General features: G+C 42.0%; 2 protein-coding genes and 1 non-coding gene across 5 annotated transcripts; 2 read left to right on the top strand and 1 right to left on the bottom strand.

Annotated features, from left to right (window-relative positions):
* On the bottom strand, positions 36364 to 131634 carry C2H2orf76 (chromosome 2 C2orf76 homolog). Of its 3 annotated transcripts, none has more exons than XM_005676255.3 (7): positions 127992 to 128077; positions 90874 to 90943; positions 89407 to 89551; positions 59991 to 60041; positions 52119 to 52156; positions 45257 to 45338; positions 36364 to 36540 (listed from the first exon to the last, which is right to left on the bottom strand). In XM_005676255.3, exons 3-7 carry the CDS (start codon positions 89537 to 89539, stop codon positions 36464 to 36466), a joined length of 381 nt encoding a protein of 126 aa, XP_005676312.1. In that variant the 5' UTR covers positions 89540 to 89551; positions 90874 to 90943; positions 127992 to 128077; the 3' UTR covers positions 36364 to 36463. The 3 variants fall into 3 exon arrangements, with proteins under 3 accessions (XP_005676312.1, XP_005676311.1, XP_005676310.1); XM_005676254.3 differs by having other exon boundaries at positions 90761 to 90943; positions 127992 to 128046; XM_005676253.3 differs by lacking the exons at positions 89407 to 89551; positions 127992 to 128077 and adding an exon at positions 130634 to 131634.
* TRNAC-GCA lies at positions 99362 to 99433 on the top strand. Its single transcript has one exon. It is a non-coding gene; the product is annotated as a tRNA-Cys (tRNA).
* DBI (diazepam binding inhibitor, acyl-CoA binding protein) lies at positions 128069 to 133315 on the top strand. Its single transcript, XM_005676252.3, has 4 exons — positions 128069 to 128279; positions 129322 to 129439; positions 131645 to 131707; positions 133025 to 133315. The coding sequence occupies exons 1-4, from the start codon at positions 128271 to 128273 to the stop codon at positions 133096 to 133098; spliced, it is 264 nt and encodes an 87-aa protein (XP_005676309.1). The 5' UTR covers positions 128069 to 128270; the 3' UTR covers positions 133099 to 133315.

The following is a 141724-nucleotide window of genomic DNA, read 5'->3' as shown; positions in this document are numbered from 1 at the left end:
TACTAAGTGAAGTAAGTCAGAGAAAGACGAATATCACATTCTACTTATCTGTGGAATCTAAAAGAAAAAAAATGTTTCAAATGAACTTGTTTACAAAACAGAAACAGACTCACAGACAAAGAAAACAAATTTATGGTGACCAAATGGGAAAAGGGTGGGGAGGGATGAAATGGGAGTTTGGGATTAACATATACGCACCACTGTATATAGGACAACAAAGTCCTACAATATCGCACAGGGAACTGTATTCAACATCTTACAATAACCTATAACGACAAAGAATCTCAAAAAGAACACACACACACACACATAAAGCGGAATCACTTTGCTCTATGCTGGAAACTAATATTTTTGTTTGTTTCGTTTCGCCTTTGTAACACAACATTGTAAACAACTACGCTTCCATTAAGAAAGAAAAGAAGGATGGTGCTGCCCAAGCTGTGCGGCTCTGTTCCTGGTCGACAGCAGTGAAGATGGCAGTGTGCACACACATGTACGTGTGCATGTACCTGTGCATTCATGTACATATTATTACAGTACATCGTCCACGGCAGCAGGAGGTCTCTACAGCACAATCAACCTGCAAGAAGTTTTATCTGCAGCTCCAGGGATCCTCCAGGTGCAGTGCATTGTGTCTGAGGCGGAGTGCTTAGCCGGCCAGTCACTTCCTCATCCTGCAGGCCAGGGGAGCTACCAGCGACGCTCATTTTAGTTCACCGTCACCATTTTTGCCATTTACAAATAGTACGTGAACCTCATTTTCTTTGTATCATGTGTTTTGAATCAGCTCATTTTTTTCCCCTTGAATATATCAATTTTTAAAGCGTTCCTTCTGGGGAGGCAGCAGTGCACAGAGGTTAACAACAGTCTGGAGTCAAGCTGCCCTGGTTTCAACACTGCTTCTGCCACTTCCAAACCTGATTTAACCCCCTTGTGCCTCAGTTTCCCCATCTATGTGATGAGGGTGGGCTTCCCAGGTGGTGCTAGTGGTAGAGAACCTGCTCATCAACACAGGAGACATAAGAGACCGGGGTTTGATCCCTGGGCCGGGAAGATCCCCTGGAGGAGGGTATGGCAACCCACTCCAGTACTCTTTCCAGGAGAATCCCACAGGCAGAGGAGCCTGGCAGGCTGCAGTACACAGGGTCGCAAAGAGTCAGACATGACTGAAATGACTTAGCATGGACACAAGCATGATGAGGGTGATTATAATTCTTATCACAGAAGTTTACAGTCAGGTTGTGAGAAACAAAGGGCTGTCTCTTTATAAAGTGTTTGAAACAGGCCTTCCATAGAATAAAATCTATATGAGTGTTTGCTAAATAAATGCCTCTAATGTAAATGGAAAACCAGTACTACCTTCCATAAAATCTTAAAACAAATAAAATCTTAGAAACAAAAGAGGGTTTACTAAGTCTAGCTAGATATTTACCTGCTAAAATGCTTAGTGGACTGGCCCTGGTATCTTTAAAAATAGAAAACAAACAAGAAGGAATCAGGCGAGGGAAGTCGTCGGCACCAGAGTGAAGCCTCTTCTCCACTCAACCAGAAGATCAGCAGGGCAGGTAAAACAAGAGTCACTTTCTCAGTGCACCACCACCAGAAATCATCCCCAGACACACTAGGAGTCGGCTGGATGTGCTCTGGAAAGTTCTGGAAAGGCCATTAAGATGGGAAAGTGAGAGGTGTTCCAAGGAGCACATGTAAATGAAAAGTGACACCGGGCATTCCTGTGTTGATCTGTTTATCACAAATATCCCTTTATTAAGAGTAAAATATTTTATACTGATAGGTTAGCTCCAAGGCAGAGAACTGGTTTTCACTTTGAGCTGAAGCTTCCTTGTCCAAGGTGCTGCCAGTGTCTGCCACTCAAGCCTCCTCTCCATCCTTCATCTAGAGGTGACTCAGCACTTCCCAGTAGGTGATTCCAGACAGCCTATGGCCAGCTGGCCTTCTGTTTTCTTTTGCAGGCAGAGTGGGCTTAATTTTCATGTATTTATTCTTTCAACCACCAGCGTCACCTGAGATGGATGGCTAGAGGGGTAGCAATAGATTTGGGATCTTGGCACCTCTGAACCTCCTGTTCTGTGTGGCCCAGGTTACAAGGGCCTGTAACCTGTCAGTCTCAATGAGTCCTGATGGATGGGGTGAGCACCTTATACAGCCTCCTTCCATAAGAGGATTAAAGGTGATGTTTAGAAAGCACAGCTCCATCCCTGGAGGGAAGATGCCAAGAGATATCAACACACAGTTCTGCATAATCAGTTCAACACCAACACAACAAAAATGAGAAAGGAAGATTAAAAACTAATCCACATTTCATAGCACTGAGGGGTGTGATGAAATGGGGAATAGAGTAAAAGCATGAAGCCCAGAATCACAAAATGCTCTCATTTCACTCTTTTAAAACCTTAAGACTGAGGTAGGAGATGATTCCAGCCCTTAGGAGAATTCTTCCAAGGTCCTAGGAAAGAGTATCCAATTCAGAGTTTCTCTCCTTGTGGATGAGCACAGGAAGGGCTGGAGAGTTGGCCACGTTAGGTGAGTGTCTTGAATAATTAAGGGGCCATTCATAGTTGAGTGATGCCCTGATAGGCCCATGTCCCAACTTGGGAAATCTCTCTTAGGGGCCCTTGATGGAGAGGAGGGGGCTCCAGAGAGATGCTGGTGACCACCTCCCTTGAGGTGTCAGGCAGGATGCCCCTGGAGGCACCAAAGGGCAGCAGGGGCAAGTGGAGGGTACAAGGGTCAGCCCTTAGCCGCCTCTGTGGGCATCATCCTGAACTCCCAGTCTTTGGTTTACATAATGTGCTCACTCAAACCAGTGCAGCAACCCCCTCTCGCAACATTCCTGGGTATCCAGCTCTGGGTTAGCCCCAGTCCTGCCTTTCTCCTCCCTCTGTCCTTTCTGCACCCCTCCCACCTGCTCCCCTTTCTCTTTGCCATGTCCCATATCTAATTTACAATGCTTGAAGATTACACTGGAGGGTTTTCCCACTTCTAGGTTCCATATTATCAAATTCACAAAATCAGAAATTGGGCTTTGCTGATAGGACTGAATCTTGGAAACTGAGACTTCTCAGGAAGTAGAGAATACAAGCTCTATTTGCACAATGAAATGACTACAGACATTTGGGAGCACAACTAAGACATCCAGGGGTGGTTTCTTGATAGAATCTGGGCTTTCCACTCACCCATGATATGAAAATGGCTTTAAACATCAAGCTCATTTCTCTTCTAAGTAACACCTTTTCTCCCTCCTGGAGTTCCTAGAAGCCTTCCACAATCACCCAGCAGCCAACCTCAGTTTCTCCATGACCTGTCAATCTGCATAATCAGAAGAGAGCACCTCATTAACCAGTGAGAAGGAGAGTGTACTTCTAGCCAGTGACAAGAGCTATGTACTCTTTGAAAGAGGAGAATAAAAAAGGTGGCTTAAAACTCAACATTCAAAAAACTAAGCTCATGGCATCCAGTCCAATCACTTCGTGGCAAGTAGATGGGAAAACAATGGAAACAGTGGCAGATTTAATTTTCTTGGGCTCCAAAATCACTGCAGACAGTGACTTGCAGCCACAAAATCCAAAGAAAAGCTATTACAAACCTAGATAGCATGTTAAAAAGCATAGACATCTCTTTACCAACAAAGGTCCATATCGTCAAAGCTATGATTTTTCTAGCAGTCATGTACAGACGTGAGAGAGCCCTGAAGAACTGATGCTTTCAAACTGTGATGCTGAAGAAGACTCTTGAGAGAACCTTGGACAGCAAGGAGATCAAACCAGTCGATCCTAAAGGAAATCAACCCTGAGTATTCGTTGGAAGGACTAATGCTGAAGCTGAAGCTCCAATACTTTGGCCACCTGATATGAAGAGTGGATTCTGTAAAAGATCCTGATGCTGGTGTTGACTAAAAAAAGATGTACAATTGAGAGCTGCAAGTTAAGTTTTATTTGAGGCACAATGAGGACTGCAGCCCGGGAGGCAGCATCTCAGATAGCTCTGAGAGACTGCTCCAAAGCGGCAGTGGGGGAAAGTCAATATATAAGGTTTCAATGAAGGGGGAGTTCAATACCATGAAGCACTTGATTTACAAAAGGTTTTTGTAAGTCATGAGAATCTGATGTCACCATGAAGGGATTTATTGCTTCTCTAGATATGAGGAGATGCAAGGATAGATATCATAAAATCTATTCCTAAAACACATCCAACTATCTAAAGACCTGTCCCACCAGATTCCCTGGAGCACAGAGAGCCTCATTCCACCCTGAACTCCCTCAGGGGCTGTTGAAAGTCAACAGCTGTAGCAGCATGGGGTTCAGTCTCTGTAGAGGCCTACGGCAAAGGCCTTTGTTGTTCAGTCATTGGCGATGCTCTTGGTAAGTGCCAGTGTAGTTGATGCTGGGAAAGATTGAGGGCAGGAGAAGAAGGGGACAACAGAGGATAAGATGGGTGGATGGCATCACTGAATCAATGGACATGAGTTTGAGCAAGCTCCGGGAGACGGTAAAGGAAAGGAAAGCCTGGCATGCTACAGCCCATGGGGTCACAAAGAATGGTACATGACTGAGCAACTCAACAACAGCAACCCCTTGCTATGTCACACCACGAACAAGCACTAGACAGACATCTGATATTTAATCCTAATGACATCTCATTTGGTAGGCACCATTAGCTTAATGCTACAAATGAGGAAAATGGGGCTCAAAGTAAGTTTCCCAGAGTCATGTGGACCCCAGGGCCTCTGCTCTTATCTATTATGTTACTGTATCTTACAGAATCCCCAAAGAGGCCTCAGTGGGTCTCTGGATTTGTATACTGTTGATTTAGGTATATTCTGTCAAATTATCTCCACCGCAAAATACTGCTCCAGGTTTCCTCAGGCTTTTACCTGAGAAAATATATTTATATGGAAATGCTGATATACAGCAGCCCACATTCATTTTGTATACTATGCATTTACTTTTGCAGCCTAGTGGCTAAAATAGTTTTCATATTTGAAACTTAAAAATATATACATGGAAAAATGTACTGTACAACACAGGGAATATAGCCAAAGCTTTGTAATAACTGTAAATGGAAAGTAATCTATAAAATTATTTAAAATTTTTAATTAAATTTTTAAAAACATATACATGGATAAAAATATAAATAAATAAATACACATGAGTATAGCCAACAGAATCTTATAGTTGTCAATTTTCTAAAAGATTTAACCCAGAATTTCACATGACTGAATTTAGAATTAACTATTTATAGATGGTACATGATAGTGGCTGTAGAGATCTCCAGCCAGTTAATTAGCTTTGGTTTTTCCATGTGTGAATAGGCGATTTAAAATCATTGTGCCAGGATTGTAGAAAAGATCAGACAAGGGCATTCATATCCAAAACACCCAACACAGCTTTCACTCAACATTAGTACTGTTGCAATTTCCTTATTAGGATTCTTTAAATAAGATATACACATTTGTTTGCATATTCTTACTAAATTCTTAAAAATCAACAGTCAAATCCAATTCACCTATAATAAAACCATCTACTGTGCATAAAATCATTTGAAAAGAATGACACAATAACTATCAACTGACATTTTATTTAACATGATAGAGTGCCATAGTCTCGGTACAAAGTGACCTTAACTGCTTAGAAATTCCTTTCTTATTTTTACTGCAACAAATCATATGATGAAGGAAGACCTTCATCAGGGTCATGCAATCAGAATGGCTTCTTTGGGGATACATGCAGGCACCTTTGGGGACTTGGGAGGAAAGTCTCAGTAATTTTTTTTCAGAAGAATGTTTTTATTTATTTGTTTATTATTCGAAGGACTGTCCTATATAAGGGATTTAAAACACTGTTTTTGGCTGTGCTGGGTCTTCCCTACTGGATGTGGGCTTCCTCTAGTTGTGGGAGGTAAGGACTACTCCCCATTTTTGTTTGGCTGTGCTGGGTCTTCCCTCCTGGACGTGGCCTTCCCCTAGTTGTGGGAGGCAGGGACTGCTCCCCATCTTTGTTTGGCTGTGCTGGGTCTTCCCTCCTGGACTTGGCCTTCCCCTAGTTGTGGAAGGCAGGGACTGCTCTCCTGTTGCGGTGCCTGTGCTTCTCGCGGCGGTGGCTTCTCATTGCAGAGCATAGGCTCTAGGGCTCAGTAGTTTCAGCGCACAAGCCTAACTGCCCCGAAGCAGGTGGAACCTTCCAAGACCAGGAACTGAACCCATGTCCCCTGCAATGGCAGGTGGATTCTAAACCACGGGAGCACCAGGGACGTCATTAGCAATTGGCTTTTCCCCCACAGGATGTGTCCTGTCTCCCCTTTTATGTGTCAGGTCCTCAATAGCAGGAGCCCTATTTTTTCTGTCTTTTGTCTCCCAATTCCCCAACTTAAATCAACAGATAATTTAAACAAGTAATCCATGTCCAACACTGTGTCAGATCATGGGGAGAACACAGAAAAGCAGCAGAAATTGAAGTTCTAGCTGAGAGGCACAGATAATCTCAACAGGCAATTTTGGCACTGGCTGAGCTAACCAGATATTATTGCTGGTATCTAAATTTCTTAATGTAAGTTCCAGAAAGCCAAGTAACTTTTAGAAAATTATATGATGCAATAGGAAAAGCAAATCCATCCATTCATGTATAAATAAATAGAACTATACCTTTATTAAGTCCTGATATGTGCCAGGCAAGGGAACCCCAACAGTGAATTAGACTCAATCCTCAAACTTGGGAAGAGCCCTGTCTTGTGAGGAAGATGAACATACAAAAAAGCAAGACCATGGTGTGTTGTTATAAGCTCTATAAAAACTGGCCAGGACCTGGTGAGGACCCAAAGGAGAGCACAATCTAGGCTACCGGCCATGAGGTGGTGGGAGGGGTGGGTCAGACAAGATCTCAGAGATGAGGTGATCCTTGGCCTTGGCAGTGTCTCCCAAGGTGAATGCCTGCCTGGTGGAGGAGGGGTGGAGCATTCCAGAGAAGCCACAGCAGCATGGCACGTGCAGAGAAACAGACGCTGGGGACAAAGGAGGGCTGTAGGCGAGGGGAAGGCCATGCCCACTCACATAACAAGAGAAAGGTTGGAGATATGCCTTGAGATTAAACCAAAAAGTCCCCAGCACCACACTAGAGCGTGTACCTCATGCTGAATGAAACAGGAGCCCATCATCAGCTGGTTTTAAGCAGACAGGAACATAGTCAGACTTGATTTTTTTTAAATTACTTTTAATTGGAAGACAACTGCTTTACAATGTTGTGTTAGTTTCTACTGACAAATTAGCCATATGTATACATATATCCCCTCCCGCAGGGGCTTCCCTGGTGGCTCAGCAGTAAAGAATCTGCCTGCAGTGCAGGAGATGTAGGAGACAAGAGTTCAATCCCTGAGTCAGGAAGATCCCCTGGAGGAGGGCATGGCAACCCATTCCAGTATTCTTGTCTGGGAAATCCCATAGACAGAGGGGCCTGGAGGGCTATAGTCCATGCGGTTGCAAAGAGTCGGACAGGACTTAGCTACTAAACAACAAATCCCCTCCCCCTTGAGCATCCCTCCCACACCCACCTCCACTCCACCTCTCTAGGTCATCACAGAGCATGGGGCTGGGCTCCCTGTGCTTTCCACTAGCTATTTACACATGGTAGTGTATATATGACAATGCTACTCTCTCAGTTCCTCCTTCCCTCTCCTACCCCCACCATATCTACAAGTCTGTTCGTTTTATCTGCACTCTATTTCTGCCCTGAAAATAGGTTCATCTGTATCATTTTTCTACATTCCATATAGAGGCATTAATATATGATATTTGTTTTTCTCTTTCTGACTTACATTTTTAAGAGATTATTCTGGTAATATGCATGACAGATGGACACACTGGATGAGAGTCTGCAGGAGAGTCTCCTGCAGACAGAATGGTGTCTCAATGATCAAGATGAAAAATAATGAAGGCCCAAAGCAAGGCAGTGGAAGTGGAAAGAGAAAGGGAAGGCAGTCTTATAAGATGTCAATTCCAAAAATTTTGAGCTGTCTCATCTTGAGGAGGTATCAGAAAGCAGTGAAAGGCAAAGAAGGATATCATTTGCTCCAGTTACAATTAGCAAATATTCTGCAGTGTATCTGGTGATTCTAAGGATCCTCCCTCTTAACCTTAGAGTCCCTCGTGCCTTCCATACAAAGACAGTGTGATAGCTGGTCCTGAGCATACTCTAAACCCTAGCTCCATCACTTTTTTAGCAGGGTAACCAAGTGCATAAATCTATTAATATTAGTAGCTACACTCAGTAAATGCTAGCTGCTCTTGGACCTGGCTGGGTCTCTCTTCTGAGGGCTTAGCTTGTCCTGCAGAGGTTGCTAACTCTTTTTGTGGAAAAAACACTCAGACTTAGCATTTTAAAAATATGACTTTTGTCATTTGTGGAAGGTCTATATGAAGGGAGCAACCACCAGGCAGAAGCCAGGCAATTAGCACACCCTGGTCCTTATCATGTCAGTATCACAGATCCCCCTATATACACAGTGCCAATCAAGATCCACCCTCCCCGCCACCCCTGCCGTGACAGCCTTGTGCCCACAAGTGCACAGACATCAGAAGGTATTTGAAAGGACGGCTAATCACATATCCACCTAAAAACAAGGGGGATCTCGGTTTTTGTTCAGAAGCACCTGGGGAGTGTGACCTTGAAGACATGGAAAGAGGACATGATGTCTGTTCAAAGATATTAAGGATCATTTTGGACTCCTTGAGTTTTTAGCTAAATATGTGATATGACATTCTGGTGGTTATGGAGGAAACTGATTTCCTTAAAAGCTTTTCGAGGTAACAATAAACCTCTCTTCACTCCTGAAGAAGGACATTAGATTGGACAAAATTTGGTGTGGTTTTTTTTTCTTAATAAAACAGAATTGCTGTCACTTAAATTTCAATTTCTTATAATAATAGAGCTGTTCTTCAGTTGGGTAAGCTGGGAGGATGATTTGTACCATATAAATACTTCCCTCAAATATTCAAAAATTAGAATCCCAAATTCATTGACAGAAATCACAACAGTGGCTTTTAATGGTGGAAAAGAGGGGAGGGACCTGAAAAGGGGCATGAAGGAAATATCTGGGGGGATGGGCACATTCTGTAAAGATACTGATAGGGATGTAAGTTACACATTTGTCATAACTCATGGAACTGTCCACTTAAGGTCTTTGCATTTTACTGTATGTAAATTATATTTCAATTTTTAAAAAGGAAACAGGGGAAGAAGCATGCATGCAGATTTCCAGTTAAACATGATAGACTGAACATATTCATTGTATCATCTCCTCTGGCTGCTGCTAACTCACTTCAGCCGTGTCCGACTCTGTGAGACCCCATAGACGGTAGCCCACCAGGCTCTGCTGTCCCTGGGATTCTCCAGGCAAGAGCACTGGAGTGGATTGCCATTGCCTTCTCCAATGCATGAAAGGGAAAAGTGAAAGTGAAGTCGCTCAGTCGTGTCCAACTCTTAGCGACCCCATGGACTGCAGCCTACCAGGCTCCTACTTCCATGGGATTTTCCAGGCAAGGGTACAGGAGTGGGTTGCCATGCCTTCTCCAGAAACTCCACTAAAATGAGGCTAAATGGACAGGATAGGTATAAGCCCATAAAAACAAAGAGATTACGATAGTTCATCCCATTTTTGAAGATGAAAAGTTTATAGAGGAGTAGGAACTGCCAGAGTTAAGATGCTCCTAGTAAAGTGCCCACAAAAAGTGATAAGAAGCTGACTTATTCACCTTTCTGCATCCTCAGAACCTCAGGCCATTCCCAGACAGGAGACTGGAGATTTATCCTCCGGACACTGGGCCCTGGAGCACCACTCAGCAGGTCCCACCCAACCACAGAGCACTTTGAAGAAGTTGTTTGTAATGTAACTTCAAGCTTATAAGCTTCAAACTTCAAGCTTAGTGTAAATGGACAGACATTGTGATAAATACCTCTATCACACAAGAAACTGAGAAAAGGAACCCAGAGGAAACAGAAACAATGTAAGCAACAGAATAAGACATTTCAATGAAACTACAAGCAACATCTTTAGATCACAAGCGGGAATTAAGATTGCTGGGAGAAAGATCAATAATCTCAGATATTCAGATGACACCATCCTTATGGCAGAAAGGGAAGAGAAACTAAAGAGCCTCTTGATGAAGGTGAAAGAAGAGAGTGAAAAAGCTGGCTTAAAACTCAACATTCATATTCAAATATCATATTCTAATGCATATATACAGAATGTAGAAAAATGGTACTGAAGAATCTATTTACAGGGCAGCAATGGAGAAGCAGACATAGAGAACAGACTTATGGACGTGGGGAGAGGGTGAGATGTATGGAAAGAGTAACACATAAATTTGCATTACAGCCAACGAGAATTTGCTGTATGACTCAGGAAACTCAAACAAGGGCTCTGTATCAACCTAGGGGGGTAGGATGGAGAGGGAGATGGGAGGGAAGTTCAAAAGGGAGGGGTGTTGGAGAAGACTCTTGGGAGTCCCTTGGACTGCAAGGAGATCCAACCAGTCCATTCTGAAGGAGATCAACTCTGGGATTTCTTTGGAAGGAATGATGCTATAGCTGAAACTCTAGTACTTTGGCCACCTCATGCGAAGAGTTGACTCATTGGAAAAGACTCTGATGCTGGGAGAGATTGAGGGCAGGAGGAGAAGGGGACGACCCAGGATGAGATGGCTGGATGGCATCATGGACTCGATGGACGTGAGTCTGAGTGAACTCTGGGAGATGGTGATGGACAGGGAGGCCTGGGGTGCTGCGATTCATGGGGTCGCAAAGAGTTGAACACGACTGAGCGACTGAACTGAACTGAACTGAGTGTATGATGAAAAAATAAAACAGCCATTTTCAAACATTTCAAAACACAGACCTTCTATGTGGCCATTTTTTAAAGAAACTGAAAGTTGCTCAGCCATGTCCGACTCTCTGTGACCTCATGGGCTATACAGTCCATGGAATTCTCCAGGTCAGAATACTGGAGTGGGTAGCCATTCCCTTCTCCAGGGGATCTTCCCAACTCAGGGGTCCAGCCCAGGTCTCCTGCATTGTAGGCAGATTCTTTGCCAGCTGAGCCACCAGGGAAGCCCAAGAATACTGGAATGGGTAGCCAACCCCTTCTCCGGTGGATCTTCCTGACCCAGGAATCGAACCGGGGTCTCCTGCATTGCAGGTGGATTCTTTACCAGTTGAGCTACCAGGCAACCCATTTTGGGGAAGCTACTATTAGGTTGCAAAAGTAACTGAGGTTTCGGATCCTGGATTTTAATTTATTATAACTAGGCTTAAACACATGCTTATTAATCAAAATAGGAATCTTTACAATCAACACATTTTGCCAAAAGAAATAAGTTTGTTTATTCCTGTAGCCTAAGAGTCCATGCTTCAAAATTCAACAAACTCTTGGAAAGCATTTTCCAGTTCTACTGGTTTTGGAAGCATTTTCCCTGCAAAAATTGTTGAGACACTTGAAGAAGTGGTACTCAGTTGATGAGAAGTTAGGTGAATATGGCAGATGAGACAAAACTTTGCAGCCCAATTTGTTCAACTTTTGAAGTGTTGGTTGTGTGCTGTGTGGGCAGGTGTTGTTGTGGAGAATTGGGCCCTTTCTGTTGACTAATGTTGTCTGCAGGCATTGCAGTTTTCAGTGCATCTCATTGATTTTCTGAGCTTTCTTCTCAGATGTAATGGTTTTGCCGGGATTCAGAATGCTGTAGTGGATCAGACTAGCAGCAGACCACCAGTGACCATGACCCTTTTTTGGTACAAATTTGACCATCGCTGGTTGTCGTATAAAATTCACTTCTGTCATATGTCACAATCCAGTCAAGAAATGGTTCGTTGTTGTGTAGAACAAGAGAAGACAACACTTCAAAACAACAATTTTTTTAAATTGCAGTCACCTCATGAGGCACCCACTTATCAAGTCTTTTCACCTTTCCTATTTGCTTCAAATGCCAAATGACTGTAGAATGGTCAACACTGAGTTCTTGGGCAACTTTTCATGTAGTTGCAAGAGGATCAGCTTCGATGATCCTCTAAGTTGGTCATTGTCAACTTCCAGTGGTCAGCCACTACACTCCCCATCTTCAAGGGTCTCATCTCCTTTGCAAAACTTCTTGAACCACCACTGCACTACATGTTTGTTAGCAGTTCCTGGGCCACATGTGTTGTTGATGTTGCGAGTTGTCTCTGCTGCTTTATGACCCATTTTGAACTCAAATAAGAAAACTGCTCAAATTTTCTTTTTATCTAACATCATTTCCATAGTCTAAAATAAGCATAAATAGCAAGTAATAAGTCATTAGCAAAAAACATAAAGCAAAAAGTGAGCACTGAAGTGATGTATAACAATCACATTTATTTAAGAATGTATTCCAATATCAAAATGCAAAGTTCAACAATGCAAAGCTGCAACTACTTTTGCACCAACCTAATAGAAGCTGTGAAGTGAAGAAGAAGCGCAAGAAGTGAGACAAAAAACAATAAAGCATTCAGGAACCAAGAAGACAGGAGAACAAGGAAGGGAGCCCCAGATGATGGCAATGGGAAGCCCCCTGTAATATTTTTACAGCAGACCCAAGGAGCACACCATCCAGCCACAGCAGGACAGAGGACTCAGGATTCAGCAAGCCAAGGAGAAGAGGTTATCTGATATGCTTCAGCAGTTGGGAAGAAACTAACAAAAGCCTAGACCACTCTGATGGGGAAACGCTATACGTGTGAAGGGGGAAAGCATTTACAAATTCCCAAGAAAAGGCATAATCGTGGTATACAATCATGAAAATAAAGGATAGAAATGTGAAAGGAGCATAAAAGAGTTAAATCCTCATCGATTTGAAATAGGTGAGTCAATTCCCTTCTACAGTAGAAACTCAATAGATTGTTCCCCAAATGGGCAGATCAAGGAAAGGAACAGGAGCAGATTAGAAGAAACATGGAGAAAAATAGCAGGAGGAACTAATCAAGAGTTTAAAGTAGTTGCTTTGGGGACTTGAGATCAGAGAGAGGAGATGGAAGCCAGTATAAGGCATTAGTACTGTAGGACATTATTTTTTTTAACTTGGTAAGACTAAAGATATATTTTTTAATTCTTCCAAAAAAAAAAAAAAAGACAGGTGTTTCTTTTGAAAATTTGGCAGGAGGATTTAATTCTGTTCTCCATTTTTATTAAATGATCATTTTGGTTGGTAACCAAGAGGTTACATTGCTTCTCCTTAAACATTAGATTACACAAAACTTGTATACTGTGTTCAGTTCAGTTCAGTTCAGTTTGGTCGCTGAGTTGTGTCCAATTCTTTGCAACCCCATGGACTGCAGCATGCCAGGACTCCCTGTCCATCACCAACTCCCAGAGCATACTCAAACTCATGTCCATTGAGTCGGTGATGTCATCTAACCATCTCATCCTCTGTCATCCCCTTCTCCTCCTGCTTTCAATCTTTCCAAATGAGTCAGTTCTTCACATCATGTGGTCAAAGTATTGGAGCTTCAGCTTCAGCATTGGTCCTTCCAATAAATATTCAGGACTCATTTCCTTTAGGATGGACTGGTTGACTCTCCTTGCTGTCCAAGGGACTCACATCAGTCTTTTCCAACACCACAGTGCAAAAGCATCAATTCTTCAGTGCTCAGCTTTCCTTATAGTCCAACTCTCACATCCACACCTGACTACTGGAAAACCATAGCTTTGACTAGATGGACCTATGTTGGCAAAGTAATGTCTCTACTTTTTAATATGCTGTCTAGGTTGGTCATAACTTTTCTTCCAAGGAGCAAGCACCTTTTAATTTCATGACTGCAGTCACCATCTGCACTATTTTTGGAGCCCCCCAAAAGAGTCTGTCACTGTTTGCATTGTTTCCTCTTCTATTTGCCATGAAATGATGGGACCAGATGCCATGATCTTTTAGTTTTCTGAATGTTGAGCTTTAAGCCAACTTTTTCACTCTCCTCTTTCACTTTCATCAAGAGGCTCTTTAGTTCTTCACTTTCTGACATAAGTGTGGTGTCATCTGCATATCTGAGGTTATTGATATTTCTCCTGGCAATCTTGATTCCAGCTTGTGCTTCATCCAGTCCAGCATTTCTCATGATGTACTCTGCATAGAAGTTAAATAAGCAGGGTGACAATATACAGTCTTGACATACTCCTTTCCTGATTTGGAACCAGCCTGTTGTTCCATGTCCAGTTCTAACTGTTGCTTCTTGACCTGAATACAGATCTCTCAGGAGGCAGGTCAGGTGATCTGGTATTTCCAACTCTTCAAGAATTTTCCACAGTTTGTTGTGATCCACACAATCAAGGCTTTGGCATAGTCAATAAAGCAGAAGTAGATGTTTTCCTGGAACTCTTTGCTTTACAAGGATCCAACGGATGTTGGCAATCTGATCTCTGCTTCCTCTGCCTTTTCTAAATCTAGCTTGAACATCTGGAAGTTCACGGTTCATGTATTGTTGAAGCCTGGCTTGGAGAATTTTGAGCATTACTTTGCCAGTGTGTGAAATGAGTGCAATTGTGTGGTATTCTGGTTGGTGAACAGGGGCTGCGTGGCGCAGGGACAGCAAGCAGCATAGAGGAGATACCCCATGTCCAAGGTAAGGGAAACCCAAGTAAGACAGTAGGTAGGCCCTGAGAGAGGGCATCAGAGGGCAGACAGACTGAAATCACGATCACAGAAAATTAGCCAATCTGATCACATGGACCACAGCCTTGTTTAACTCAATGAAACCAGGCCATGCCATGTGGGGCCACCCAAGATGGACGGGTCATGGTGGAGAGGTCTGACAGAATGTGGTCCACTGGAGAAGGGAATGGCAAACCACTTCAGTATTCTTGCCTTGAGAACCCCATGAACAGTATGAAAAGGCAAAAAGATAGGACACTGAAAGATGAACTCCCCAAGTCGGTAGGTGCCCAACATGCTACTGGAGATCAGTGGAGAAATAACTTCAGAAAGAATGAAGGGATGGAGCCAAAGCAAAAAACAACACCCAGTTGTGGGTGTGACTCGTGATAGAAGCAAGGTCCGATGCTGTAAAGATCAGTATTGCATAGGAACCTGGAATGTTAGGTCCATGAGTCAAGGCAAATTGGAAGTGGTCAAACAGGAGCTGGCAAGAGTGAACATCAACATTCTAGAAATCAGCGAACTAAAATGGACTGGAATGGGTGAATTTACCTCAGATGACCATTATATCTACTACTGTGGGCAGGAATCCCTTAGAAAAAAATGGAGTAGCCATCATAGTTAACGAAAGAGTCTGAAATGAAGTACTTGGATGCAATCTCAAAAATGACAAAATGATCTCTGTACACTTCCAAGGAAAACCACTCAATATCACGGTAATCCAATCTATGCCCTGCCCAGTAACGCTGAAGAAGCTGAAGTTGAATGGTTCTATAAACACCCACAATACCTTTTAGAACTAACACCCCAAAAAGATGTTCTTTTCATTATAGGGGACTGGAATGTAAAAGTAGGAAGTCAAGAAACATCTGGAGTAACAGGCAAATTTGGCCTTGGAGTACAGAATGAAGCAGGGCAAAGGCTAATAGAGGTTTGTCAAGAGAAATCACTGGTCATAGCAAATACCCTCTTCCAACAGCATGAGAGAAGACTCTACACGTAGACGTCACCAGATGGTCAACACCGAAATCAGATTGATTATATTCTTTGCAGCCAAAGATGGAGAAGCTCTATACAGTCAGCAAAAACAAGACTGGGAGCAGACTGTGGCTCAGATCATGAACTCCTTATTACCAAATTCAGACTTAAATTGAAGAAAGTAGAGAAAACCACTAGGCCATTCAGGTATGACCTAAATCAAATCCCTTATGATTATACAGTGAAAGTGAGAAATAGATTTAAGGTTCAGTTCAGTGCAGTCACTCAGTCGTGTCCAACTCTTCGCGACCCCATGAATTGCAGCACCCCAGGCCTCCCTGTCCATCACCATCTCCCAGAGTTCACTCAGACTCATGTCCATCGAGTCCATGATGCCACCCAGCCATCTCATCCTGGGTCGTCCCCTTCTCCTCCTGCCCCCAATCCCTCCCAGCATCGAAGTCTTTTCCAGTGAGTCAACTCTTCACATGAGGTGTCCAAGGTACTGGAGCTTCAGCTTTAGCATCATTCCTTCCAAAGAAATCCCAGGGTTGATCTCCTTCAGAATGGACTGGTTGGATCTCCTTGCAGTCCAAGGGACCCTCAGTGTCTTCTCCAACACCACAGTTCAAATACATCAATTCTTAGGTGCTCAGATGCCAAGATCTTCGTTTTCTGAATGTTGAGCTTTAAGCCAACTTTTTCACTCTCCTCTTTCACTTTCATCAAGAGGCTTTTTAGCTCCTCTTCACTTTCTGCCATAAGGGTGATGTCATCTGCATATCTGAGGTTATTGATATTTCTCCCGGCAATCTTGATTCAAGCTTGTGTTTCTTCCAGTCCAGCGTTTCTCATGATGTACTGTGCATATAAGTTAAATAAGCAGGGTGACAATATAACAGCCTTGACATACTCCTTTTCCTATTTGGAACCAGTCTGTTGTTCCATGTCCAGTTCTAACTGTTGCTTCCTGACCTGCATACAGATTTCTCAAGAGGCGGGTTAGGTGGTCTGGTATTCCCATCACTTTCAGAATTTTCCACAGTTTGTTGTGATCCACACAGTCAAAGGCTTTGGCATAGTCAATAAAGCAGAAATAGACGTTTTTCTGGAACTCACTTGCTTTTTCCATTATCCAGCGGATGTTGGCAAGGTACTAGATCTGATAGACAGAGTGCCTGATGAACTATGGACAGAGGTTCATGACATTGTACAGGAGACAGGGATCAAGACCATTCCCAAGAAAAAGAAATGCAAAAAAAGCAAAATGGCTGTCAGAGGAGGCCTTACAAATCGCTGTGAAAAGAAGAGAAGCAAAAAGCAAAGGAGAAAAGGAAAGATATACCCATTTGAATGCAGAGTTCCAAAGAATAGTGAGGAGAGATAAGAAAGCCTTCCTCAGCAATCAATGCCAAGAAGTAGAGGAAAACAATAGAATGGGAAAGACTAGAGACTAGAGATCTCTTCAAGAAAATTAGACATAAGAAGGGTACATTTCATGCAAAGATGGGCTCAATAAAGGACAGAAATTGTGTGGACCTAACAGAAGCAGAGATATTAAGAAGAGGTGGCAAGAATACACAGAAGAACTATACAAAAAAGATCTTTATGACCGAGATAATCATGATGGTGTGATCACTCACCTAGAGCCAGACATCCTGGAATGTGAAGTCAACTGGACCTTAGGAAGCATCACTACGAACAAAGCTAGTGGAGGTGATGGAATTCCAGTTGAGCTATTTCAAATCCTGAAATGATGATGCTGTGAAAGTGTTGCACTCAATATGCCAACAAATTTGGAAAACTCAGCAGTGGCCACAGGACTGGAAAAGGTCAGTTTTCATTCCATTTCTTTCCAATCCCAAAGAAAGGAAATGCCAAAGAATGCTCAAACACTGCATAATTGCACTCATCTCACATGCTAGCAAAGTAATGCTCAAAATTCTCCAAGCCAGGCTTCGGCAATTCACGAACCGTGAATTTCCAGATGTTCAAGCTGGTTTTATTTAGAAAAGGCAGAGGAACCCGAGATCAAATTGCCAACATCTGCTCGATCATTGAAAAAGCAAGAGAGCTCCAGAAAAACATCTATTTCTGCTTTATTGACTATGCCAAACCTTTGACTGTGTGGATCACAAGAAACTGTGGAAAATTCTGAAAGAGATGGGAATACCAGACCACCTGACCCACCTCTTGAGAAACCTGTATGCAGGTCAGGAAGCAACAATTAGAACTGGACATGGAACAACAGACTGGTTCCAAATAGGAAAAGGAGTATGTCAAGGCTGTATATTGTCACCCTGCTTATTTAACTTCTATGCAGAGTACATCATGAGAAATGCTGGGCTGGATGAAGCACGAGCTTGAATCAAGATTGCCGGGAGAAATATCAATAACCTCAGATATGCAGATGATACCACCCTTATGGCAGAAAGTAAAGAACTAGAGAGCCTCTTGATGAAAGTGAAAGAGGAGAGTGAAAAAGTTGGCTTAACACTCAACATTCAGAAAACGAAGATCATGGCATCTGGTCCCATCATTTCATGGCAAATAGATGGGGAAACAGTAGAAGAGTGGCTGGCATTATTTTGGGGGGCTCCAAAATCACAGCAGATGGTGACTGCAGCCATGAACTTAAAAGATGCTTACTCCTTGGAAGGAAAGTTATGACCAACCTAGACAGCAGAGACATTACTTTGCCAACAAACGTCCGTCTAGTCAAGGCTATGGTTTTTCCAGTAGTCATGTATGGATGTGAGAGTTGGACTATAAGGAAAGCTGAGCACTGAAGAATTGATGCTTTTGCACTGTGGTGTTGGAGAAGACTCTTGAGAGTCCCTTGGACTGCAAGGAGATCCAAACAGTCCATCCGAAGGGAGATCATTCCTGGGTGTTCATTGGAAGGACTGATGTTGAAGCTGAAACTCCATTACTTTGGCCACCTGATGCAAAGAGCTGACTCATTTGAAAAGACCCTGATGCTGGGAAAGATTGAAGGCAGGAGGAGAAGGGGACAATGAAGGATGAGATGGTTGGATGGCATCACCAACTCAATGGACATTAGTTTGCGTAGGATCCAGGAGTTGGTGATGGACAGGGAGGCCTGGCATGCTGCATTTCACAGGGTCACAAGAGTTGGACATGACTGAGCAACTTAAGTGAACTGAACTGAACTTGAACATTCTTTGGCATTGCCTTTCTTAGGGATTGGAATGAAACTGACTTTTTCCCGTCCTTTGGCCACGGCTGAGTTTTCCAAATTTGCTCATATATTGAGTGCAGCACTTTCACTGCATCATCTTTTAGGATTTGAAGTAGCTCAAATGGAACTCCATCCACCTCCACTAGCTTTTTTTGTAGTGATGCTTCCTAAGGGCCACTTTACTCCACATTCCAGATTGTCTGGCTCTAGGTGAGTGATCACTGAGAGTAATCACCATCATAGTTATCACTATTGTGATTATCTGAGTCATGAAGATCTTTTTTGTATAGTTCTTCTGTGTATTCTTGCCACCTCTTCTTAATATCTTCTGCTTCTGTTCAGTTCAGTTCAATCGCTCAGTTGTGTCCAACTCTTTGCGACCCCATGAATCACAGCACCCCAGGCCTCCCTGTCCATCACCAACTCCCAGAGTTCACTCAGACTCACATCCATCGAATCAGTGATGCCATCCAGCCATCTCATCCTCTATCGTCCCCTTCTCCTCCTGCCCCCAATCCCTCCCAGCATCAGAGTCTTTTCCAATGAGTCAACTCTTCCCATGAGGTGGCTGAAGTACTGGAGTTTCAGCTTTAGCATCATTCCTTCCAAAGAAATCCCAGGGTTGATCTCCTTCAGAATGGACTGGTTGAATCTCCTTGTAGTCCAATGGACTCTCAAGACTCTTCTCCAACACCACAGCTCAAAAGCATCAATTCCTCGGCGCTCAGCCTTCTTCACAGTCCAACTCTCACATCCATACATGACCACAGGAAAAACCATAGCCTTGACTAGACGGACCTTAGTCAGCAAAGTAATGTCTCTGCTTTTGAATATACTATCTAGGTTGGTCATAACTTTTCTTCCAAGGAGTAAGCATCTTTTAATTTCATGGCTGTAGTCAGTCATCATCTGCAGTGATTTTGTAGCCCCCCAAAAATAAAGTCTGACACTGTTTCCACTGTTTCCCCATCTATTTCCCATGAAGTGATGGGACCAGATGCCATGATCTTTGTTTTCTGAATGTTGAGTGTTAAGCCAACTTTTTCACTCTCCACTTTCAATTTCATCAAGAGGCTTTTTAGTTCCTCTTCACTTTCTGCCATAAGGGTGGTGTCATCTGCATATCTGAGGTTATTGATATTTCTCCCAGCAATCTTGATTCCAGCTTGTGCTTCTTCCAGTCCAGCGTTTCTCATGATGTACTCTGCAGAGAAGTTAAATAAGCAGGGTGACAATATACAGCCTTGAGGTACTCCTTTTACTATTTGGAACCAGTCTGTTGTTCCATGTCCAGTTCTAGTTGTTGCTTCCTTACCTGCATATAGGTTTATCAAGAGGCAGGTTAGGTGGTCTGGTATTCCCATCTCTTTCAGAATTTTCCACAGTTTATTGTGATCCACACAGTCAAAGGCTTTCTATCCTTTATCTTGCCCATGTTTGCATGAAATGTTCCCTTGATATCTGTAATTTTCTTGAAGAGATCTCTAGTCTTTCCCATTCTATTGTTTTCCTGTATTTCTTTGCATTGATCACTGAGGAAGGCTTTCTTATCTCTCCTTGCTGTTCTTTGGAATTCTGCATTGAATGCGTTTATCTTTCCTTTTCTCCTTTGCCTTTCACTTCTCTTCTTTCCACAGCTTTTTGTAAGTCCTCCTCAGACAACCATTTTGCCTTTTTTCATTTCTTTTTCTTGAGGATGATCTTGATCACCACCTCCTGTACAATGTCACGAACCTCCGTCCATAGTTCTTCAGGCACTCTGTCTATCAGGATCTAATCCCTTGAATCTATTTGTCACTTCCACTGTATAATCCTAAGGGATTTGATTTAGGTCATACCTGAATGGTCTAGCGGTTTTCCCTACTTTCTTCAATTTAAGTCTGAATTTGGCAATAAGGAGTTCACGGTATAGTGTATATGAATTTGCAATTATGAACGTATGTGTAAAAGAAATTTCATATATTTTTATTTCCTGAAGTCTGATTTCAAGTCCCTATCTGGCTTGAAATTCAACCTCAGACATTACCGATCTTTCTTATACCCTACCTGAGGGTTACACAAAGGTCCTGGGGCAAAATATTTCTGGGGCTCTTAGTCTTCAGTTCATACTTGGTTTCCCAGAGATGCCTGTTATCTCAATCCATGTGGTTCCGAGAGGCTAACCACCTGGTTGCTCTCATGAGGAAGAGAGAAGCCTGGGGTCTTGGGTGGAGTTGGAGTGCTCCCCTGAGTAGAACTACCTCTTTGTCTCCAAGGTCAGACCCACCCGCCATGCCCCAAGAATGCAGATAGCTGCTTATGGTAGAACTCATAGGCCTCCATTCCCCTCCTGTCTTGGAGAATCACTCCAGCTTCCCAGTCTCCCCAACTCTGCCTTCCAAAATGTGCCTGACCAGCTAAGGCTTTCAAGAAAGACTTACAGAATTTATCTTCAAGTTGCTTCTGCTTTCAACCCTTCAAGCACCCCTGGGCTAGGACACCAAGGAGCGCAACTATCTTAGAATAAGAAGAGGGGAGAATACAGAGGACCACACACAAATTCCTGTCTCTATCCTACTCTGTCCCCTTGTGCTGGAGACCTTGAGGAAGGGCAGTCACCAGGCCTTTGCACAACAGGTAGGCCCCAATACATTTCCAGGAAATATAGGAGACCTAAGACCACAGAATGCTCACTAGATCAAAGAAGCCCCTTTTATCCCAGGGCTGTAAGAATTTGGAAAATGGAGAGGTAGGGGAGGATTGGACTCATTCCTACATCAAATAGGCTTCTTAGAATTCTCCTCCTCCTTTTCAGTCACTGTGTTTCATCTCACACTTTGCCAAGCCTCTCATCAATGTCTTAGTCTGGAAGCATCTACCAGCTGTGGTACGTGCATTAAAGAGCTGAATGACATAGACAGCACAGGGAGCTGAAATTAGACACCAATAGAGTCCCCAAAGCTATAAAAAGACACTGCTACTTCAATGTACTGTCAGGGGTTTCCCTGGTGGTCCAGTGGTTAAGAATCCACCTTGCAAAGCGGGGGACACCAGTTCAATCCCTGGTCCGGGAAGATTCAAATGCCGTGCAACTACTGAGCCCTCGTGCTATGCTGCAACTACTGAAGCTGTGCGCCTTGAGCCTGTACCCTGCAATGAGAGAAGACACCACAAGAAGAACCCCAGACACAGCAATGAAGAGAAGCCCCCTCTCTGCAACAAGAAAAAGCCCCCATGCGGCAACAAATACCCAGCACAGCCAAAAATAAAAAATAAAGAATTTTTTTTTTTAAGTTTTAAAATCTACTCTAGGCCCCACTCCCAGCACCAGCTCAGCCCTCTGTCTACACAAAAAGTTTTCTTCTAATGGCCAGACTGAAGCCGAACCATGAGGAGAACCCACAGAGGCAATTCTGTACCATGCCAGATTGGTTTTTAATTCTGTTCACTAACTCAAAATGATGTTTAAAAAAATTTTTTTTAATAATTCAGAAACAAACACAGGGTTTTTTATAAACTGTTAGGGGTTAAAGGCATTGCCTAATCATGTGTGAGTACATTCAGCCTTTAAAACGGAAGAGAGACATCACCTTGTGTAAAGTAATTTTTATGTCCTTGAGGTGCGAGTCACTCTGTGCTCCTGGAGCTGTGGGCACTGCTTTAAAGCTCAAAAAAAGAGAGCTCCCAAGGTCTTCCACCAAGTAGAATGTTTTCACAAACATCACTGGTTTGGAAGGCACTGGCTTAAGCATCTAACCTCAGCCGAACAAAGGAAGTTGCACATAATACAGTATACTTGGAAGCTTTTAGAAGAGGATCTATTAAAACTTTCTTGCCACCTCTCAATCCTTACCTTCAAAACATAATCCTCAACAAATAAGTAGAAGCATTTTCTGAAGCATGAACACCTTACTGGTATACATTATAGAAATAAGGACGATTACAGAGGTGCAACTGATTAAAAGTAGCCGTTGGTTTTGTAATCATTAGGTGTTGATTTCTGAAATAAATTAAAATTTTAGGCAGTAGAAATCACATGATCATTTTGAACAGGAGTACAACAAATCATTTACTGGTTGAAGGCTTTGACTTTCTGCTGAAGTACTGCAAGGCCGACTTAACAGGTGTATAAACCTACCTTCTGCTGCTGCTGCTAAGCCACTTCAGTCATATCCGATTCTTTGTGACTCTATGGACTGTAGCGTGCCAGGCTCCTCTGTCCATGGGATTCTCCAGGCAAGAATACAGGAGTGAGTTGTTATGCCCTCCTCCAGGGGATCTTTCCAATCCAGGGATCGAACCCATGCCTTTTCCACCTCCTGCACTGGCAGGTGGGTTCTTTACCTCTAGCACCTCCTGGGAAGCCCACCCATTAAGCGCAGTCTTTGACAAAGGGCTCAGCCCTCTCTGCTCTGGCAACTCTGAGGCCCAGTGGCCTCTGCTGACACCTGGTGGCAGACAGCAGGCAGACTGAGCTGAGTCCACAGAGGATTTCCTTTCACCTGACCTGCTGCCTGGACTTCTGGTCTGCAGTGGATATCGGCTAAAACGGCAAGAATGATGTTACATTAGAGGAAGAGCTGCTCTGTAAGATCGTCACATTAATGGCCAGAAATTAATCGGCACCAATAAAGAATCCCACGCAGGTATCTAGAAAATTCAAATGGCAAAACCTGCTTTTCAAAATTGTTCTTCCCATAAATGAAATTTGTTTGAACAATCTCTGTATCTACCTCTCTGGAATCCATTCATTCTACCAACTCCTGCCCTTATCCACATTTTAAGCAAGTTATGTCCAGAAAATAGAAAAAGAATATTCCTTATTCTTTTAAAGGGGGCGTTTAAATTGTTCTGCTGTTGTCAATTAACTCAATCCTAACTGGGAATAACACCAGCCAGAAGAAAAGGGACAGGTACAAGAAACATTTAACACTGTTAATGGTTAGCTGCATTCAAGGACAAGGCTCTGCAGGAAAGGGAATAAGATGGGAAGATTTCTTGGAAAAAGAAAAATGAATTCTTCACGAGGTCCCAAGAACATTACTGGGCTGTGTCATTGGAGCCAACAGGTCAAGAGAAAATTGGCAAGCAGCAGGATATACTTGTAAAGGCTTGGCTCTACTGCCCAGTGTTTGATGTGGGACAACCCCATTCTCTGTTTAGATTGTCCCTAAATAGGATGAATGGTCTTCTTTGTGGAAACAGCCAACACGATAGTTCTCCCCAAAATAGAGTATCTGTATCCCAGGCACTGAGTAGGCCATTTTGCTAAAGCTCAGAGCAATCCTGTGCAGTCAGAGTTATTATCCGCCCATGTAATGGGATGCCGGGGTCCAGCCCCGGTGGATCCAGGGTGATTCGAAGGTGGGGACGGAGTCGGTGTCCTTGGAAATAACTTATTTAATTACAGATAGAGAGGGATTAGAAAGTTAGCAGAGAAAAAGAGGCTGAATAACTTGGCTTACATGGAATACCAATCACTACCTACGTAGGCTGCAGGCGTCTTCCCGTTCTCCTGAAGGAGAGGAGGCACTGAGGCCCCCCTACCCACCCCGGTCCGATCTTAGAAGCCCAGGCAAAATTAGCAGGCTTGGTGAATATCCATGCACCAGATGGGAATTCGGCCAGAAAACAGCAGGAGAGAAAAAGAGGCTGAATAACTTGGTTTACGTGGGATACAAATAAAATTCCAAGACAAGGAATTTGCACCATCTACGTTGGGCCACCGGCGCCACTTGAATATTGGAAGGTGCCACTCCTTGGGCTCCTTCTCGCATGGGCTTGAAAGCCGGGGCAAGTAAGTAGACATGGTGAGCACCCACGCTCCAGATGGGAATTCAGCCAGAAAAACAGGGAGCAAGAAAGAAGCGACATGGGGGAATCAGTCTTTCTGGAAACTGATCCCCATTTCTTTACTTTTAAGTTTGTTTATATACCTTTTGTTACACATAGGGATGAATACAGAGTCACGTGGGGGTCAGCAGTCCTGACCTTTATCAAAATCAGGTGCTTTACATAAAAAAAGATCTTAGGGGTTTTACATCATCTTCTGGCCATGAGGCCTGCTTACTTTTTACGACCCTTTCTTTCTGATAACCAAAAAACTTATTTTTTCCAAGAGTGTTTTTCTTAAACCAGGCACCACCCTCCAAATAAGGGTTGCATTCCTATAGGGTGAGGGTGTAGTGAGTTACAATCAAGAAAGGAATATATTTAACCCAAGGTTAACATGATTAATCTTAAAGGTTAATACTTATTTCTCCTATATGTTAGTTATGTTCATTATACAGGCAGGGAATGTGGAGATTTAGCAGCAAACATCAGTCCAACAAATGAAAATCCTTTTACCAATGTTCCCCTTAAGATCTGTTAAGTCTTAAGATAGTGATAAAGTTACATTTTTACATAGCAAGGACACAGTGATTTATAACAAAATACAGCGATCTATTACAAAAGAGAAAATTCATTAACTCAAAAAGTCTAGTATTGCTAACCTTAAAAACTACTATATTTCCTTTTCTATATTCCAAATACATTGATTAATATAGTCCCAGGTGCCTAAGGATATGGAGGCCTGGCGGCAATCATTGACTGGACAATGAGAAAAGCCCTATGCTAATTAAGACTTTCAAAATACTCCAGAACTCTCTGTGCTGTTTATGGTTGAGAGGTAGTAAACAGTCATGTGCTAGTGGCAGGAGTATGGATAATCCTGTCACACAAGCTAGTTTGCCAGCAGAGAGGTTTGACCTGAGACACCCTTGTCACACCCAGGGCAGGGAATTAGCAGCAGTTATTGGCACAACAAATGAAAAACTCTTCACCAATATAATTCCTAACCAACCCACTATACTAATAATTTCTAACTTCCCAAAAGAATTTGCCTTTAGTAAGTCTAAAACATCTCGTGCCTCTCAGGTTGGGAGGCTGTAAACAATCACATGCGGCCGGATGAACCTATACAGGCAGGCTAGATAACCTTCAGAGGAGTTCGTAAGTTGAAACACTCGTCACGCCCAAGAATTTTTAATGACTTGGAGCTGCACGTTTACTCCTTCTCTGAGAAAACTGGTGGAGAACAGCCCCACATAAAGTCAGAGGTGTAGGTGAGAGTGTGAAACAGTAAAGCAGATAGACTCTGGTTTGGGGGGTAGATGCTCAGGAACAGGGGGTTTCCTGAGGCTTGATCACGGCTTCGCGTACGCCAAGCCTCCTTCCTCATGACCTTTGCCATGGGCGGAGTTTCTCATGCTGGCAATGGGAGAAAAGGGACTTCCCAGGTGGCTCAGTGGGAAAGAATCTGCCTGCCAATGCAGGAGACACAGGTTCGATCCCTGGGTTGGGAAGATCCCCTGAGAATGAAACAGCAGCCCACTTCAGTACTCTTGCCTGGGAAATCCCATGGACAGAGACTGGAGGGCTACAATCCATGGGGTCACAAGAGTTGGACACAACTTAGCGAGTAAACACCAACAGTAGAAGAGACTGCGGCCCAGAGAGGCCGAGTGGCTTGCCCAAGGTCACACCTCCGTACTAGCGACAGTGTGTCTGTCCTTCAACCCAGGGCTGACTTCAGAGCCAATGCTTTCCTCCTGCTCACACTTGCTTAAAGCAAACACTGAAAGATAAATAATTCCAACACAGGCAGAAGTGTATCCTTTGCCTTTTTCAACCTGTATAATTTTGAATGTCACCACACGTTCACTTCTAGGTCACTTTTAAAACAAGAAACTTTGCTTTAAGGCAAGAAGGGGAGCAAATACTGCTGTAATTTGTACAGTTGTAGGATCCACTTAGTTTTCTACTCAGCTTTCCAGGGACGGTTCAAACAGAAAGAGATGACAGTCTAGGACACCTGCCTTGTCTGTTGTGAGTACTCAACACTGTGTTTTTTTCCAGCTGGTAAAAAACCCTCACATGAGGTGCATGATGGCCTCCAGGCACACACAGGGACTGCACAGTGAAGAGAGCTGTCAGCTGCACACATAGGCAGGTGTGACAGCCACCAGGTTCAGACAAATAAACACCAACTGTAACAAGATTTTTAATCTCATTTCCTCAATACCATTTGAAGCACATATGCACTAAGGACTGCTGGCCAATTACTACAGGGCCCAGTCTATTAGTATACAAATCTAGATGACTGTCTACAAGTAAAAAAGTGTCTAGAACTTATCCAATCTACTTCGGGTCTACTTTGCTAAGAGATGAGCTTCAAGAGTCTGTAAAGTTTTAAGATTCAGATATAGTCCCAAAGGCATTCATTCATTCAAGAAATATTTATGCTGGCCTATTAAGTGCCAGCACAGTTCTATATAGTGGGGACAGCCTGATAGCAGACTGACCAAAAAAAGATTTTTTAAGAGTAGAGCTAGAAGGGACTTCTAACTTTTCCACTGGTGGCGCAGTGGATAAGAATCTGCCTGCCAATGTAAGGGACACAGGATCCATCCCTGATCTGGGAGGATTCCACATGCCTTGGAGCAGCAAGCCCACGTGCTGCAATTACTGAAGCCCTCACAGCTAGAGCCTGTGCTCCATAACTAGAAAAGCCACCACAATGAGAAGTCCGTCACTGCAACTAGAGAAAGCCCACACCAAGCAACAAAGACCCAGTGTACCCAAAACTGAATGAATGAATAAAAGTATTAAAAAATCAGGAGTCCACGGCATCTAGTTGTCAATTAAAACTGTGAGATGCACGAGGTCATCAAGGGAGTAGAAAGGGAAAGAAGATGAGGAAGGACCAGTAAAGGAAATTGGGATGAGTGGCCAGGGGAGCACCAGAAAGCTGCATGAAGACAGTGTTCACAAGCAGGAGGGTGCCAGGTGAATCTGTGTCAAACGCTTCTGATAGGCCCAGTAATTTGAAGCCGAAGCATCATCCTCCTTTGGCAAGAGGGAATCCACTGGTGATTCTGACCAGACCCAAGTCAGTACAGAGATGGGGGTGAAAGCCCAACTACAGTGAGTTAGAGGGAAAATGGGAAGAGAGAAAGTGGGGAAAGGAGGGTATGATTAACTCTGTTAAGGAACTTTGCTGTCAAGGGAAAATGGGACGACTGTTGTGGGCTCAAGATGAGAGACGTTACAGCAGGTCTATATGCTTATACACTGGTGGGAATGATCTGGGGGGCAGGGCAGCTGTGACAGCACAAGAGAGGGAGAGGGGCCAAGTGCTGTGGTGGTGCTTGAAAGGCAGGGATGGATGCACAAGTAGAGGGCAGACTCGAAAGGAGTCTTCTCATTCATCAGTAACTGGCGGGACAGAAGCAAGCTATCTTCTGATGACTTCTATTTTCTCAAGTGAAATAGGAAGCAGGGATAGCAGCTCAAAGTTGGAAAGGAGGTGTTAAAATTGAGGGCCAAGGAGAGTGATGGAACTAGGGAAGTGTAAGAACTGCAGGGCAGCATTAGGAACTCACCTGAGTTTAGCAGCCACAAACCAAACAAAATGGTTTGTCAGCCCACATGTTTTTATCCAGCCAGGCAAACGTGGAGAAGGCAGAGGGTAGAATTAAGCCTGGGGACTTGGGAGTGGTAAGGGAACTGAAGATCCATACAAAGGACCAGTTGTGGTTGTTCAGTCGCTAAGCTGTGTCCAACTCTCCACAACCCCATGGACTGCAGCACACCAGGCTTTCCTGTCCTTCACCATCTCCCAGGGCTTGCTCAAACTCATGTCCATTGAATCAGTGATGCCATCCAACTACCTCATCCTCTGTCACCCCCTTCTCTTCCTGCCTTCAATCTTTTCCATCAGGGTCTTTTCCAATGAGTCAGCTCTTCGCATTAGGTGGCCAAAGTATTGGAGCTTCAGCTTCAGCATCAGTCCTCCCAATGAATATTCAGGGTTGATTTCCTTTAAGGTTGACTGGCTTGATTTCCCTGCTGTCCAAGGGACTCGCAAGAGTCTTCTCCAAAGGACCAGAGAATCTCAGTGGGGTTAGGAGGGACAGTGAAAAGACAGTAGAGTCAATGCTGGTGGCATCTCGCGAGTCTGAAGAACTGCAGGAGGGGGCACCAGAGGGAAAGAACTGGAAAGACAGGACACAGTGGTTGATGAATGAGAGGCATGATATTGAGAAGTTGTGGACTAGGATGTGATTAGTGATGATAGCTATGGCTAAAGTGTGAACATGAGGGTAAGCAGTTGGCTGAGACAGTCGAGCTGCAAGGCTCCATGGTAGAAGGCTTGACTACACCAAATCATGACAGTAGTAGTACTGGCATGAGCCAAAAGCTGACCTGAATTTGCAAGGAATAAGGGGGACTGGTGTTGGGTCCCGCAACAAAGGGTTGGGCAGGCAGGTGATGTACAGTCTGATGGCAGAAAGCACAAAACTGGGGATTATGTGAGGGAGGAAGAGGCAAAGAAGCAATAATGATGAGGAAATTAAATGAGATTCTTGTTTTTCACTAGGTAGGACTGAACGAAGAAAGGAATGCGGATAATAGTCCTTGATCTTTCTCGCTTTCATTTCCCACCAAGTGAGAAACGGGGGGAAGAAGCCCCCACAATCTTGTCTTTATCACTTGCCTTAGTCCTGTTAAAGAATCAGAGCCTCTGCTCACTCATGAACGACAAAAATTTTATTGTTGGGGGTGGCATTTTTCCTGTGTATTGGACTTACGAATGAAGCTAAAACCAAAGGCCTGATCTCTAAGGCATTCCCAGCATTCCCCAAACCATTTGCCTTCACATATTTCAGGAGTCGTATGACATCACCTGGAACCTGAAGTGGATTTTCTCCATCCTAAATCTTGCTGCCTATGAATGACATTATTGACTGAATACTTGTGTGAAGAGCCAGAAGCACAGAAGAGTTGAGTCACTGCTCTCTAGAAAACCCACGTCATAAAGCAGCATGACACATATCCTGTAAGTTTCTCTTGTCATTGCACATTATATAATCCTCTCACTGACTAACAATCAAAAAAAAAAAAAAAAAAGAGTCTCCAAGGGCCATTATCCAAGGTCCAAAATGCACACCTGGGGATGGGAGAACTGGTCTCCGGTCTGATTCATTGAAAGAAATACGTCTCCCTTGATGGACAGAAATGACAAAAGCCATGCTCTTCTCCATCATGCTGGAAGTGCTGAGTGAAAGCTCGACAGTGGCCATGAGCTTCACGCAGGAGGCTCAAAGTGAAAGACGGGTATCTTCCAGGCCCTCAGACACCCAAGCCCCGCCCCCATCATGATGGTGGGGTTCAAAATTGCCACCTCAAACCAAGGAATTAACTAGAGCATTTGCTTCAGTTACCCTTGCTAACCTACCTGATTAACTATGAGAGTGTTTTAAGAGTAAAATGAAAGGAAACTGTCTATAACCAATCATCAGAACCACCCCCCCGCCCCGCCCAACACACATGCATGCCCACACAGTGAAGAAAAAATGAACAAGTTCAGATCCTTGGACTGACTTACTTGTCTTACTTGGACTTTTCTGTGTTCTTGAGATGTGGTTCAGCAGCCTGACTCCTCTGGCCCCTGCCCCTGCATGCCCAAAGAAAGAAAGCCTCATTTTTCCCTCCCCTCCCCTCCTTTGCAATGAGCAGCAGTTTCCCAAGAGGCCCAGGCCAGGCCAGCTCTCTGGGTGTCCCACATAGGCAAGAGCATCACCACCTCTCCTGCATGTATCTAAAACAGGCAGAAAGAGAAGGGAAATAAAACACCTTTGCTGTGTAAAAAAGCCTGACACATAAAACTAGGTGTGGTTATTAAGTGGGGCTAGAGCCTGTACGGAGAAGGCAATGGCACCCTACTCCAGTACTCTTGCCTGGAAAATCCCATGGGCGGAGGAGCCTGGAAGGCTGCAGTCCATGGGGTCGCTGAGGGTCGGACACGACTGAGCGACTTCACTTTCATGCATTAGAGAAGGAAATAATAACCCACTCTAGTATTTTTGCCTGGAGAATCCCAGGGATGGGGGAGCCTGGTGGGCTGCCGTCTATGGGGTCGCACAGAGTCGGACATGACTGAAGCGACTTAGCAGCAGCAGCAGAACCTGTATGTTCGTTTGGCACAAGAGGAAGAAAGCTCTCTTCAACTGAGAATGGCAAAAATGCTTGGAGAAGGGGTGACAATCGACAAAACTGGGACACCACCTCTCAGCCCATGGTTGACAACCTTCATGTTTCTTCAAGTGCCCAACACACCTTGTTTTTCAAGAGTGGCAGAACATGGTATCTGAAGCCAGAAGAAACCTGCTGTTTGACCTTCCAGATTTTAGGCCTTGGGCAAGTGGCTTAATACCTGAGTGCATCAGGGTCTGGGGCTTCAAACTGAAGCTGATGCTGCTTCACAACTCATGAGTATCATAAGACATTCGATGAGCACTTACCCCACACCAGGCCTTGCCTACTAAGTGCCCTGTGAACAGTGTCTCACTTGACACTAAGATCCTGTAAGGTGGGCATCATCACCTCCACTTCACAGATGGAGCTACTCATAGCTCTATCCAACTCGAGGACTTAATATATAAAACGCAAGCAGTGTCTGTACACAGTGATTTTTCAAAAAGAAAATGAGACTTCCAGGACTTCCCTGGTGGTCCAGTGGTTAAGAATCCAACTGCCAGTGCAAGGGACACCAGTGTGATCCCTGGTCTGGGAAGATTCCACGTACCTCAAGGCAAGTAGACTCGTGTGCCAGAACTACTGAGCCCCTGAGCCACAATTACTGAGCCCAAGTACTGCAGATACTGAAGCCTGCTCACCCTAGAGTCTGTGCTTCACAACAAGAGAAGCCACCGCAATGAGAAGCCTGAGCACAACTAGAGAGCAGTCCATGCTCGCTGCAACTAGAGAAAGCCCACACACGGCACAAAGACCCAGCACCGCCAAAAACAAATAGAGTTTGTAAAAAGAAAGAAAATGAGACTTCTATATATGTGAGAATAGTTTAAAATATTTAAATGATAATGCTTTAAAATGCACACTTAAAAACTGATACATGTGCAGAAAAAAAAAAACAACTAAAGTATGAACACCAAGTCGTGCAAAAAAGAGACCGCTGAAGGGCATTTTATTTCACCTTAGAGCTGTTTTTAGTTATTTACTTAGGCTGCGCGGAGTCTTCGTTGCATCTTTGGGGATCTTTCATTGCTGTTCACAGACTCCCTAGTTGTGGCGCTTGAACATCATAGCGCACGGGCTCAGTATCTGCAACTCACAGGCTTGGTTGCTCCATGGCATGTGAAATTTAAGTTCCTTCACCAGGGATTGAACCCATGTTCCCTGCATTGCAAGGTGGATTCATAACCCCTGGACCACCAGGAAAGTCCTCTAGAGTTGTTTTTAACAAGCACATATTACTTGTATAACTCAAAACACAACAAAAAGATCAGAAACATTAAAAAAAATACATAGAAAAAATAACCTAGGTGGAATATGCCAAAATATTAATAGCAATTGTCTGATGGGTTCTTTTCCTGCCTCTTTTAATCTCTATAGTGTACTAGTTTTTACTAATTCTTAACACAGATACATTCTCCTTAAATATTATAGATAAAGCCTTTTACCACTTTCACCTCCCAATCCTAGGCCCCTACCAAGGGGTAATCAATGTTATCAGTTTGGTGTATAGTCTTTCGTGTATATGTACATATGTGTATACAATGTGTGTATTCACACATACACACGTATATATAACATTATATAATCATTTTGTGCCTTTTTAAAACAAATGACATCAGTTTGAGACCCTTTGCAATTTCACCCATCAAGATGTCTCAAAGATTATCCCATGTCACTAAGTAATATGAATGGCTCTCATTGTTTCAGATTAAGTAGCAACACAAAATATAGATACACCAAATGTCACTTAGTTACTCTCTACTAACAGCATTTAGTGTTTTTCTACTAATAATAATTCTGCAGTCAATTCTACTATAAATGCCTTCTTCTGCAGGCATTAGAGGGTTTCCTTGAGATTCATTTTAAGAAGTGAACTGCTAGGTCAAGAGAAGACACACATTTGTTATTTTAACAGGTAGTACATCAAATTGCTTGACTGAGTGACTGCACACGAATTTATACTCCCAGTGTAGGCACACATCACTGTCAATACTTGCTAACAAAACCTTTAACTTTTTGCCAACTTGATGAATAAAAATGACTCTCCGCTGTTTTAATTTCCTTGAATCACAGGATGTGTGTCTTTTCAAATTTTTATAAGCCATATGTTTCCTTTTTTACAAATTTCTTCTTTACAAAATGTGTCCATTTTTCTGTTGCAGGTTTGTCCTTTTCTCATTGATTTTTATAAGAGTTCTTCATATATTCTGGAAACTAATCCTCTGTCCACCTTATATGTGCAGGTAGCTTTTCCCAGTCTTTGTCTTTCAATCTGTTTATATTGGCGGGGGCGTGGGAGGAGAATCTAGTTTTTCATACCAATACATCAAATTCAGCAAATAATGGCATTTGCACGTTTTGTGTTTTAAAGCCAGCCTTACCCTGAGGTCATAAAAATAATCTTTTTTTTTCAAATAAATTCATTTATTTTTTCATGTTTATTTAGTCCATCTGAAATTTCAGTGAATGGTAGGAAGTAAGGTCTTTAATCATTTTTTTAAGACCTAGGCAGGTGCTAAATATCCATCTTTTTTCCACTGATTATAAACACTTTTATTATATACTAAGTTTCCATAGACATTAGTCAGTTTCTATTCACTGATGTTTTGGTTTGCTGTATCACAACCAAGCTGTTTTAATTACTTCAGTTTTACAATGTATTTTGACACGGAGTAGGCAATCCTCCCTACTCCTTGTTTTTCCAAATTGATCTTGGCTCTTTTTATACATTTGCTTTTCCAAATGAACCTTAAAATCAATTTGTCAAATCCCAATATAAATACTGAGGTTGCACTAAATTACAGATTAGGTATAAATCAACATCTTTACTACACACCAAAGTTTCCATCTATGAACGTGTAGTATCTCTCTACTTAGGTCTCTTATATCTTCTAGTTAACAGTTTTATAGCTTTTGTGCACATTTTAAGTTCATTATTGAGCACTCAAAGTCTCCTGTTAGTTCTCATAACTTGTCAGTTGATTCCCCTGCAATCATATTACCTGCAAATAAATGTTCTGTCTCCTCCTTTCCAACGCCTGTGGTTCTCATTACTTTTTCTTATTGCACTGGCTGCAATATGAGGCAGAACCATTCTGAATCGTACTGGTAATACTGGTCCTCCCCGTCCCATTCATCTCATAGGTTTGCTTAAGCACTTCTCCATTAGTATGTTTCCTGTGGGTAACCTTCATCAGGTTAGGGAGATTCTGTTCTATTATTCACACATGGGGTTGTACATCATCATATGCTTCTTTCTGGCATCTCTTGAGATAGCACAATTTCCTTCTTAATGGATTTTGCAAATTATGTACAGTGATAAATTTTCTATGTTTTCAACCAATCTTTCACTCCCGGTAAAACTCCTTCTTAGTCATAATATATTTTAATTTCTGACTTTTACATCTGTGTTTACAAGTGAGAAAAGGCTATATGTAACTTTCTAATAAGGAAAATAAATACAGGCCAAAACAAAGGATTAGACATACATACATATTTTTGCATTATTTGTTAAAAAGAAAGCATAAAGGTAAAGAATGCTTAATTTTTCTTAAAAAAGAAAAAAGTGTGGGTAAACTGAATGTTTGAAAAATAATCAAACTGAATATACTTTAACTTATTCTTCTACTTACTTAACTTTCTGTTTGGGTTCAGGCTGTCACCATCAATCCAGTCACTTGCTCCAGCAAGAATCTGGAAGAATTAAAGTCTCCTTTCCTCCTTCTTCTACACCTTCCACAACAGCCATCCAGCAAGTCCCAAAGATTTTACCTCAAAGCTCTCCTAGGAGGCCACAGGATAAAATGGGCAAGGTCAAGAATTTAAGACAGACCCGGCTCCGCTCGCAGTGCACATTACTGCGTTGCCTTGAGTAAGTTACTTTACCTCTCTGGGCCCTAATTTATTCATCTACAAATAGAGATGATACTATCAAGACCAAAGAGCTGTGCATGCTTAATCACTTCAGTCATGTCTGACTCTTTTCAACCCTATGGACCATAGCCCACACCAGGCTCCTCTGTCCAGGGGATTCTCCAGGCAAGAATACTAGAATGGGTTGCCATGCCCTCCTCCAGGGGATCTTCCCAATCCAGGGATCAAACCTGTGCCTCTTATGTCTCCTGCACTGACAGGCAGGTTCTTTACCACTAGTGCCACCTGGGAAGCCCCTTAAAGAGTTGTGGTAAAAATTAAATAACACATGTAGATACCTAACACAATGCCTGCCATCTGATGCGTGACCAAAGGTTAGCACTACTTCAGCAAGGTCTCCTCCCTTCCCCTCTGCTGGGTCCTAGGTTGAGGCCTTCCAACCTTCACCTGGTCTATGACAACTGTCTTCTAGCCTTTCTGCCATATGGACACTGCTGCCAAAGCTTACTTTCTAATATACAAGTCTAATCATGTAATCTACCTGTTTAAATCTTCCCACTGGCTCCCAACTACCTGCTAGGTAAAGTTCCACCTCTTCAGCATGCCTTATAAGGCCCAGTTCAATGGACTTTCTGCCCTTATCTTCCTCTACTCCAAGTGCTTTGCCTTTAGACAAAGCAACGCATCTTCTGGCTATGTTAACCAGGCTTTCAAGTTTGATTTTTGTTTGTTTGCTTGTCTGTTTTAGCAGAATAGATTTTCTTATATTAGCCTCCCCACAATGAAGCCTTACTGGCAATTTAAGGCTTCATGGAACAATTCTAGAGCCAACTAACCTCTCTCAGAGTTCTGATTAGATATATGCTTGCTGAGAGGCCTCCTTGAATCCACTATTCTTCAGATGCTGGTAGTCAGACATCAAAGTATTATATTATTTTGAAAGAATGTATCATCCATAACTTAGACTTGTTCTCAATGGACGATTTTCTTCCAGAAGTGCAAACTTCCTGCTACCTCCTCTCTCCAAATAAATGAGTTTGATTCTATTATAGTTTGCTCCTGTAGTCAGGAAACATAGCTCAGAAAAACACATTTCAGCAATGTTATTTGTGTGGGCTGTAACATGAAAAGAAAGAAGAAACTCTCTTATATCAGAAAACCTCCCTAAAATATACCCAGTTTAATTTCATGTGTGGTGGTGTTTATCACAGTGACTGAAAAGACGGCATTCATGGTCATAAGAGACTCTTATGGTCATTCATGGTCATAAGAATCCCTGCTAGACAAAGATAGTAACAGGGGCTCCAATTAGAAAACTTTGGAGACAACACAAAATAAAAGAGAATGACCTTAGTCTTATAATCTTTTTTAAAGAATCCAACATGCAAGTCACCAAAATGACCTCTAATTTAGAGAAACAAATGATAACGAAAGAGCCAACACTCCATGGTGATTTTTGAATAATTATTTCTTTCACTTAAAACCAGATGTTTTTCCCATAAATAAACACATTATTTTACAACATGAAAGAAAAAAATGAGACCTGCACAAGAGAGAACACACCACAGATTTTACCTCAAACAGCAGAGGCTGGGATTAATTTTTTTAAGTTTATTTGTCAACTTCAGAAACTCACTAGTGGAATAAAGAGCTTAATACAAGTATGCAAAAAAGAAAGCTCTGTGAGGTTTTCACCAGGATGAAATGGGATTAGCTTTGTAGTTCTTATAGTCTTCTTCACAAAAGAATGCAATTTCAGTTTCACTGGCTGAAAAAAAGAATAGAAAATGGAAAAAAAATTGTAATGTAAAACTAGATTTTAAATAAGTATGGAAATACATATTTCATTGATTCAGTGCTTCCAAGGCCCAAAGTTAGAAAAACAAGTATGGTTTCACATTTCATAAAATCAACAAGAAGTTTAAGTACGAGAATCTAGAATTCAACCAATTTAAAAGTAAAAAGAAAAATTACCAAAAAAATTAAAAACAAGAGTTAACACATGAATCTGGTTTCCAAGAAATCATAAAATTGTTCATTTATAGTCCTCTTGACAATCCTAGAAATAATAAACCATTTTTTTTTTTTTCCAAATGTGTTACTCTGGTCCTGAAGGAGGAGGAAAACTCTTTTCTCCCCGCTCTGAAATTAGCCTGTAGGTATAATAATTTAATACTTAGAGGATCAGTAGAATATTTTACAGATCACTTTACATTCTCCCTCATGACCCATCAAAATATGTGTCTGAAGAAGTTAATTTTTTGCCCGCTTATGACTAATTCATGAGGCTTCAACAATATGCAAAGTGAAAGACACAAATTGGCTTCTACCGCAATACCTTCAAATACCTCTAATTATTCACAAGGGATATGGCACAGCTAAAGGACCCACAAAGGTTCAGAGCAGTCACAATTCTTTCAACCTAGCAGGTCAAGGACTCTGTCTTCTAGAACAATAAGTCAGCAACATTATTAATTCAGACTGGAGACAAATCTGATGGAAAGCCTTCCAATTATTAAACATGCAATTCTTTAAGGTGTTGCACCAACAAGTTCCACATTTTTAAAATTAAATCAGAAGTTAATACAGCCTGCTTAGCTTTTACAGAAAGAGCAAAAGGGCCTTCAGAATCTTGACAAGAAAACAGACAAGATTATTTGTAATGAATACTGATCACTCAATTAACATATTCTCTAAAAACAGACAAGTGAAACTCTTCAAGCCAAATAAATAGGATAATCAGGAAGGATGCCAAGGATTACCACTGGTCTCCCAGTTTAAAGCTCTCATCTCTTCATTAGAATTTATCACAGAAGAATGAAATTAAAGAGCTTAGCATAACATTTCATTAAAAATGTTTTTGCTGGTTTTAAGTATACCAAATTTAATGTTTCTCAAACCTAAATTTCTGTGGTCTTTACAGAAAATATGGAAATGTTGAAAGAAGAAAATAAAATCACCCAGAGTCTCAGATCTTCATTCCAGCCCTTTTATATATTCAAGATTAAATGAAGATTAATCTTTATAAAAATCATATTACGAACTCTTGTTACAATAAGCCTGAGTGTGTATGTGTGTAGGCAAGCAGGGAAGACACAGCAGAAAGAAACTGGGAATCGATGAGAGGGGCTGTATAAAAATGCACCCTGGGCAAACGATAAGTTAATGTACAGTTAAATTTTACAAGAAAATGGCATTTAAAATAATAGCTAAGAGCTCTATACTAGGAATTAATAAAAAGTTGAAAAGGGGGCTTCAAAAAATTCAGTATTCAAAGAGAAGATATTCTGAGATCTATCCTTTAAATAAAAAGCTCCTTTTTGGAAGAGAAGCAAGCCCAAAGGTAGACCTAAAAAATTTGCAAGTGATTCTAAAATCCTCCTCCTGATGTTAGGAGAATAAGCAAAAGTCCCCTGTTCTTAATAATCACAATGCAAGATTTCATACACAATGTGCTATTTACATATAGAACTTTACACAGTGCTTTGCCCACACAGCACTTTGCTCAATACACACTAACTGTAATTACAATTTTCACTTAACCGCAGCTGACATTTATCTGTACCCCTTTTGAGAAACTAGTACATCTTACGGCTCTTCAGGATACCAATAATAGGTTTAGAATTAAATGAATGTATAGAAAAAACTGACAAAGCATTCCTGTTTTGACATAAGTTCTCTTGGGTCTAATTAAGTTATAGATCAATCCATCATTTATACACTACAGGCTTAAAAATGAGGTCATCTAAGGTAAATATTTTATTTTCAGATAAACGAATTTTTTTTCAGGAAAACTAGATTGACAAATGGGTTAAACTCAAATGGTCCAGGTTGATAAAAATGTTCACCCTTAACAAATTGGAGAATAACACACAAATTAGGAGTTAGCTGGTTTGAACATTCAAAAGAAAGACATAAGGTGGATTTTAAATTTTAGTAATGTTTCTTAAGCAGAAACAGAATATAATGTTTTTTTCTTAAATCTACAGAACCCTATTGGAAATCTCTGAGACAATGATTTCACGTATTTAGACTGCAAATTTACTTGCCAATTACAGTGAAAACAAATTACAAAAGATTTTCAAGACCTCTACATAATCACCCTTTCCTCCATTATCCCAAATTCTATTTAAAATGGCTCCAGAAGAACCCTCAGGAAGTCTACCACATGCTGGTCCCCTAGGGCTCCTGATTTTAAATTAAATGTGCTGCGGGCGGCAGTGCACTCAGGTGCATAGTGCCTTGGCATGTGAATGTGAAATGAATGTGCATTCTCAAATCCAATAAATATACCACCAGCTCATCCCTTTGTCTTACTAGCAAATGAAACCAAGTAAGAACACTCCAAATACATTTGTGGACCATTTTAATACTGACTTTCAAGTTTAATGAAATGAACACAAGCCAGGACATTCAAATGTTGGATATGAAATTAATAATTAAGAATTTTATAATGTTTCCATTACAAAATGCACATATATACACCTTCAATGGGAAAATAATAACTTCAAATTTTTTTAAAAAAGAAGAAAAACCAATTTTAAATGCAAAAATCTCAGGAAAGTTGAGTATAATGAACTTAAACTCCTCAACTAACTTATTTCAATAAACCCATCTATCAACAAGGATTTACTGTATGGCTTCTAAATCCCGAGCTTCATATCAAAGCTGTGTGCAGCACAGCAATTGTCATCCAAGAAAAGAGGCTGAGAAATGTGTCCTGACTGTAGTACAGACAATTAATGATCAGAGCAGGCTGTAATGTGAATAATAACTCCAGATTATTGGCAAAAAAAAAAAAAAAAAAAAAAAGCCAGGAAGGGCAAGGTGTGATTTCTGCAGCAATTTGACACCAAAAGGACAAAGTTTCACTGTCTCACCTGGTCCAGGAGTCATCCTTGCAAGTTTCACCAAAGTATAATCTACGAATCATTCAAAACCATGCCCACAGCTGTGTTATATTTCTAACTTTTTACCAAAGGAGGTCAACAATCCAACAAGTAGTTCCAAACAACCATGTGTCTTTTATTTCTTATTTGCTTGAGAATCCGTTTTCAAGCTGGTTGAGAAAGATTTCAAACTATAGTTTGGAGAAAACAATAAGTCTGACCTTTGATAGACTGGACACTGATTTCCACATCAGCATGCAAAGTGAAAGTGTTAGTTGCTCAGTCGTGTCCGACTCTTTGTGACCCCATGGACTGTAGCCCTCCAGGTTTCTCGGTCATGGAATTCTCCAGACAAAAATACTAGAATAGGTTGCCATTCCCTTCTCCACGGGATCTTCCTGACCAAGGGATCAAACCCGTGTCTCCTGCATCGGCGGGCATATTCTTTACATCTGAGCTACCAGGGAAGCCCGAGGGGAGTGCAAAAAGGGAAGAATCATGTCTAGAAGGTTCCTTCTGATCTTCTTCCTCTGGGATCCCAAATTCCCTGGGCCTACCACCTATTTTAGCAAGTACCAGATCATCGCTGCTATGATATTAACATGAACAGCCAGTTAAACACACTGTCAAAGCAGGAAAGCATGTATGCCCCCAAGATATTACTACCTAAAAAGAGAATGGGAAAGGGACTCAAACCTTCAGGAAACACTAATCATATATGAGCCTGATAAAGAAGCGGAGCCAAGGAAGCCTACAATCTGAGCTGCTTAGCCAAGGTCACCGAGAGGTGCCGGGCACCAAGACTGGGTTTCAGCTGTGGGCAGACGACAGAGGAGCGACACACAAAGTGGAAACAAGCCACAAGGGAGCTGGAGAGTTAGTACAAGATGTGGCCTGACGCAGACTCTTCCCAGAGGTGAGCACTTAGAGTCTGCCAGACTGTGTCTTGCTCTAAAATATTTCCGGTAAAACATAACTGACTTTAGAAGAGTTACCCTATCTCAGTTTCTTTCCTAAACCGGAGACAATTCAAAAGACAGCAATAGTAGAATCCAGCAAAATGAAAGAGATAAAATATAACCCCAAAAATATTTAACACGAAAATTTATTACCTAGGGGAATTAGCCCATAAAAATACAACTGTTAAAAACAAGATCTTTAAATTATAAACAACAATTCTAGGTAAGGCCTTCTTCCTTCTTCCACAAAACAAATCTTTTTATTGATGTATTTTAGGACTAAATCCACAAGCAAAAACCTCCCCTGATGTCAAGCGTAGAATATACAATTGGGATCTGCAATGCAGATAAAAGGCTAGAGAATTTCTTGGTGAGAAAAGAAATCTTCAAACCAGTTTGTTCCCCTAATTTCCCCCCTTACAGTCTCTTTTCCTGTCATGATTTTTACAGAAAAGTCATAATGATACATTTGTTACACTGGCCTTATTCCCATGGCAACTGGCTGTGATGGCAGAGTGACAGCTCTACAGCAAGATCAAGTGGTAAGAAGGGAGAAAGCGATGACTTGGAATTTTTCTCCTAAAACCTCTTAAAAACCTAACCAGGCACAGCACCAAGGGAGGGAAAATTCCCTAGAAAAATCACACATTTCAAGTACTGCTTTTACAACTCTACTCCCACTTAGAATTTTTTGTTGCTCTCCAGGGGCCATCACCTCCTTCCCCATGAGTAGTAACTGTGGCTTGTTCTCAAGGGTACAGAAACACTGCTCTCAGCAACAAAGGGAAACATGCAGAAGAGGGGGTTGCTCCCAACAGGGATGGCAGACACCCTCAACCAGAGCTACAGACTTGCCAGGGCATGAGAACAGTTTGAAGTAACCTGAAACCAGTGGAGAACCCATGAAAACGATCCAATTCTGATCGAAGATCTATATCGCCTTAAAACAAGAATGACCAAAAAAAAAAAAAAAAAAAGTGATTTGATTTATACCTTTATAGGTGGTTTGTTATATAAGTCTGAAATTGATGACAATTAAACCAACAACTTGAGATTTTAACAAATTCAAAACATTTGCCAATTGCTTTCTCCAAAATGGTTTCCAAATAAAATGAAGTGTTTTTGAGGGCGTTTACATGCATTGCTCCAGATGCTTTCATATACATTCTTTTACTTAGCCCTATGACAACCCTCTGAAATAGGTTTATTATTTCTGTTTCATTTTACAGAAATCAAAGTAGAAGTTCAGAGAGTCTAAATGGCTTCCAGAAGGTCACAGATACAGAGCCATCATTCAAACCAATTTTCCCTAAATTTAGGAGTTGATTCCTTAAAATTGGGCCCTTACTTTATAAGTAATACATGCAAATTATACAAGAAAGTTTAAATTACAAGAACAGCTAGATAGAATGGAGAATAAAGGGGAAAAAAAAAACAATTGCTAGCAATGCCACCACCCAGGGAAACCATTTTTATAATTTTAGTATATGATCTCTTCTTCATATACATATGAAAGAAAGTGAAAGTGAAGTCGCTGAATCGTGTCCGAATCTTTGCGACCCCATGGACTGCAGCCTACTAGGCTCTTCTGTCCATGGGATTTTCCGGGCAATAGTACTGGAGGGGATTGCCATTTCCTTCTCCAGGGGATCTTCCCAACCCAGGGATAGAACCCAGGTCTCCCGCATTGTAGACAGACGCTTTACCATCTGAGCCACCAGGGAAGTCCTCATATACATATACAGACATGTAAATACATACACTTAAAAATAATAATGGTATCACACAATACATTTTCTATTTCCATTCAATAAAGTTCTACATCAATGAATCTCAAACCAGGAAGGTGAGAGAGAACACTTCTGAATGTGTATCACAACCTTGGAGGAGTCACAGAGTTGAGGAAGCACTTTTCTGTTGGCTTGGTAATAGAGATGACAGAAAATTACTTGGTAAGGTTGAGAAAGTCTTACTGGTCAAATTGATCAACAAAGTTAGAGGTAATACACCTTCCCAACAGTAGTACAAGGGAACATCCATTTTCTAACATTTCTTCAGATACAACCACTGTTCTTTGTGTCTGCTAGTCTTAAATTATTGCTTGTCTAAAGTCACCCAGACAGTACGTGGCAGTCAAGCTGCTAACTCAAGCACTCTGACTTCAGCCTCTAATTCTTAATCACTAGAGTAGTAAAGTACATAAAATTTAGTCTCTATTTTCATGTATATTGCTCTCATTACTAATAGGGCTGAACTATTTTTTATGTTAGCTATTTCTTCTGCTGCTGCTGCTGCTAAGTCACTTCAGTCGTGTCCGACTCTGTGTGACCCCATAGACGGCAGCCCACCAGGCTCCCCCGTCCCTGGGATTCTCAGGCAAGAACACTGGAGTGGGTTGCCATTTCCTTCTCCAATGCATGAAAGTGAAAAGTGAAAGGGAAGTTGCTCAGTCGTGTCCGACTCTTCGCAACCCCATGGACCACAGCCTACCAGGCTCCTCTGTCCATGGGATTTTCCAGGTAAGAGTACTGGAGTGGGCTGCCGTCGCCTTCTCCGAGCTATTTCTTCTATCAGTAGTTTATTTCTCTTTTTTGTGCTAATTATAAGACCTCTTTATAAAGTCAGGCTTTCTTTGTCATATATGCTGCAAATATTTTTTCACAATTTATTGCTTCTCCTTTTAACTCTGTTTATGTGGTCAAATCTATCATTTCTCCCTGCTTTATGGCTTCTGGCTTCAAGGGCATGCCTAGAAAGCTCTTCTCCCCAAGATTATGAAACTACTGACCTACATTTTACCTAAAACCTTTTTTACATTGCAAACATTTAATCTATATAGAATTTATTTTAGAATAAAGACTAAGAACTTAAGTTTTATTTTCTCAAATGTTTTGGCAATGGGCCCAACAGTTTCTGGCTAATTCATTCTTTTCTCCACTTATTTGAGATGTCAAAATTTTTTCATACCATGAAACTGCTTTTTAGTTGGTTTTTGAATTTTCCAGTCTTTTCCATGGAGCTGTCAATTTCTGTATCAATGCTTCTGCTGCTGCTAAGTTGCTTCAGTCGTGTCTGACTCTGTGTGACCCCACAGACGGCAGCCCACCAGGCTCCGCTATCCCTGGGATTCTCCAGGCAAGAATACTGGAGTGGGTTGCCATTTCCTTCCCAATGCATGAAAGTGAAAAGTGAAAGTGAAGACGCTCAGTCGTGTCTGACTCTTAGCGACCCCATGGACTGCAGCCTACCAGGCTCCTCCATCCATGGGATTGTCCAGGCAAGAGTACTGGAGTGGGGTGCCATTGCCTTCTCCGGCCTGTATCAATACCAGTCTGTTATACTAAGTACAGTTTTACGCTTAATAAGCAGTTAAGTGCCACCTGCTGTAATAAAATAAGCACCAAATTAAGAAGAAATAAATGCCAAATTAAACATTGTTTTTTTAGATAACAGCAATCAATCTTAGTCACAATATGGAAAGACACTAAATCTAGCCAAGAGTATAGACTTAGACACAGAAAACAAGTCTGAGATTATATAACATGGCATTCAAAATGATATTTAAGTTAGAGATGTCAGGAATCCACTTCAACCACATGCGTCATTTAAAAATGACTTCCTGACAGATGTGACAATAAAACACCTGTCAAAAAAATGTAAGGACTCCTAACATGGACTTCGTGGACCTTGCTACTGCCGAGTCGCTTCAGTCGTGTCCGACGCTGTGCGACCCCATAGACAGCAGCCCACTAGGCTCCTCCGTCCCTGGGATTCTCCAGGCAAGAACACTGGAGTGGGTTGCCATTTCCTTCTCCAATGCATGAAAGTGAAAAGCGAAAGGGAAGTCACTCAGTCGTGCCCGACTCTTAGCGACCTCATAGCAACCCCATGGACCTTAGAGTGTCCCTTAATCAGTGCATATACAAAATTAGAAAGTAAGTGTGATTTGTGCTGCTTCATTATGTCAGAGGCATAATGCCTTCAACTGCTCACATTTCTCTCAAAACCTTCACTGTACTACCACATCATCTCTAAGTATACATGTAAGTAGAATTACAGTGACATCTAATGGTCACAACATCATTTCTTTAAAACAAAACTGCATGCATATTCCAAATGGAAAGGTTAAATCAGGCAATTTTTCAACTGCATACCATAGGCTCCTATTTGAAATTCCATGACTTGGTCGGCTCACAGTGATTTGGATAACTGTCAGAAACCACGCTGCTTGTTATACAAACAACATCTCACTTCATTATTCCACGATACTTCTACAGGGCCCTTTTCTCTTAAACTATCAGCTCAAATGAAGCTGATATGAGTAAGTAGGTTATTAAGTGAGTAATAACCTGTCAATCACTTAAAATAACCCTCAGCAGAATTCTGAGCATACTTTCTGGAAAGAACTATTTGCATGTTGAACGCTGGGAAAGCAGATATCTACTGCCCTCAGTCAAACGATCTGAATGTACATCATTCTTGTCCTTCCCCTCTGAATAACTATCAGGTAGTGTAAAGAGCACCAAGGGTAGCATTTACTTTGCATTAAGTTATCTGAATATAATCAGCCAGACATCACCATCCAGGCCGGGAAAGACAGTGCCCCCTCCAGCTCCACACACACACACTTTCTCACCAATTCCAGCTGCTTTCAGGGTGCTATCTTCTTCTAACAGGAGTCTGTCATCGTCTTCCAAACTCAACACAAGTTCATTTGTCTAGAAAGAAAAAAAAAACCCACTTTTTACCAGTACTTTTATTAGTTTCACATTTGGTGAGATTCCTCAAAGACAAATGAATTGTTACTTTGGCTCACAGCTATAATCCAAGTCACATTTTGCTCCCATCGCTGTAGGGAAAGCAGTGAACATGTACATAGTGAGTGCTTCCTAAATACACACTACATAAAGCACTAGGGAGACAGGGATAGAACACAGAGCTTTTGTGCTGGAGCTGGGTTAAAATTCAGGTTCCACAAATATCCAGCTGTGTGGTCTCAATAAATTACATAGCCTTAGGGGAAAAAAAAAAAGTAGGGGTAGCAACGCATCTTCTTACTGCCATGTGGTGAGGATGAAGAGAGATGCAGTATATAAAACCCCCAGTGCAGTGTCAGTCACACAGGGAGCAGTGTCAGCTGTCAGTGTTCTGTTTCATCATCATCTCATCCTCACAATACCCCAGGAGGATTCCGAGAGGTTAGCATACAGGCTGAGGATGTGATCAGGGGACTAAGGTTCTGTTAGTGGAAACACTGACGGAAACCGCCCACCCTGGTCAGGCACTACAGTAACCATTTGCGTGATTTTACAACAGCAGATCTTAGTAAGGAAAACAGAACTAACAAGCCACTACCAACTGGAAGGATTTGGGAAAGGTCAAAAGGAGATGCCACATGTCCTACCAATCTCCCAGAATCCTTCTCAGTGGAATCCATCTTGGCTGAACAATGCTTGCTCCGCCAGGAAGGACCCTGAGTGAGAATGACTGGCCAGAGACAGCCCAGAAGCTAATCTCATCACCACAGAACCTGGGACTGCAGGCCACATGGCAGAGCAGTGCCCCTGGGCTCCCTTACCCTCCTGCTCTTCACCCGGGAGCCCTTCCCAGTAAAGCCTCTTGCTGTGTCAGCAGGTGTGTCTCCTCGGACAATTCATCTCCCAGTCTTAGACCAGAGCTCAGTCTTGGGTCCTGGTAGGTGTCCCTCTTCCTGCAACAGATCCAGTTTTGACCAGTCTGACTTCTGAGAGAAGCAAGTTTGCCTTTGCTGAAAGCTCACGTATTTAAAAACCCTGCTCCAGCTAACAAACACTTGGTCCCAAGTCCTGTTAACTAACATATCTGTTTGTGATTTAGGGAAAGTTTGCTCTCCAATGCTACTCACAAATCCACTTAAACACCATAAATGTTGATCCTGCCTCTAAACAGCACCTAGTAGTGAGCACTCGCTGGGCACACAGTACCACCTGTCAACCAGAACGCAGTTGTTTAGTACCAGATTCTCTTTCCAGAATATGGCTGAGAGGGAGGCTCAGAAGAAAGGCCTTCTCAGCAGTCAAAAGAGCCACCCTGGGAGGCATGCTCCACAGCTTTACGCACTAGAAAGAGCACAGGGGCTTAAACGTGCACAGATTAAAAGGGGGGAAAAACTTTACCGAAAAAATCATTTTAGAATAGGCAATACATATTCACAAGACAAAATTCTCCAAGTACCTATGGACAGAATGAGATGTAGGCTCCTCCCTCCTTCACCCAGCTACCCACCTCTCCTCCAGAGAATTTGTACTAATTCTTATGCATCCTTCCAGAGACTGTCCTTGTACCTTCCAGAGACTGTTGTTGTACATGTACATGCAGGCAGAGATGTGCCTATAAACCTTTTCACACAAACGGTGGCATGGTATATGCTGTATTATAACTTCTCTTTAAATATCTTAAAGTCATTCAGATACAACTGAACTTACCAAACAAGACTTACAAAAAGAGACTCAGAGAACAAACTTATGGTTTCTGGGGGAAAGGATAGTTAGGGAGTTTGGGATGGACATGTACACACTGCTATATTTAAAGTGGATTACCAACAAGGACCTACTGTATAGCACACGCAGCTCTGCTCAAAGTCATGTGGCAGCCTAGATGGGAGCAGGGTTTGGGAGAGTATGGATACATGTATATATATGGCTGAGTCCCTTAGCTGTTCACCTGAAACTATCACAATATTGTTTATCAGCTATACCACAATACAAAATTAAATATCTTAAAATCATTCAAAATTAGTTTAAGAGCTGCATCATAATTTATCAAGGCTGCAGTATATTCCAATGGAAGGACTAACACTCTCTCTGTCCCTACTGATGGACATTCAGGTTGTTTCCTATCTCCTATCCTACTCAGTCCTGCATCAAATGTCCTTGTCCATGTATCATTTGGTATACGTACAAGTTTCGTCTGTAAGATAAATTCCTAGAACTGTTTGGTCAGAGAGGAAGTACAATTTTTATTTTGACAGATATTTCCAAATTACTCTCCAAAGAAGCAGTACCCATTTATACCACCACTATCCATCACTGGGATTCCCTGGTGGCTCAGATGGTAAAGCATCTGCCTGCAATGCGGGAGACCCGGGTTCGATCCCTGGGTTGGGAAGATCCCCTGGAGAAGGAAATGGCAATTCACTCCAGTATTCTGCCTAGAAAATTCCATGGATGGAGGAGCCTGGGTCTGCTGTACTGCAGGCAGATTCTCTACCTACTGAGCTACCAAGAAAGCCCCCAAGAAGAGTAATTTATATTTATTTGGGTGTGAATAAAGGCTGAGAGGTTAAAGTGTCTGCCTGCAATGCGGGAGACCCGGGTTTGATCCCTGGATTGGGAAGATCCCCTGGAGAAGGAAATAGCAACCCACTCCAGTATTCTTGCCTGGAGAATCCCATAGACGGAAGAGCCTGGTAGGCTACAGTCCACGGGGTCGCAAAGAGTCGGACATGACTGAGCGACTTCATTCAAAGGTGTGAATAGTTTCTATTTTTTAACAAACTTGTTGGATAATTTTTTAAATGGAATTGTGGAATATTGCCACATTCTAAGAAAACCAGGCTTCCTTGAAGGCTCAGATGGTAAAGAATCTACCTGAAATGCAGGAGACCTGGGTTCAATCCCCAGGTCAGGAAGATCCTCTGGAGAAGGGAATGGCTACCCACGCCAGTCACAAAGAGTCAGATACAACTGAGTGACTAACACTCACTTTTCACTAAGAAAATTTTTTCTGTAATACAAGTTAGAAAATCTCCCAGTTTTCCTTTGTTCCTTCATTTTCCTTCTAGTGCCTTTTTTTTTAAAAGAAGGTGGGGAATGTCTGCTGAATGAATAAAGGAAAATGTATCAATCTTTTATTTTTCTATCATATTTAAAAAGACCTTCAGTGTAAGGTTACTTTAAAATCCCATTTAAGGATGTTTCCTTAAAATATTTTAATTAACTTCACCTTTTAAACTTCTAATCACAGAGTATTTCAAACATAAAACGTATGCAGGATAGTACAATGAACCCCTCATGTACCTAACACCCAACTTGAACAGATTATCCACTCATGTTAATCTAGTTAATCTCTATCCTTACCTATGGGTTTCATCTTAGACTTATTTGAGTATTTATTTTGGCATAAGGAAAAGGATATGGATTCAATTTAACTGTTTTTTAGTTGTTCCAGTAACATTTACTGAATCCTCCATAATTTCTCCATAAATTTGAAATGCAATGTTCACTATATACTAAATTTCCATATATAATTGGGTCTATTTCTCGACTTCTGATTCTGTGTCTTTGAACTAAAAGTTCATGTGACAGTACCACACTGTTTTAGTTACTATAGTTTTACCATATGTCTTAGTGTGCCAGGGTTAGTCACTTTCATTTCTCTTTCTTCTGACTATTCTTCATTATTTATCTTTTGCATGTTAGTTTTATAATCAGTTTCTTTAGCTTTTATAAACACAACACATACACACACACATATACAAATATATATACACACACCACTGTTACTAGAATTTTATTTGGGTGGCATTAAATTGGTAAATTAACTATGAGAGAACTGACATCTTCATACTGTTGCCTCCTCCCATCCAAATACCCTTTACATTTCCACTTAAACCTCATCTTATATCCCTCTTTGCATGTTTTTCTTTTTTGTTAAATTAAGGTGGAATTTCATATAAAGATAGCACATAGTTCTAAAGAGAAGTTCAGCTCAATGAGTCTGGACAACCAAATAACCTCTCTGCAATTTTAAAGTTTTCTTCTTAAAGATCTTGCATATTTCTTACAAAGTTTACTACAGGGTGTGACTTCTTCCTTTCATAAACTTTTAACAAGGATAGCTATCCAGTTTCCAAACTCACAAAATGTAAGACAGAAACTGGGGTTTTTCTTTCAAATCCTTTTGATAGGAATTATTATGACTTTACAAGTAGCCTACTGATTACACCCCATACTACACACATAGACACACAAGTACATTTTCTTGCCAAAATAAACCATACTATAATAATTACTTGCACTGGACTACTGATTCATTCAAGAAACACTGAGCTCATCATCCAAACAGGAGGCTTGGTGGGAAGGTATCCAGTCACTTTTTTATTGTGATGGCACCAAATTTCTCTGGACACCTGGTAATTTCAATTAAGAAAGTCTAAACCTAGAAATTTGGGGAAATGGGGAACATGCCTTTGGCGAACAAGTTCATAAAGATACAGGAGTTAGTTGGAAGTTTCTCCCTTTGGCTAAGGAAGAAGACTAAAATTACAGCAGGGTTAGAAAACCGACAGGCTGGGCCAGTGATGTCTACAGGCCTTGTAAATGGGAAGTAGACGCACATGCAAAGACGAGAACCACGGCTGGCATTGGAAAAGGCACAAAGGAGGAACATGTGGGTAAAAGTTTTAAGTATTAAAACTGTATCTCTAAAAATATATTGACTCCTTCCTTACAAAAGTTAAAGAGGAAATCTGAAGAACTATCTCTTAACTGGGTTTCCCTGGTGGCTCAGGGGTAAAGAACCCCTGAGCAGGAGACATGGGTTCCATACCTGGGTCTGGAAGATCCCCTGGAGAAGGAAATGGCAACCCACTCCAGGATTCTTGCCTGGGAAATCCCATGGACAGAGGAGCCTGGCGGAGCTGCAGTCCATGGGGTCGCAAAAGAGTTGGACACAACTTAGCAACTAAATAACAACAATCTCAACTAGAATCTCTATAATTTAGATGAGAAGTTTATAAAGCCAGATTCCAGAAACATCCTCAGTGACTCAATTTGTTTGGAGAATCTTTAAGTAAATACATTGCTCAACTGAAAAATGGGATCTAATTTCACAACTCTAATGTGCCAAGATGGAACATATGTTTTAAATATAAGAAACAATTCTAAGATATTTCCAACTATAGCAGGAAAACTTTCTGATTTTTTAAAATATCATAATACTGATTAATCTGAATATTATGAACTAGGTCTTCATTAGGATAAAGGAATACTTTACTTATTATTCCCTTTTAGGAAACATGAGCATATGAGCAAGCTATGATATTAATGCAACACTAAATGGAGGATGACAACCTTTTTAAAGGGCCTATTGTTTCATTTTAACTTTATTTATTTTATTTCTACAATAAGATCAAGATTCCTACTCTCCACATTTTAAGGACAAGCCTAAAAACAGTCCTGGCTTGGACAAGAGAAAACAGATGGAATCTGTGACCAGATACAATTCTAGCATCCATACAAAGTAAAGACTCCATACCATAGTCCCAGACATACATAAGCACCAAATTTCAAAGCATTTGACAACTGGATGCTGTCAAATTTGTATACATAGTCCTTGGTATAGAAAAATAAAGTTACTGGAAATAACCAGCTTGATTTTAGCCCAGGGAAACTGATTTCAGATTTCTGACCTCCAGAACTATAAGACAGTAAATGTGTGTTGTTTTAAGCCATGGGGGGAAAAAAAATTGAGTTACTAATCCACAGTCAACAGACATATCCTTATACCATCCTCTTTATGATCTCTTGTTATACGTTTATTTGAAAGCTGACTGAGTTTATGGGGGGCATCATCTATGAATAGCAAAGAGAATGAAATTAAGTGAATCCATAAATAAATACTTCCTTCAAAAATTGTTAGGAAACACTCCTTTGAATGAGGCATTGTGCTAGGTATTGGAAATATGAGGAATAAAATACAGTCCCTTGTCCTTGAGTAGTTTCTATAATAGAAGAGATTATTGTTTTAATGAGAAGTCTATACGAGGTCACTGAGATTCAAGAAAAAAGATCACTCTGGTCTATCTACAGGAGATGCAAACATAAAAACATTGTTCTAAAAAAGTATGAAGACGGAAATGTAAACATACTATAAACACATAACTAAGCAGTCCTCTTTGGGGCAGCCCATGTCCTCTGTGAAACTAGTAGGCCTGTTCCTGAGAGCCACAGTACGGGGCCTTAACATACAGAGAGAGTCAAATGAGAGAAAACACGTTATTTTCATAATGCCCTCTTCTGGTATAGAAATAAGAAAATCAAAGAAATTGGAGTAAATATAATATTTGATTTCCTTTATTTGTAAGCTGAATTTATTTCAACAAGTTTTATGCTTGTTAAACACTTGCTTCATATACCGGGTTGACCAAAAAGTTCATTCAAGTTTTTCTGCACCAAAAAAACCCAAACAAACTTTTTGGTCAACTCAATATATTAACAACATTTTTTTTTTAATTAACACTTTTTTAAAAAAGAATCTATTACCAACAGGAATACAATTTAGAGGTGTTTTTTTTTTTCTTTTAATGGATAAAAGGCTATTTAAAGGGTAAATTCAAAATGAAAACTGCTACTATAATGAAAAATATCTTAGACGTACACGTGTTCATTCATTTATTCACTAAGTCAACCAAAACTGATTACCTGCTATGTGCCAGATACTGTCCATATGAAACATACCTTTGATTTATGTGCTTGATGAACAATCTTCAGTTTATCTGAAAGAAAAAAGTTGTCTTTTTACTAAAATTATTCTAAAGCTTCATTTCAAACTTATTGAAGTGAGATTAAAAGGCTTCCCTGGTGGCGCTAGTGGTAAAGGATCTACCAATGAAGGAGACACAAGAGATGAGGGTTCGATCCCTGGGTCGGGAAGATCCCCTGGAGAAGGAAATGACACCCTCTCCAGTATTCTCGCCTGGAAAATCCCACGGACAGAGGGGCCTGGTGGGCTGCAACCCATGGGGTCACAAAGTCAGACACAAGTGAGTGCACACATACACAAAGTGAGATGAGGCGTGTGGTGAGCTGGGGAGGGTGGCAGCTAGGAAAGTGAGAAATCTGGGCCCCTGCCTTATGATCAGGTTCACTTAAAAATCTAATATGCAGTAAAAGAAATATTACATTTGCATATTATTCAAATTACAGATCACTGTATAAAATATTTTAAAGCCCTGGCCTTTGACAAATAGAGCTGTATTTGTACCATAACCTGTAGTCAACTAGCCCTTTTTCCCTTAGAAGACAGCTGAATGACATGACTCTATCTTGTTTGTTAGAGTCCTTAAATGCTAAGATTAGCAAATAAGGTTTTTTAAAAAGTCTGTCTTTGTCTACTACTACTATTTTTCTACTAATCTCTCAGAAGGGATTCAGTGACAGGAGGTCAAATGATCATAGCAACAAGTTGCTACCAGTCTCAGAATTTAAACACCATCAAGGATGCACTGGTAATCTGATCAAGGCTGCTAATACCCAAAGACTACCAATATCTGTCTCCTGGTTTCCAAATACTGCACAGGCTCACACCATCTAATCTGCTTTATTCAATCTCTCCTTCACTCCTTAATCTGTTTATCTTGAAGTCAGGCTACACTGTGTTTTTCCAGTAAGTAGTTTCTCTACATTGGGTATTTCTAACTGGGCAATAATCAGTTCTTAATTATATAACAAACATAGCATTCAACAGGTTTAAATTCAGAAAGTTACTAATTCTCCACTCAGTTTTACCTAGCCATTTAATTAATTTACTATAGTTACATATATTATTATATCTGAATAAACTCTTAACCTTAAGCTAAAATTCATTTCTATCAATCATGCTATTTGATTCAACAAGGAATTTCAGTGAAATGAAAGACTGTGTTAAAGAAAAAAAAAAACCTTGATTTAACTATGTTTTAATAATAAGGAAGAATTAGGGTACCTATTTAGTTAAGAACAGGCACTCTGAAATGCTCATTATTTTAAATAGCAAACTTTCAATTGCCTATTACAATTTTTAATATAAGGTCATCTTATAAAAATCAATCTAACCTAAGTGAAATATACACATTTATGACATAAAATAGGTCACAATGGCTAAAAATAAGCTTACAATGTATGTACACAAGAAAACAAACAAATGTGACTTTTGAATTATCTATTATACTGAGTTACCTATTACACTCTTTCTCACTATAAATATATATTGTTTGTTACTAGAGACAAGTTAGAGAAGCCAATAGTAGTTGCTTTTTTTTTTTTAAACAAAAGGACCTTGATTAAAGTCAGTTATCATCGACCTGCAAAATTGCATACTGACCTCTCCAAGTGTCATCATGTTCTATATATTTTGCTAATAACTCTTTAAGTTAGAAATATCTTTGCTCTAATATGCTCTGCAACCCCACAATAAGGAGGCAACATTTTTTTTTTTTAGCAGAAAAAGAAATGCTTTGAACATAAACTTTTACCAAATTTTTCTCTCCAACAGAAACTGGTAAGAATTGGGAAGAAAAGAAATGCCCCTTCCCTTGTTAAATCATCTTTTTCAATTGTTTTTACTTCTTAAAAAAAAAAAAAACCAATTTCAATTATTAACAGAAACAACTTCTGCAGGTATTGTTTCCTTAGTGCAGATTTCTTGAGGAAAACAACCTCATAAAGATAAAAATAAGATTTACAAGATTTACATTTGCAGAGTATTTAATGTGTTCACATTGTTTAATGTAATCTCACACAGCCTTAGAAACAAACAATTAGCAGCCTCACACTGCACAACAAACATTCACTGCACACATACACCATGCCTAAACAAAAAGAATTTAAAAATAAGACAACATCCCCTGTGCTTTAAGAACACACCATCTGGCCAGGGTAAATCAGTAATAGATGCAGATGCCAATTAAACGGGAGGCAGGGCTCTGAGAAATCTCTGACTCTTGGCAGCTTGGCAGAGAGACTGGACCTTTGTCCAAGGACACAGAGATGGCAACCAACAAAAGTGAAACCTGACTCTGTGCCCTTTCCACCCCCCAACACCCAGCGTGTTCAGTCCCACAGAGAGTGTAGCAATACAGCAGGACAAGGACAGGTGAGCAAGGAACACTTCAGCGTTTCTTGTCAAAAACAAAGCGGCAGATTGTTAGAGTCAAACACAGTCACCTGAGTTCTACCAAAACCATGGTGGTTCTCTGATTTCCTCACAGGTAAATGTGTTCATTTTTCCTGCCAATTCATCTGAGTAGTATAGAAATAAGAGGACAAGTGGGTGTTAATAAGGTGGACTAATAAGAAAGATACATTATCTACCACCATGGTAAAAGAAAAAGCAACAAGGAAAAAGCACAAAATCAACTGCAAAACGAGGTTTAAATGGCAATAAAAACACATCTGGCAATAATTACTTTAATTATCAATTAACTAAATGCTTCAATCAAAAGACTTAGAGTGACAGATGGATAATAAAACAACAGCTTACAATATGTTGCCTACAAGAGACCCATTTTAGGGTGAAGGACACACATACATTGAGAGTGAGGGAATAGGAAAGACTCATGTATAGAGCTATAAAAGACCACAACTGCCAGAGCACTCCTGAGGGAAAAAAACAAAACAGAAGGCAAACCCCCCCAAACTTCGGGAAGGAGTCGATTGATACTATAATATTAACAATACTATAAAGCTACAGTAATCAAAACAGTGTGGTACTGGGGCAAAAACAGACATATAGATCAATGGAACATAACAGAGCCCAGAAATAAAACCACACATACAGTCAATTAATCTTTGACAAAGTGGCAACAGTATAAAAGGGGAAAGTCTCTTTAGCAAGTGATTTTGCCACATGTAAATCACTAAAGTGAGAACACATCCCTACAACATGCACAAAAATAAACTCAAATGGCTTAAAGACATAAACATAAGACAAGACACCATAATACTCCTAGAAGAGAACACAGACAAAACATTTTCTGACATAAATCATACCAATATTTTCTTAGGTCAGTCTCCCAAGCTCAGTTCAGTCACTCAGTCATGTCTGACTCTTGGCGACAGCATGCCAGGTTTCCCTATCCATCACCAACTCCCGGAGCTTGCTCAAACTCATGTCCATCGAGTCGGTGATGCCATCCAACCATCTCATCCTCTGTCATCCCCTTCTCCTCCTACCCTCAATCTTTCCCAGTATCAGAGTCTTTTTCAATGAGTCAGTCCTTCACATCAGGTGGCCAAAGTATTGGAGTTTCAGCTTCAGCATCAGTCCTTCCAATGAATATTCAGAACTGATTTCCTTTAGGATTGACTGGTTTGATCTACTTGCAGTCCAAGGGACTCTCAAGAGTCTTCTCCAGCACCACAGTTCAAAAGCATCAATTCTTCGGCACTCAGCTTTCTTTATAGTCCAACTCTCACATCCATACATGACTACCAGGAAAACCATAGCTTTGATTAGACAGATCTTTGTCAGCAAAGTAATATCTCTGCTTTTTAAAAGCTGTCTAGGTTGGTCATAGGTTGCTGTCTAGGTTGGTCTAGGTTGGTCTCCCAAGGAAAGAGGTAATAGAAAAATAAATGGGACCTAATCAAACTTACAAGCTTTTGCACAAACAAAAGACAGCTTACATAAAGGGATAAAATATTTGCAGGTGATACGACCAACAAGGGCTTAGTTTCCAAAATATACAAGCAGCTCATACAACAATGACAACAAACCCAATCAAAAAATGAGCAGAAGATCTAAACAGGTATTTCTCCAGAGAAGACAAGAGATGACCAATAAGCACGGGAAAAGATGTTCAACATTGCTAATTATTAGAGAAATGCAAATCAAAACTACAATGAGGTACCACCTCACACCAGTCACAGTGACCATCATTAAAAAGTCTACAAATAACAAATGCTGGAGAGGGTGTGGGGAAAAAGGAACCCTCCTACACTGTTTGTGGAAATGTAAATTGATGTAGTTACTATAGAGAACACTATGGAATTTCCTTAAAGAACTAAAACTAGAGTTACCATATGATCCAACATTCCCACTCTTGTGTATATATGTGGACAAAACTATAATTCAAAATGATACATGCACTCCTATGATCATAGCAGCACTGTTCACAACAGTCAAGACATGGAAACAACCTAAATGTCTATTAACAGTTCAGTTCAGTTCAGTCGCTCAGTCGTGTCCGACTCTGTGACCCCCATGAATCGCAGCATGCCAGCCCTCCCTGTCCATCACCAGCTCCCGGAGTTCACTCAGACTCACGTCCATCGAGTCAGTGATGCCATCCAGCCATCTCATCCTCAGTCGTCCCTTTCTCCTCCTACCCCCAATCCCTCCCAGCATCAGAGTATTTTCCAATAAGTCAACACTTCGCATGAGGTGGCCAAAGTACTGGAGCTTCAGCCTTAGCATCATTCCTTCCAAAGAAATCCCAGGGCTGATCTCCTTCAGAATGGACTGGTTGGATCTCCAGAGGAAGGGATAAATAAGATGTGGTACATATATGCAATGGAACACTACTCAGTCATAAAAATGAGGAAAACAATGCCGTTTCTAGCAACATGGATGCAACCAGAGATGATCATGCTAAGTGAAGTAAGTCAGAGAGACAAATAGCATACGATATCACTTTAATGTGGAATCTAAATATGATAGGAACGAATCTACAAGGCAGAAACAGACTCAAAAACACAGAGAACAGATCTGTGGCTGCCAAGAGCAGTGGGAAGGGACAGACTGGGAATTTTGGGTTTGCTGTTGTTCAGTCACTCAGTCGTGTCCCACTCTTGTGACCCCATGGACTGCAGCACACCAGGCTTCCCTGTCCTTCACCATCTCCTGGAGCTTGCTCAAACTCACACCCATTGAGTCAGTGATGCCATCCAACCATCTTATCCTGTCATCCCTTTCTCCTCCTGCCTTCAATCCTTCCCAGCATCAGGGTCTCTTCTAATGAGTCAGCTCTTCACTTCAAGTGGCCAAAATATTGGAGCTTCAGCATCAGTCCTTTCAATGAATATTTAGGGTTGATTTTCTTTAGGATTGACTGGTTTGATCTCCTTGAAGTCCAAGGGATTCTCAAGAGCCTTCTCTAACACTACAGTTCAAAAGCATCAATTCTTCAGCACTCAGCCTTCTTTATGGTCCAACTCTCACATCTATATACGACTACTGGAAAAACCATAGCTTTGACTAGACAGACCTTTGTTGGCAAAGTAATGTCTCTGCTTTTTAATATGCTGTCTAGGTTTGTCATAGCTTTTCTTTGAAGGAGCAAGAATCTTTTAATTTCATGGCTGCAGCCACCATCTGCAGTGATTTTGGGGCTCAAGAAAATAAAGTTTCTCACTGTTTCCATTGTTTCCCCATCTATTTGCCATGAAGTGATGGGACCAGATGCCATGGGTCTTTGTTTTCTGAATGTTTAGTTTTAAGCTAGTTTTTCCCTCTCCTCCTTCACCATAATCAAGAGGCTCTTTATTTCCTCTTCACTTTCTGCCATAAGGGTGGTGTCATCTGCATATCTGAGGTTATTGACATTTCTCCCAGCAATCTTGGGTTTTGTAGATGCAAAAATTACATATAGAATGGATGGACAACAAGGTCCTATTGTATAGCACAGGAAATTATATTCAATGTCCTGGGATAAATCATAATGAAAAAGAATACATACACACACATACGTACATACATACATACATATGAGTCACTCTGTTATATAACAAAAATTATAAATTAAGTATAATTCAACTAATAAATAAAAAAAAGATTTTTAAAGATATTTTATGCAAACAAAAAGGATAAGAAAGCAGGGGTGGCAAAATACTCATGCCAGACAAAACAGACTTTTTAACAAAGGCCATAAAGAAAGAAAGACACTATAAAATGATAAAAGAATCAATACAAGAAGATACTCCACCTATTAACAAACTAATATACGTACCCAACATCACACCTAAATATACAAATACCAACAAAGGGAAAAATTGAAGGAATACATTATTTACTATCATGATGATTAGCACCCAGATATTTTGATAATTTTACTATCTAAAACTTATCTCTCAAAATAATTTCCATGGAACATAGTTTGAATGCATATCCACAGCATGTAAAAAAGGGAACCCACATGTAACTGTGCTAATCTGAAGTGGTATCTGTAGGCAGGTTCAAGTTTAAGGTTGTTATTTCAAGGCTTGACACTTTGAAAGCCATGAAAGACAGAACTGAAAAGTTTCATAATTACTTAATCATGCTTTTTATTTCTTTCTCTTATTCAATATTTAGTATGTAAATTCTTTAAGTCCAATAAATCAAAGTACTTTCAACTCAGTGCCTTTAACTTCTGCTGGACTACCCTTGTGACCTCACAATTAGTCTCTGAATATTAAAATGCATACACACGGTGAAGATTGTGATTTCAAAGTATTTTATGTCATAAGTTGCTCTAACAAATGGCAGCAGAATTAAAAACCACTCCAGAAATGATCAAGGGTAATTAAAAATTTATGCTTTAAAATGTCTGCACCAATTAACAGAAATATTTATTAGGTGCATCGTAATTCTCAAGTGAAGTCTCAAAACCGAAGTTTGGTGAGTGTCACTATCCTGAAGATTAATAATTGTACCATCTTTATAATGAATAATGAAACCTAGCTTCTTGACTTATTACTACATTTTAAAGTCAATAATTGCAACATACAAAATTACTATGTAACACGCTCAAGTTGCTGCTGTTGTTGTTTAGTCAGCTAAGTAGAGTCCGACTCATTTGCTAAAAGCCCTATGGACTATTGCCCACCAGGCTCCTCTGTCCATGGGATTTCCCAGGCAAGAATACTGGAGTAGGTTGCCATTTCCTTCTCCAGGGGATCTTCCTGACCCAAGGATTGAATCTGCCTCTCCTGTGTTGGTTGGAGAAGGCAATGGCAACCCACTTCAGTACTCTTGCCTGGAAAATCCCATGGACGAAGGAGCCTGTGAGGCTGCAGTCCATGGAGTCTCAAGGAGTCGGACATGACTGAGCGACCTCACTTTCACTTTTCACTTTCATGCATTGGAGAAGGAAATGGCAACCCACTCCAGTGTTCTTGCCTGGAGAATCCCAGGGACAGGGGAGCCTGGTGGGCTGCCATCTCTGGGATCTCACAGAGTCAGACACGACTGAAGCGACTTAGCAGCAGCAGCAGCAGCTCCTACATTGGCATATAAATTCTTTACCACTGAGGCACCAGGAAAGCCAACATACTCAAGTTATTGACATCTAAAATGTTAAATCTCTTCTTTTAATTCCCTGTCTTTAATCATTTCTCCTTTTCTGACTACCTGACAAAGAAATTCATTCCAAATAGTTTTCCAAACATTCTATTCCTCATAAATAGGCCACTTGATGACACAAGTAGTGTTTACTTTAACGATATGCTAGAATTCCTATATTTTTAAAGAACTTCCATATTGGTTTTTATATACAGGTTGCAAACTCATTTTTGAAAACCAAATTTAAATTCACTTCAAAATAAAACTAATGTGAAATTACATGTTTTAAAAGAATAAGAAAAATTGGTTACCATATTTATAATTTCTGAATGGTGGTGGGAGGCTGGTCCTCAAAGGGATGTCTGTAAGATAAAGAGTATTTTTATTATAAAATATTCAAATAGTCATAGTATTAAGAGAATTGGCATTTTATTATACAATAGCATCTACATACACTTGAACTATATAGTATGTATGAGTGAAACATTATTATATAGTCGATGTTCATTTAGCACATGAGTCTGAGAATCCCTTGGGGTCAGTAGTAGAACAAAGATCTAGAACAATCTTATCACTCTTACCAAAATTCATATAACCTATAATGTAACTACGCTAACTCTGCAAAGAGACTATAAAATTTTCTTAAAACAGTGTTTTCAAACACTAGTATTAGTTTTCATTAATAATTAATTAAACTACAACCCTTACAGATGAAAATTAAGTAACATGTATCTAAATTACATATGCATATATCCTTTGACATAACAATTCCACTTGGAGAATTTACCATAGAAATATACTTTGCACATTCGTGTGTGTGTGTGTGTGTGTGTGTGTGTGTGTGTGTGTGTGTGTGTATGAAATGACGTAAACAAAGGTACTAACTGTAGCACTGTTTGCAATAGCAAATGCCTAGGAAAATCCAAGTGTCTTTCAATGAGGGGACTTCCTAAATAAACTATAATATGTCTAAACAATTAAACATATTTTTCAACAACCAGTAAAACAACCAAAAAAGGAGGAGAAAGAAGCTCTTTACTAACATAAGATCTTCAAGACGTGTCAAGAGTAAACAAGGCAAGATTTTCCTGGTGGTCCAAGTGGTAAAGAATCTGCCTGCCAGCACAGAGAACATGGGTTCAATCCCTGGTCCAGAAGGTCCCACATGCCACAGAGCAACCAAGCCTGTGCACCACAATGACTGAACCCACGCTCTAGAGCCTGGTGCTCCTTAACAAGAGAAGCCACCACAATGGAAGTCTGTGCACAGCAATTAGAGAGTAGCCCCCGCGTGCCGCAACTATACAAGGCCTGTGCGCAGCAACAAAGATCTAGTGCAGCCAAAAATTAAATAAGTAAATAATTTTTTTTAAAGAGCAAAGGAGGCATAAGGCAGAGCATTATTTTTAGTATGCTACCTTTTGAATAAAAGAGAGGAAAAATAAGAATATGTATTTGCTTTTGTTTATACTTCCATGGGAGAGAGCATGAGGTGCTGGTCAGATAAAGAACAGAAGTGGGAAGGAGACTTTTCACTGTATTCCTTTTATATATTCATCCTTAAAAACCATAGGAATGTGTTACCAAAGAAAACTTTTTAAAAAACCTACACATCTGAATTAGGAAAAGTGTTCAAGTACATTTAACCTTTTAAAGGTCAGTAAAAGTGAAAAAGTGTTAGTTGCTAAGTTATGCCTGACTCTTTTGCAACCCCATGGACTGTAGCCTACCAAGCTGCTTTGTCCATGGAATTTTCCAGGCAAGAATACTGGAGTGGGTAGCCATTCCCTTCTCCAGGGTATCTTCCTGACCCAGGGATTAAATCCACATCTCTTGCATTGCAGGCAGATTCTCTACCACTGAGTCACCAGGAAAGCCCTAAATTTAAAGGTCAAATAAATACCAAAATTAAAATATAACTTATTCATTTACGTTACAAGCATTTAAAGTACCCACTACCAAGTATTCCAGAGACAGGGAAAATAAGAAGTTACTGAGACAAGTCCCCACTCTTGAGAGGGCACGCTCCCTGTGAATCCTGTAACAAAGATGTGTTCACAGCTAGGGCTATGATCTCACCTGCCACATGCTAGAATCACCCAGCCCCACACCCAGAGATCAGACTCACAGCCAGCCAGTCCCAAGCATATTTAGACTCAAAATGAAAACCTGCTGAGATGATTCTTAGACAAACACAATCACAGGAGGACAACCAGATGACAGGACTGAGTGAGGCTGGGCAAACAGGAGGGCCGTGAGGTAAGAGCAAGCATCCCATTAAAGGGAGTACAGTCCCTTCATTCTAATTGGTCACCTAAAGGTTTAAATGGAAACACTAAGTCTGGGGTAGGGGTCGGGGAGGTGCTTCCCTGGTGACTCAGAGGTTAAAGCGTCTGCCTGGAATGTAAGAGACCTGGGTTTGATCCCTGGGTTGGGAAGACCCCCTGGAGAAGGAAATGGCAACCCACTCCAGTACTCTTGCCTGGGGAATCCCATGGAGAGAGGAGCCTGGTAGGCTACTGTCTATGGGGTCGCAGAGTTGGACACTGAGTGACTTCACTTTCACTTTTCACTTTAAAATACTGTAGGCAGGGACTTCCCTGGTTATCCAGTGGTTGAATTCGCCTTCCAACAGAGGGGACACAGGGTGTATTCCTGATTGGGGAACTAAGATCCGCACAATGGTGGTAGTTTAGTCCCTCAGTCATATCCTACTCTTGTGACCCCATGGACTGTATCCCACCAGGCTCCTCTGTCCATGGGATTTCCCAGGCAAGACAGGCCACAGGGCAACAAGCCCACATGCCACAATGAAGATCCCATGTGCAGCAACTAAGACCCAACGCAGCCAAAAAAAAAATGCTGTAGGCCAAAGGAAACCTGTCTGTGGAGTCCACACGCCTGCCCAACCTCCATCTGAAACCTGTTTCAGCCTTAGCAGAGCACAGAACTTCATTTTATCTTTTGCTTCTTACTTTTGAATTATAGGCCAAAGAAGTGTTGACTAAATATCAGAAAGAAGAATTAAATCTGTTTAATTTATTGCCATTTGTATTTCCTAAACTAGACAGCAAAACTCCCTGAAGAAAGGACTAAGGCACAGAAGAAACAGTGCCATGACACTATTCTCATTTAGAGACGTCTACAGTCAGGACACCAATCACCCACCTTGGACCTCAGAGGTCTAGGCTTCTGGAGAAGAGACTATGACAGACATGAAAGGAGCCATTTTTTCCATCTGTGGATCTCAGCTCAGCGGTCACCTCCACAAAGAGGCCTTCCAGGACAGCCCTACTAAAAGAGGGGTCTCTTCTCATAGTCCTCCACTCATAACATTTTTTACAATTAGAACTCTGTTTACTTAGTTTGGTCTCTCTTCTCTACGAATTCATAAGTTCCTAGAGATTAAGACACAATGACCTGTCTTCCCAAAACCTAGGACAGTGCCTGGCACATTATATGTTAATAAATACTGGTTCCAATGAGGGCAAGGACTACAGCCTATTTCCTTCATCATGTTGCCAAAACCTAACAGAGTGCTTGGCACACAGCAGGTGCTCTAAAACAGACATGAGTAAAAATGTATCATTTAATCCCTTTAATCAGCAGGTTAGGGCACTGAGGTCCCAAGAAGGCAGTCGATCAGCCCAAAGTGTCAAGAGCCAGGACTAGAATCCAGCCCTCCCAACTTCCATCTGCCACACTAAGAAGGGTAGGACTAAAGCTGGTATCTTCTGCGGTGGCAGAAGAAAAGAAAGAATAGATGTTAAACACATTCTGGTGAGGTGAACTTTACATATAAAAATGAAGAGGAAGAGAAAAAGAATGAACACTTCCTTATGAAAAAGGTTGTTTCCCATTTTGTACCGCTATGAATACGGCCATGAGTATTCATATGTAGACACACACCTTCATTACACCTACAGGTGGAATGGCTGGGTTGTATGGTAGGTTCTTAAGTTTAACTTGTCAAGAATCTGCTGAATCATCTTCCGAAGTGGTACCTTTTCAACGCTCCCACTAACAACATATAAGAAGCTCCAGTTCTTTCACATCCTAGCCCAAAACTTGGTTTTTAACTTCTAAAGCTTTCTTATTTAGTCATGTTAAGTGGGTGTGTTATGCTCTCATTGTGGTTTTAACTTGCATTTCACTAAAGACTGATGATGACTATCACTGAATGTGCATATTCGTCGTCCATACATTTTCTTTGATGAAGTGCATGTTCAAATATTTTGCCCATTTTTTAATTGGGTTATATGTCATATAACTTGAGTGCTAAGAGTTTGGTCTCTTTCTTTAGTTACTATTATTCTAGACACAAATTCCTTGTTGGATATATGCTTTACAAGTATTTTCTCCAAAGTCTGTGGTTTGCCTCTTCATTTTCTTAACAGTGTATTATAAAAAGCGAAAGTTTTTAATTTTGATGAACCCTAGCTAGATTTTTTTTTTTTGGCTCATTGTACTTTAAGAAATTTTGCAAAATCAGTCTTTAAGATTTTCTCTTATGTTTTATTTCAGAAGTTTTTATAGTTTCAGATTTTAAATTTAGGCCTTGACCAATCTCAAATCATTTTTCGTGTATGGCAAGAGGTGAGAGTTCAAGTTCATTTATTTGCATGTGAATATCCAATTGTTTCAGCTCCTTTTTAGAAAGATGACAGCTTCCTCCTAAAATGCTGTGATCAAAAACCAATTAAACATATATGTATAAGACTATTTTTCATCGATATACATGTCATCTGTATAACAATACCACTGAATCCTGCCACCGCTTTATAGTAATAAGTCACGCAATCAGATAGTGCAACTCTTCCAACTTATTTCTTTCTGTGATTTATTTATATCATTATTTATTTATATATTATGTCTTTACTTTCCTTATAATTTTTGAACACATTAGAATAACTTATTCATAAACTTTAGAATAAGTAGACATTATCTGAAGGAAAAAAGAAAGCTTGCTGAGATTCTGATTGGGATTGGAATCCATACATTATTTTGAGGAGTCATGACGTCTTAACCATATTGAGGTTTCTGATCTATGAACATAGTATATCTCCATTTATCTAGGTCTTTTTAAACTTCTCAGTGATGTTTTAGAGTTTTCAGTGCAAAAGTCTTACAACTCTTATCAAATATACCCTATTTCAATTTTTTGGATGCTATTATTCTTTTTTAGTTTCCAACTGTATATTGCATAATTAGTTTTTATATATTCATTTATATCCTACAACCTTGCTAAAAGCTCAAGTTACTAGTTCCAGTAGTGTTTTTATAAACTCCATAAGATTTTCAACAAAGATAATCAACTCACCAGTGAATAATGACAATTTTACCTCTTTCTAACTTGGATGCCATTTATTTCTCTATCTTGTCTTACTGACCTGGCTAGAACTTCCAGCACAGTGTTTAATAGAAGCAATTTCTAAGAAAACAACTTGCCTAGTTCTTTATATTAGGAGGAAAGTCCTCAGTCTTTCACCATTAAATATGATGTAGGGTATCATTTTTTCACAAATATCCTTAATCAGGTAGAGAAAGTTCCCTTCTATTCCAACTTTACTGAAAAAGTTTCTAATAGAAGTGGATGCTGTAGAAGCATATACACTACCATATGTGAAACAGCCAATGGAAATTTGCTGTACAACTCGGGGAACTCAAACCAGGGCTCCATAACAACCTAGAAGGGTGGGAAAGGGTGGGAGGTGGGAGGGAGGCTCTAGAGGAAGGGCACATAAGTACGCCTATGGCTGATTCATGTTGCTGTTTGGCAGAAATCAAAGATTTCTTTCCTTAGTACCATCAACCTCCCTTCCCAGAAGTAACCACTAACTATCCTTAAGTTAGAATCACTTTCTTCATTGCTATATTTTCACTCTGTTAAGTCATAGCCACAGAATATAAAGTATTATTTTGTGTTTTAAATTTATGGAATATTTAAACTAAGGAATTTATAGTATATCTGTAATACAAACAAGAGAGTATTACCCTAACACTGTATTGAAGGAATGGTCCCTTTGTAATAAGGTGATAATGTGCTATGATTTTGCTATTATAAAATTATCCTGTTTCTTTCTAAATAGGAGGGACACCAGGGGAGTGCCTCTTTACAGAAAAAATGCTAAACAATAAACATAGAAGGAGTCACAGAGTTAAAAAAAAATCCCAGTTACTGCAGCTACCAGAGATTTGGGTAAAGATCATCAATAGATACTAAAACCGGGACTTCCCTGGCAGTCCTGTGGTTAAAACTCCAGGCTTCCAATACAGGGGGCACAAGTTCGACCTCTGGTTGAGGAACTGTTTTGGTGTGGCCAAAAAATTTAAAGATGAATTTAAAAACAAAATACATACTAAAACTAATGGAAACAACATACACATATGGTCTCAACCATTTATGAGTTGAAAAGATACCGTTACAACAGAGAAATCTAATAGACAGCATCTTAACCAAATGACTTAAACATCTATCACGAGAGCTTCCAGGTTGGTGAACGCACGTGACACCAGGGAGAATGGTGCCCGCCAGGAGGGCACGGAAGCTCCACCCCCTTTCCCCATGCTTTGTCCGATGCATATTTTCCATCTGGCCATTCCTCAGTTTAATCCTGTAACAAACGGCTGACCCAGTAAGTTCATAAATACTACCAATAACAAGTGCTTCCTGATATGATGCAATGAGGAGGAATCACCAACGTTAGGGATCAGCAAACTATTCCTGTAAAGATCAGTAAAAAATATTTTAGTTTTTGTGAGCCACATGGTTTCTGTCACAACTATGTAAGTGCCACTGAAACACAAAAGCAGTACATATAATATGTAAATCAATGGGTGTGGCTGTGTTTCAATAAACTTTATAAAAACAGAGGGAAGGTCAGACTGACCCATAGCTCGTGACTTGTCAACCTGCAACCTACATGGTAATCCTGTCAAAAATGTCTAATCTGAATCTAATCATACGAAAACAATCTGACAAATTCAAATTGTGGGGCATTCTATAAAAACTCAGATTTGGACTTTTCTCGAAAAAAAAAATCAATAAAATGACAGATAACTGAAGGTGAGGCCTGTTCCAGGTTAAAGGAGGTTAAGAAGATAGGACTTGCCATGAAAACATACAGAAAATCCTTAAATGCATGTTTCTAAGTGAAAGAAGCCAGTCTGAAAAGACTACATACCGTATGATTCCAAGTACATGATATTCTGGAAAAAAGCAAAACTAGAGACAATAAAAAGATCAGTGGATGTCAGGGGCTTGCAAAGAGGATGAATAGATGGAAGCATGGGGGATTTTTTGGGCAACTGACTCCAGCTTGTGTTTGGAATTAAACAGGTAAGTAAATGGATGGCAGATGATAGGAGCCAGGTTTCTCACAGCTGGAGTGAAGATGTACAGATAAGCAAACAGAGAAGGCTGAAATGATCCACGTGATAATGGATTAGAGTTGGAAGCACCAGTAAGAACTCACATTTAACATACAGATTCAGATGGTAAATATGAAAATATTTATACATACATAAAAATAAACTATGGACAATTCTGAAAGAGATGGGAATACCAGACCACCTGACCTGCCTCTTGAGAAACCTGTATGCAGGTCAGGAAGCAACAGTTAGAACTGGACATGGAACAACAGACTGGTTCCAAATAGGAAAAGGAGTACATCAAGGCTGTATATTGTCACCCTGCTTATTTAACTTATATGCAGAGTACATCATGAGAAACGCTGGGCTGGAAGAAGCACAAGCTGGAATTAAGATTGCCAGGAGAAATATCAACAACCTCTGATATGTAGATGACACCACCCTTGTGGCAGAAAGTGAAGAAGAACTAAAGAGCCTCTTCACGAAATTGAAAGAGGAGAGTGAAAAAGTTGGCTTAAAGCTCAACATTCAGAAAACAAAGATCGTGGCATCTGGTCCCATCACTTCATGGGAAATAGATGGGGAAACAGTGGGAACAGTGTCAGACTTTATTTTGGGGGGCTCCAAAATCACTGCAGATGGTGACTGCAGCCATGAAATTAAAAGATGCTTACTCCTTGGAAGGAAAGTTATGACCAACCTAGAGAGTATATTGAAAAGCAGAGATATTACTTTGCCAACAAAGGACCAGCTAGTGAAGGCTATGGTTTTTCCAGCGGTCATGTATGGATGTGAGATTTGCACTGTGAAGAAAGCCGAGTGCCGAAGAATTGATGCTTTTGAACTGTGGTGCTGGAGAAGACTCTTGAGAGTCCCTTGGACTGCAAGGAGATCCAACCAGTCCATTCTAAAGATCAGTCCTGGGTGTTCATTGGAAGGACTGATGCTGAAGCTGAAACTCCAGTATTTTGGCCACCTCATGTGAAGAGTTGACTCATTGGAAAAGACTCTGATGCTGGGAGGGATTGGGGGCAGGAGGAGAAGGGGACGACAGAGGATGAGATGGCTGGATGGCATCACGGACTCGATGCACATGAGTTTGAGTGAACTCAGGGAGTTGGTGATGGACAGGGAGGCCTGGCGTGTTGCGATTCATGGGGTCGCAAAGAGTCGGACACGACTGAGCGACTGAACTGAACTGATAAATACACAGGTTGACATATTTCCTTGTTCTGTCAAGAACGCCTAAGAAATTAAAGTAGTGAAGAGCATACCTAGCACCCAGATTTTGGTCTAAAACCATTCTCCAATAAAAGCAACCAAGGCTCCTAGAGAAATGGCTGGTTCTAGGATTGGCATGGGAAATACACAAAATTAGCCTGGACCATCTTAAAAACCACACACAGATGGCATACGTCCAAGGGGCACAGAGGACAACTGAAAGTTTTCAGTGACCAAATCTGTAACAATCTGAGCAACAAATATCTCCCATGCAAAAGAATTTCAAATAAATTATGTAGATATTCCACACTAAAGGAAGGAGAACATAATTCCCCACCCCTTAACTGTGTGCTGTGCATAGTGCCTTCCTTAGAGTACCTTACGAACAGGGAGATACCAGAGTAACCAGTGATACAGTGGAGAAACCTGTACTACTTTAGCCCAGTGGTCAAAGTCAACATCAACAACCATAAATCATTTAGAAAATATGTACCCTTGATATGATGTGATGTGAAAAAAGTGACACTATCTGTGTGATCTTCCTCTCAAAAACCCACAACTCCAGTCTAATCATGAGAAAAATCATCAGGCACATTCCAATAGAGGGATATCCTACAGTAAGCTTGATGAGTACTCCCCAAAACTGTCGAAGTCCTCAAACAAGGAAAACCTGAGAAATTGCCACAGTTCACAGAGCCTAGAGAGACATGACAACTAAGTGTAATGTAGTATCCTGGCTGGGATCCTGGAGCAGAAGAAGGACATCAGTAAAAACTAAGGAAATCTGAATCAACTATAGTGAAGTGAAAGTGAAGTCGCTCAGTCGTGTCCGACTCTTTGCGACCCCATGGGCTGTAGCCTACCAGGCTCCTCTGTCCATGGGATTTTCCAGGCAATAGTCCTGGAGTGGATTGCCATTGCCTTCTCCAGGGGCTCTTCCCAACCCAGGGATCAAACCCGGGTCTCCCACCTCATAGACAGAGGCTTTACCGTCTGAGCCACCAGGGAATCAACTATGGACTGTAGTTAATAAGACATCAATATTGGTTCATTAATTGCAATAAATGCAGCATACTAATATGTTAATAATAGGGGAAACTGTGGAGGGGAGAATTAAATATAAACAAATAAATAAAGATTTAAAAGATAAGGAAAAATTTTCTAACTATTCTAGTAGTCACCCAACAGAACAGACTGCTCTACAAAGTAACAGTTCACCAGGAGTAACCAGGTATAAACAACTGAGTTCTGAATTGGAAGTTTGGATAAAATCTCCACAGCTTTTCTTTATTTAATAGATGAAATGATTTTACATTCAGAACCCAAATCTAAAGTATTACAAAGTATTAAAATGCCAGATCAACAAATAATTAAAATGTCATAGAGTCTAGATAATTGGTTTGTATATTATTCTGAAATTTTGTCATCTATATAAAGTAATACATGATCAACATCCATTTCCCCTATGTTAATAATAGATTTGTTTTATTATATTTATATGCTTATACATGGATACAATCATGTATTATTATATTTACACCCTGGTGGCTCAGATGGTAAAGCATCTGCCTGCAATGCGGAAGATCTGGGTTCAGTCCCCGGGTTGGGAAAATCCCCTGGAGAAGGAAATGGCAACCCATTCCAGTATTCCTGCCTAGAAAATTCCATGGATGGAGGAGCCTGGTGGGCTACCGTCCATGGGGTCACAAAGAGTCAGACATGACTGAGTGACTTCACTTCATAAATGCTAGTTTACATCCACTACACTTATTTGTTCTATTTACACAACTTTAGATTTTAATGGCATGATATAGTGGTTCAATGATTCTCAAGGCAGAATGAATCCAATTTAACCAAAGTTGCTTGGTTGAGGGAGAAAAAGACAATTACGGAAAGAGACCATGTTAAGCTATGGATGGCAAAAGTGATTTATCAAAAGGACAGCTGGAAAGGCAAGAAGGCATCTAAAATAACCCCCAAAAGTCATTCACCACAATGAACATTCAGTTTCTATACAAGATTCTCTATGCCACGATGTCAAGCATCCTTCCAGCTTTCAGTGTTCAAAACATTAAAGCGAGGCCAACAGGCACATGAAAAGATGCTCAACATCGCTAATTATTAGATAAATGCAAGTCAAAACTATAATGAGATCAGACCAGACCTCAGGCCAGTCAGAATGGCCACCCTCAAAGTCTGCAAACAGGCGACTCCCCCAGTGTCCAGTGGTCAAGACTCTGTGTGCCCAGTACAGGGCGCCTGGCTTCAATCCCTGGTTAGGGAACTAGACCCCACATGCCCAGAGACTAAGACCTGTTGCAGCCAAATAAATATATAAGTGAAATATTTTTAAAAGTCTACAAATAATAAATCCTGGAGAGTGTGTGGAGAAAACAGGACCCTCCTACACTGTTGGTGGGAATATAAATTGGTGCAGTCACTATGGAGAGCAGGATGGAAGCTCCTTAAAAAACTAAAACCAGAGTTACCATATGATCTGGGAATCCCACTCCTGGGCACATGTGCAAAAAAGACAAAAAGTCTTAACTGAAATGTTCACAGAAGCACTATTTACAAAACCAAGAAGCAACCTAAATGTCCATTGTCAGAGGAATGGATAAAGAAGATGTGGTATACACATACAATGGAATATTACTCAGCCACATAAAAGAACAAAGTAGTGCCATTTGCAACAACATGGATGAACCTAGATATTATCATACTAAATGAAGTTAAGTCAGACACAGGACAAATATTATATGACATTACTTATCTGTGGAATCTAAAATAATAATACAAATGAACTTTTTTATTATTTTTATTACAAAAATAGACTCACAGACATAGAAAATAAAATTATGGTTATCAAAGGGGAAAGGGTGGGAAGGATAAATTAGAAATTTGAAATTAACAGATACACACTACTATGTATAACATTTAAACAACAAGGACTACTGTATAGCACAGGGAGCTAACTATATTCGATATACTAATCTATAATGGAAAAGAATCTGAAAAAGAATATGTATGTGTGTGAATCTGTTTGTTATATACCTGAAACACAGTAAATCAACTATACTTCCACTAAAAATAAAACAGTAGAGCATGATGAACTAAATTCAAAGACTCTTTTGACTCTAAGCAAATCCATTTATTTCAGAGATTCTATTTTAAACAAGTAAAGTAATAGAGAAGAATAAAGAGGCAACTGAGTGTACTGTTTAGGAGTACATGATTGTATAGCTAAACTGCAAGGGCTGGATTGCAGCTTTGCCTTGTTTTTGCCATGTAATCTCAGGCAAGCTTCTCAACTTCTCTCTCTCTTCTTTAGTTTCTTCATCTGCAAAATGGAGATAATAACAGTTCCTAATTTAGAAGGATACTGTGAGGATGAAATGAGAAAAATCTACGTAAAGCTCTTAGCACAAATTAGTTCAAACATCCCTCAGTAATAAGCTATTTGGTCTTTGTTATGTACACAATTCATAAAAGGTAAATTCACTAACTTTGCAGAGTTCCACTGTACCTCAAATTAGAGGACAAAGGCAGGCACAGAACACACAGCTCAGAAAGGCCTGAAGCCCAAAGTTTATCTTTTAATCAGTGGAACACATTTCCCACATGCACAATATTAATAGAAACAAGTAACAGGTGAAAGATGTGAGTAGGCTGTGCTGAGTGTTTGCAGTGATCCACACCACTGCTCTAATGGGGAGCAATTCTGCGGTACTTGGGAAGGAAAAGAACACAGTGACACTGGGGAGAATACATCTTCCCTTGGCACTGGAGCAGCCTGAAGACTACATCTTGTTCTCAAGGGCTTCGGAGAATCTATTCTGCACTGTACCAAGCAGAGCACTTACTGTACTAAGAAACACTGTAACCCATAATACACACAAAGATTTTAAAATAAAAAAAGTAGGGATTTCTTTTTCTTTCAAAATCTGAATATACTTTTGGTGATAGCCTTTCAAAAACAGGACACTCTGTAATTGGCAATATCTTAGTACCAACTCTCAGTCTCCCCCTAACAAGTAGAGTGACTAGCCTGTCTTCTCTATGAGTTAAAACACCATGCTTACTTCTTAGGCAAGTAACACTGAGCAGTAAAACCACTTGAATTAGATGAAAAAAAAAAAAGGGAGACGAATTTAGAAATTTTACAAAGTCAATAGGGAAGCAAAATGTCAAGAATTCACTACATTTTTAAAAGTTAACTATGTACATTTATATTGCACACATATAAACCAAGTTTGTGGTTTCCCAATAACATTCTCCAGTAATGGAATCACAGCTCCTCAGAGAAATGACTGATCCCAAGACTAGGGAGGAGAAAGAACAGGACACATCTGGAACATCTTAGATCAAAAAGTAAGGAAGTGCTCAAAGAAGGATGTGGACATGTTAAAAGGACATGGAGCCTTGCCCTTTCTTTCTGTAACATAAGAAAATCCAAGGACATACGTTAGTTCAGCTCCTTTCATCTGAATTAATTTCTTCATTCAGGACTCTTTTATTGTCTTTCATTGGCAATTTTGAATAGTGTTTTTGGCTACCCCCAGCCAAAATGAGGATTATTAGACCATCAGAATAAAAAAAAAATAAAGAATTATAACCCTCTGAATAAAGTAAGTATCCTTGACTACACAATGATATAAACCAAAGATTAAATAAATGGGGCAGGAGCAGGAATGGGGGGGTAGGATAAAAAGCTCTTCCTTACTGTAGAAAAACAACTAATACATGTAAAAGGAATGATGGAATAAGAAGAATCATCATTTGCCGAACATCATAACTGATTCAGGCAAGAATCATCAAACTAGTGGATGAAAGATTGGGAAGTAAAGGACATTTACGTAGTTCAGAATGTATTCCTAACAAGTTACTTTTCAAGTACAATCAAAATTTACAGTAGAGAAACCTGGCAGCTATCACCTTCAGTTCAGTTCAGTTCAGTTCAGTCACTCAGTCATGTCCGACTCTTTGCAACCACATAGACTGCAGCATGCCAGGCCTCCCTGCCCATCACCAGCTCCCAGAATTTACTCAAACTCATGTCCATTGAGTCAGTGATGCCATCCAACCATCTCATCCTTGGTCGTTCCCTTCTCCTCCTCCCTCAATCCTTCCAAGCATCAGGGTCTTTTTGAATAAGTCAGCTATTTGCATAAGGTGGCCAAAGTATTGAAGTTTCAGCTTCAACATCAGTCCTTCCAATGAACACCCAGGATTGATCTCCTTTAGGATGGACTGGTTGGATCTCCTTGCAGTCTAAGGGACTCTCAAGACTCTTCTCCAACACCACAGTGCAAAAGCATCAATTCTTTGGTGTTCGGCTTTCTTTATAGTCCAACTCTCACATCCAAAAACGACTACTGGAAAAACCATACCCTTGACTAGACGGACCTTTGTTGGCAAAGTAATGTGTTTTTTAATATGCTGTCTAGGTGGGCCATAACTTTCCTTCCAAGGAGTAAGCATCTTTTAATTTCATGGCTGCAGTCACCATCTGCAGTGATTTTGGAGCCCCAAAAAATTAAGTCTGACACTGTTTCCACTGTTTCCCCATCTATTTCCCATGAAGTGATGGGCATGATCTTAGTTTTCTGAATGTTGAGCTTTAAGTCAACTTTTTCACTCTCCTCTTTCACTTTTATCAACAGGCTCTTTAGTTCTTCTTCACTTTCTGCCATAAAGGTGGTGTCATCTGTATATCTGAGGTTATTGATATTTCTCACGGCAATCTTGATTCAAACTTGTGCTTCCTCCAGCCCAGCATTTCTCATGATGTACTCTGCACATAAGTTAAATAAGCAGGGTGACAATATACAGCCTTGACGTACTCCTTCTCCTATTTGGAACCAGTCTGTTCCAACTGTTGCTTCCTGACCTGCATATAGGTTTTTCAAGAGGCAGGTCAGGTGTTCTGGTAACCCCAGCTCTTTCAGAATTTTCCACAGTTTCTTGTGATCCACACAGTCAAAGGCTTTAGCATAGTCAATAAAGCAAAAGTAGATGTTTTTCTGGAACTCTCTTGCTTTTTCAATGGTTCAGCGGATGTTGGTAATTTGGTTCCTCTGCCTTTTCTAAATCCAGTTTGAACATCTGGAAGTTCACGGTTCACACAGTGCTGAAGCCTGGCTTGGAGAATTTTGAGCATTACTTTACTAGTATGTGAGATGAGTACAATCGTGCGGTAGTTTGAGCATTCTTTGGCATTGCCTTTCTTTGGAATTGGAATGAAAACTGACCTTTTCCAGTCCTGTGGCCACTGCCGAGTTTTCCAAATTTGTTGGTATATTGAGTGCAGCACTTTTACAGCATCATCTTCAGGATTTGAAATAGCTCAACTGGAATTCCATCACCTCCACTAGCTTTGTTCCTAGTGATGCTTCCTAAGGCCAACTTGACTTCACATTCCAGGATGTCTGGCTCTAGGTGAGTGATCACACCATCATGATTATCTGGGTCATGAAGATCTTTTTTGTACAGTTCTTCTGTGTACTCTTGCCACCTCTTCTTAATATCTTCTGCTTCTATTAGGTCCATACCATTTCTGTCCTTTATCGAGCCCAGCTTTGCATGAAATATTTGTTCCCTTGGTATCGCTAATTTTCTTGAAGAGATCTCTAGTCTTTCCCATTCTGTTGTTTGCCTCTATTTCTTTGCACTGATCAGTGAGCAAGGCTTTCTTTTCTCTCCTTGCTACTCTTTGGAACTCTGCATTCAAATGGGTATATCTTTCCTTTTCTCCTTTGCTTTTTGCTTCTCTTCTGTTCACAGCTATTTGTAAGGCCTCCCCAGACAGCCATTTTCCTTTTTTGCATTTCTTTTCCGCATTTTTTTCCATGGGGATGGTCTTGATCCCTGTCTCCTGTACAATTGTCATGAACCTCCATCCATAGTTCATCAGGCACTATATCTATTATATCTAGTCCCTTAAATCTATTTCTGACTTCCACTATATAATCATAAGGGATTTGATTTAGGTCATACCTGAATGGTCTAGCGGTTTTCCCTACTTTCTTCAATTTGAGTCTGAATTTGGCAATAAGGAGTTCATGATCTGAGCCACAGTCAGCACCTGGTCTTGTTTTTGTTGACTGTATAGAGCTTCTCCATCTCTGGCTGCAAAGAATATAATCAATCTGATCGTGCCTTAACCAACTGATTGAAGTCACCATTGTCAGCAATGTGGCCATTTGACAGCATGTGTGTCTTGGTGTAAATGCACTGAAAGTCAGCATCATTTCAATGTTCTCTGCCAAAAGCATAACCTAAATCTAATAGAGAAAACACTGGAAACCCCACCTGAGGGAAGCATTCTACAAAAAAACTAGCCTGTACTATTCAAAATTGCCAGTGTTATGAAACACAATAAAAGACTCCCAAATGGGTTTATTTCTGGGTTTTCTATCTTGCTCCATTGGTCTATATCTCTGTTTTTGCGCCAGTACCATACTGTCCTGATGACTGTAGCTTTGTAGTATAATCTGAAGTCAAGAAGGTTGAAACCTCCAGCTCCAATCTTCTTAAGACTGATTTGGCTGTTCAAGGTCTTTTGTGTTTACATATGAATTATGAAATTTTCTGTTCTAGTTCTGTGAAAAATGCCATTGGTATTTGATAGGGATCGCACTGAATCTGTAGATTGCATTTGGTAGTATAGTCATTTTCACAATATTGATTCTTTCTACCCAGGAACATGGAATATCTCTTCATACGTTTATGTCATCTTTGATTTCTTACACTAGTGTCTTATAATTTTCTATGTACAGTTCTTTCGTCTCCTTAGGTAAGTTTATTCCTAGATATTTCATTCTTTTTGTTTCAATGGTGAGTGGGATTGATTCCTTAATTTCTCTTTCTGATTTTTCATTGTTAGTGAGAGAGTCATTTCCTAGGCAGGTTGATAAGAAGTCTAGGGGTCCCCAAGGAGAGAAGGGTCTGGAATTCTCAAGGAGGAAGAAAGGACAAACTCTTTTTCCTTCTCTACATTCTTTAGGATTATATAACAACAATGTATTCTGCCTGAGGACAGTCTCTGGATTAAACCTTCTGGCTAATTCTGCGCAGGCAGCTGCGACCGGCCGGCGCACTAAGCACAGGCGGCTGCAACCAGCCGGCGCACTAAGTGCGGCTGAGAGGAGCTACCCCACGTCCGAGGTCAGGGGCAGAAGCCAAGAGTGCCAGGCTGCGACGGCGCAGGAACGGCCGAGAGGAGCTACCCCGCGTCCGAGGTCAGGGGCAGAAGCCAAGAGTGCCAGGCTACGACAAGTGCAGGAATGGCCGAGAGGAGCTACCCCGCATCCGAGGCCAGAGGCGGTGCCCGAGAGGAGCCACCCCACGTCCGAGGTCAAGGGCGGTGGCGAGAGGAGCCACCTGGCACCCAAGGCCAGGGGCAGTGGCCGGGAGGAGCAACCCCACGCCCGAGGCCAGGGGCAGTGGCCAGGAGGAGCAACCCCACGTCCAAGGAGCAGTGGCTGCCTGGATGCAGGAGGGCCTAGAGGAGCCATCCCACATTGAAGGACAGGAAGGGCGGCGGTGAGGAGACACCCCTCATCCAAGGTAAGGAGCAGTGGCTGCACTTTGCTGGAGCAGCCGTGAAGAGATACCCCACACCCAAGGAAAGAGAAACCCAAGTGAGATGGTAGGTGTTGCAAGAGGGCATCAGAGGGCAGACACACTGAAACCATACTCACAGAAAACTAGTCAATCTAATCACACTAGGACCACAGCCTTGTCTAACTAAATGAAACTAAGCCATGTCCGTGGGGTAACTCAAGACGAGTGGGTCATGGTGGAGAGGTCTGACAGAATGTGGTCCACTGGAGAAGAGAATGGCAAACCACTTCAGTATTCTTGCATTGAGAACCCCATGAACAGTATGAAAAGGCAAAATGATAGGGTACTGAAAGAGGAACTCCCCAGGTCAGTAGGTGCCCAATATGCTACTGGAGATCAGTAGAGAAATAACTCTAGAAAGAATGAAGGGATGGAGTTAAAGCAAAAACCATACACAGCTGTGGATGTGACTGGTGATAGAAGCAAAATCCGATGCTGTAAAGAGCAATATTGCATAGGAACCTGGAATGTCAGGTCCATGAATCAAGGCAAATTGGAAGTGGTCAAACAAGAGAGGGCAAGAGTGAACATTGACATTCTAGGAATCAGCGAACTAAAATGGACTGGAATGGGTGAATTTAACTCAGATGACCATTATATCTACTACTGCAGGCAGGAATCCCTCAGAAGAAATGGAGTAGACATCATGGTCAACAAAAGAGTCTGAAATGCAGTACTTGGATGCAGTCTCAAAAATGACAGAATGATCTCTGTTCGTCTCCAAGGCAAACCATTCAATATCATGGTAATCCAAGTCTATACCCCAACCAGTAATGCTAAAGAAGCTGAAGTTGAATGGTTCTATGAAGACCTACAAGACCTTTTAGAACTAACACCCAAAAAAGATGTCCTTTTCATTATAGGGGACTGGAATGCAAAAGTAGGAAGTCAAGAAACACCTGGAGTAACAGGCAAATTTGGCCTTGGAACGCAGAATGAAGCAGGGCAAAGGCTAATAGAGTTTTGCCAAGAAAATGCACTGGTCATAGCAAACACCCTCTTCCAACAACACAAGAGAAGACTCTACACATGGACATCACCAGATGGTCAACACTGAAATCAGACTGATTATATTCTTTGCAGCCAAAGATGGAGAATCTCTATACAGTCAACAAAAACAAGACCAGGAGCTGACTGTGGCTCAGATCATGAACTTCTTATTGCCAAATTCAGACTCAAATTGAAGAAAGTAGGGAAAACCGCTAGACCATTCAGGTATGACCTAAATCAAATCCCTTATGATTATACAGTGGAAGTCAGAAATAGATTTAAGGGCCTAGATCTGATAGATAGAGTGCCTGATGAACTATAGACGGAGGTTTGTGACATTGTACAGGAGACAGGGATCAAGACCATCCCCATGGAAAAGAAATGCAAAAAAGAAAAATGGCTGTCTGGGGAGGCCTTACAAATAGCTGTGAAAAGAAGAGAAGCAAAGAGCAAAGGAGAAAAGGAAAGATATAAGCATCCGAATGCAGAGTTCCAAAGAATAGCAAGAAGAGATAAGAAAGCCTTCCTCAGTGATCAATGCAAAGAAATAGAGGCAAACAACAGAATGGGAAAGACTAGAGATCTCTTCAAGAAGATTAGAGATAACAAGGGAACATTTCATGCAAAGATGGGCTCAATAAAGGACAGAAATGGTATGGACATAATAGAAGCAGAAGATATTAAGAAGAGGTGGCAAGAGTACATAGAAGAACTGTACAAAAAAGATCTTCATGACCTGGATAATCACGATGGTGTGATCACGCATCTAGAGCCAGACATCCTGGAATGTAAAGTCAAGTGGGCCTTAGAAAGCATCACTACGAACAAAGCTAGTGGAGGTGATGGAATTCCAGTTGAGCTGTTTCAAATCCTGAAAGATGATGCTGTGAAAGTGCTGCACTCAATATACCAACAAATTTGGAAAACTCAGCAGTGGCCACAGGACTGGAAAAGGTCAGTTTTCATTCCAATTCCAAAGAAAGGCAATGCCAAAGAATGCTCAAACTACCACACAATTGCACTCATCTCACATGCTAGTAAAGTAATGCTCAAAATTCTCCAAGCCAGGCTTCAGCCATATGTGAACCGTGAACTTCCTGATGTTCAAGATGGTTTTAGAAAAGGCAGAGGAACCAGAGATCAAATTGCCAATATCCGCTGGATCATGGAAAAAGCAAGAGAGTTCCAGAAAAACATCTACTTCTGCTTTATTGACTATGCCAAAGCCTTTGACCTAGATAGCATATTCAAAAGCAGAGACATTACTTTGCCGACTAAGGTCCGTCTAGTCAAGGCTATGGTTTTTCCAGTGGTCATGTATGGATGTGAGAGTTGGACTGTGAAGAAGGCTGAGTGCTGAAGAATTGATGCTTTTGAACTGTGGTGTTGGAGAAGACTCTTGAGAGTCCCTTGGACTGCAAGGAGATCCAACCAGTCCACTCTGAAGGAGATCAGCCCTGAGATTTCTTTGGAAGGAATAATGCTAAAGCTGAAACTCCAGTACTTTGGCCACCTCATGCGAAGAGTTGACTCATTGGAAAAGACTTTGATGCTGGGAGGGACTGGGGACAGGAGAAGGGGACAACAGAGGATGAGATGCCTGGATGGCATCACTGACTCGATGGACGTGAGTCTGAGTGAACTCCGGGAGTTGGTGATGGACAGGGAGGCCTGGTGTGCTGTGATCCATGGGGTCACAAAGAGTCGGACATGACTGAGCGACTGAACTGAACTGGCTAATTCTGTAAATTATGGGAGTATACCTGCTCTTTACAAGGATTATATAACAATAATGTATTCTGCCTGAGGACAGCCTCTGGATTAAACCTTCTGGCTATTTCTGTTATCTTAAAAAGTAAATTATGGGAGTAGGTCTGGTGAGGTCTTTACAACCTCCAGACATTCTTTGGATTCATTGGAGAGCATATAACTTCATTGCTAACACTAACAAGCCGGTACTCTTTCTGCCCCCTTCTGATGCCTATGTCAGAAGCTTTCCCTATCTCCTTTATACTTTAATAAAACTTTATTACACAAAAGCTCTGAGCAATCAAGCCTCACCTCTGGCCCCGGATTGAATTCTTCTCCTCTGAGGGCCAAGAATCCCGGCGTCATGATTCAACAACAACCTTTCATCTTGGGGGCTCGTCTGGGATCCTTCAGGACAAAGTAAGGATGCTTGGAGCTCTAGTTCTTTGTTCTCTTAGCAAACACATTTTCTGCTGTGCTTTACTAACTCTACGGTGTGCTTGTGTGAATGAATGACATGCCCTGCATGAAGCAAGTAAGGAGCCCTGCTCTGCGGTTCCACGGTGATCTCATAGGACTTATAGCAGAAACCTGTTGGGGGTTTATACCGACCTGCCAATGCCAAGAGGCACCCCATGTCTCCTTTGGGAACCGACCAGAAATGGGCAAAGCGTGTGGACCAAACTCTCCTTTCTCCGTCAAACTTTTTGGTCTCTTTGATCATTTCATAACTCCTTGGGAATTAGAAGTACTAACCTAATCTATCGGATCTTAGACTTTCAAAGGACTTGTGATCTATACTGTTACTGTGTACTGTGGCTTAGGTCCCAAACTTGGACCGGTAGTTAAGAAAGCACCTAGCCTCACCTAGGAATCGGAAGTTCAGAAACTAGATGGAGCTCTAGCTCCAAGAACATCTCTGAGGTTAAAGGTTACTCAGATTGGGACTGCAATGGGTTTTTTCCTTTGTTAATGCTGGCTCTTAGTGGACCAGAGGAGGCTCTCATACTGGTGTGGTGATGCTCGAAAAGAACATCTCAGCTTTATGTTCGTATTGGTCTTATTGGTCAGGAATATACTCAGGGTCGTGCACAGGCACTCAGGTGACGCATGTTTCCCTCAGCAGTCTTAGCTTGGGAGGCATTCCAGAAGGTTACTCTGACTGCACCCCGGGTGGCATCAGAGGCAAGCAAGATTAAAGGTGAAGAGCTGGACATCAGGTAGAGATGCTATCAGGTGTACCCCTGGTACATCTCCACCCCATCTCTGTGGAAAAACCGGGAGGGTTGAAGACGGTGCCTGCGTCGGTAAGGGACAGACTAAGTCTGACAGGAAGGAAAGCTTTGGTGTAAGTCTGTCTACACCCCCATCTTGAGCAAGGAGGGATGCCTCTGGTAGAAAAATGGTGCTGGTCACTTTTTTCTCTCTTACAAATGGGAGCTAACAATTTCAGCCTCACTCCTTTGAAAAACTGGGATAGATTTGATCCCCAGGGCTTAAAGAAGACACACCTGGTCTTCCTATGCGATACTGCATGGCCTCGGTATCCACTGGAGGACGGCGAAAGGTGACCAGTTGGAGGGTCTCTTAAGTATAATACTGTTTTACAATTAGACCGGTTCTGTAAGGAACAAGGGAAGTGAGTAGAAGCAGCACGTGTGTTACCCTTTTTCTCTCTGTGAAATATGCCAGACTTATATCCTGAGGGTATAGATTTGGGCGTGAAACCTTCAGCTTCCTCCTGTCCTCCTACTTTGCCCCCATACCCAGGGCTCCAAGCTGAGCAAACTGAAAACCAGAGAACCCCCCCTTAGAAGGGTTGCCTTTGTCTCAGTGGAAATCCAAACTGAGATTCAAACTGCCCACGTGGAGGTCCAAACAACTCCTGTCTCAGTAGGACCTCAGACTATCCTGGTTTCAGTAGAAACTCAGACCATCGAAGTAAGAGATGGAAGACAGGAGACAAAGAAAAAAAGAAAAACAGGTTTCTCCAATCTATCCCTGGGATCATATGTGCAGAGCAGCCAGAGAGACAGGAACAGCCACACAAGCTGTTTCCTCTTCATGAAACACCCACCGGGAGAAATAATCAGTCTATGAGAGTTAATAAGCCTTTTTCTTATCAAGAAATACAAAGAATCAAGGAGGATCTGGGAGACTATTTAGAGGACCCAGAAAAATATATTAGAGCTTTTAAAGGTGTTACTCTGCTTTATGACCTTACTTGGAAGGATGTGATGTATATCTTGGGACAAACGCTGACTCCTGACTCAAAGACTCGAGTTTTGGGAAAAGCAGTTGCTTATGGAGATGAATGGCTTGGTAATGAATCAGTAGGGAAGAGGGAGGACGAGATAGCAGACAAGATAGCGGCCCTCCCCACTGGGAATCAGGCGGTCCCAACTATAGAACCAGACTGGGACTACAACTCAGCTAAAGGAAGATGGGATCAGAGTCATTTTGTCAGATGCATTCTTGAAGGACTCAGGCAGGCACGTTCTGAGCCTTTAAACTATAGCAAATTGGCAGACATAGAACAGGAGGAGAAGGAAGCTCCTGGTAAATTCCTAGATAGACTAAGAGAAGCCCTTCGCAGATTCATTGAGATTGATCCCGAAAGTGAAGAAGAAAAAGTGATCTTAAAAGATAGATTTCTCACTCAGTCGGCTCCAGATATCCACTATAAGCTACAAAAACGGGCGTATGGACCAAATCAGTCTTTAGATACTGTTACAACTGGCTCAGATGGTCTATTATGGTAGGGAATATGAGGAAAAGAAAGAAAGGCAAAAAAAAGAACACCAAGGAAAAGACGGAAGCTTTCGCAATGGCTATGAAAAACGTTCTTAAACAGCCAGAGAAAAATGCCCAGAGGGACCCAGGTGAAAAGGGATGGGCTTGCTATTACTGCGGAAAGGAGGGGCATCTCAAGTGGGATTGCCCTCAGGCATCTAAGCCACCCCCCTCCACCCTCCACCCCACCCCCACCCCTGGCTTCCTGTCTGCAAAGGACCACACTCCAGGGTCAGACTCTCAAGACAATCAGGACTGAAGGTGCCCAGGGGTCCCCACACAAGCTCCCGTCCTAATTATACCTAATTATACCTGAGGAACCCGGGTATTAATAATTGTGGGGGGCCAACCCGTCGATTTCCTTTTAGATACTGGGGCAACTTACTCTGTGCTTACTGAAGCCCCTGGCCCACATTCTTCCCGATCCACTTCCATAATGGGACTGTCTGGACGAGCCAAAAGGTATTATTTCAGTTATTCTTTATCTTGCAACTGGGATTCTGTGCTATTTTTACACGAGTATCTGACTGTGCCAGAATCTCCCTCACCCCTTTTGGGGAGGGATATACTGAGCAAGGTCCATGCCTCTGTTTTCATGAATATGGAGCCCTCCCTTTCTCTCCCTTTAGTTGAACAAAATGCATATCCTAGAGTATGGGCTGATGGAAAATCTGTGGGTCGAGCACAAAATGCTATTCCTGTAGTTGTCAAGCTCAAAGACCTGCACTTATTTCCACATAAGAAGCAGTATCCACTGAAACCTGAGGTTAAGGAAGGGTTAAAACCCATCCTCAAAAATTTAAAGGAACAGGGACTATTAATTCCCTGTAACAGTCCTTGGAACACTCCTGTTTCGGGTATAAAGAAATCAAATGGTAAACGGAGACTAGTTCAAGATTTACGTGTAATAAATGAGGCTGTAGTTCCTTTACACCCCGTGGTGCCTAATCCTTATACTCTACTGTCTGAAATTCCTGAACGAGCCAAATATTTCTCAGCAATTGATTTAAAAGATGCCTTCTATTCAGTGCCTTTGGCGGAGGAAAGTCAATTTCTATTTGCCTTTGAAGACCCTACCCAGCCAGCTTCTCAGTTAACCTGAACAGTTTTGCCCCAGGGATTTCGTGACAGTCCTCACTTATTTGGACAGTTTGTCACGGGATCTACAAAACTTTAATAGCTCTGAGGTGGTGGTGTTACAATATGTAGATGATATTTTGCTCTGTGCTGAGACAGAGGAAGCTTGTTCTCGAGCTTCAGAAGATTTCTTAAACTTCCTGGCAGGCTGTGGTTACAAGGCATCAGAGAAAAGGATCAGCTTTGTCAACAATATGGGTATCTGGGCCTAATCATATCAGAAGGGACTAGGGCCATAGGCCCTGAGAGAATTAAACCTATACTTAATCATCCCCTACCTATGACTTTAAGACAATTGAGAGGATTTTGGGGAATCACAGGTTACTGCATTTGGATTCCGGGTTATGGGGAACTTGCCCGGCCTTTATATAAACTTATAGCTGAAACTCAGCAGGCCCAAACTGACAAACTGGTTTGGTCTCCAGAAACTCAAAAGGCTTTTAAGGTTCTTCAGACTGCTCTCCTGCAAGCTCCAGCTCTGAGCTTGCCCACAGGGTCAGAATTTAATTTGTTTGTCACTGAAAGAAAAGGTATGGCCTTGGGAGTTTTGACACAACCCTGAGGGCCTCACCAGCAACCTATTGCTTATCTAAGCAGAGAATTAGATGTAATTTCATGTGGTTGGGCTTCCCTGGTGGCTCAGAGGTTAAAGCGTCTGCCTCCAATGCGGGAGACCTGGGTTCGATCCTCCAGTATTCTTGCCTGGAGAATCCCACGGACAGAGGAGCTTGGTAGGTGCTAGTCCACGGAGTCGCAAACAGTCGGACACAACTGAGCGACTTCACCTTCACCTTCACGTGGGTGGCCCCACTGCCTAACAGTAATTGGGGCAGTGGCTTTATTGGCACCTGAAGCTTTAAAAATAATTAATGGACGAAACCTTACTGTACTGACTTCTCATGATGTGAGTGGAATCTTAAATTCTAAGGTTAATATTTGGATGACAGACAGTAGGCTTCTTAAATACCAGTCATTGTTGTTGGAAGGACCAGTAATTAAGCTTAAAGTTTGTGAAATTTAAATCCTGCCACTTTCCTTCCTAAGAAGGAAAATGAAACACCTGATCACGATTATTCTCAATTCCTAACTTTAAACTATGCAGCTCGGGAAGATCTAATGGATACCCCATTAGACAATCCTGACATGGAAATATTTACAGATGGCAGTTGTTTTGTTCAGGATGGAAAGCATAAAGCAGGTTATGCCGTGGTGACTGCTGAACAGGTTTTGGAAGCAAAATCTCTCCCCCAGGGAACCAGTGCTCAGTTAGCGGAGCTTGTGGCTCTGACCCAAGCTCTAGAGTTAAGCAGAGGGCAGCAGGTAAATATCTACATGGGTTCTAAGTATGCTTATTTGATTTTACATGCTCATGCTGCAATATGGAAAGAAAGACAGTTTAAAACGGCAACAGGAGAAGCTATTAAGCATTTCAGGGAGATAGAGAGACTTTTAACTGCTATATATTGTACAACGAAGTGGGAAGTATCCTGGAGAGGACTGGGAAATTGATTTTACTCATATCATATGCCAAAAGCTAATGGACATTCCTGCTTACAAGCTTGGGTAGATACTTTTACTGGATGGATTGAGGCTTTTCTCTGTCGTAGTGAACAGGCTAAGGAGGTTATAAAGATTCTCTTCATCAGTGGAAGGCTTCCTGTGGTGGACATCTCCACTTCAAGGAAAGGACTTTCTCCAAGTCTGTGAATACCTTCAACAATCACATGCAATGCCTCTTCTTCATCTGATGACATCTACCAACCCTAAAATGGACTGGTACAACACGTTGCATTTTAACTATGGACATAATGTGACTTTTATTTTGATTTTAACTTGTTTTAATGACTATGTTGCCTTACATCTGTATTGTATAACTGGATTTATTTCTAGCCGCATGAAAGCTTTTAAGTTACAAATGGTTGCTCAAACTCCTGCTACTGCTACACCTTCCTCCAACTACTATTTGGGGCCCCTGGATCAGATATCCTCAATATGAGGATTAGGAGAATATGTTGCCTCGCCAATTTAGGGACAACGCCCCTTCTCAGATCGAAAGCAGTTATGGAACAAGAACGACGCCCCTTTTCCCTAGGCAACATAATTCTCCTAAAAGAAAAGGGGGGAATGACAGAGTCATTTCCTAGGCAGGTTGATAAAAAGTCTAGGGGTCCCCAAGGAGAGAGGGGTCTGGAATTCTCAAAGAGGAAGAAAGGACAAACTTTTTTCATCTTAAAAGGTAAATTATGGGAGTAGGTCTGATGAGGTCTTTACAACCTCCAGACATTCTTTGGATTCACTAGAGAGTATATAACTTCATTGCTAACACTAACAAGCGGGTACTCTTTCTGCCCCCTTCTGATGCCTATGTCAGAAGCTTTCCCTATCTCCTTTATACTTTAATAAAACTTTATTACACAAAAGCTCTGAGCAATCAAGCCTCGTCTCTGGCCCTGGATTGAATTCTTCTCCTCCGGGGGCCAAGAATCCCGGCATTGTGATTCAACAACAACCTTTCATTAGTATATAGAAATGCAAGTGATTTCTGTGTATTGATTTTGTATCCTGCAACTTTGCTAAATTCACTGACTAGCTCTAGTATTTTTCTGATACTATCTTTAGGGTTTTCTATGTACAATATCATGTTATCTGCAAACAATGAGAGCTCTACTTCTGATCTGGATTCCTTTTATTTCTTTTTCTTCGATGACTGCTCTAGCTAGCACTTCCAGAACTATGTTGAATAATAATGGTGAAAGTGGACACCTTGTCTTGTTCCTGATCTTAGGGTTAATGCTTTCAGTTTTTCCCCACTGAGAATAATGTTGGCTATAGGCTTATCATATATGGTCTTTACTATGTTGAGGCAGGGTACTTCTATGCCCATTTTTTGAAGAGTTTTAGTCATAAATAGGTGCTGAATTTTGCAAAAGCTTTTTCTGCATCTATTGAGATGATCATATGGTTTTTATCTTTCACTTTGTTAATATGGTGTATCACATTAATTGATTTGCATATATTGAAGAATCCTTGCATTCCTGGAATAAACCCAACTTGATCATGGTGTATGAGCTTTTTGATGTCTTGCTGAATTCTATCTGCTAAAATTTTGTTGAGGATTTTTGCATCTGTGTTCATCAGTGATATTGGCCTATAGTTTTCCTTTTGCGTGTTTTCTTTGTCTGGTTTTGGCATCAGGGTGATGGTGGCCTCATAGAATGAGTAATGGAACAAGATTGAAAGCCCAGAAATAAACCCATGCACCTATGGGTACATTATTTTTGACAAAAGAGGCAAATATACAATAGGGCAAAGACAGCCTCTTCAATAAATGGTGCTGAGAAAACTGGACAGCTGCATGTAAAAGAATGAATAGAACACTTCCTAACACCACACACAAAGATAAACTCAAAATGGATTAAAGACCTAAATGTAAGACCAGAAACTATAAAACTCTAAGGGGAAAACATAGGCAGAACACTCGATGACATAAATCAAAGCAAGATCCTCTATGACCCACCTCCTAGAGTAATGGAAATAAAAACAAAAGTAAACAAGTGGGACCTGATTAAACTTAAAAGCTTTTGCACAGCAAAGGAAACTATAAGCAAGGTGAAAAGACAACCCTCAGAATGGGAGAAAGTAATAACAAATCAAACAACTGATAAAGGATTAATTTCCAAAATATACAAGCAGCTCACACAAAACTCAATGCCAGAAAAACAAACAACCCAATCAAAAAGTGGGGAAAAGACCTAAACAGACATTTCTCCAAAGAAGACATACAGATGGCTAACAAACACATGAAAAGATGCTCAACATCACTCATTATTAGAGAAATGTAAATCAAAACTATAATGAGATATCACCTCACACCAGTCAGAATGGCCATCATCAAAAAGTCTACAAACAATAAATGCTGGAGTGGGTGTGGAGAAAAGGGAATGCTCTTGCATTGCTGGTGGGAATGTAAATTGATAGAGCCACTATGGAAAACGGTATGGAGATTCCTTAAAAAAACTAGGAATAAAACCACCCTATGACCCAGCAATCCCACGTCTAGGCATATATCCTGAGGAAACCAAAATTGAAAAAGACACATGTATCCTGTTGTTCACTGTAGCAACTATTTACAATAGGTAGAACATGGAAGCAACCTAGATGTCCATCAACAGATGAATGCATAAAGAAGGTGTGCTACATATACACAATGGAATATGACTCAGCCCTAAAGAGGAATGCATTTAAGTCAGTTCTGATGAGGTGGATGAACCTAGAACCTATTATACAGACTGAAGTGAGTCAGAAAGAGAAAGCTAAATATTGTATTCTAATGCATATGTATGGAATCTAGAAAAATGGTACTGAAGAATTTATTTACAGGCAATGGAGAAACAGACATAGAGAATAGACTTATGGACATAGGGAGAGGGGAGGAGAGGATCAGATATGTGGAAAGAGCAACATGGAAACTTATATTACCATATGTAAAACAGATAGCCAACCATCTATTTGCTGTATGGCTCAGGAAACTCAAACATGGGCTCTGTATCAATCTAGAGAGGGTGGGATGGGGTGAGAGATGGGAGAGAGGTTCAAAAGGGAGGGGATATATGTATAGCTACGGCTGATTCATGTTGAGGTTTGACAGAAAACAACAAAATTCTGTAAAGCAATTATCCTTCAAAAAAAATAATTAAAATCAACAACAACAAAAAAGACTCCTGGATGAAGAAATTAATTCAGATTTAAAAAACTGAACTAACATATGTCTTCAGATTTTCTTTTGTTCAGAAAGACCTTACTGGGACAGGTAAAATTTCAGTAAGGTCTATAAATAGTTGATAGCATTGTTTCAATGTTAAGTCTGATTTTCATTACTGTAACCACAGTTATATAAGCAAATTCCCTATTTTTGGAAAATACACCCTGAAATGTTTAGAGGTAAAAGGGAATAATGCCTGCAACATACTTCTAAATGGTTCAGAGAGAAAAATGAAGTGGAAGAGTAAGAAAGGAACTGGGGAGGAGGAGAGAGAAAACAAATGTAACAAAATGGTGACATTTGGGGAACCTGTGTGAAGAGCTTTCACGAGTTCTGGCAACTTCTTTGTCTCAAATTATGTCAGTTGAAAAAATTAAGTTAGATATAAAGTGCTACATCTGCCAAAATTCACAGAAATGTGCACTAAGATCTGTACATTATACCATATATAATCGCAATTCAATTAAAGCAATAAAAGCTTATTCTAGATGTTTCGTCAAATGTTGATGACTGGAACACTTCTGTAATTAAGACCAGAGGACAGAAACCCACCAAGGACCTATCTAAATGAAGACTACATTCACACCTGCTGTATGCTGAGCTTGAAATGATACACTACACCAGTGAGGCTGGTCATCACTCTGTGCCCACAACGACCAGATGCTCTCGTGATCTCCTGGCTGGACAGATAGAGGCCTGCTACCTTCCTGTCATGCTCCCCAGGATGCCCTCTGTGTGCTCAGCCAGGTAACACTACCTTCTCTTGTTAACTAGCCTCCAAATACATAAAGCCATTTGTCATGAGGAATCGTAGATCTTAAATGTTTTTTAATTTAAAAAAAAAAGGAGAAGTTTAACATGCTAGTGACAATCCCTGAGGAAGGCACACATGTTGTTAAATAAGCCTTGGAGAGATACTGCTGCTGATACCAAGGCCCAGAGCAAGAGCAAGCCTCACACCTGGCTTAGAACACAGATTGGTATCTTTCAAAGTGCTTTTAAAAGGTTACTATCACTCTAATACTCAACTACTCTTTTTTGAAACACTAATAAAGCCAAGTGGCTGAGACATCTCATACCTTGCTTTAGAAATACTATAAAATCCTTCACAGTTTGGTCCAAATGAACTCCATGATATACTACAGGTCTGAAATTGCGATGCTCAAATGAACGAATGAGGCGAACTGTAACGGTCACATCTTCGGAAGCCATGTGCAGAAATTCCTGTGGCAAGGGATAATAACATCAACTCATAATTATCCACCAGCCTGCATTTCCTCCATCAGCTCTCAGGCACCCAGCTCATCTCTCCCACACTGCACAGTTAACTACAGAATTCCTAGAACCAGACCAGATTCCAGGACAACCAAAGGGTGTCAAGGTCGCTCCCACCTACCCACTGTGATCCTGGACAGCCTTACCACAGTCCCTGATGTTCTGACAGGTAGAAAACTGACAAGGTACAGAAGATGAACACCGACTCAGGAGTGTGGGTGCATGTGGAGAAGTGGGGCTGCACACGTTTCTGCTCTGGTGTGCTACACCACCAAACTCATTTGGCCCTGAGAGGAAGTTCACTGACATTAGCATCAACTATCAGGCTGCGTTTTCATTTCACAAATGCTGCCAGATTTCAGAACTGATTTAAACATGCGTCATAGTATTACCCAGGCTTCCCAGGTGGTGCTAGTGATAAAAAATCCACCTGACAATGTAAGAGACGAAAGAGACTCAGGGTTCCATCCATGGGTTGGGAAGATCCCCTGGAGGAGGGCATGGTAACCCACTCTAGTATCCTTACCTAGAAAATGCCATGGACAGAGCAACCTGGTGGGCTAGAATCCACAGGATTGCAAAGAGCTGGACACAACTGAAGCAACTTAGCATGCATACAATCACCCATTGTCCACACTATTGTTTAATTTGAATATGTTTATTTCACCCTAAACTATGTAATAGTCCTACATGCCAGTGTTAATGTTATCAGATTTAATTCTATTACCAAACCATACTTTATTACCAAATGATACTTATTTTAAGATGAGGAAAAATTCATTGCACTAAATGCCCAAGGTCATAAAACACAGAGCCAGGATTCAAGCACCAATTTAATTCCAAATTTCATGATCTAATATATAATATACTATTAAAAAAATTCACCCCAAATAATTTCCTCCAAAAAATCTCCAAAGTTGCCAATGTTTTAAAAATAAAATTATGGTACATTTCTAATTAGCAGCAACTACTTCATGCTTTCAACTTTGCATATAACTTTCAGCCATAATACACAAGTACTAAAAAAAAAAAATACCTGTAATGCTAACAAAAGAAAATAAGATGTCCAACCTCACCAGTAATCAGAGAAATTCAAAATAACAATGAGCTATATATTACTCATCAAACTAACAAACGAAAAAGCCTGACAATACTTACTGTTGGCAAGAGTGCAGAAAAATGAGAGTTTAATCAGTTAAGGTGGGCATCCAAATGGATTCTACTTCTGGAGACAATTGGGCAATATTTAGTAAAGCTGAAGATTCATATACCTTTCAATCCAGCAATGTCATTCATATGTAGGTGCTCTTGGGAATCTCTCACATGTGTGCATAAGGAGAACTGTAAAAGAACATGAATATTAACATTGTTAATTGCAAAAACTGGAAACAACTAAATGTCCATCAGCAGGAGAATAGATAATTACGGTACTTTCATTCAACAAAATACTTCCAGCAGTGAAAATGAATGAACTTGAACGATGTACATCAACACAGATGGAATCTCAGAAATAGTACGGTGAATGCAAAAAAAACAAGTCACAAAAGCATCAGAATAACACATCAGTTCAGTCGCTCAGTCATGTCCAACTCTTTGCGACCGCATGAATCGCAGCACGCCAGGCCTCCCTGTCCATCACCATTTCCCGGAGTTCACTCAGACTCACGTCCATCAAGTCCATGATGCCATCCAGCTATCTGATCCTTGGTCGTCCCCTTCTCCTCCCGCCCCCAACCCCTCCCAGCATCAGAGTCTTTTCCAATGAGTCAACTCTTCCCATGAGGTGGCCAAGGTACTGGAGCTTCAGCTTTAGCATCAATCCTTCCAAAGAAATCCCTGGGTTGATCTCCTTCAGAATCGACTGGCTGGATCTCCTTGCAGTCCAAGGGACCCTCAAGAGTCTTCTCCAACACCACAGTTCAAATGCATCAATTCTTCAGCACTCAGCCTTCTTCACAGTCCAACTCTCACATCCATACATGACCACAGGAAAAACCATAGCCTTGACTAGACGGACCTTAGTCGGCAAAGTAATGTCTCTGCTTTTGAATATACTATTTAGGTTGGTCATAACTTTTCTTCCAAGGAGTAAGCGTCTTTTAATTTCATGGCTGCAGTCACCATCTGCAGTGATTTTGGAGCCCCAAAAAATAAAGTCTGACACTGTTTCTACTGTTTCCCCATCTATTTCCCATGAAGTGATGGGACCGGATGCCATGATCTTTGTTTTCTGAATGTTGAGTGTTAAGCCAACTTTTTCACTCTCCACTCACTTTCATCAAGAGGCTTTTTAGCTCCTCTTCACTTTCTGCCATAAGGGGTGGTGTCATCTGCATATCTGAGGTTATTGATATTTCTCCCAGCAATCTTGTTTCCAGCCTGTGTTTCCTCCAGTCCAGCGTTTCTCATGATGTACTCTGCATAGAAGTTAAATAAGCAGGGTGACAATATACAGCCTTGATGTACTCCTTTTCCTATTTGGAACCAGTCTGTTGTTCCATGTCCAGTTCTAACTGTTGCTTCCTGACCTGCATACAGATTTCTCAAGAGGCAGGTCACGTGGACTGGTATTCCCATCTTGTTCAGAATTTTCCACAGTTTATTGTGATCCACACAATCAAAGGCTTTGGCATAGTCAATAAAGCAGAAATAGATGTTTTTCTGGAACTCTCTTGCTTTTTCCATGATCCAGCGGATGTTGGCAATTTGATCTCTGGTTCCTCTGCCTTTTCTAAAACCAGCTTGAATATCAGGGAGTTCACGGTTCACGTATTGCTGAAGCCTGGCTTGGAGAATTTTGAGCATTACTTTACTAGCATGTGAGATGAGTGAAATTGTGCGGTATTTTGAGCATTCTTTTGCATTGCCTTTCTTTGGAATTGGAATGAAAACTGACCTTTCCCAGTCCTGTGGCCACTGCTGAGTTTTCCAAATTTGTTGGTATATTGAGTGCAGCACTTTCACAGCATCATCTTTCAGGATTTGAAACAGCTCAACTGGAATTCCATCACCTCCACTAGCTTTATTCATAGTGATGCTTTCTAAGGCCCACTTGACTTCACATTCCAAGATGCCTGGCTCTAGATTAGTAATCACATCATCATGATTATCTGAATCATGAATAACACATCATTTACACAAAATTCAAAAACAAAGTTTTCATTATGTTGAAAAAGAGGTGATTCTTGGAGCAAAGAAAGGATTATCCAATTAGGGAGAAGTAAAACAGGTGTTTCCATCATACTGGTTGCATTTTATATCTTAAGCAGGATGTCAAGTATATGGACAGTATAGCTACCTTTTAATGTGTCTGGAATATTTCATAATATTTCATAACATACACAAAGAAGCCACACTAATTTGATCTGGAAAGTTTCTTTGAATCACAAAATGCTTATACAAATATTTCACTAAGTTTGAGAGAATATGCAGCACATTACAAGTGAAAAACAAAGGTTCAAGCTGTTTTAATGCATAAAATAATCTGTAATTATAGTGTACTGTTTATAATTAAACAAATGGTTTTAATGAATTGGTCTTGAATTAAAAATAGTATTTTTCCTCTAAAATAAAGGATATAATCTTATTTTGTGGCTTGAGAGCTTAAATTAAATCTTTTGGAAATTCCATTATTAGCTGTTACACTATTTATTATTAAATCTGGCTTTACAGGGCTTCCCCAAAATTCTGACCCTAAAATCTACCAAATAATGGCAGTTTAGCAAGACATCTACAAAATTACAATTTAAAATTTACTGAGATACCTAATAAAGAATCTCTCTCAAGAAAGGGATAGCATAAAAGACTCTAGGAACTTCCCCTGTGGTCTAGTGATTAAGAATCCATTGCAAGAATCCCTTGCAATGCAGGGGACTCAGGTGTGATCCCTGGTGGGGGAACTAAGATCCCACATGCCGAGGAGCAACTAAGTGCTGCAATTACTGAGCCCATGCACTCTGGAGCCTGCAAGCCACAACTGGAGAGCCCCCACCACAACGAAGATCCTGCACGCTACACCTAGGACCCAAAGCAACCAAATAAATACATAAATAAATTTTAAAAAGAAAGAAAACAAGACTCCATATTTTAGAGGCAGTGTTAACAGGTTTGTGAAAATTATGCCCAATTTCTTCCTCCTCTCACCTAGCCCCCAAAACAACAAAGAAGCTCTCCAAAACACACACACACACACACACACACACACACACACACACGGACAGAAGCCCTACAATGAAGTCCAAATTCCTAAAGAGTTCAGAGCTAGACAGATCAAATTTAATTACTGACTCTACTTCTCAGCCCTAACGTATAGTTGGATCTCAATAAATAGTAGCTGCTTTTATCAAGGGTCTACTTGGGATTAAACAGGTTTGGGCATAAAGACAGCTCATGTAGGCAGCAAATAAAGATACAAGATTCCCAGGTGCAATGAAATAAATGATGTAAATGGACTAACAAAAGAGGCCAAGCAAGCTAGCACATGTATGCCTTATGAAACTTTTATAATTGTAGGCTTGTTTTTTCCACTTTAAAAAAAGCTGCCCCATATGCTGTACTGAAATAGCTGAAGTTTTCAAATTAAAACTCCAAATGTGCGTTACTGTCTAATTTGATTAACAATGTATTGTCATCTTCATCAGAAATTTGTAGTAATTTATACTCAGTAACTAAGCCATATTAGCTACTATTAGAATGAGGCTATTATTTAATTTGTCTCAAGGACTGTGGGAAATATAGGTTGTTAGTTTAGGGAGCCAGACATACTGAAGAGACAGCTTGGAATGCAAGTATTACAAATCATAAATGTGATGTTTTCCCAGGAGGTTTGACCTACTTTTAAAAAATGAATCTGATCAAGTTTAAAAGGTATCCTTCAAATGAAGGGACAGAGAAACCAAAAGCAATAATTTAGAGGTAAATTAACAAAACATATTCAAAAACAAGAAAAAATGTGTGAATAAATGAAATGATAGACCATTTTCTTAACTATGAAAGCTCAGAGTTGTAAAGAAATAATTCTCCCTAAATTAATCTATAAATTAAATAAAATCCCCATCAGAATATAACAGGGTGGTCTGGATTTAAAACAAGTATTTCTAATCTAGAACATGCTTGTGAACTTTAAAGTCATAAAAGGAAAAAAAAAAAAAAAAGAGAGAGAGAGAGACAGAGAGACCAGCAGCACCATAAATTATGTGACACTGGAGACTGACAAATCAGTAGAAGAGAATAGAAAACTCAGAAAAGACTCAAGATGCAAGAATTTAGTATAAAAATGGCATTTCACATTTGTGAGGAAAAAGACCCTAATCAATGGCACTTGATTGATCTGGTAAAAAGGTAATTACCAGAAAAAGGTAATTCTGGATCCTTACTTCATATCTTATACAAAATAAACTATACGTAGAACAAATATTTAAACTAAACTGTAATATCACAGGAAGGCATCAAAAAATGGGTATAAACTTTTATAAGCTTAAGGTAGAAAAGACCTTTCTAAGCAAATAAAAATCAGCGACCACCAAGGAAAAGGTTGACAGATATAGCAAAAAAAAAAAAAAAATTATAAGAGAAGACAAATGTCTTGATAACATGGATAAAGGTAATCAATGAGCAATAGGCTAAATTTTCAAGTCAATATTACTGGTAACTGTAGAACTGAAAAATAGAAATAGTAAGATACTGGTTAGCCACAGGTTGGTAAAATATATTTAAATTAAAAACTGGTCACACCAGTGTTGGCAAGGATATAGAAAAGTAAATATTTTACATACTCTTGCCAAGAACATTAAATGATAGACTTTCTGGAGAGGAGTGGAGATCAGTTCAGTTCAGTTCAGTTCAGTCGCTCAGTCATGTCCGACTCTTTGCGACCCCATGAATCGCAGCACGCCAGGCCTCCCTGTCCATCACCAACTCCCGGAGTTCACTCAGACTCACGTCCATCAAGTCAGTGACGCCATCCAGGAGTGAGATAACCGATATCAAAATTTTAAATTTGCCTACCTTTTGACATGACAATTTTCCTTCTACTAATTTATCCGGAGAAGACAATCACATCAAATATTTAAAAATCCATGAGTTTATAATGACATTTTTTTAAGTCGATTAGTCACTCGGGAAGCTAAAGGGGCACTTATTTGTTTTCCTGAAAACTGGCTTACCAAGGTAGGGAACGGGGCATTGAAAATGAGAAAAATAATCAGATTCTTATACAGTTTGTATTTCAAGATTACCAAATAGCTGATGGAAAGTTTCTTCTTTAAAGAAGAATGATAGCTAAAAAGCACTGAAGGAATGACAGAATTTAAAAATTATGATTTACATAAATATCAAAATGGCTAAAATAAAAACAATGATAACACCAAATACTGGTGAGGGTATAGAGAAACTAATCTTTCACTCACTACTGATGGAAATGCAAAATGATACAGCCACTCTAGAAAAGAATATGATAATCTCTTACAAAACTAAACACATGCTTACCATAGACCTAGCAAATGCACTCTTGAGCATTTATGCCAGAGAAATGAAAACTTATGTTCACACACAAAAAAACTATCTATAAATGCTCATAGTATATCCATGTTTAATACCCCAAAACTGGAAACAACCCAAACATCCTTCAACATGTGAGTGGTTAAACCAAGTGTGGTATATCCATATCATGAACCACTGGGGAATAAAAAAGAAAAAACTACTGATACAGATAACAATTTTGATAGATCTTAAGGGAATTAAATTGAAAAGAAAAAATCAATCTCAGAAGGTCACATACTGCGTAGTTCCATTATACATCATTCTTTTTTAACAGCAGACTTTTACTTGTGTGTTTATTTCCGGCTGTTCTGGGTCTTCACTGCTGCGCATGGGCCTTCCCTAGCTGCGGCAAGCAGGGGCTACTCTCTTGTAGCAGTGCACAGCTACTCACTGCAGCGGTGTCTCTTGTTGCAGAGCATGGGCGGTAGGGCACATGGGCTTAGTTGCCCTATGGCATGTGAAATCTTCCCGGACCAGGGATCAAATCCATGCCCTCTGCATCAGAAGATGGATTCTTAACCATTAGACAACTAGGGGAGTCCTGTATGCCATTCTTATAATGACAAAAGTATAGAAACGGAGAATAATTAGTGTCCCTGGGGTTGGCAAGGAGGAAGGAGGTGGCTCTGGCTGTAAAAGAGTAATAAGAGATCCTTGTGATGGGAAGTTTCTAACTCTTGACCGTGGTGTTATCCACACTTATCTACACATGTGATAAAATTGCTTAAAACCAAATACACATGCACGTGCACACATGCCTACAGAAGAGGTTGTAAAACCAGTGAAACGTGAATATGGTCCATGGATTGTATCAACATCAATTCCCCAGATGTGGTTGATCTAAGACCACCCTGAAGCAGGATGTCACCCTTGGGGAAAACTGGATGAGGGGCAGAAAGGATCACTGGTATTCTTATGACTGCATGTGACTCTGCAATTATCTCAAAATAAAAGTTGCTAAAGCCCATCATTTTGGAAACCCTAATGAAGTAATGAAAGTAGGCAGTGATCAGAAAGGGGTGACAAAACCATTAGGTAAAAGATTGATGGGAAACTTCAGAATGGATACTTCAAGGGCTAAACTTAGTAATCAAGCTTAACAAATGAATCCAACTTAACAAATGAATTAAGCCTCTGGATCTAACTCCCAGCTTAGGGGTTATGACAGTGTCTGCAAGAACAAGTTAAATGACACAAAATAATTAGCATGCAATACACAGAAGGGGAGGAAGGTTGTAAACTAAGAGACTTAAAAGAGATATATCAACTAATGTTTAGATCATGCATGGATCTTAATCTGCATAATACTAGAAGATATTATGAATCAATATCAATTCTGTTTATTTAATATTATTTTGCTTGTTAGTCTAACTTAAAAGACTGATGTATATAGGTAAAATGATACTATGACTGTACTTGCTTTCAAATACTCTTGACAGAGGAAAAACAATTATGGATGTGTAGACTGAAAAGAACACTAGTAACTGCTGAAGCTGAATGTATATGGGACCTTATCATACTACACAGTTTTTAGATGCTTGAAATTTTTTAATAATAAAATCATTTTAAGAAAAGATAAATGTACAAAAATGTACATTCTAGGAAGGTTTTTTCCACTGATGTGCTTCTAATAGTTTATAAAAATTAGAATTCAATGAAGTAACTGAATTCATCAATTAAATCAATTGAGTTCATTAATGAAGTAAATTATGTCATGTCATAAAATGAAATCCCTTGTAGCCATTGAAGGGTGAAATGAATCCACAGATATAACTTTAAAAGATGGGTATGAAATATTGGTGAATGAAAAAATAAATTTAGAAAACCATGGGTGCATGGTGTCTGCATAAGATCAGAGACAGGTTCAGAGCAGCATTGACTAAAATGTTCACAGCAGCTATGAATGGTAGAAATCCAACAGACTGCCACTTGTTTTATAAATTTTTAATATTGCTTGATGTTTTAAGAATGAGTATGTGTTTTGAAATTAGGCTAATTTCTCTGTATACTTACATTTTCACTTTTCTGAGGAATGTGGTATACATCAACAAAAAGTTATTTTTAAAACTAAGGTATTTCTATTTCCTTTAAGAAAAAAGAGCTTACTGAGCAAAAGCAAACAAAACAGAACTTAGCAAATACTAGAAAGGACAGAGAGGGTCAGAAACTTAGTTATATTACTGATATGCGTTGAAGGATACCAACTATTGATAAATTCAGAAAGTATCACTCAGCAGTCAAGAGGCACTAGAAGCAGTTCACAGGCCCAAGACAAGTTTACACTTGTCTAAGAAGTACAAAAGGCCTTCCATACTCAGCCCCTCCCTGCTCCTCTGAAGGTATCTGTCACCACCACAACCCATTTTGTACATATTACCCCGGCGGTAATGTCAGCCCACAATTTCCCACACACATCAGGCTGTTTCCAAGCCCCTGCCACACCTTTCCACCCCCAGCTTTTCTCCAAACTCCCTTTGTCCCTCCACTCTTCACCTTACTACACAGGCAGCCTCCAAAACCCAGGCTGGCACCATCTGCTCCAGGATAGCATCGCAATACTTTCTCCTCTGCCCCAGCTAAAGGCCCTCTGTCCAGCCACAGCACCTGACCACGTCATACTGCAGTCATCTGTTCATGGCTTGTTTTTGTACCAAAGCAACATATGTGTCATGAGGCACATCAGAGCCCCCATCAGTGTCTGGATAACTGCAATGCTAAGGAACACCTGAATTCCTGACACAGTCCAGCACTACAGACACGGTTATTGTTGTTTAGTCGTTCAGTCATGTCCGACTCTTTTGCAGCCCCATGCACTGTAGCCCCCCCCCAGGCTCCTCTGTCCATGGGATTCTCCAGGCAAGAATCCTGGAGCAGGTTGCCATTCCCTCCTCCAGGGGATCTTCCTGACCCAGGGATCAAACCCACATCTCCTGCACTACAGGCAGATTCTTTACCGCAGAGCCACTAGAGAAGCACCCAGGTACCTGTGAGTTTTTTCCAGGGTCCATGAAAATGCTTGAGATCTGGAGAAAAAACTTCCTGCTCTAGAACATGAAATTTTTAAAAAATCAAATTTAACATTTAAGTAACTACAAGTAACATTTCAACACCAATTCAACTCTACTTTTAAATCTCAGATTTAATACAGGATACAAGACCATTTTCTACAATGTAGGGTGGGGATTTGAAAAGCAACAGTGCCTCAGCCTTAGGAGGGCTTCCCTGGTGGCTCAGACGGTAAAGCGTCTGTCTGCAATGCAGGAGACCCAGGTTCGATCCCTGGGTTGGGAAGATCCCCTGGAGAAAGAAATGGCAGCCCACTCCAGTATCCTTGCCTGGAAAATCCCATGGATGGTGGAGCCTAGCAGGCTACTGTCCATGGGGTCACAAAGAATCGGACACGACTGAGCGACTTCACTTCAGGGCTTAGGAAGGTCTTTAAACTTCCCCGCCTTAGAAACCTGTCATGGCTGGTACCTTACCCAGCTGGTTTGGGATAATGAAGAAAAACCCATAACCATAGCAAAGCAAAACTCTTAAAGAAACAAAGCAAGCAAGCAAGAAACCCACATAAGAAGGCCCTCACGAGGAGCTCCCACATCCCACGTCCCTGCACCATCAGAGCCAAGAATAGACGCAGTCCAATATCCTCCCCTCCTGGACCAGCGTCACAGGTCAGGTCGGAGCTGCATTTCATGGCCCAGGCTGCAGCAGCATGAAAAGGGAAGGTGGAAAGTCAGGATGGAGTGGTCAGGGAAAGCCAAGACAAGCTGCAAGCCAGGTTCCCTAACCAGCCAAAGGCTCTCATGCCAGTGCTGATGCCTCTCCCTGAGGCAAAGCTCTGAGCTGATGAGCTGTAAACTAGCTAGGGCGCTCCTGAGATGAAAGTGCACAGCCCAGCATTAACATAAACACGAAACACACGTATGCATAAGATACTTGACTGATGATCTCTATCAGTCCAACAAAGTAAAATAACTACAGCTGATTCTAGTTACTTGCAGTGGATGCTGTCTGTAAAGTGGTCTCGAACACTGAATTCATGAATACTAGACCACTGCTCCGGGGGAAATAGAGAGTCAGGTTCTGGGACATCTGTTTCCTCTAGCCACAATTTTCATCAACTGGTAAATACATAACCTTATTTTATGTGCATTTCTGTTTAAAGACACCTTCTTTGATATATACTGTACACTGCTGATTCATAAATGTTAAACTCACAGCCAGGAGTCTTACAAGTCATGCCTGAACAAAGTTTGCTTAACACACGTTTTTAAGGCACACACAGACAGCAAGATATTTGGGGGCCATTTTAAAGTGACATCACCAACAAACAACCACGAAAATGTGAAAAGCATGGCATTAAATGAAGCACAGTGTGGACACCTGTCTACAATATGAACTGAAACAAGAAGGCAGCAAGTTGCCTCGTTTCACCTCAGCTGGCAATGTGACTTCTGTTGATTCAAATGTGTCACAGCCCTGCAGACTGGAGAATGACCAAGAAAGTGCCTGGGTACTGCTCTGGGGGTTGCGAGTAGGCAAATCACAAATACACAGTCTGTGAGTAACAAGGACTGACTACATTACAGTTAAAAAAAAAGTGTATGTGCTTTCCAGGCTTCCCTGATAACTCAATTGGCAAAGAATCCACCTGCAATGCAGGAGACCCGGGTTCGATTCCTGGGTCGAGAAGATCCACTGGAGAAGGGATAGGCCACCCACTCCAGTATTCTTGGGCTTCCCTGGTGGCTCAGCTGGTAAAGGATCCACCTGCAATGCGGGAGCCCTGGGTTTGATCCCTGGGTTGGGAAGATCCCCTGGAGAAGGGAAAGGCTATCCACTTCAGTATTCTGGCCTGGAGAATTCCATGGACTATATAGTCCATGGTGTCGCAAAGAGCTGGACACAACTGAGCAACTTTCACGTGCTTTCCAGTATTGAAGAAAGCACGCTCTTCACTTTTTGTCAGAGAATGGAAGAGGATCCAAATGTCCTTGAGAGTTAAAAGCTTTTTAAAAAACCTTTTTATTCTGTATTGGTGTATAGCCGATTAATAATGTTGTGATAATTTCAGATGAAGGGACGCAGCCATACACATACATGTAAAGAATCAGAAGTTTTAAGTGTAGAAAAGCACTCACCACTCAGGCAGTTAGCATTCAGACTCTTTAATCACCAGGAAGGAGAAAGGGTGTACGTAACTTGAAATTTAACAGATTCCTAAGGTGAATCACTTGGAAAAACTAAAATATTTTGTAAAGTTATATCTACTCCCTAAATTTAAGTATTATAAAATCAAAATTGTCATAATACCAAGCTTGCTTTAAAACTTGTCTTACCAATATGAAAAAGGTACAGCTTTCAAAAAACTAATGTTCTAAGCACATACAAAAAACATATATTACACTAAATGCTTAAATTTCCTCTAGATTTAGGAACTAATAGAACACAGAAAAGAGTAAATTTGCCTTCCTTTTGAAACAAATCAATAAAAAGAAGAAATATAGTTTATTGTTCTTCTATATGAGGAAACTAAACTGGCATAAAATTAGGAAAAAGAAGAGTACTGCTAAGATGAAAATTACTCAATATGCAAATGAGTCTGACAATGATTCTGAAGAAAATAAACATACGTACTACTAAATATCACCCAAATATGTGATTTTACTCCTAGAAAAAGTTGTTTGAGGCCAAAGAGGGAGAGGAAAGAAAAGCTACATTCTTTTTTCCTTTAATGCTTTTGCCTTTTTTTTTTTAATTGGAGAATAACTGCTTTAAATTGTTGTGTTGGTTTCTTCTAAACAACTCGAATCAGTCATAATTATATACACACACCCTCCCTCCAGTGTCTCCCTCCTCCCTTCCATCCCACCCCTCCAGGAGGCCACAGAGCTCCAGGCTGGACTCCCTGTGTTATATAACGGCTTCCCACTAGTTACCTATTTTACACATGATAGTGTATGTATGGTACGTGTAAGAATTGATGCTTTCAAATTGTGGTGCTGGAAAAGACTCCTGAGAGTCCCCTGGACTTCAAGGAGATCAAACCAGTCAATCCTAAAGGAAATCAGTCCTGAATATTCATTGGAAGGACTGATGCTGAAGCTGAAACTCCAATACTTTGGCCACCTGATGGGAAGAGCCGACTCATTGAAAAAGACCCTGATGCTGGGAAAGATTGAAGGCAAAAGGAAACGGGGGCAGCAGAGGATGAGATGGTTAGACAGCATCACTGACTCAATAGACATGAATCGGAGCAAACTCTGGGAGGCAGCGAAGGACAGAGGAGACTGGCGTGCTGCAGTCCATGGGGTCACAATGAGTCAGACACAACTTAGCGACTGAACAACAGAATGTATACATGTAAATGCTACTTTCTCCGTTCATCCTACACTCTCCTTCCCCTGCTACGTCCCTAAGTCCATTCTCTACATCTGCATCTCCATTCCTTCCCTGTAAGCAGGTTCCTGAGTATATGCTTTAATATATGATATTGATTTTTACTTTCTGACTTACCTCACTGTGTGTAACAGGCTTTGGGTTCATCCACCTCACTACAATTGACCTACATTCTTTATACTATTCTTAAAAATACTGAGCACCTAGCACACTGCTAAATAGGTGAATGAGAAATGTTCACCTTTTAAAGAGAACATAACCTTGGCAAATTAGTAAGTTTATATAAAATTCCAATTTAACTGAAGTTGATAAGAATGACAAATTATAATCAAGTCAATTATTTTAGACTATGTCTAAAATGTTAATTTAATTCTAATATATTCCAGCCTACTTTAAAAGTATAATTATTTTTAAACTCATAAATGAAGAACAAAATTTTATTCTAAAATTAGACCTTGGTAAAAATGAAATACCAAAAACTGGTCTTTATAATAAAAAGAAAAAAGTTAACAGAAATTTGCTTTAAATATTTTCAAAAGTATAATTTTTAAGATCATAAGCTATAACTTTATAGAATAGGTCCATGAGAGAATCAAATAAACATGTGAAAATCTCCTAGCCTTTTTCTTCCAAATGTTTAGTTGTATAATTGAAGTCAAAACACTATTACATTAGAAAAATCAGTTATTCATCTTTCAGTGACACAAAACTTTTGAGAAAGAGATTTTCAATGTATTAACTTATGAAAGACTTCAAAGTCTTTGACCTCAGCCATTTTTTAGATAGGTCAGAAAAATAAAATCTCATACATTAGATGTTTAAGATAACACAGAAGGTGCAAGACAAATAATTAGCTAAATTAAGGCTTCCCTTATGGCTCAGTGGTAAAGAATCTGCCTGCCAATAGAGGAGACATGGTTTCAATCCTTGGGAGGGGAAGATCCCCTGGAGAAAGAAATGGTAACCCATTCCACTATTCTTGCCTGGGAAATCCCATGAACAGAAGAGCCTGGCAGGCTACAGTCCATGGGGTCGATAGAGTCTGACATAGTTTAGTTTAGAGACTAAACAACAAACATTTGCTAAATCAGATGATTATGCAAATAATTCTCATACTGTAACTGCTTCACTGCAAGAAGGCATTAGCAGCTAGCCTTTCCTGAGAAGGAGACATGGTCAGTTCTAATAAGTAAACTCTTGCTGTTCACCCTGAGTGTATCACTCACTGACAAATCAACACCTACAATTCCACAGACCTGCCTTTATGACCTTCGATTTGGGGCAAATACACAAAATCATAATCTGGTTTCTCTGCTCAAGGACAAAAACAAAACTCTCAGAGAGCTAACTATTCTGGACAGTTGAGTTTTCCAAAGGGTTTAACAGTTAGCCATTTGGTAAAAATATTTCACGCCGTCCTCCTTGTTTGTAACAAGGTACATGGAATACCAATTCGATTTTTCTTGATACACAATCATCAATGAAAACGTCAATCCTTACACAGTGTGTTGGAGATACTTCTCCATGGTGCTCTCACACTTCTGTACACCTTGTGAGCAGAGGCACTGGCTGCTCTAGTGCTCAGATATTCTTTTCAAGGATGCGTATAGAGCAAACAGTCCAGGAAGACAGATCTTCTCCCCCTCCAGAATAGAGGGCAGGTGTGTTTCCTGTCTAGTATAAAAAAAAACAACGGTTCCCTCTGGGCTAACGTTGGGTAGGCTCGCTATAGTTCTTTAAAATATATTGTAATATTTGGATTACCTAAATTCACAGCTGTGGACTCATGGGACAAAAGGAAATGACACAGACAGGGAGCTCATGCTGTTGGCTGTGCTGATATACAGTCCTTTGTCTCAGAACCAAGAGTCCCATGTCTTCTGCCAGCATCCAGGATGACAGGCTGACTTGCTGGCTTCCAAGTTGGGTAAAATCTCAAGACTCTTCACAGTTCTTAACAGTAGGTGACAAGGATGGGATGCTGGCAGAAACATGGCTTTCTGGAACAGAAAAGACAAGGGTCCCATGGGTTTAGGGTGCACAAGAAGATTCCCTGGGATCCAGTAACAAAGGTTCTTCTCCAAGTGATGGGTGTGGGGGTGTTAGGGCTAATTGACCTCAGAGGACAAGCAGCAAAAGGTAGGACTGAAACATCTGCCCAGTGGACCTTTTGCTGTTGCTCACACTCCCTCGGGTGGGAGCAGGAAGGGATGTTACTGAGGCAGTGAAGCACCAGCCCCTGACTCCAGATGAGAAGCAATGCAGCTGCAGCTATTGAGTAGAGTCCTCAGAGCTGAAACAGATTACGTCATCAGTGAGGATGCAGAGCTTTTGGATAACTGAAAAATTCATTCAGTTGAGCCATGTTTAGTCACCAAGCCATATGAAACTAAAGATAAGTGGGGCTTCCCAGGTGGCGCTAGTGGCAAAGAACTTGCCTGCCAATGCAGGAGACATTAAGAGACACAGGTTCAATCCCTGGGTCGGGAAGATCCCCTGGAGGAGGGCATGACAACCCACTCCAGTATTCTTGCCTGGAGAATCCCATGGACAGAGAAGCCTGTGTCCATGACGTCACAGAGAGCTGGACATGACTGAGGCGACTTAGCACACACACACACGCTTACTGGCACAAAGCTCCTCTACCCCTTTGTAACCCTGATCCTGCCCTGTGCCCTCTACCCTGACATCTGCTTTTAGGAGAAGCATCAGGTGTGGCCTGAGGCCTCTCTGCTCCCAAGAGAGACTGAAGACCTGATGCACCCAAGCATACTGGAGAATTCCAAGGAAAGGAGGGACTCAAATATCTGTGGCTCTGTGGATACAGGCACCACGTCACTGTGCTACTTGGCCCTGTGCAGGAGGAGGTACTCAGATTCAGCTAACGGAATCTGGACAAGATTCACAATGGGAGAGGGAAACTAACACGATGTAGCAGATGGGTGCTTCAGGCCAATTCAAAGTACTGCTGTTGTTTCTACATCTGATTGTACAAATGATGCTTATATATCCTTAATACTTCCCCGTCCACAGTGCCAGAGGAGATTCTTCCCCATGAGGAAGAGCTATAGATGGAGAAATGCTAGTGGGAGAAGCTCCCCTGCTGTGTGTCATCAGTGGGTGGGTCAAGACAACATGTAATTGCCCTACCCATTGATGTTCAAAGTTTTCAATATATAAAAGATGTCCTGTTGGCTGGCAAATCAGACACCTCAGTCTCCACAGTCCTGCCTGTGCTGTTACCACACCTCTACCAGCCAAATCCAGGGCCCTACTCAACAAGTAAAGTTTCCTGGGATCATGTGGGTGGATTCACAATGCCCAAGCCCTTTGGTGATCAAGGAACAACAGCTGCCTCCTCAGCCTCCCACCACCAAAGAGAAAGCCTAGCACCTTGCTACACTCTTTGGGTACTGGAGACAGTATATGCCTGGGGTGGCTCACCGTGGCCAGGCTGAGCTACAGTCCCCAGAATGCACAAGGGATATTCTCTCCAGAATGTCAGAGGAAGAAGGGGGCAGTGACCATTTTGTAGCATATTCATTTTGTAGATAAATTAAAGTCCATAATCAACTGGCCTTAAATTAATCAAAAGGGAGATTTTCCTGGACAGGCCTGACTTAATCAGTTAGTTAGAAGCCCTTTAGGAGGACTTCCCTGGTGGCTCAGGCAGTAAAGAATCTGCCTGCAATGCAGGAGACCTGGGTTGGATCCATGGGTTGGGAAGATCCCCTGGAGGAGGGCATGGCAACCCATTCCAGTATTCTTGCCTGGAGAACCCCCATGACAGAGAAGCCTGGTGGGCTACAGTCCAAGGAGTCGCAAAGAGCTGGACACAACTGAGCAACTAAGCACAGCACAGGAGGACATAGGCATCCCTGGGCTCAAAGAGTCCAAACTCCAGTGAGGCCTGCACTTGCTCTCCCTCCCCCTGGGTCCTCCCTCCTGATCACTGTCTGGGACCAAAGGCCTTGGTTGGTGTCTGTGGGGTCCAGTCTGCTCCTCATGGGCCCTTCCTAACTGCTGGCCTCTGGATTTCCAACCTGCTTATCCAGTCCCCACCATGGAGTAAGTCAATTCCATGTGTGTGTGTGTGTTTGTGTCTGTGTATTTTGTCCCTACTGGTTCTGCTGCTTCTCCAGTTGAACCCTGATTGATACAGTCCTCACATGGACACTCTACATGGTCTTTTAACCTACAAGGCAGCATCCTGAGTGGTGCCCAAATCAACTGACTGCATCAAAAGTGGTCCAACAAGCTGCACTACACGTCTAACTTTGGTTCCCACAACCCAACGACCTCGTTGAGGTACCAGTCTCTGTGGCTAATGATTTTGCCAACTAGAGCCTCTAGAAAAGGGAGACAGCCTCCATTTGGAGGCACTCCTTTGCGTTTTGGGCTCCTCACCTCCTTGACACAGCTACTGGCTCAGCAGGATGCTCTGTTCACCGAGGTTGCCCTAAATGCCTGGACTTAGTTCACAGATGGTTTGGATAAGCTCAAACCCAGCAGTGTCCATGGGCCTGGAATGGGACACACACATTTTTGTGGAGGTGGAGGGAGGGAATTAACCTCACCATTGAAGAAGAGAACCTGGAGATACCTGGGGTATCTCCATACCCCAGGAGATACGGGTGGGAAGGATCATTCCCTAACGATTTTTCATCTTTCCGCGCTGCCCTGGAGCAGTTCACATGAAGCAAAACACCCTGACAAGCTTCCCCAAAATTGGTATAAGCACTCCAAATTTAACTGACTCCTGAATTTGCCACCCCTGACAAGATGGCTCTGACCCCTATGTGATCACTGTTACCAAGAAAACAAGTGTCTCAGAACATCTGTCCCAGCTCCTGTATTTCTCATACAAGACATCTGTCCACACCTCCAGATATCTTCTCCACCCCATTCCCACAGCCACTGCTCAGCATGTGGTGTTACAGACAATGACACTCAGCGGGCAGCCTAAACAAACAAGACAGACTGACTGCCGGCCCTCATGCAGCGCCTCCAAAAACAAGGCCTAAGTGCAATAACGTGAACCCAAGTGATACATTTGGGTTGAGCAGGTCAAGGGTCATACTGGAGGCCCTGACAACCTATGTGTTCCGAACCAAGCGAGTCCCAGTTGCAAACTGTAAAGAAATTTTTTTCCAGGGATACCAAATGCACCTCCAGGCCTGTGACTGGTTGTATGTGTGAATGTGTATGTATGTATGCGTGCACGTGCACACCACTTGCCTCTCTCCCAAAAAACAGGTCTAAGAACACACATGAGTAAGATCTCAGATGACAAGCAACTAGATTAGAGGTAGCAATCTCTCCAAAACAGCCCTAGGGAACTCAGGAAAGCTTCTAGGAGGGTTAACTATTTTAAGTAGACCCTATGGGCAGTTTCCTCCACAGTGAGCCATCCAATCAGAAAGGGTGGTTTGAAATCCATTCCCAGCTTAAGCTAAAGCGATAAGTGACACCACCTCGTCCTGCAGGTTAGCAAGGGTTCACTCACTGGCCAGCGTGGCTATGGGTGGCAGACTCTAGACTCCTGCCTTTTGCCCAGGGTGAAGTCTCTGCCAAGGCTAATACAAGCTGCTACACCTAGACTGATGTCTTGTACCCAGAGGGAAGGTCAATACAGAAACTTAGAGAGAAAGGGCCCTGGTTTTTTAAGGCCCATGGGTAGTTTCTGGGATTTGCTCAGGACCCTGGTGGTATGGTGGAGGTCAACACTGCAGGTTGCCCTAGTCCTGCTGCTTGGAGTCTTACTGACAGTAGTCCTAACAAAATGCTGTCTGAGATGAACAAAACTGATTTAGTCCCAGCCTGTCAGTAGATTAACCAGACTGGCTGAGAGAGTGGCATACTCAGAGGAAAATTCACTGGAATATGCTATAGAAATGAGGAGTGGCTCTTGCCATCCATGCTAAGTCACTTCAGTCATGTCTGACTCTTTGTGACCCCATGGACTGTAGCCACTAGGCTTCTCTGTCCATGGGATTCTCCAGGCAAGAATACTGGAGTGGGGTGCCCCTTCTCCAGGGGATCTTCCCGATCCAGAGATCAAACCACATTTCTTAGATCTTCTGCACTGGCAATCGGGTTCTTTACCACCAGTGCCACCTGGGACTGGCTCCTAGCCAGCGACAATTTTCCATGAGTCTGAATTTCTACATGTCTTACTGAGCAGAAGCACTGGCGGCCTTTGTTCTCAGCTATCTTTTCTCAGGATATCTATATAGTCTATGGCCTTGGAAGATAGTGTCTGCCCCCAGCATAGGGGTAGTATGTTTACTCTGCTGATGTAATTCCCCACCTCCCATTCTCTCTTCAATCTATTCTAAAGAAGACATTAGAATAAAGGTTTCTAACACTGTACAGGAGTCGGTGATCAAAACCATCCCCAAGAAAAAGAACTGCAAAAAGGCAAAATGGTTGTCTGAGGAGGCCTGACAAATAGCTTAGAAAAGAAGTGAAAGGCAAAGGAGAAAAGGAAATTTATATGTTCATCTGAATGCAGAGTTCCAAAGAATTGCAAGGAGACATAAGAAAGCCTTGCTCAGTGATCAATGCAAATAGAGGAAAACAATAGAATGGGAAAGACTAGAGATCTCTTCAAGCAAATATGAGCTACCAAGGGAACATTTCATGCAAAGATGGGCACAATAAAGGACAGAAATGGTAGGGACCTAACAGAAGCAGAAGATATTAAGAAGCAAGAATATAAGATATTAGCAAGAATATACAGAAGAACTACAAAAAAAAAAAAAGATATTAATGACCCAGATAACCACAATGGTGTGATCAATCACCTAGAGCCAGACATCCTGGAATGCAAAGTCAAGTGGGCATTAGGAAGCATCATTACCAGCAAAGTCAGTGGAGGTGATGGAATTCCAGTTGAGCAATTTCAAATCCTAAAAGATGATGCTGTGAAAGTGCTGAACTCAATATGCCAGCAAATTTGGAAAACTCAGCAGTGGCCACAGGACTGGAAAAGATCAGTTTTCATCCCAATCCCAAAGAAAGGCAATGCCAAAGAATGTTCAGACTATTGCAAAATTGCACTCATCTCACACACTCGCAAAGATATGCTCAAAATTCTCCAAGCTAGGCTTCAACAGTACACAAACTAAGAACTTCCAGATTTAGAAAAGGCAGAGGAACCAGAGATCAAATTGTCAACATCCATTCCATCATTAGAAAAGTAACAGAGTTCCAGAAAAATATCTACTTCTGCTTTATTGACTATGCCAAAGTCTTTGATTGTGCGGATCACAATAAACTGTGGAAAATTCTTCAAGAGATGGGAATACCAGATCACCTTACCTGCCTCCTGAGAAATCTGTATGCAGATCAAGAAGCAACAGTTAGAACCAGACATGGAACAATGGACTGGTTCCAAATTGGGAAAGGAATACATCAAGGCTGTATATTGTCACCTTGCTTATTTAACTTATATGCAGAGTACATCATGAGAAATGCTGGGCTGCAGGAAGCACAAGCTGGAATCAAGATTGCCGGGAGAAATATTAATAACCTCAGATATGAAGATGACACCACCCTTTTGGCAGAAAGCGAACAGGAAATAAACAGCCTCTGACGAAAGTGAAAGAGGAGAGTGAAAAATCTGGCTTAAAGCTTAACATTCAAAAAACGAAAATCATGGCATCAGTCCCATCATTTCATGGCAAATAGATGGGAAAACAATGGAAACAGTGACAGACTTTATTTTCTTGGGCTCCAAAATCACTGCAGACGATGTCCACAGCCATGAAATTAAAAGATGCTTGCTCCTTCGAAGAAAAGGTATGACCAACCTAGACAGCATATTAAAAAGCAGAGACATTACTTTGCCAACAAAGGTCCGTTTAGTCAAAGCTATGGTTTTTCCAGTAGTCATGTATGGATGTGAGAGTTGGACCATAAAGAAGACTGAGCGCCAAAGAACTGATACTTTTGAACTGCGGTGTGGGAGAAGACTCTTGAGAGAAAGGAAATCAGTCCTGAATATCATTGGAAAGACTGATGCTGAAGCTCCAATACTTTGGCCATCTGATGTGAAGGACTGACTCATTGGAAAAAACCCTGATGCTCAGAAAGACTGCAGGCAGGAAGAGAAGGGGGCAACAGAGGATGAGATGGTTGGATGGCATCACCGACTTGATAGACATGAGTTTGAGCAAGCTCCAGAAGTTGGTGATGGACAGGGAAGCCTGGCATGCTGCAGTCCATGGGGTCGCAGAGTCGGACATGACTGAGCAACTGAACTGAATAAAACTGAAAGACTTTGCACTCACCCCTCAGTTAAAATAGCAGAGGTAGATCCACTGAATACATTTCTCTCCTTTTCTTCATATCCCTTCGATCACACTCAACTTCTTAGAAGCACTCAACAGAGCTGAAGAACCTGCTCATCCTTCTCTGCCTCTCTCCAGCTGTCTATTACTGCATGGCTCCTTTCCTAGATCTTCTCCAGGCTCCTCTCCTCTCCAAGGCCTTGAAATGTTACTGCTCCTCTGACCACTCTCTCAAATACATTTCCAGACCTAAGTTCAAAACTCAGACATCAGATGCTACTTAAGTTCTCTAGTTAGTTATCACCCCAGGCATTTAACATATCCCAAACTGAACCTGGCAGTTAAATCGGACCCCAACCCCTAATCCTAATTTCCCCATCTCAGTCCATTACACTTGAGTTACTCAAGCCATCAACAGAGCATTCCTCCTTCCCTACTCTTTAGCTAACCCAGCAAATCTTCTCAGCTCTTTCCCCAAAACGTATCTTGAATTTCCCCATTTCTCTCCACCTCCACTACACTAGTCTAAGCCTCCACTCTCACTGTCTCTACTGAAATAATAGAAACTGGTCTTGGTCCCAATACCAGTCCAGTTCTCTCAATCCATGTAACATATAGCAGCAGGAGTGATCTCCATAATATGTAAATCTGAATATGTCTCCCCTGCTTAAAATTCTTCACAGGCTCCCCAGAGCCCCTAAAGGAAAGAAGTGAACTCATCATTATGGCCAGCTAGTCCCTGCATGGTTTGGCCCTAGACACCATCTCCCCCTATGCCACTGCTCAACAATTACATTGGTCCTCCTTTGGTTCTTCCAATACCTCCAGCTTTCTGGATCATTCCAGAAACTAGACAACAGGTTGTTCTCTAGCTTGAAACATTCTTGCTTTTTCTAAAACTGGATCCTCCCTATCAGTGTAATTGGTACCACATCAGGAGGACCTTTTCTGACTGACTCAGCTCCACTTACTATTCCTTTGCTCTGTTTTCCCCTACTATAAAACAATAATGCTTGAAGAAAAGCACTTGTTTTTAATACCAATTCATTTATTTCTGATTTTTAGGTGAATGTTGTTGTGGGTGTTACTGTGTTCTCCCTAAAAAGATAAGTTGACATCCTAATACCTACCCCTTCCTCAGAATGTGACCTTATTTGTAAATGCAGTTGCTGAACATGCAACTCATTAAGGTGAGGTCATACTGGGGTAGGCTGGGCCTCATATCCAATACAACTAGCATCCTTATGAAAGCAGAGGGCCTTGTAAAGACAAGCACACAAGAAGACCACCATGTGAAGATGGGGGGCTGAACTGATGCCTCTACGGGCCAAGGAATGCTTGGGGCTACCAGAAGATAAGAGAGACAAGGAACAGATTCTCTCTCACGACCCTCACAAGGAATCAGGCTTGCTCATTGATTTTGGACTTCTGGCCCCCAGAACTAAGGGACAATAAATATCTGTTGTTTGAAGTCTCCCAGCTTATGATACTTCGCTATAGCAACCCTAGGAGACTAACACAAATGTCCAATTGCAAAGACATATATAGAAGTGAAAGCTGTTCTTACAGAGGGAGGCAGTGGATAAAGGGGCATGAATGACAGTTTTAACATTTGTCTGCTTAAACTAAAACTTTCACTTTTGAAAGTAACCTAATTATTAAAATATGAACAATAGGTGTTCCCTGGTGGTCCAGGAGTTATGAATCAGCACTTGCACTGCAGGGGGGATGATTTGGATCCCTGGTCCAGGGAACTAAGATCCTTCATGCTGCATGGTACAGTACAAAATACATATGAGCTACAGTCACAGTGAAGCCTCACTACACAGAAATGTCATGATTGATAGGAAGTATATGTATATTTGGTCCTCATCCACAGTTCCTGCTCATGGTTTCCAAATCTCTTAGAATTTCCTGAACAATGGAATGGAATTTGGTCTCTCATCCTCAGTTTCTGAAAACCACTCCAGGGAAGATGATTTTTGGGGTCCACACAAAGGTGGGGGCTGGTGGTTAGGAAAACTAACTTTCAGTCCCACCCTGTGCTGGAAGTTGAATTAATCACCACTGGCCAGTGATTTAGTCAATCGTAACTATGTAATGAAGCCTCCATAAACAACTCCAAAGAACAGTTTTTTGGACCTTTTTCAGAGATCTTCCACGTCAGGGAATCAGAACACTTCCACATGCCCTCATGCTCAGCTTCACCAGCCATGACGACGGAAGTCCCTTTGTAGGACTTCAACCCATGTATCTTCTCTGGCTGTTGATGTATATCCTTCAATATCCTTTTATAATAAATTGGTAATCTAGTGAGTAAACAGGCTTTCCTGAGTTCTGTGAGCTCTTCTAACAAGCTAATTGAACGCCAAGAGGGAGTTGTGGGAACCTCTGACTTATAGCCAATTGATCAGAAGTATGGGCTGCAACCTAGACTTAGCAGCTGGCACCCTGAATTGGAGGGGTAAACAGAACCTCCAGTCTGTAGCTGGTCAAAAGCACAGATAACAACTTGTGTGACTGGCCTCTGAAGTGGAGGGCAGACTTGTACAACTGAGCCCTTTGTGTACGGAATCTGATTCTATCTGGACAGGTAGTGTCAGAACTGAGCTGAATTTTTGAATACCCTCCTAGCATCAGTGGGGAAGCTTCCATATATGTACACAGGAATTGAGTCTAGGAACCCAATTCAACCAGCTGCCCCCCCAAAAAATCTCTATTATTATGCCAATCCGTATTAAATGGCACTGCAAACAGTTCCTGAAAAACTACAATGCAGTCAATGAAAAGTCACAGATTCCTCAATCTCAACTCTATGATCACTTATAACAAGGACTGGGGCAAGTTATCTCTAACTTTGCTATGAATATGCTTCAAGGTTTTTGCTTTAACAAAGTGCAGTAAGGCTACTCAGAATGTGCTAAATGCTTTAGAAATATCATTCGGTTCAGTTCAGTCGTTCAGTCATGTCCGACTCTTTACGACCCCATGAACTGCAGCACGCCAGGCTCCCCTGTCCATCACCAACTCCCAGAGACGACCCAAACCCATGTCCATTGTGTTGGTGATGCCATCCAACCATCTCATCCTCTGTCATCCCCTTCCACTCCTGCCCTCAATCTTTCCCAGCATCAGGGTCTTTTCAAACGAGTCAGCTATTTGAATCAGGTGGCCAAGTATTGGAGTTTCAGCTTCAACATCAGTCCTTCCAATGAACACTCAGGACTGATCTTTAGGATGGACTGGTTGGATCTCCTTGCAGTCCAAGGGACTCTCAAGAGTCTTCTCCAACACTACAGTTCAAAAGCATCAATTCTTCAGCACTCAGCTTTCTTTATAGTACAACTCTCACATCCATACAACTACTGGAAAAACCACAGCCTTGACTAGACGGACCTTTGTTGGCAAAGTAATGTCTCTGCTTTTTAATATGCTGTCTAGGTTGGTCATAACTTTCCTTCCAAGGAGTAAGCGTCTTTTAATTTCATGGCTGCAGTCACCATCTGCAGTGATTTTGGAGCCCAGAAAAAATAAAGTCAGCCACTGTTTCCCCATCTATTTCCCATGAAGTGATGGGACCGGATGCCATGATCTTTGTTTTCTGAATGTTGAGCTTTAAGCCAACTTTTTCACTCTCCTCTTTCATTTTCATTAAGAGACTCTTTAGTTCTTCTTCACTTTCTGCCATAAGGGTGGTATCATCTGCATATCTGAGGTTATTGATATTTCTCCCGACAATCTTGATTCCAGCTTGTGCTTCCTCCAGCCCAGCATTTCTCATGATGTACTCTGCATATAAGTTAAATAAGCAGGGTAACAATATACAGCCTTGACGTATTCCTTTTCCTATTTGGAACCAGTCTGTTGTTCCATGTCCAGTTCTAACTGTTGCTTCCTGATCTGCATACAGGTTTCTCAAGAGGTGGGTCAGGTGGTCTGGTATCCCCATCTCTTTCAGAATTTTCCAGTTTATGATCCATACAATCAAAGGCTTTGGCATAGTCAATAAACCAGAAATAGATGTTTTTCTGGAGCTCTCTTGCTTTTTCGATGATCCAGCGGATGTTGGCAATTTGACCTCCAGTTCCTCTGCTTTTTCTAAAACCACCTTGAACATCTGAAAGTTTATGGTTCACATACTGCTGAAGCCTGGCTTGGAGAATTTTGAGCATTACTAGCATGTGAGATGAGTGCAACTGTGTGGTAGTTTGAGCATTCTTTGGCATTGCCTTTCTTTGAGGTTGGAATGAAAACTGACCTTTTCCAGTCCTGTGGCCACTGCTGAGTTTTCCAAATTTGCTGGCATATTGAGTGCAGCACTTTCACAGCATCATCTTTTAGGATTTGAAATAGCTCAGCTGAAATTCCATCACCTCCACTAGCTTTGTTCCTAGTGATGCTTCCTAAGGCCCACCTGACTTCACATTCTAGGAAGTCTGGCTCTAGGTGAGTGTGAGTGATCACACCTTCGTGATTATCTGGGTCATGAAGATCTTTTTTGTACAATTCTTCTGTGTATTCTGGCCACTTCTTCTTAATATCTTCTGCTTCTGTTCAGTTCAGTTCAGTTCAGTTCAGTCACTCCGTTATGTCCAACTCTTTGCGACCCCATGAATCACAGCACACCAGGCCTCCCTGTCCATCACCAACTCCCAGAATTCACCCAAACTCAGGTCCCTCGAGTCAGTGATGCCATCCAGCCATCTCATCCTCGATCGTCCCCTTTCCCTCCTGTCCCCAATCCCTCCCAGCATCAGAGGCTTTTCCAATGAGTCAACTCTTCCCATGAGGTGGCCAAAGTACTGGAGTTTCAGCTTTAGCATCATTCCTTCCAAAGAAATCCCAGGGCTCATCTCCTTCTGAATGGACTGGTTGGATCTCCTTGCAGTCCAAGGGACTCTCAAGAGTCTTCTCCAACACCACAGTTCAAAAGCATCAATTCTTCAGCGCTCAGCCTTCTTCACAGTCCAACTCTCACATCCATACATGACCACTGGGAAAACCATAGCCTTGACTAGATGGACCTTAGTCGGCAAAGTAATGTCTCTGCTTTCGAATACACTGTCTAGGTTGGTCATAATTTTTCTTCCAAGGAGTGTCTTTTAATTTCATGGCTGCAGTCACCATCTGCAGTGATTTCGGAGCCCCCAAAAATAAAGTCTGACACTGTTTCCACTGTTTCCCCATCTACTTCCCATGAAGTGATGGGACCAGATGCCATGATCTTCGTTTTCTGAATGTTGAGCTTTAAGCCAACTTTTTCACTCTCCTCTTTCACTTTCATTAAGAGACTCTTTAGCTCCTGTTCACTTTCTGCCATAAGGGTGGTGTCATCTGCATATCTGAGGTTATCGATATTTCTCCCGGCAATCTTGATTCCAGCTTGTGTTTCTTCCAGTCCAGCATTTCTCATGATGTACTCGGCATAGAAGTTAAATAAGCAGGGTAACAATATACAGTCTTGATGTACTCCTTTTCCTATTTGGAACCAGTCTGTTGTTCCATGTCCAGTTCTAACTGTTGCTTCCTGACCTGCATACAGAATTCTCAAGAGGCAGGTCAGGTGGTCTGGTATTCCCATCTCTCTCAGAATTTTCCACAGTTTATTGTGATCCACATAGTCAAAGCCTTTGGCATAGTCATACAATTTCTGTCCTTTATTGAGGCCATCTTTGCATGAAATGTTCCCTTCGTATCTCTAATTTTCTTGAAGAGATCTCTAGTCTTTCCCATTCTATTGTTTTCCTCTATATCTTTGCATTGATCGCTGAGGAAGGCTTTCTTATCTCTCCTTGCTATTCTTTGGAACTCTGCAATCAAATGAGTATATCTTTCCTTTTCTCCTTTGCCTTTCACTTCTCTTCTTTTCACAGCTATTTGTAAGGCCTCCTCAGACAGTCATTTTGCTTTTTTGCACTTCTTTTTCTTGGCGATGGTCTTGCTCCCTGTCTCCTGTACAATGTCACTAATAATCCTCAATTACCTATCAGCAAAGCAGGTGCAACTGCCCCTATTTTGCCGATGAGAAAACAAAGGATATGTGAATCTAGAATAACACAGCTAATTCAGTAGCAGAGACAAGACTAGAAAACATGTCTTGACTTCCATCAAGAGCTACCTATACACAAATAATGTATTTGGCAGGCTCTACTAAAGAATAATCAGTGTCACTGCAGCAACATTTCTGGTACTGTTACACATAATCAGAAAATACTGTCATGTGCTAAGTCACTGTAGTTGTGTCCGACTCTGTGTGACTCTATGGACTAAGGGACCCTTTGGACTCCAGGCTCCTCTAGAGCCTGGGATTCCTCTGGAATCCCTTGGCAGGGATTCTCCAGGCAAGAATACTGGAGTGGGTTGCCATGCTCTCCTTTAGGGGATCCTTCTGACCCAGGGATCAAACCCACGTCTCTTACTTCTACCTGCATTGACAGGTGAGTTCTTTACCACTAGGGCCACCTGGGAAGCCCGAAAATACTGTTAAGATAAATTCAAAACTTACTTTTTGTATCACCCATCCCAGGAAGGATGCTTTTTAAAATAAATTGTTTTTAAATTAATATTTTAAAACATACATTATATTAAGCACTAGCTAAAGTTGGATTTGGCCTTACTGAAACTCACTTTTTGGGCTTCCCAGGTGGTGCTAGTGGTAAAGAACACACCTTCAATGTGGGAGACACAGGTTCGATCCCTGGGTCAGGAAGATCCCCTGGAGGAGGAAATGGCAACCCACTCCAGTATTCTTGCCTGGAGAATCCCATGGACAGAGGGGCCTGGTGGGCTACAGTCCATAGGGTTGCATGGAGTTGGACATGACTAAAGCCACTTAGCATAGCACAGCACAAACTCACTTTTAATGGCAGACCACTTGGCTTCTTTTTTTTTAAATTTAAGAAGTTGCTGCTGCTGCTGCTACTACTGCTGGTAAGTTGCTTCAGTCGTGGCCGACCCTGTGCGACCCCAGAGATGGCAGCCCACCAGGCTCCCCCGTCCCTGGGATTCTCCAGGCAAGAACACTGGAGTGGGTTGTCATTTCCTTCTCCAATGCATGAAAGGGAAAAGTGAAAGTGAAGTCGCTCGGTCATATCCAACTCTTAGCGACCCCATGGACTGCAGTCTACCAGGCTCCTCCGTCCATGGGATTTTCCAGGCAAGAGTACTGGAGTGGGGTGCCACTGCTATAGAATACTATGTAAGTTACAAGAGAACAACATTTTTTAAAGGTTATACTCCACTTATTACAAAATATTGGCTATATTCCCATACCACTTGGCTTCTTAAGAAGAAAATAATCCTGCTATTGAATTTGGGAGGTTGTAAGCTTCAACCTGGTGGCTCAGATGGTAAAGCGTCTGTCTACAATGTGGGAGACCTGGGTTCAATCCCTGGGTCAGGAAGATTCCCTCGAGAAGTAAATGGCAACCCACTCCAGTACTCTTGCCTAGAAAATCCCATGGATGGAGTAGCCTGGTGCAGACTACTCCATCCATGGGGTCGCAAAGAGTCGGACACGACTGAGCGACTTCACTTCACTTCACTTCAAGCTTCAACCACGTGAAACAACTTTCAAACAGCCAAAAGAGAACTAATGCTCTTCTGAAAAGAATGGAGAACACTGAGTTTTTATTCAACTTTAAAAGCCACAACTTAGGTTATCAATTCAGAATCTAGTCTAATTCATGGAGAAATTAATGATGAATTTTAAGTGGTACTATTCATTTCTGTGTCTAGGAAGATGGAGTAGATATATCTTTCCCTATATGTCCTGATAAAATACAACTAAAAATCCTGGACTTATTTATAAAACAAATGTAAGAGGATCAGAAAGGTGGAGGGAGGGCAACAGATTAGCTAGGGATCTACAGACCTAAGGAATAACATGGTGGAGAGGTCCCTAGTTTTTCATATATCTCAGACACAGAGCTGAAGAAGTCAGCAACCCAGAATCACAAACAGGTGCAGGAAAAGAAAAAAAAAAAGCTTGAACAAGTCTTCTCTATCTAGCCGAAGGACCAGGAAAGGGGCAGCCTAGCCAAGAAAGCAAACTTTTAGACAAAGGAGCCCTCTAATCCAGCCAGAAATCACATAAGAAACTGCTGCCCCACCCCCACTAGCAAAGGTAGAGCCGGAGCCTAGACTTCTGCCCTCCCCAGGCCTTAATGAGGAGCCCCAACCCCCCCCCCCCCCCCCCCGCCAGGGTCACATTAGAGAAGGCTGAGTAGGGAGCTGGGCAATCACCGGCTTGATTCCCCGGCATCCTGGAGTCAGTAAAGAGCTTGGACTCTCCCACCTCCACAGAAATAAAAGGCCCTCCCCTTCCCCATGGGGGCTCTGTGGAGAGTTTATCTAAGCTACTACGTGATACTGCTGCCCCAGCAAACATTTTGTTTGGCTGTATAGCCCCACAAGGACCTTAAACTGAAACTTGCCCCCTCATGGAAGTATGTGCCCTAGATAAAAGCCCTGAATCACAGAGAAAAACAAGCTCCTGATAAGACTTCCCCAACAGCCCTTGTGATCACCAGTTTCCCCTGCCTCCGGGGCCTGCCCTTTGACACTCCTTAGATAAAACCCTCACAGAGCTTACTAGAACCCTGCACGTTTGGTTTGCACTGATCAATCCAGTGTTAACCTGGGAACCCCAGGGGTTCCACCCATAGACCATGTGTTCCAGGTCCTACAGCTCACTCTCTCCCTGTAGAGAGTCTTGACCTCCTCCCCACGTGGGTCCTCGAGTAGTGCCACGTACTTCCTTCAGGACGGGTGAATAATAAACATCTCTATTTCAATTTCCCTGTGGTCCTCCGTTGACCACAGCTCACCATTCAGCAACCTGTGCTCCACATCACAAACGTTAATAAAACAAAGCAGCTAGTGTCACAGGGGCCTGGTGAAGAGTCAGGAAGCTTTCATCTCAGGCACCTAGAAAAATAAAAGCAAAACAACCCAAAATAGGCAGGAGGAAAGAAATCATAGAGAACAGAAATCAATAAAGTTGAAAACAGAAAGACAATAAAGAGAAAATCAATGAAAAAAGGGCTAGTTCTTCAGAAAGATCAAAAAAACTGATAAGTCTTTTGCAAGACTGGCCAAAAACAAGAGAGAAGATCTAAATGATCAATATCAGAAATGAAACAAATATTCACTAAGACTCTGTACATTTCATAAGGGAATACTATGAACAAATCTACATAAACACATTTCACAACTTAGATTCAAGGGGCCAATTTCTTGAAAAACACCAACTACATCATTAATCCAATAAGAAATAGATAATCTGAGTGGAACTTTTAAGGAAACTATTAAGGAAAATCCATAATTTTGATACTCCCAAAAGAGAAATCTCTAGGCCCAGAAGGTTTCACTGAAGAATTCTATACATTCTCTTCTAGAAAACAGAAGAGGAGGGAACATTTCCTAATTCATTTTATGAAGTTAATAGTTACAGGATAACCAACCAAAGACATTATAAAAACGAAAGCCACAGACCAATATTCTCTACAAATCCAAGGCAAGTATATATTCACTCTCATCACTCTTATTCAATATAGTTATGGTTCTAGAACATAGTTCTGGAAGTTCTAGACATAGACAAGTTTATTCTAAAATTTATATGGAATGAGAAAGGAACTAAAATAACTAAACAATTCTGAAAAAGGAGAATAAAGTAGAAGGAATTAGTTTACCCAATTTCAAGATTTATTATATAGCTACAATAATCAGAACTGTGCAGTATTGGTGGAGGAACAGATGCACATATCAACAGAAGACAGGACCCAGAAAAGACCACATAAACATGCCCAAGAGGTTACAGATAAAGGTACAAAAAGCAATTCATTAAAGGAAAGATATCTTTTCAACAAATGGTGCTGGAACAATAAGACATCAAAGGTAGGGGAGGGGAGGAGAACCTCAATCTAAATCTTATACTTTATACAAAAATTAGCTCAAAATAAATTATGTGAATTTTAAAATGCAAAACTATAAAACTTTTACCAAAAAAAAAAAAAGAGAAAATTCTCAGAATCTAGGGCTAGGTCAAAATTTATTAGACATGACACCAAAAGTGTAATCCATAAAAGAAAAAATTGGAAAAACTGGATTTCACCAGAATTAAAATTTTATGCTTTGTGAAAGACTCTGTTAAGAAGATTAAAAAAAAAAAAACAAACTAAAAACTGGAAGAAAATATTTGTAAACCACATATCCAACAAAGGAATAGTATCTGGAATATATTAAGAACTCCCAAAACTCAACATTAAAAAAAATCCAATTTAAACACAAGTAAAAGACACAGAAAATTCAGAAAAGAGATTATACATGAGGCACAAATAAACACATGAAAAGATGCTCAACATCATTAATAATTAGGGAATGCAAACCTAAAACCACAATGAGATACCATAACACACTTATAAGAATGCCTAAAATAAAAAATAGTGATAACACCAAATTCTGGTAAGGATGTGGAGAAACTGGATCTCTCCTTTATTACTGGTAGGAATGTAAAATGGTACAGATACAATGGCAATTTCTTACAAAACCAAACATGGAATGGCCATATGGCCCAGAGCTGCACTCCTGGGCTTTCATTCCAGAAAAACGAAAACATTCACAGAAAAATCTGTACATGAGTGACTAGCAGCAGCTTTATTGGTAACAATTAAAATGTGGAAACAGTGCAGATATCCTTCAACAGGTGAATGGTTAAACAAACTGGTTCATCCATATGATGGAATATACTCAGCAATAAGAATTAATTACTGGTACATACAACAATCTGGATAAATCACTAGAGAATTAGGTTGAGTAAAGATGCCAATCCCAAAAGGTTACAAACTACATGATTTCACTTACATAACATTCTTGAAATGACAGAATTATAGAAATGGAATAAATTCCTGGTTGCCAGGAACAGAGGAAGAGTAAGGACAGGAGGGAAGTGGTTGTGGCTATCACAGGGCAATAAAAGGACGATGATAAAAATGTTCTGTATCTTCAACCTATTATTGTTAATGTACTACTTGTGGTAGGTACAATAGCTGTTCAAGCTGTTACCATCAGGACAAAGAGTACAAGGGATAATAGCACAGAGGGACGTCCCTGACTGCCCAGTGGTTAAGAAACTCCACACTTCCACTGCAGGGGGTACAGGTTTAAACTCTGGTTGAGAAGCTAAGGTTCCACATGCCTGGTGGCCAAAAAAATGAAAAACATAAAACAGAAGCAATACTGTAACAAAAGCAATACAGATTTTAAAAATGGTCCACATCCCCCCAAAAAAAAAAATCAAAAATAAGCAAATAAATAAAACTGCATTATCTGGCTGAGTTGGACACAACTGAGTGACTTCACTTTCACTTTTCACTTGCATGCACTGGAGAAGGAAATGGCAACCCACTCCAGTGTTCTTGCCTAGAGAATCCCAAGGACAGGGGAGCCTGGTGGGCTGCCGTCTATGGGGTCGCACAGAGTCAGACACAACTGAAGCGACTTAGCAGCAGCAGCATTATATCCAAAGGAATTATCAGCCAAATCATTTGTCATCAAATTTTAATATTTCTCTTTTTTGTTGTTGTTGACAGGCAATAGAAAAGCACACTAGAAAATTCATCTCTAACAACCTAGTTTCAAAGCATTTACCAAGAGCTTGTCACATGCAACTAGGAGCTAGGGAAACAGGCAAAGTGAGGAAGACAAAGTAGATTTAGAAGAGAGTTTATACTTCTTCTAGTGAAGTTGAACAGGAACTACAGTACTGAACTTATCTTTGTAAAGCACTTCATTATGCCTGCCCACATTCTTAAGTATTTCTAAATAGAACACAGGGAGCAGCTCACCAGTGCATGACCAACTTATAAGTAACTTTCCTTACTTCTTAACTCCCAGCCAGTGAAGGTCACTTCCTGCCAGGAATACACCCCACCTCTACCCAAGCCCTGGTCTTCATGTCTCAACTAAGCCCAAACCACTCCCCCACCCCATGTTGGCTGGGCAAAAACAGGACAGGGGAAAGGTGAGATTCATACACTCATGTGTCTTACACTCATGCCCATTCTTCTCTCACCCAATTTCTCCAAATATAAATACCCAAAGGAAGAAAAGAATGGCAAAGGGGAAGGGCTGGTTAAGATCTCTGGTAACCAGGCCTCCTCTTACCAGTTTTCTCATCAGAAAAGAGACAAAAGGGGAGAAAAGGCAGGGGGGTGGAGGTGGGCGGGAGAAGAAAAGCTATGGTACATTTTCACCTGTTAGTTCCTCCCACCTTCACAAAATAAAGGCCACAACTCTATCCAGCTCTCCCCACTCCTATCCCAGCAGCAGTTCCCAAGTGCCTCTGAACCCAAGTCCCCCTAAAATCAAGTTCCCTTACCAAGTTTATGGTTAATCTCTCTGTTCAAAATTTTATTCCCTTTTTTATCCCCTCTGACCTCAATTGGGTGCTGAGCACTAAGCAACCAGAGTCAGATGACTATAATCGCTGTTACTGATAACATCTTTCTAAAACTGCTATTATAGGTATCATCATTAATGAACAAACTCAGGTTGTTTCTCCAGGACAGCATGAGCTAATAGACCCCCAAGCCATGGACTACCCGGCCAGAGAACGGTAAACCAGCGCACCCTGACTCCCGAAACTAGAAATTACAATTTTAAAATGTCACAAAAATGATTAACCCCAGTCTCTTATGCCAAGAAACCAGAAAATAAATACAAAATGAATATAAGTCATTATTTGTGAATACACTAACCCCTGCCTTCTAGTAAAGCTTTACCATAAAACTTCTGGTAATAATTTTCACGTTTTAATGACTAGGTTACTCTTAGAGATTTAGTTTACACCAAGAAACATAATATTAAACTACTATTCACACCCACTGGGCAAGAACTGCTTTTACCTGTTAATATAACTTGCCTGGCTGGCTTTACACTGACACCCGGCAAGTGAAACCTGTGAGTAGCCAAAACTGGCAAGACAAGGATGTGGGGGAAAACTGCAGTAATGATAATGGCCCCTCCACTAACTCGGAGGGTCAATTAGGCTGACAAGTCAGCTCATCAGGTTCTCATCTTCCCTTAATATTTCAAGTGTTCTATTTCCAAGACTGCAGGCAGAACATAGAGATGACACAGCCCTTGCACCAGAGTTCATCTACTTTAATCTAGCTCATAGTCTCACATTTAGTTCTAATAAACTTGGCTGGTTTCTAAGTTCATGGCTAATTAGAAGGAAAATGTTTCATAGAGAGAAAAATACTCTGTTCCTTCACCCACCATTTAAGTGCCAGGTGCTTGGAGACAGAACACTAACTGATACTCAGTGATCCCTATCCTCCCTGACTTAGGTAGGGCAGGGGCTCAGACAGTAGAGGAGTAAATTAAAATAAAATGATTGTAAATAAAATAAGTACAAAAAGTAATCACCAACCGTGATAGTTGTTAACAAGAATACGAACAGAGCTAACAACCTTGCCCTTTCTTGGGATATGAAGACCCTTCCAGTAGTGTCAAAACGTAGAATCAAAAAATTCTGGGCTTTCCTGGTGGGTCAGCGGTAAAGAATCCACCATCAGTGCAGGAGACATGGTTCCCTGGTGCGGGAAGATGCCACAGAGCAACTAAGCCCGTGCACCACAACTACTGAGCCCATGCTCTAGAGCCCGGGAGCTGAAACTACTGAGCCATGTACCAAAACCAATGAAGCCTGCACGTGCCCTGGAGCGTGCGCTGCACAACAAGGGAAGCCACTGCAACGAGAAGCTCTTACACCACAACCAGAGAGCAGCACCTGCTAGCCAACTCTAGAGAAAAGCCTGCCTGACAACAAAGACTCAGCATAGCCAACAACAAATAAATTACTTTTTTAAATTCATATCATCTATTGACCCCAAATATACGCTAAAATTTACTTTTAAAAATTAAATACCAGCTGCTGACTTGTTACCCTCTCTTTATGTTAAAAGCTGAATGACATTCCAATTCCCTAGAGCAGAGATGGCTCAGTTCAGTTCAGTCACTCAGTCATGTCCGACTCTTTGCGACCCCATGAATTGCAGCACACCAGGCCTCCCTGTCCATCACCAGCTCCCAGAGTTCACCCAAACTCATGTGCATTGAGTCGGTGATGCCATCCAGCCATCTCATCCTCGGTCGTCCCCTTCTCCTCCTGCCCCCAATTCCTCCCAGCATCAGAGTCTTTTCCAATGAGTCAACTCTTCGCATGAGGTGGCCAAAGTATTGGAGTTTCAGCTTTAGCATCAGTCCTTCCAAAGAACACCCAGGACTGATCTCCAGGGCATAAAGCAGCATTTGCATAGGTGGAGGTCACTGAAAAGTGAGGGAAGGAAGCACAAAGTAAGCATGCCTTCAGCCGTTTTGAAACTTGGCCTAGGCTGGATCCTCTAAAAAGGAAAAACATTCTTCCTTCTCCTCAAGATCACATAGCACCCGGTTCCCTGGGATCTGCAATCACTACTAGTTCTGAGGCAGGAGGCAGATGCCACAGCTCCCCTCCCACCCACCACCCCAGGGTAAAGCAACTGAAGATTCATTCTCTGTGGACCAGAACTCCACGTGGAGAACAGCAGGACAATTGAGGAGGCTGTTCCCTGCCCAGACCACGTATTTCCCATTCTTGAAGTCAGGAGACTCCCCAGCTACATATGTGCAAAAGGGTTCTGTGGAGGTCAAAAGGGGAGTGATGATAAGAGATGTTCTACCCTTAGGCCTTTTGGGTAGAATCTATCTTGGCTAAGAGATACATACACACATGTGAGAGGATCCTGAGATGTATTAAATATGGACTCTGAACCAGGCAATTCAAAATGACTGGCCAACAGAAACTTGGAAGAAATGTCCCATAAAAGTAATTCAAATAACCACGAAGGCACAACTCAGGGACTCTCTCTCAGTCCTCCTGTGTCTCTATCCACATATAATGTACTCTTTTTCCTCTTAATAAATATTCCACTTGCTTCACCACTTTCTGACTTCGTGGAAATTCTTTTCTGCAAAGCTGAAGGGCCAGGGCCCTTGTCACTGACCACTGGCCTAGTGGCTAGGATTTGGGGCTCTCACCACAGCGACCTGGCCTCAATCTCTGGTTAAGGAACTGAAGCCCCACCTCAAGCCACTGCAGACTCAGGCTTCCTGAGATCAGTTCCATACTTCCATCACTTTAAGCAACCTGGGCACAAAACCACCGTGTGGAAGGTCGGTTTTTTCAAGAAAAAGTGGCATATATTCCAAAGAAGCAACCAAAAAATCAACCCCACTTAAGCTGGAAATTACCAAGTTAATTTAAAACACTAGCTTTGCTTTCTGCAATGCTGAACTTCAGTCAAAATTCAATCACACTAGCCAAACTTGGAGGAATAAAAAGAAAATTTCATTTTCAGAGGTACCTAATCTTTTCAAATGTGCCAAACACAACACAAACACAGTAACTTTGTGTTTACTCATGTCTCCTGAGGCTCCTGCACTGCAGGCAGAATCACTGCCATTGAGCCACCAGGGAAGCACAAAACCTACCTACTAGAAAATATATTTGACTGCAAATATGATCCACACAAGGAATAATCTGAATTTCATCAAGGAAGCTGTAAGCACCAAATGGTGGAGGCAAAAGTGAATCCAAGTTTCACATGGGACTAAGGGCAAAAAGACAGTTCTGAATTGTCATTTTGGAAGAAACTCACATCTCTTACAATTCAAACGTAATTTTCCCCAAAGTTAGCTCCAAAATTTGTTAATTCATTTGGCTTTGCTTTCTCAAACAAAATTACACATAGGCTGAAGACTCGAGATGTGCTCCCTGCTATTGCATCTCTACTTTTCCCCTTTTTATAAAGCCTGATCTCCATTAAGTCAGTAAGTTATATCTGAAAGCATCTACCGGGCCTTTCTTTAAACACCTACAGCTATAACTTAATGTGGGAAGGATCTGGAGGTTGATCTGCAGTCCACTTCTTACAAATTAGGAATTGGAGAGGAATGGTCTCTCTTTATCAAAAGATTTCTGGAGACTTATTTTCCATCAATTCCCTCCTTTCACCTGGCTCCTCTGTAGCTGCAGCCTGAAAATTCTCCCTTTGGTCTCTTAGGTATCACCTTCAAACTCCCCTACTCACCTTTCTCCCATGGAGACTATTAGCCTCTGCAACAACTTTGCAAAACTGCGCTAGTCTTCTTATCCTCTGCTCAAAAGCCTCTAACTTTCCATTTCACTCAGAATAAAATTCAAGGTTCTGCATCATCCAGCCAGCCTGCCACCTCCTTAACCTTCCAGCCTCATCTCCTATCTTCCCCTCACTCCCTGCTCATACATTTACACTTATTTTCTGCCTGGAATGCTTCCTCTTGAGGGGCTTTCTCAAAAGTTACCTTCCCTTAATCCTTCACCCTACGGTCTGGAGCAGTGCAAGCAACCTGACAAGACTTTAGTACACATTCATGAAGAAGAAAAGTCGTAACAGATGCCTGCTGAGCACCTAGTCCGGGCCAAGTCTGTTAACGTGAAAGTGTTACTCGCTCGGTTGTGTCCTGCTCTTTGCGACACCACGGTCTGTAGCTCCTCCAGGTTCCTCTGTGCATGGGATTCTCCAGGTAAGAATACTGGAAGGTGTTGCCGGGATCCAACCTGGGTCTCCCACACTGCTGGGCAGATTCTTTACCGTCTGAGGCACCAGGGAGGTCAAGACAACTAAGACACTGCCCCTGACTTGAGTGCACCAGACGGATTACTGCACACGAAACAGGACTGCAAATCACGGCCAACGGCAAGTCACAGAACATGTCAACAATTCAGAGGAAGAGCCTCGGCTTCGACCCTCTGGGAACCAATCCAGCTTCCCACTCTCGCGCAGTTCTCCAGGGACCACCCCCAGAAAGTCTCTTCTAGTCCCCACAGAAGGACCGGGCCCCTCGCCCTCCCCAAGCGTGAGCGTTTGCTCGTCCGGCGACGCGACTTCCGGCATTTCACGCAGGACACAAGATTTAATGAAACAAATTTTAAAACCTCCGCTCTTCAGCTTCTACCCCCTGTCTTCTGCTTCGCTGGTCATTCCCCACGGTGAGCCGGGAACCCAACTCCCGCTCTGACCAACTGGCAGTCACTACCGAGAACGCTGTACTTCCGCTATCCTCACCTGCTCCTGGCGGCCCCTTCGGCTCCTCCCCGCTGCGCTTGCGCAAGCAAACCCTCCCGGGTTCAAGCGGTATTGATAGCGAGGTTGGCAGCGTGGGTTGGTTGGGCACGCCCCCAGCGTACATCTGGCTTCTGATTGGCTGTCTCTCCTGGTCCGAGCACCGGTGGAGAGGCCTAAGGCTGCGCTTCCAGAGGCGCTGCCAGTTGAGTCTCTTGTGCTCCTGCTTCCTACTCTTCGCCGCCTCCGCGGGCTTCCTGGAATCTTTGCAACACCGCCGGCATGTCTCAGGTAATATGCTTGCCCAGCCTTGGCTGCGAAGGTACCACGAGGCGGGAAGCTGGTGCGGGGTCATCTGGCAGACACAACCCCGCAGGGTCTTTCCCTTCTGTGCTCTGCTGCTATTTCTGGACCCTTGCCCAGCCCAGACTGAACAGAACCCTGTAAGCGAAACTTTCCGGTTTGGGGCTCCTAACACCCCTTACTGAGCCCGCAACGGCTGGCAAGTTGCCCATAAGGAAGATTTCGTTCGCAGTGAAGCAGGAATTGAGGTCGAAGGCTAGCGTCCAACATAGACAGATGGGATGTAATGGTTTTTATAGATTGAAAGACTAAGGGGACAGAGTGCCCCATCCGGAAGGACACGGCAGGAGTAGGGGTGCCATATAGAGTGGAGAAGCCAGGAGGCCGCGGTTGAGAGCTTGGAGGTCAGGGGGCCGAGTGTCCAGCGCGAGGCCAGGGGAGGGTCACAGCCTGAGGAGGGGTGACCTAGAGGCCTTTCTCTTCTTTGACTGTAGACGCTTTTCCGGGACCTAGCAGTTGGGGCGGGGCGGTGATCTTTGGCTCCTTCCCTGTCTTCAGTACGGACACTGGGACAGGGATCGGCGCCGGATCCCATGGCCTCAGAGGGAGGGAACCAGCGGGCTCTGGCCGCTGACACCGCTGCGCTCATGCAGTTTTCTCCGCTGTTTCAGTCACCCATTTCCAGCCCTATCGCAAGTCAGGGCTATCCTGAGACCTCTGTCTGGCCAGCCAGTTGGCCGTGCTGCTTTTTCTGTGAAGTGTGTGTCCACTGCAGCCAGTCTCAGCCTGCCTCCTTCACCTCTGTTTCCAGCACATAATACCTGGTTTAGTGAGAGAGCCCCATACATAGTTGTCCAAGTGAGTGAAGGGATGTGCTTACCCTCCTGGTTTTGCTGAATCTCTCTAGCTGCCCTGTTGAGATGAGGAAGACTGCTTTTCCTCACCAGCAGGGCAAGAGAGTGCTTCGTTTCCAACCCCTCCATCCTCATTACCAAACTCTAGTCAGGCCTCTTCTCTCCCTCATATTTAGGCTGAGTTTGACAAAGCTGCTGAGGAAGTTAAGCAGCTTAAGACCAAGCCAGCAGATGAGGAAATGCTGTTCATCTACAGCCGCTACAAACAAGCAACTGTGGGTGACATAAATACAGGTATGTTGAGGTGGAGTTGGGAGGGCCCAGATTCATCAAAGTAGGCTTGGCAGCCTTGGTTGGTGCTGAAACTGTTCATCTCTGGGAACTTCATTCTCAAAACCACCCACAGCCCTACTCTTAAGGCGGTTCCTGGGGTTTAAGCTGGGAGACGTTGCCCAAAGATCATGTTCCTGAATGGGGTTTACAGACCCTACACAGTTCTTGGTTTCTTGGTAGCTCAGATAGCAGAATTCAAATCCCAGTTTGAGGACTTGTCTCGTTATCACCAGCATTTTCCATCTATTTGGGAGGAACAAAGATCCCAGCTTTGAAGAGCCTTGTTCCAAGCTCTCAGCTCAGTAGTAATTTTGTTGAACCACACTGTTTCCACCCCAGTCTGACAGGATCAAAGTTGGGGAGCTTGGCAGCTGGGCCAAGCCTGATGTCACCTCCTATAGCCAGGGTAGCAGCTGGCTTTCTGCGGCAGGTCAGAAGCATTTTTGCTGACAGCAATTCCACCATTTCTTCCCTGTCAAAAAATCTAGGTACAGATTTGAAGCCTTGATTTGGACCACCATATTCTATAATGTCTTTTCTCCCTTGGACAGTTTTCATTCTGCCCCTAAGTTCTTCAGACTCCAGAGTATATGGCAATAGCATGATGCATTGTACACAGGAACTCAGAGATGTTGACCACAGAAGCATAGAGGAGGTCACCCCTCGCTCCTGTTTAGGAGGGTGAGCATAGCCCCTAATTCCACTGCAGTTAGGGTAGAGGGTAGAGCAGGTGGGCTGGCTGCTAAGGATCCTGGGCAGTGCCAAATCAAACATCACGGGGAGTGGGACTTCCCTGATGGTCCAGTGGCTAAGATTCCATACTCCCACTGCAGGGGGCCCAGGTTCTATCCCTGGTCAGGGAACTAGATCCCACAGTTAAAGATCCTATATGCAACAACTAAGACCCAGCACAGCCAAATACATAAAATATTTTAAAATAAAAATCACAGGGAGGGCTTAGTTAAGAAAGGTCTTGTGGTGAAGATAAGTTTTACCCTGGGTTTATAAATTCTGCCTCTTCCCAGGGAGGCAGGGGAAATGAAGTAGGGGTGACCAGAGTCACTGAGACACTTTTCTGATAAATGTGATTGTCACAGGGACTGTCCTCTGCCCTGCTTTCACATTAGTGTAGGAAGACTGGCTCAGGATTCTTACCGCTTCCTGATCAGCTCCCTCTAGGGCTGTTCGGTCCAATACAGCAGCCGCTAGCCACATGCAGCTATCTAAATTTAAACTGAGAATAGTTAACATGAAATAAAGTCAACAGTTAACTCCCCAGTCACACTTCAGGTGCTCAGCTGCCACCAGTGGCAGGAGGCCCCTGAGTTCGACAGTGCCAATGTACCACCCTTCCATCCTCATGAGAGGGCCATTGGGACGTGCCAGTCTCAGATTCTGATGATGATTCCGGGGCGCGGTTTCCCTTAGCTGTCCCTGGGAATGCTTCCTGGCAAGCACTTCGGGGGAGACTTTATGTTTCTCAGACTCTGTGGTCCTGGCTGTGGGCACTGCGATTGCTCCCCTGGGCTTTCTTCTTAGCATGGCAGTGAACTAGGTCAGCAGGGAGGCAGTAAGTGTGTTCCCTAAGTGCAACTGATAACAGGTCTACAGGTATAAAACCATGGTATACCTTAAAAGAAGCTTGCCCTCGGTGGGGAGGGGTGGAATAAAATTCCCTTAAAACAATAAGAAATAGACTAACAATTTGGTAGCAAAATGGGGCAAGGATATGAACAGACAGTTCACAGAAAAGGACACCTACAAAACTGATAACAATAACATGGGAGAGAGACCTTGGGTGGGGAGAGTGGAAGGAAACTTTATAGTAATCCCTTTGTGGTGTGTGAATTTTAAGCCAGGTAAATGGATTGTGGTATTTGTTTAAAAAAAATACAGTACGGTTTTTAAAAGAAATTTTGGAGTTAATTTATAAGAAAGGGGCTCTCTAGTAATGAGAACAGTTTTCCTCCTATTTTCTCTAGATTTTAAGTTTGAATTTCTGTACATGTGGGTTTCTGAAGACAGAACCCACTATACTAGACCCATTTAACTCCGCAGCAGAGCCTGGAAAAAGAAGATAAAATATGGCTATCATGGCAAGAAAATGGATAAAGTTCCCCATTAGAACTTGCAGCAGGTCTAATGTCTTTCCTTCCCTTGTTTAAGAACGTCCTGGAATGTTGGACTTCAAAGGCAAGGCCAAGTGGGATGCCTGGAATGAACTGAAAGGTAATTGTTCTGATACACTTCCCTCATTTGGGAACCCCAGTAATGAAATACTGTTAAGGAGTGTAAGCGGTGAGGAGAGAGAACAGAATGGATGAGGCACATGCTGGGAACCAGTTTGACCTAGATCAGAATGGAAAAAAAAAAAACTAGACCGCTTATGATACCATGTGTGCCATTTCCAAAAACACCATCTCTGAGTCATAATATCATCTGGAGAGTGGAGGGGCAGGGGACCAGGCCACTGACAAACAGACGGGGAGGTGATGAGTTACCTTGGGCTTTATAATATTCAGAATAGGGATGGCTTCCTGTCCACACCTTCCTTTCCCTCACAAGGCCAGGCAATGACCCCCCGGCCCAAGTAGCCCTCCCTAGTTCCCTTCCAGCCAGAAAGGCACCTAAAAACAGAAATGAATTAATGCATGGCAGGTTGCTGGCACATCGTAGCCTCGGTGAATGGAGCTATTATATGCTAAGAACAGAGGCCAAGAAGTATCCCGGCTGTGACTTAATCACATGCCACCTGCGGCAGCAAGACCCAGAAGTTGGCACTGAAGTGCCTGTCAGCTTTTGTGTCCTAGCTTGCTCGTTTCTGAATAAGCCCTCTGTCTTCCTGCAAATGAGAAACCCTTGAATTCAAAAGGGGCCAGAATACAATAAATACACTCCTAGGATCTGCAAGTAAGTGAAACAGGAATGCCCCTCTGACTGTCCATTCCCACTGGGCATTTCCATACCATTCTGAGGCCCCATGTACTCGCCCTTGCTCCAGAACATACACTAATTCCCACTGAGTATCTCTCCTTCAGCATAGAATCCAGGACACCAGGCATCACTATCTCTGAGGGATATCTCCAGTGTCCTCTGTCTTCCCCTCCAAGGGCCAGCTGCTTGTCTTCAGAGTTCCCAAAGCTGCTCTCTGGGGAGAAGAGGGTATCTGGCTTTGTTTCTTCCCTGGCAACTTAACAGCTCTGAGAGATAAGAGCCCAACAGAGAAATACTTGATAGATCAAAGCCAATCGTGAAAGTCAGTGGGACACAACAGTGGGATACTCACCTGGCCAGCAAGCCAGTGACAGGCCTCAGGCAGCTGCACACACATTATGAGCTCAGTGCTTTATGGAGCCTTCCCTGTGGGCCAGGCTCCTTAAGGACTTCAAAAGTCACATCCTGGCCAGGTCTGTGAGGTGTAGGTAGTAGAACCCCACCCCCTTCACAGGTGAGAAACAGCCTCACAGCATTAACCTGGGGCTCTAAAGTTTGCTGCCTTTCTATAGTACTGCCTTTCTGACAAATAATCTTGTTGATGCCTTGCAGGGACTTCTAAAGAAGATGCCATGAAAGCTTACGTTGACAAAGTAGAAGAACTAAAGAAAAAATATGGAATATAAGAGGACTGGGTTTGGCTGCCAGCCATTCATTTCACCTAAACTGATTTAATGCCTTGTTTTTCTAATACTGTGGATGAAGTTAATAAATAACTAGCTAAACCAGAAGCTCAAGACAGCCCAGGATATTAACACATTAGGAGCTGAAACGGTTACTAATCCTTGCTGAGTAATTTTTATCAGTAGATGAATTAAAAGTATCTTTGTTACTTTACTTCGATAACTTGGGTTCTTGAAATAATGTCCTCTGTTCCGATCTCGCTTCCTCACTTTTTCTAAAGATTTCATCTAGAAGTGTTTGAACTTACCTATCTCCCCCTGAACACTTTGCTGGAGGGTGGGCAGGCGCACCCACCTGTTCAGACCTAGCCTGTGTTCACCTTGGTGCAGAGGAGTTATTATAGCAGTGGCCTTCCCTGTCTCCATCTTCTCCGGCTTCAACTACACCAGTCAGGTGAGCTGAGACACCAATCTGCAGGTACTGCCAACCCTCTGTCAAGAACACTGCTGGCCTCATACTCTGAGGAAGGCAGAGTTGATGAGCATTTGAGGTTTGGCTGAGGTCCAACCAGTCCATGGTTGCAGGGTAAACAAGTAAGGAGGGAAGCCCCAGTCAGGGTGAAACGTGCATTTTCAGGGAGCATCCCCAGTGTCCTCTGAGGAAGCTTGGCCACATGCACCTGGGCAGGCAAAAAGCCAGTAAGAGAAGTGAGGGCTTAGCAGGGAGAAGGGCAGTCAGGACCTCAGAAGGGCAAGGGGTTAAGGCTGCAAAGAAGACAGGCTGAAGCTTGACTTTGCAGGTGGTTGAATAGTAAGAATTAAGGGAGACAGCAATCAGATCCTCTGTGCCTCCTGTTCCCCTTCAGTCACTTCCACAGTCCTGCAAGGGAGGCAGTCATATTTGCTTTTGCAGGTGAGGATGCTGAGGCAAAAAGGAGTTAAAGAGAGGCTCTCTGAGGCCAGGCAGCTCTTAGATGTCCCCTCCAGAGCCAGTGCCCTGCTCCTAGACATAGTTCAGCCTTGCTCCAGGACAGTGAGACCTAAGCACTACAGTAACTTGCCTAAGGTCGCTCAGCTGGCAAAGAAACCCAGGACCAGCATTCAGGTGCAGGTCTTGGTTCAGATACCTGTACCAGCCAAGGCAGCCTCAATGGAGTGAGTAGCACTGGTGGGAAAAACAGGAGCAAGCAGGGAGGGCATCTGGTATGGCTGGAATACAGCATGCCTTCAATGTGGAAGGAGACTAGGTAGTAGGAAGTTGACAACCAAGTTTAAAAGTACAGTTTGACCATAGGTGATGGGGAGCTGCAGGGGAGGCAACATGGTCAAGGCATTCAGACAGTCAGTCTGACCATATCAGTGATTATTGAGAATAGTGAGTCATCCAGTTCCAGCCCAGGCTGCCCATGGAAAACGAAATCCCACAGTTCAGATGTGCAGTGTAGGGGAGGTGATGTCCTGAGTAGCAGTGTCATTTGTGCAGCGCCAGTTCTAGGTGCTGATGTGATTAAGGGCATAGGAGGCAGGGAACCTGGCCTCCCACCTGGCTCCACTCCACCCAGGCTGCCAAGACCACCGAACTCAGGGGGCACCTCTGAGCCCTAAGGGAGGCAGTAAGGAGCCATAGCCACCCACCTGGACCCATATTTAGATCACCTTTGCTCAGTTATTGGCTGTTTTGGGGAGTAAGCCAAAGGAAAAACAATCTTAGAGTCCAAGGTATGGTGCTTGTCTTAAATAGACCTGGCTCCAGGGTCAGGCCTAGTGTAGCCTCCAGGGGGTGTGAGAAGGTCCTGCCATAAAGGAGACACCACAGTGTGTAGCACTTTATCAGGAATTTCTCTCCCACCCTCCTTCAAACCAGTTTTTGTCCCTGGCAGCATCCCTTGCAATATCTATCAGTCAGGGACCTAGCCCAAGAGCCTAACACTGGAGATGGTGGGAAAGAAAATCAACTACCTGGTACCCTGCCCTATTTCTAGCTTGGAAAGGCAGCGCAGACCTGTGCTCAGATATGTCATTGCCTCGTTGCCAGCCAGGATCCCAGAAGAGTGGACCTGAGCTTAGGGAAGCCCTGACAAAGAGCACAGTATGGCCCTCTGCAGTTACACTCGGCTTAGATTGTACTATGACGACTTGTATCTCTTCTCCAGTGGATGCCAATGGGAGAGACACTGGAGTGAAAAGACAGACCCAAGGCCCCTCTGCCCACCAAGGGCATGGCCTCTGATGAATGGCCATTATTTGCAAAGGACCTGCAGGGTCAGGCTCTTTGCTTCAATTCTGAAATTTATCCACGGTGCCTTGAGGTGGGAACGGTACCTCCTTGCTGTGTTACCATGCCCATTATTCAGATGAAGAAAAGGCGGCTCAGGTGATGAGTTGATCCGAACCCAGGGCTCTCTGACCAGAAGGGCCTTGCTTGTCCACTTCTGTCACGTCCCCTCTGGTCACCACTCATTACCTGGTGACCCCTGTCTCGCTAGGCTAACATAAAGTCAAAGTCACTCAGTCGCGTCCAACTCTTTGCAGCCCCCATGGACTGCAACTCACCAGGCTCCTCTGTCCATGGAATTCTTCAGGCAACAATATAGAGTGGGTCACCATGCCTTCCTCCAGGGGATCTTCCCGACCCAGGAATTGAACCCAGGTCTCCTGCATTGCAGGCAGTTGACAGACTTACATGTGAATCCCACTCCAGCCTCTCAGGTGCTGAATCACCTATCTTCTTTGAGCCACACTTTCTTCCATCTGGAAAATGAGCCTGTAAAATGGGGAAAGTGCTTGGCACAATGCCCAGCAAATAGTGACTACTAAGGAAATGGCAACCCACTCCAGTGTTCTTGCCTGGAGAATCCCAGGGACAGGGGAGCCTGGTGGGCTGCCACCTATGGGATCGCACAGAGTCAGACATGACTGAAGTGACTTAGCAGCAGCAGCAGCCTGGAGGCCTTCCCTAGCCGGCATCCTCACCCTCAGTACTTCCCTGCCCAACCGTTTGGACAAGCCGTGGCCTGAGGACACAAGCTGCGGCTCCCCACTTTGTTGCTCTTTAGTTGACAAGTTGTCCAACTCTGCAACCCCATGGACTACAGCCCCTGTCCATGGGATTCTCCAGACAAGAATACTGGGGTGAGTTGCCATTTCCTTTTCCAGGGGATCTTCCCAACCCAGGGAATGAACCCAGGTCTCCTGCATTGGCAGGCGGATTCTTTACCACTGGGCCACCTGGGAAGCGCCCCCTCCTTAGTAGTGCTTCAATAATAAGGCTGGGGGGAGGGGGTCACCATGTTTTCCCTACACTAAAGTAGCTCCAAGATCCAAAAGCCTGGGAACTGCTGCTAGAGACCAGGCATCTTAGGGGACACAGAAAGACCCCTGGATTGCAACTGGACCTTGGCTAAGCACTGCCCAAGTTACATAGACATAGAGCAAGTTGTGTCACCTCTGTAACCCTCAGCTTCTTCATCAGTAAAATGAGGCTGAGCAGAAGGTCATGGGGTCCAGCACAGAAAGGAAGGAGGCAAAACAGGGGAACGAGAAGGCTCCAGGGCTTCCTGCCTTGCTGGAAAGTTGTGAGTGGGCGGTTTAAGCAGCATAAAGGTGTGTAAAGTAAAATTACAGGTATTCAGAGTTGAGGATGAACCAAAAGAAATAACCAGCAGAGGCAGGCTTTAAGGAGCTGAGGCTTTGGACTGGCTCAGTGCAGGACAGCGCCTCTGCCCTCAGCAGCTCCCAGGAAAGAAAGGGGCAGAATGGTTCTTCCCTTTTTATTTATTTGTGTGACTACACACAACCTGTCTTTTGAAGGGACGTGGGGTAGCTAAGAACAGACCCCCCAAATGAGCATGGCCCCACCAGGATCCTAGGGTTTAAAGATCAGTCAGATGCCCTCCTTGTTCTGAAAGAGCCATAAACCAGGAAGTACACCAGAAGGGCCCAGGAATGCCCTCTGAGCACACCTCCAAGCAGAGCATCCCCCTTGCTTCACAACACCCTCCTGCCTTGGATGCAACTCGATCCTTGGAGGACTGGAAATTAGTCGACCTACACCATTTTTGTTTTATGATTTTTTGATAAGTATCCTTGCTCAGGAATGAACGAACTAATGTAAGTCTAGCCTGCAAACATTTAGATACCCCTACAAAGCCTTTCCAGAATAATCAGTGAGATATAAAAGACAGTAAAGGACTCTGCACTTGGTGGGGGGGGGGGGGTAATCTCAAGTAGCTTCAGTGTGTAACTTGTGGGGCTTCCAAATACTCTGCTAGAGTGGGGTAGATGGTGTTCCCTCAGGATATAGGTCCAAGTCCTAAGTACCACCACCCCCAAATACACACACCACACCTCAGGATGTGACCTTATTTGGAAAGAGGATCTTTCTAGTTGCAATTGAGATAAGGATCTCAAGACAAGATGATCCTGGATTAAGGCTGGGCCCTAATCCAATAACTGTTGTTCTTAGAAAGTGAAAATTGAGATAAGCACAGAGAGAAAGACAATGTAAACATGGGGGCAGAGACTGGAATTAGGCATCTGGGAGCCAAGGAGTGCCAAGGGCTACCAGCAGCACCAGAAGCCAAGAGAGAGGCAAGGGACAGATCTTCTCTAGGTCTCCAGAAGGAACCAGGCCTGCAGACACTCTGAATCTGGATTTCTAGCATCTAGAACTGTGGTAAATAAATTTCTATTGTTTTAAACTATCCAGTTTATGTGATTTGTCAGAGGAGCCCCAGGAAACTAATATGCCCGCTAATAATCCTCATATGGCTGTCCATGGGCTGGTCTTGTCCACCAGCGGCCCTCCTTCAGAAGACCCTTAAGGTCTTTGTCAAGTACAAATGAGACACCATTACCTAGAGGGCTCTCTGGTGAATACCTGATTGGGCTCACCTCAGTTAAAAATACACGGAAGGCAATGCCACCCCACTCCAGTAATCTTCCCTAGAAAATCCCACGGATGGAGGAACCTGGTAGGCTGCAGTCCATGGGGTCACTAAGAGTCAGGACACAACTAAGCGACTTCACTTTCACTTTTCACTTTCATGCATTGGAGAAGGAAACGGCAACCCACTCCAATGTTCTTGCCTGGAGAATCCCAGGGACGGGGGAACCTGATGGGCTGCCATCTATGGGGTTGCACAGAGTCAGACACGACTGAAGCGACTTAGCAGCAGCAGCAGTTAAAAATCACCAGCCTTAAGTTATGAGAGTTAGCACAGTTTTGATGGAAATCATGAAAAAGCTAAAAGCTCAGGTTGCTGCCAAGGTGACCATTCTTAGAAATCACCCATGGGCACCGGGGCATGAGTTTTACCAAAAGAGAGTGGGGACTGCAAAGTGGGAGGGTGTTGGAGAGAATGATTACCTCAGCCCTTCACACAGCTTTGCCTAAGTGTGGCCCTGAGGGACACTATGTTCACCAGAAGATATGTACTGGTGGAAATAGCATGGGCTTCCCTGCTCCTGCTCCTGCTCCTGCTAAGTCACTTCAGTCGTGTCTGACTCTGTGTGATCCCATAGACAGCACCCCATCAGGCTCGCTCGTCCCTGAGATTCTCCAGGCAAGAACACTGGAGTGGGTTGCCATTTCCTTCTCCAATGCATGAAAGTGAAAAGTGAAAGTGAAGTTGCTCAGTCATGTCCAACTCTTAGCGACCCTATGGACTGCAGCCTACCAGGCTCCTCCATCCATGGGATTTTCCAGGCAAGAGTACTGGAGTGGGGTGCCATTGCCTTCTCCGATGGGCTTCCCAGATAGATTTAAATTTGAACCACAAAGTGGCTACTTTTGCTCTTTGTGACCTTGAGCCAGCTTATTTTCTCTGAGCCTCAGATTTTTTTCCTTTTTTTTTTTTTTTTTTGTCTATAAAATAGGGATAATCTCTACGGTGCAGAAATGAGTGGAGATTTTAATAAATGCCTAACATAAAAAAGAAAAATGAATATACACTATCAACAAAAGCATTTATGACTGAAGAATGGATTCATCTATTTAGAGTTTTAAAATTTGAGAGGTTCTGGTTGAGACAGCTCAGACTCTTCCCTGATCTTAAACTGTATCTTTTTTGTTCATGTGTGCTTGGACCGGCATCCCCGCTTTTGAGGAATAACACCCCCTCCCCTATTCCACGGCAATTAGTCCACCAGAGTCCTAGAGTATAAGAGGGGTCATTTTTCCTGAAGGTCTCAGCATGAAAATCCTAGGAAAGAGTGATTGCCTGGGTCACTTGACTGTCTTTGAACCAATCTCATGGCCAGGGGCATAGAACACCTTAAAGTGGCCAGGCCTTGTTGGAAAGTTCTCCCGTCCTCCAAAATCTCTAACTACAGGGACTTTATAAGTGGGAGCTGCTTGCTGCCATCTTTCCCAGAAGCACGGAAGAAGCTGTTTGGCATAGCAAAGAATGATTTCAGTAAAATCTCTTACCTGAGATTCTATCTGGATACCAGAAGAAAAAAGATATCTGTTGCTGTATAAGTCACCCCCAAGGTTAGTGACTTAACAATGATTTCATTATCATTCTCATGGTTCTGGACTTAACTAGGCTCAGCTGAGTGGCTCTTGTTCAGGATGGCTCATATGGTTGAGGCTAGATGATGGTGGGGATAGTGGTCACCTCAGAGCTTCCTCACTCGCATGTCTAGTGGCTGTTAGCCAGGACACGGATCCACAATTCTCCATGTGGCTTGGACTTCCTCACAGTATGGTGGCTGAGTTCCCAGAGTGAGTGTCCTGAGAGACTCAGAGTGAATCTGTACTGCCTTTTATAACCTAGCCTGGAAAGCCACATGGCATGACCCCTACCATAGTCACAAGCCTACCCAAATTCAAGGAGAAAGAACACGGACCCCATTCTTGATGGAAAGTCTCATGATCACAATGTAGGAAAGGCTGGTGAAATGGGAGACACTTGCTGCTCTTTTGGGAAAATATTAGTATAACCTGCCAGAGATTTATGACCATATAGCATGTGGCCACCATCAAACTGTCCTTTCCAGATAACTGAACCCCTACACTCCCATTCTGCTTCAGCTGGCTTAACATAGGTTTCTGTCACTTCCTGGTTACAACAATATAACAATATCTCACAGGGCTACTCTAAGGATTAGATGATTGCTAATGCTTGCAAAACTCACAGCAAAGTGCAAACTATACGAGCTCCATAATCAAAGTTCCCTTATCCCCGCTCCTTCCCTTCCAATAACTCATTTCCCCTGTGGATAGTGAGAATCCGCAACTAATGTCATCTATGTTGCAAAACCGGAGAAGGCAATGGCACCCCACTCCAGTACTCTTGCCTGGCAAATTCCATGGACGGAGGAGCCTGGTGGGCTGCAGTCCATGGGGTTGCTAGGAGTCGGACACGACTGAGAGACTTCCCTTTCACTTTTCACTTTCATGCATTGGAGAAGGAAATGGCAACCCACTCCAGTGTTCTTGTCTGGAGAATCCCAGGGACAGTGGAGCCTGGTGGGCTGCCATCTATGGGGTCACACAGAGTCGGACACGACTGAAGCAACTTAGCAGCAGCAGCAGCATGTTGCAAAACAGCAGTAGCAGCAACCTTTATCATCATGGACAGTTCATACCCTGTGCTTACAAGTACCCTCAGGAAATTTGTAATACATGGCTCCAGCCCAGTACAGACAGAGCTCTGCTCTTAGGCAGCAATCTTTGTTCCTTCTACCTACCAACTTAACATTTACATCAATATGATCCAAAACTGGGACCTGTACTGACTTTATACTATAAACAAAAGATTTTGCAAATTGATTTTTAAGAGTTTTTAAACAAGTCTTTTACAGTTTCTTTACAACGTATCCCAAATCCCTATGCAGACATCGCTCTCATAGCCCAGTCCCAGACTGTGCAGCATTAAAAAAATTTTTTTTTTCTGGACATCCCTGGTGGCATAGTGGACAGGAGTCTGCCTGCCAATCCAGAAGGCACAGGTTCAATCCCTGGTCCAGGAAGATTTCATATGCTCGGAGAAACTAAGCCCGTGCTCCACAACTACTGAGCCCACATGCCGCAACTACTGAAGTCCGAGCTTCCCAGAACCTCTGCTCTACAGCAAGAGAAGTCACAGCATTAAGCCGGCGCAGCATAGTCACGAGTAGCCCCCACTCTCAGAAACCAGAGAGAGCTCATGCAAAGCAGTGAAGACCCGGCACAGCCAAAAATGAAATAAATAATAAAATAAAAATTAAACAAATTCTTTTCTGATTTGAAAAACAATGTGCATGCATTGCAGAAAACTTGGGAAATGCCAGAAATGTGAAAAAGAGAACAAGTTAAATCTCATAGTCTTATAGCATATAATGGAAATCACATTGTATATAAAATTCTGTACCCTGATTCTTCTTTCCTAAAATCGTTTCATGAAAAATGTCTGCATAATAGTTACATCACTTTGTTGGACTATAATTTAATTAGTACCCTGATAGACAATATCCACTTTTTGTTATTATTATGATAGTTTGTTAAACATCTTTATATACAGATCTTTGAAAACATTTTGATTTTTCACTTAGAATGTAATTTATTGATTCAAAATTTATCATCTTTTATACATATTTTTAAATTATTTCCAAAATAATGCTTTTTCACTATGACTTCCTTGCC

Source organism: Capra hircus, chromosome 2 (assembly GCF_001704415.2).
Source record: "Capra hircus breed San Clemente chromosome 2, ASM170441v1, whole genome shotgun sequence".
NCBI classification, from domain to species: domain Eukaryota; kingdom Metazoa; phylum Chordata; class Mammalia; order Artiodactyla; family Bovidae; genus Capra; species Capra hircus.
The sequence above is the reverse complement of the archived record's forward strand: the minus strand, read 5'-3'. Positions and strand labels throughout refer to the sequence as shown.

Coding starts and splice junctions, on each gene's coding strand:
- DBI (XM_005676252.3), top strand. Junction 129,440..131,644: donor TGTGGGTGACATAAATACAG/GTATGTTGAGGT, acceptor CCCTTGTTTAAG/AACGTCCTGGAATGTTGGAC. Junction 131,708..133,024: donor TGCCTGGAATGAACTGAAAG/GTAATTGTTCTG, acceptor GATGCCTTGCAG/GGACTTCTAAAGAAGATGCC.
- C2H2orf76 (XM_005676253.3), bottom strand. CDS start 130,729: ATGTTAACTATTCTCAGTTTAAATTTAGATAGCTGCATGTGGCTAGCG. Junction 90,944..130,633: donor AGGGAGCTGATCAGGAAGCG/GTAAGAATCCTG, acceptor GTTCTTTTACAG/TTCTCCTTATGCACACATGT. Junction 45,339..52,118: donor ATCAAGCACATAAATCAAAG/GTATGTTTCATA, acceptor TTTTCTTTCTAG/ACAAATGAACTTGTGTTGAG.